Here is a 144179-nt window from a genome sequence, read left to right as displayed (position 1 = left end):
GTATAGGTGGGCAAACCCAGAAATTATGAAATAAGTCAGCGGCAATCATACCACATTTGGGACACGAATCAGTGGAAGTAATGCCTATCAAAAATTGTCCGTGAGGGGACAAGTAGGCTTGATGAACTATTTTCAGCTGCATGTCTACAAGGTTTTTAGAATCCATTAAGCGACTACAAATTAGTGGATGGCTCATTTATAGGTTTGTGTAGACTTAAGCATAATTCAAGTGAGAACACCACTTCTACTTGAACTTGCATGTGCTTATTTAACTGGACCAACAAGACTCATTCGAGTTTTACTTGACTGACCACTTGACTTGAATAGACCCAAAGTCAAAGTGAGCTCAACGTTTTTGAAATAGCATCTGCTTTGCTCTGTTATGCTAAAATACTAAAGGGACTAATCTAACAAACCTCAGTCACTCGTGTAAAAATGGTTACAAGGATGTCAAATCCCTTTGTTGATGTATTTTGACTCCGTTCCTGGAATTCTCTGTGCAATACCCATCCCCAGTGCTCTTATACCGAGATGATGTCATATTTTGTACACATTATAAAGACCTCTGAAGGAACTATTGCATGTGGATTGCACTGGACTTCTGCTCCAGAAACAATGTGTAATTTCCAGCCGTCTGCCTATTTTTTTTTTTTTTAAACATTGATCAGGTCACTTATCTGGTGGTATAACACAAGAGGTCAGATTGGTGAGTAAGCATACAAAATGACTGTTCTAATTTTGATCCAGTGTTTTAGTTGTTTTAGCAATATTTTATCTGTACCCTAAAAAAACATATGATTTTGAAAAACAGAAATAGTACTGTAAGATGTGCATAAGACCTCGATATTCCTTCTTCATTGTCATTAAATAGTTTTCTTGATTTGAAGGTCTATAAAGCTTGTCTATAGTGCTTCGGAACACATTCTATACAACATTTAAAATATTTTACAATGCATAACTTGTTGACTAACAACTTCTTTGCTACATTTTTCTTTTGGCTGATATATATTAGTGATGTTTTTGCAGGTTTTATTTAAAGCCAGGACAACTAATATAGCCAAGAACAGGAGCGCTGAAGCAACTTGTTTTTAAAGTTCTTGAAGACCAGAAGAAGACAGCATAACCAAACGACAACCTGGTTGTGGATCATTGTAACTGTTTTCCAAAACATTCCAATTTACATCAATTTGTTGAGAGCGATTTTTTTTTGTGTTCATATTGAAAGTCATATATTTCATATTATTATTTTTTCACACAAACTTTACAGATCTGTCTAAGGAAAAAAACGCTTGAAAACACCACAAAGAAAATACTGTATTTGTAAATATGTTTATAGTGAATCGGACAGAAGTGGTGGAGATTCTGCTGTTGGGTTTTCAAACTCCTCAGGCTTTCAATTCTGTCCTGTTTGTTCTGTTCCTTGTGATCTACATCTTGACGTTAGTCGGGAACCTGCTGATTATCATATTGGTGGCCAAGTATCCGAGTCTGCAATCTCCCATGTATTTCTTCCTCGCCCAGTTATCATTGAGCGATATCCTTCTAACTACAACTATAGTCCCCAACTTGCTCTGCGTTGTAATTAGTGGAAGAAGCAAAATATATCTCACTGGTTGCATCACTCAATTTTACTTTTTTTGTGTTTCAGAAAGCACAGAATGTTTCCTTCTCACAATGATGTCCTACGACCGGTATTTGGCCATTTGCCGCCCGCTGCATTACACGTCCATCATGAGTTTTAGGCTCTGCTTTGAACTCATATCTTTTTCTTGGCTTTTAGCATGTTTAACAACACTTATAATTGCACCCCTGATTTCTGCTTTACAGTTCTGCGGTCATGTCATTGACCATTATTTCTGTGATTTTGCTCCTCTTCTTGAGTTGTCTTGTACAAAGCATAGCGTTGTGGAACTTGTAGATTTTGTGTTAGGAATACACTATATAGGTGCCCATTTTTTCTTTATTATTTTTACATATGTTTCCATTTTTATCACCATCCTTAGAATTTCCTCCAGCATCGGGAGGCAGAAAGCCTTCTCCACCTGCAGCTCTCACCTGACCGTAGTGTGCGCCTTCTATGGGACTATAATAATAGTTTATATGGCTCCTTCCAAAGGGGAATCAATCAATTTAAACAAAGTGTTATCTCTTCTATACACAGTACTATGTCCATTTTTAAACCCGATTATATACAGTCTTAGGAATAAGGATATCAAATTGCTTTTGAACAAGTTTATTCTGAATAGCCAGAAATTGAGCAAGATATAAGCTTCCATTCTGTTTGCCTGTGTTTATCTACCCTCCTATTTATTGATCAGTCAAACTTCATAAACCGAAATATTAGAACAAAATAAAGTAAAGTGAAGTGAAATAAAGTCGTGTCAATTGTCCTTTGTCAAGCGGTCATTTGTTTGTGTAATATCACCCTCTTTCTCCCGGTCAATTACTAGATTAGGTATTAATTAAATGGTTAAGGATGAGCACTCACCCAATTGTTGATCACATTGCCAAGAGGTATGCTGGAAGGTATGTTTAAATTTGGACTTCAATATGTCGGGTTCTCACATGGAAAATACCGTATTTGCTCGATTATAAGACGACCCCCCAAAATCTGAATATTAAATTAGGAAAAAAAGAAAAAGCCTGAATATAAGACGACCCCAAAGGAAAAAAGTTTTTCCAGTAAATGTTAATTCATGTAAACTATTTTTTTTTAATAAAAGCTATGATATAATATGAAAAATAAAAGCTATGATATAATATGAAAAATATATATTTTTTTTGTTTTTATTTCTTGTATTTTCCAACCTGTCCCCCAGTTACGCACATCTGCCCCCAGGCTTGCCACTCCAATATGGCACTGTGGCCCATGATATGCCTTTTAACCCTCTATATGCCACTGTGCCCCATGGTATGCCTTTTGACCCCCTATGTGCCACTCTGCCTCCAGAAATGCCTTATACCCCTATATCCCATTCTGGCATTTAGGGGGTTAAAATGCATATTATGGGGCAGAGTGGCATATAGGGAGGTATAAGGCATTTCAGGAGGCAGAGTGGCATTAAGGGAGTTAAAAGGCATTGTATAGAGCACTCTGCCTCCAGAAATGCCTTATACCCCTATATGCCACTCTGGCATTTAGGGGGTTAAAAGGCATATTATGGGGCAGAGTGGCATATAGGGAGGTATAAGGCATTTCAGGAGGCAGAGTGCTCTATTAAATGCCCCCTTAACGCCACTCCAGAAATGCCCTATGCCCCCATTTAACACACACACACACCCTTTACCCCCATTTAACTAACACACACACACACACACACACTCTCTCCCCCCCCTCTCTCACCCCCCTTCCCCCTCTCTCAACCCTCTCTTACCAGTGCTTCCAGCCGGGGCAGCGGGTTGACGTCGCCTTCCGCTGCAGCCGGAAGGAGGTGGAGTTGGCAGCTGGGGTTTGTATGCGTCCGTCGCGTATACTTTCCCCGGCTGTCAGAGATCAGAGTTCCCCGCACCGGTATTTGTATTATAAGGGGAACACTGTGTTTGGTTGGTGAGCAGTGTAAAGTATTGTTGAAAAAAGGGGGAAGGGATTTGCTTAAGAGTTAATTATCCTTTTCTATGGCTTGTTTTTTTGAATGCACTGCTATATTTATTCTGATCAAAGCGGGTGAACCCCAACTGAAAGAGTTACAAAGAAAGGGTGATATTTTTATTATGAAGGGAACACTGTGTTTGTGTGGGGTGGAGTGTAAAGTATTGTTGAAAAAAAAGGGAACAATGGGTTTGTTGTGTGCTGTGCAGCGTAAAGTATTGTTGAAAAAAAATCTTGCTTATTCGTTATTTAACTTTTTCTGTGGCTTGATTTTTTAAAGGCATTTCTACGTTTATTCTAAACAAAGCAGGCAAATCCTAAGTGAAAAAGTGAGTTATAAGCAAAGAAAGGGTGGCGTTTTCCATTACAAGTGTTTATTGGGGTGTGCTGTGTAAAGTATTGTTGAAAAAAAGGGAAACACTGCGAAGTGTGTAATGTATTTTTTTTATTTTTAAAAGGGAGCACTGTGTTTGTGTGGTGTGCTGTGTAGAGAATTGTTGAAAAAAGGTGACCACTGTGTGAAGTGTTTAGTGTAAAGTATTGTTGAAAAAACTGGAGCACTTTTTGTGTAGTGTAAAAGGGAGCACTGTGTCTGTGTGTTTTGTGCTGTGTGTAAAGTACTGTTGAACCAAAGGGAGCACTATGGTCTGTCGTGTAAAGCAGACCCAACCTTTTTGGCATCAGGGACAGGTTTTGGTGAATACAATTTTTCCATGGACTGGGGGGGGGTGTTTTGGGTTTGATTCAACTGCAAAGTACCCTCTCCCCCCTTTCTCACTATCTCCCCCTCTCCCCCCTTTAAAGTTCACTTACCGTCCAGGAGTCCTGCAGTGGGAGTGCGAGGCTTCTGTCTCCCTGCTCTGCCGCGGCGCACGCTGCTTTACTGCTGAGTGCCGGAATATGATGTCATATTCCAGCGCTCAGCATGAAACGCCAGCACAGCGACCGAGCTAGATGCCTCGCGGAAGAGACTGAGGGGTGCCAAGCGTTTGCTGAAAACTACATTTATTTGTACAGATGCTCACTAGACACCAAGGAGTTGGGGGGGGTAGAGTGGCATATCAGAGGGCATTATGGCATATAGTGGGGTATAAGGTTTATCTGGGCGACAGTGTGGAAAGCCAGGGCTCAGATGTGTATAACTTTGGGGGGGGGCGAAATAAAAACAAGAAATGCATTTTCCTGAAAGTTTTTTCTGCTGTTTGTTTTAACATCCAGTTTGTTCATTAAATTATTTTAAATAAACAAAAAAATGGACATTATATTGTTATCCAAACATTGTGTTTGTGGGTGCGCTGTGTAAAATATATTGTTGAAAGAAGGAAGCACTGTGTTTGTGTGGTCTACTGTGTAAAGTATTGTTGAAAAAAAAAGGGGAACACTGTGTGAAATGTGTAGTGCAGAGTATTATTGAAAAAAAGGCACACTGTGTGTAAAGTATTGTTGAAAAAAAAATGGAGCGCTGTGCTGTGCTGTGTAAAGTATTGTTGAAAAAAAAGGAGCACTGTGTGTGAGGTGTGTTGTGTAAAGTATTGAGACAAAAAGGAAGTTTATTTCCTTTCTCTGTGAAGTTCTGCATATATTGAAGACCAACCCGAATAAAATGCTGCCCAATTAGTATACATTCTCCATACTGCGTGGCAGCACTTTATCTGGGCTGGTCAACCATATGTAATAATTGTATCATGGAGAACCTGGCTGATTTGTTACCCTACTTTAATTCCTATTTCCTATGAATGGGATAAGGAGTGAGGGGTCACAGATATTTTTTAATCCCCATTATAGCAGAGGATAGAGATTCAATTCTTTAGTTACATTTACATGTTTTCTTTACAAAGCAGACGAATCATGAGCCGGGCAAATTCAAGTGAGAGCTCCTGAGTGAAAACTCTTAAGTGAATGAGTTTTAAGCAAAAAAAAGAGTTAAAAGGCAAAAGGAGGTTAAAGTTTAAATCCAAATATATTCTTAGATTTACATTAATTAGCAGGTTGCTGCTTTGGAATGCAATAAAATAGATCTAAAGAGGCAACTGGCAGCACTGAAGGTCATCGACAACATGTAGAAGAGCTTACTGAGCAGACACAGAGACAAAAATTGAAGATTATGCTAGCTTTAGTGTACGTATAATCTTAATTTTAATAATAACAGGAGGTGAATATTTTGCTTATCTCCCTTTACTAGCTTCAAACGGCAGCACTGAAAGAGTTAAATACTTAATCAAAACACACAGTCTCAGTCTCTATAGGTCCCTGTTCCAAGCCATGCCCCCTCTTTCTTTGTGCCAGAAAAAGACCAGACATCCAGATATCTTGAAATCAAAACGACCACTTCAGACCGAATCCTCCACCTGAGACCGACATCCTCATAAGACGAACTGTGGCTGAAGAGGCTTGATTCCATGAACTTGAAACTCCTCTGATGCGGAAAAAAAAAACCGAAACCATTCCATGAAAGAAAGAAAACTTCAGAAACATCCTGGACTCCTCTGTAGAAAAACGAAATCAAGCTGGGAATAAAAAAGGGTGGTCAGTAACTTAGAATAAAATATCACCGATAATGCAACTAATAAAAACATATACAATAATTACAATAAAGCATAAGAACAATCAAAATCATAGTCCTCAGGATAAACAAAATAAACAAGCAAAAACATATAGAAAGGGAGTAGGGTAAGGGATGGAAAACATTCGCCTCCTGTCATTAAAATTAAGGTTATATGTACACTAAAACTAGCATAATGTTCAATTATACCACATGACAGGAGGCTTCTTAATTTGCTGTTTTAACGCTCTGATAGAAGGGGAAAAAGCGTGAGATATGGAAAGTATCTTCCCGAGACCAGTCAGCGGATCTCAAAATGTTAGCCAGTGAGGCTCCAATGTCAATGTCAAATGCCCTGATGTCTGATACCTGTCAAAACGAGACCAAACATAGTAACAGAGTCAATTTTGCTGAAATCTCAGGAATTGCCTGCACTCTGTTGCTATCGGAATGACAACAAGTTGTAATTACTCACGTGAATGTTTTCTTGTGTCATATGATCATGCTCTTTGTCTGAAATGCGATAATCTGTTCCGATCCATTTGGTTTTTTTGGTTTGCGACTCTGTTAGGCTAGGTTTCCACTTGGCGTTTTTTTTGTTTGGCGTTTTTTCAGTCCTCTTTGGCGTTTTTTTGCTTTTTTGGTCTCTGTGGCAGTTTTTCAAAATCGCAGCATGTTGACACTCTGGCGTTTTTTGCAAGGAAATCATGGCGTTTTTCTCCAATAGAAGTCTATGGGAGAGAAAAAACGCCATGAAAAAGCCATGTGGGTTTATTGCCTTGGCGTTTTTTATGGCATTTTTTTCCACAGTTACAATGCAGAGGATGGACCCAGTATCTGTGTGTCCTACGAGAAATAGGCTGGAAACAAACAGTTTCACACAAAACAAAGTTCATATTGAATTGTACACCATTGGGAGAAGAAACATGCCATTACAAACAAACATACGCGACGCATCAACTGGATCCTGCGTGCCAAAAACAACAGCAAACAATTTGCACCATCATTTGGGGCCAATCTTCCTAGAGGAGCAGACATTCGGAATAAAGCATGCCTTACAAACCACAGAAAAGAGGCAAAAGGGTCCGCCGGGCCGTGTTTAAGTAGAACTCTACCAAGTAAATGACATCAGGAGGGGGCAGATACTTGCCATTTATCCCAATCCCTTTTAGCTGGGTGAAACTTCTAACTTGTAAAGGCTGGAAAAACTGCCTAAGGTCAAAAAAAGCAATTTCCACACAAAGGCTAAAACGCCAGAAAAAACTCCAGAAAAAACGCCAAAACGCAGGTAAATGCAGTGGCAGTTTTCTTGGCGTTTTTCCTGGCGTTTTTCATCAAGAAAAAAACACAGGACAAAAACCCAAGTGGAAACCTAGCCTTATGCCGCTTTTTCTTGTTTTCTTTTTTTGAACTAAGTTCAGTTGAAAAAGTTTTGGATCTGTGCTCCCGCGGCGCTACACTGCTCTTCTAAAAGCAGACAGCACAATTTATCTCATAGCTCTTTCGCTAAACTGTTTACCTCGCGAATATTTTTGCTCTGTGCTGACCACCTGCCATTCATAATATCTGTGTCATATTGCTAACGCTTGCCTGATGTGCCACAGGCACTCCCTGGATTCTGACAGTACGTTACATTTACCTCTCTATGTGATGTCAGACTGTTATGCTATGTATGACATGTATCTGTGATTTACACTGTGCTCCAAAAAGCCGCTGTATACATGATGCGTACCCTATTGTCATGTCAAGAGCCGGATCTGAATAACATTTTAACTACAAAAAAAAAAAAAATTCAGGAGCAGCTCATGTGGCAGGGAGGATTAGTTTTGAAAGGCAAATCCCATATCCATGTACTTCAGTTTAAGTATCTAAGAAGATGGGCTATTGCACCTTTGTACTGTGAATTCCATAATATCCACTAGGCTTTAGTTTTGAACTCATTAAAATGTTAACGCAATTAGCCAATTTTGTTAATTTTGTACGAATCTCCAAAAATGAGAAGGGACCTCAACGAAACAAACCAAAAGTGAAGCAACGAGCTCCAAATGACCTCTACTGCAAGTCAACTCCCCCCCCCAACTAACCATCTAGATATTTCCCTCCCTGATATATTCTTGCTGAATTAACTAATGGTAAATCCTTCTTGACCCCTAACATCTATTTGTGGTCTTCGATGGGCTGAAATGTTGTTGCTAGCCTGACTGATATGTATCAACTTAGAAACACTTGCAAGCTCTTGCATGTAGACTCACAAGCTCTGTGAGTAATGGGTGCATCTCTGGTTTCTTTTCATTTTTGAAGATGATCACATATCTCTATATTACTCTGCTCAGCACTTCTACTGAGCGGTGCTACACCAGAGCTGTCAGCATGAAGCCAATGATGCCTCATTCAAGGTGATCTACTGTGTACAAAATTCTGGGCGAACTATTACAACTAAGGGTCATTTTGACCTTTTTAGTTCTCCATAGGATGCTGATTTGGTTAAAGTATATACAAGTGCTGCTCTTTGAGTAGAGGTATGAGAGTATATAAGATTTAAGTCATGTCAGATCCCACAATGAACCAGAGATGAACCACAATGGATTGTACTTCATTCTTCAAAACGTTACATTAGATTTGGAGAGGTTCTGTTCTATTCCATCTTCCCGCTTGGATTCTGTCAGTATGTTTCCCCACCACCTCCCAAGCCATTTTTCATCAAAATGTATTTTCTCTAAATCTAATATATTTTACATTTTAATCTCACACATGTATATGTTTTTATCTGAAATATCCTTTCCTACAATGCTGTATGGATTATATTTTTAAAATCACTAATCTAATAAACCTCCGGGGCCACGGTGTAGAAATGGTTAAGACGTATCAGGATATGTAATCTCATTATAGCGGCGGCTCCTTCCCCGGAATTCTCTGTGTAATACTCGTCCCCAGTGTTCTTGTACAGAGATGATGTCATGCTGTTTGTAAAGTATAAAAGCCTCTGAGGTGGTTATTGACCGGTTGTTATACTGCTCTTCTTCAACAGAACCCATTTAGAGCGATGCGAGGAAATAACATTTCCAAACTTGGCTTAATTTTATCAAGACTTTTACCAAGTCCCTTATTTCTCTTATAGGAAGGTATAACAGGATGGACCAGACCGGTAAGTCCACCAAGTTTCGGTCTTCTAGGTGCTATTATATAAAGGGCAATAGGCATGCTAAGTGTTTATTAAGAATTTTAGGTCCTTAGCGTTATCTAAGGTTTTCTTTTATAGGTAATTATTACACATTTTGTGAAAAATCTTCATGTAATAACAAATCTCAGTTTATATATTTTTTAATTAAAATAAAAAATCGATTTTATGGACGTTATTTCTTATACAATCACATGGAATACAATGTTTTGATTATTTCAGTTTTTTTATTCTGCATCTGTTATGTTTAAAAAATGATCCTGGTAATTCCATTTATTATCTAAGTTGGAGCTTCAAATTTGCCGTAGTACTTTTATCTATCTATCTATCTATCTATCTATCTATCTATCTATCTATCTATCTATCTATCTGTCTGTCTGTCTATCTATCTATCTATCTATCTATCTATCTATCTATCTATCTATCCAACCTTTTTATATTTTTATTATTATAAATACAAATAAAATGAATGTGTATAGCAAAATACCACGTCAAGATCCTCTTCATTAGGCAAGTCCTAACACTAGCCCTAAACCGCAAAACAGACACCAATACTAAAAAGATAGCAAAAACCGAACCAAGGTGCTTGCCTGTATCAAAGAGGAGCCAAATAGAGGTACAGTGCGGGACAGGTTAAATACAAGGAACGGCGAAGCACAAAATAAGGTGCAGACATACAGAGCAGCCAACAAGGCAAGGCGCCTGACAACCACATTGCTTTCTGATTTTTTTTCTCCACATTCTAATGGGGTAACAAACCTTGTCTTGCATTTAACTCAATTCTTGCTTCTGAAATATGGAACGTGAGCCATGTACATTCATGGTTAGTCAGGTTGTTTTTGAATTCATAATTAAATTGAATTGATGGAAAAAATGTTACTGACATTTTTATTAAACATTTTTGCAAAAAAGGGAAAAGAACGTTTTTTTAAACAGCATACATTTACACTATGCGCCCAATCAATTACCTGTCTGTAATTCATAAACAATTATGCACAATATAAGTTCTTTATAGAATATAGAATATATAGAATATAGTTCTAAATTTGGCCATTAACGTCTTTTCCACTATTTGTTGCAGGTTATTTATCAAGTCTGGACATCTGTAATCTTAAAATCCTACCGAAACATCAAAAATAGGAGGACCCTAGCAGTGGCTAATATTATTCCATCACTACTTGTAACATTATCATAGTGCATAACAACCAAATCAACCCCCCCCCATGCAACTTTGGATTTTGTGTTCAATGTTAATTGTGTCAATACAGAAAAGACATAGCCTGTAAGAAGAAAAGTCTGTCCTTAAGACATCTTTCAGATTAAATAAATACCGCCTTTTTTTATTTGTAAATATGATTGAAATAAACCAGACAAAAGTGGTGGAGATTCTGCTGTTGGGTTTTCAGACGTCACCAATTTTTATCTCTGTTCTGTTTGTTCTGTTCCTTGTGATCTACATCTTGACGTTCCTCGGAAACCTGCTGATTATTGTGTTGGTGGCAAAGTTTCAAGGGCTGAAATCTCCCATGTATTTCTTCCTCACTCAGTTATCGGTGTGCGATATCCTTCTGACCACAATTATAATTCCTAATATGCTCCACATTACAAGTAATGGAGGAAGCACAATATCTGTTACTGGCTGCATTACTCAGTTTTACTTTTATTGCTCTACAGAAACCACCGAATGTTTCCTTCTCACAATGATGTCCTACGACCGGTATTTGGCCATTTGCCGGCCACTTCGTTACACGTCCATCATGAGTTTTAAGCTCTGTTTCCAACTCATTCTTGGTTCTTGGCTTTTAGCACATATGATAGCATATATTCTTGCATCACTGATTTCAGCATTACAATTCTGTGGTTATGTAATTGACAATTATTTTTGTGATTTTGGTCCTCTCTTAGAGCTCTCTTGTACAAAGCCTACCCTTGTGCAAGTCATAGATTATATCCTAGCCGGACCATTTGTGACTGTTCCTTTTTTCTTCATAATTTTCACATATTTTTCCATTTTTATCGCCATCCTTGGAATCTCCACCAGCATCGGGAGACAGAAAGCCTTCTCCACCTGCAGCTCTCACCTGACCGTAGTGTGCGCCTACTATGGGACTCTATTAACAGTTTATATGGCTCCTTCCAAAGGGCTATCATTTAATATAAATGAAGTATTATCTCTCTTATATACAGTGCTCTGCCCATTTTTTAACCCAATTATTTACAGTCTAAGGAACGAGGACATCAAGAAACATTTCAACAAGCTTATTTTGATTGGCCTATGAATTAGACTTGTACATTAAAATTCATACAAATTGCAATTTAAATCCTGTACAACAGACAAAGACAGAAAAAAAAGCCAGAAGAACAAGAAGATACAAGATAAGAAGCAGAGCTGTGGGGCATGGAGACAGGGACATTGAAACAGAGAAGGTAGGGAGACATTACAAGAGTGAGAGAGAGAGAGCATGAATAAGTGAATGAGAGAGCGAAAGAGCATGAGAGAGTGAATGATGGTAAATTACACTGATTTTTGTTTCGGAATGTGAAAAGCCCCAGATTTCTGTCGAAAATGAATGGGCAGGCAATAGAGTTGTCCAAATCATTTTTGGTCCATTTGCACAATTCTAATATTTTTTAAAATGACTTAATTTGCCTTTTTTCATATAAAAGTTGCTTTATCAGTCGATATGTGAGGATTCCATAAAAAATCGACCTTTTGCAATGGTGGGCATCTTTTCTTTTTTAACCCCTTAATGACAAAGCCCGTACATGTACGGGCTCCAAATGCATTGTTTACAATGGGTTTAGGGACCGCCCATTGTCCTTAAGGGGTTAATTTAATGGTCAATTGAGATTACCTCAACTGACCAAACTCAACCCAAGTTGCATGCTCATGCATAAATACTCCGGAAATTACTCTTTTATTTATTGCAAGGGCATGCCATTACAATGCCATTAAATTTATAGTTGTATACCCTTACTAATTTAAGTAAGTAATAAAAAATGGCCTACAGGACCATCTTAAACCATGAGGGCTGACTATTTTCCTCCATCCCCTGTGTTAGGGGTAATTTAAGAAACTATATTTCCATTCTCGATTATCCCTAACTCAGTGGAATAAACCTTATTTAAAAAATCTTTTAGATTCACAGACCCAAAGCATGCCTCCCTTCACACCCATCTACATTAAATTACTCTATGGTGTATATCTTTTGCCCTCCTCATCCCTAACCTTTTTCTATTGTGTTGAGGGGGCTCATAAAATCCCTACCATTTTATATCCTTTCTCACTGACCTGTGAGATGGGTTAAAAGAGAAATCCCTACCCGACTCCTTACCCCCCAAAATATGCAACCTGAAAAAAAAGAAACTTGTTAAGAGTTCATCCAACGATGTTCCACAAAGCCCTCAGTCCACAATGTTTGGCCCTAGGAAATGTTCGGTCCACCAGTACAAAATGCAGTGTGACTACAGGCCATTAAATATACTGTGGCCACAGCAGAGATCTAAATTGCTTCATGTTCTGCACTCCTTTCGTACCAAAATTGCCTTCCTAGAAGAGACCCATTTTCTTCGCTCTAAGGAGCTTAAACTCCAGGATAGATACTTCCAATCTGCGTTCTTTTCCAGCTCCCCTCATTCTAAGACTAAGGGCGTCGCTATCCTGCTACATAAGTCCCTTCCCTTCCGCCTTCTCGATGTCTGGAGGGATGAGGAGGGTCGAAGTTTAATGATTAAGGGTTATTTGGGGGCTCACAAAATTTCGTTGGCTACGGTTTACGCTCCTAATAGGGATCAAATGCCCTTTTTGGTGAAATTTCTTTCTAAATTGGCGGAGTTTCAGGAGGGCATTACTGTCTTCGGTGGCGACCTCAACATGGTCTTGGATCCCAGGCTCGACTGCTCCGCGGGCACCTCCCATATGCCATTTGTTAAAATTAAGTGGGTCAAGCGTATGCTTCTCCTCAATCAGCTAGTTGACACATGGCGGGTCCACCACCCCTCTACATTGGACTACACCTTCTTCCCCCCCCTCATAACCAATACTCCCGAATTGATTCTCTCTTTCTTTCCCACCATCACCTCTCTTATCTCCACTTCGCTGATATCGGGTCTCAGATTCTTAGTGATCACGCCCCTGTCCACCTCCCCTTACGCCTACCCCTGCTTCCCCCGCGGGTGTGGTGCTGGCGTCTCAATGAGAATTTGCTAGATTCCCCTGAGTGTGTAGCGGATCTCACGTCGCATCTGCAGCACTATTTTGAGGACAATCATCTCCCTGACACCCCTTACTCGACGATCTGGGAGGCCCATAAAGCCGTTATTCGGGGGCACCTTATTAGGTTAGGCTCGCATCGTAAGAAACTCAATCACGCTGAGCTATCCTCTTTGTCGCGTCGCATAGCGGAACTTGAGCTGCAGCATAAGTTCTCGCTGTCTGCTGAGGTCTTGGAACAGCTTCGGGCACTTAGGTCCCGGCTTGCGACCCTTCTAGATTCTAAATTGCGTAGAAACTATCTCCTCCCCTGGAAACACTTCTATGAATTGGGTGACAAACCCGGGAAATTGTTGGCCCGTGCGCTGCGCGCTAAAAGGGTTGCTTCGTTTATCCCCAAGATCAGGGACGCTGGGGGCGCTCTACATCACACCACTAAGGACATAGCCGCTTGCTTCGCATCTTACTATCGGGAGCTTTATAACATCTCCCAGGGTCGTTCTCCTGATTCCCATACCACGTTGCTCATGGATGAATATTTGTCTAAGCATCTCTGTAAACACATTCCGAGCGCGGATAGAGAGGTCCTAAATTCCCCTATCACTTTGGAGGAGGTAGAGAGAGCTATTAAATCTTCCCCGCAGGGCAAAAGCCCAGGCCCGGATGGGTTGACCCCCATATACTATAGAAAGTTCTTCTCAGTGCTTGGCCCGCGTATGGTCACTCTTTTTAATTTGCTTGCTACGGGAGGCTCCCTTGATCCCCACTCTAATGTGGCGCATATTACTGTAATACCGAAGCCGGGCAAAGACGCGGAACAGTGTGGCAGTTACCGCCCTATTTCATTGATCAATACTGATCTTAAGATACTTGCGAAAGTTTTGGCTCTTAGGCTCTCGTCACTTATCCCCGACCTGATTCATAGTGATCAGGTGGGATTTGTCCCTGGGAGGGAGGCCAGGGACAATACGATTAAGGTGCTAGACTAATTGGCGCAGGCTCAACATAGGCAGATTCCCTTCCTTCTAGTGTCCTTTGACGCGGAGAAGGCCTTTGATAGGGTCTCGTGGGCCTTCTTGTTCCGTGTCCTGGAGCGACTGGAGCTCGATTCCCGCTTCATACAGCAGGTACAAGCCCTATATACCCTGTCCTCGGCTTGTGTGAAGGTAAATGGAGTTTTATCTGAACGCTTCTTGCTGGCCAATGGTACGAGACAGGGTTGCCCTCTGTTCCCCTTTATTGTTTATTTTAATGATGGAACCCCTCACCAATGCTCTCCGCTCAAACCCTAGTATCACTGGCCTCAGGGTGGCTGGGGTTGAGTATAAGCTTTCGATTTCCCTCCCGGTCTCTCTCCCTAGGCCATACCTTGGGGCGTGGCGTAGAGTGCTCACTAAATTTGTGTGGTCTGGTCGCTCCCCCAGACTTGGATTTTCGATGTCGAGGGGTATTGGATCGCTTCACATGCACGTCGGGTGGTGGAGTGGGTGGCTCGCGCCCCTAAGCAGTGGGTGCACATTGAGGAGTCCTCCTTCGGGTCGGATATCTCGGCTATGCCTTGGCTGGCGGACGCCCACCGTCGCCCTGTGATTCGTAACCATCCGACTTTGCTTCCCATGCTTCGGGTGCTTCGAACACACCTGTCGCGGTTGGGTTGGTTGGGATCCCCCGGCCATCTGTACCCGGTTTCCTCCAACCCGGCCTTCCCTCCAGGTATGGGTGACAGTGTCATTCGTCATTTGATGCCTGCCGGTGTGCAGGTTCTTTGACTCCACCATCTTTTCCTGGATGGAGTGCTCCTGCCGGTCTCCTCCCTGTCCCAGATTACTCCGGTGCCTTTTAGTTAAATTTTTGGCATCATCAAATTAAACATTTTCTGTTGACACTTTCCCCTATGTACGATCAGGCGCTTCCGCATACTCGTTTTGAAATTATTTGTTGTGACAGGGACCGCCATGCCGATCGCACCAATCTCAGGCTAAGCCATACTTCCTCGGACTGTGGGAGAGGGACCTAGGTCTCACTCTGGCTGATGAGGATTGGTCTGCTGTCATCCTTCTCACCCATAAGGGGGCCACCTCCTCTAAACTGCAAGAAACGTCCTATAAATTACTTACCAGATGGTATAAGGTCCCAGCGGAGCTTCACCATTTCCTTCCTCATGTTTCCCCGCAATGCTGGAGGTGTGCTGCGGGCGTTGGCTCCTATCTCCATATATGGTGGGCCTGCCTTCTGATACAGCCCTTCTGGGATGCTGTCGAAGCAGTACTCAAGGAGGTTGTAGATCCCGCTTTTCATCTCACCCCTAGGAGTGTCCTCCTTCACCTCACGCAGTCGAGCCTGGGATCCTATAAACGTTCTCTGACCATTCAGCTCCTTAACGCCACGCCAGAGCCACTGTCCCTAGGTTCTGGAAACAACCCATCACTCCTCCGATCTCTGCTTGGTTGTCATACATTAACTTTTTGTGTCAAATGGAGGATTTGGTGATGTCCTCTAGGGGCTCTGGCTATGAAAAATGCTTGAAGTGGCTGCCCTGGCAGGCCTTCCTTGGCTCTACTGCCTTTCAGAGGGTTTTGCCGGGCCTCCACGGTTCTTCTCCGACTTCGGATCATGCCTAGTATGTCTTTGCGGATTTCTGCTGTGGCTGCCTTCTGTTGTATTTCGCAGGTGAATATGTCCACTTTCCAGCTCCATTTATATTTGGCTTGGTACTTCCTCCTGTTTGTATTGCGTCCATTTTTCTGTTAACTTGTTCTTTGTTCTTTCACTTGTCTCAGCTCGGTTCTGAGTCGCTCGTTCATCGGCTCCTCTAACCATGATTTCCTCTGTTCCGTCAGCCGAATGTTATTCGAGAGAATTTTACTTGTGTATGTTGTTGCTATGCATATGACTTACCCTCTCATTACGGCGTTACTACTACTGTGCCTGATGATTGTACAATCACCTGTCATGTTACTTCCACCACTAGACGGTCTATTGTGTACTGCACCTTTTTTTTATCTGTGGTGTTTATATTGTATTGTCTTTCATATCTTTCTCAATAAACTGAGACTTGAGAAAAAAAAATACTGTGGCCAACTAGCCGATAAGCAACTATGTGTGCATGTGTTTAATTTGTTATATTTTGTATTTTCACCACCTTGTTTTAAGATTGACCAATCATTTAGTCTGTGTTTAAGTGCTGCTTCTCTAATCCCTTTCCCTCTATTGTGTATTCACCGTTGTAGTATGTGAGAGGACTGGTCTCGTACTTTTGTTAGCTGTGTAGTCCCTTGTATTATGTTAATCTTTTCCTGTTTCCTATTGTATGTGAACTATATAAACCATGTCCAATTCCAATAAAGAGTGTGATCTCTTGCATCTTGACTAGTATGACGTGTCTTTGTGGTATGGATCTTTGGGAGACCTTTTCCCCAGAAGGAACACACTTACTTAAAGAACCGGAGCAGCTACAGATCTTGTAGTCGGCCATGATTATGAGGAAGGTGGCAATGATGGTTACGCTCTCACTGCTGCCACCTGTGTAGTGCCAATGAATCTGCCTGGCTGTTTGCTTGCAGTTATAAAGAAATACATCCATCCAATTGTGGGTTCTGATCTAATAGCACAACACATCTCACCAATAATTAGCTTCTTTATACAACATACTAGAAACTGAAGTCAATGTCAAACAATCTCAATACATGCTTATCGCCCATACAGCCTAGTTATTTTGTCCAGTAGTGGCGTCTTCCTGGCACATGTGAGTATTCATTAACAGCATCTTTATAACCCATGCTGGGAAGTGTAGTCTTCACCCCGAAGCAAGCGATTAGCTTCTTCCTGGTGCATTTGACTATTTTTTAACACAATAGAGCATGTCGAAAATGTAGTTTCTACCCAATGCTCATACAAAAACACTTTTCAAACATGGTTGTGTTGTATACATTATATTATCTTCATATACCTAGAATTTCTAAAATAAACATTTATACTACAGTATACAAATGCATGAGTTGTTTAATCTTCCAATTATCCCAATGTTTAATGATGTTTTGTTAATTTTACCATCTATTAAAATACATAATTAAAGGTACATTATCCTCTATCCTATTATGTTGGTTTCTTGGTGATATTATTTTTCCTTTACTAGGATCCTCAATTACAGATTCCTTTTCCATAAAACTATATATTTTTATTATTTTATTGACCTGTTCCCCAAATGTGTTTTCTTCTGAGCAGTTTCTTTTAACTCGATGAAAGTAATCTTTTTTAACGCCTTCCATGCTCCAATTCTACCACCAGCCTTTGTCAAACTTTGTTTTTGTGGCTTGATACATGTGTATTTCAGCAGGACCAACTTGAATTTAGGAAGCCATGGTTCCAGGACTTTAAAAGCAGCTGGGGCACATGGGGCACATGGGGCACATGGGGCACATGGGGCACATGGGGCACATGGGGCACATGGGGCACATGGGGCCACCTCTGCCATCGTACTCCATTGATGTGTCCCTTTGGACCAAAGGGGGCCCTTTTCTGGTTCCACATAACACCCAATAAAACATGGTGCAGTGCATTCAAATATATAAATGCAACAAAAAAATGATTAAACACTCGCCTATAGACACGCTAGAAGGCTTGTTTTTCCCTCAGAAATCTCATGGTGCTGCCGCAACCACAAGGGATTCTGGGTAGGCAAATCAGGTGGGGCAAATCAGCACCTCGGGCTCCATGCTTTCCCCGCCCTAAGGCCAGAGAATCAGTGTTTCCCCCCAGGGATTTTTTTTTTTCTCACCCCGAAGAGTGAGACTCCTTGCTGGCCTTCTTGAAGAGAGGAAAGGGCCAGAAGGCTCCAATCCTCCTCCAGCAAAGTCCAGGCTTCACTGCCTCTAAAAAGAAAACAGTGTCCAAAAACGAAGTGACAAAATCGTGTGCCAAAGAATAGTGAGGGTCAAGCAGTGAATTTCGAAAAGCCGTGAATTCAAAAGGGGGAAAAATTAATAGGCACTCGTGATCACACGATGTGATTATATAAATAAGGAAAAATAATTTAAGGACAGGCCATTTCTGGCCTGCCGGATTCAAAAATAATTCTCATCCCCAAGACCTGATGGTACATGGGGGCGAGTAGTGCTGGAAGGCTGCCAGTGGAAACGTGCGCTCACCGTGTGCAGTGGCATGCAATACCACACACGGTGACTCCGGCATTTCTGCCAGGGCAATTTCACCTCGGGTTCCATTGCTTTCCCGAACCCTAAGGCCAGAGGATCAGTGTCATCCCTCCCCACCACAAGAGAGACTACACTTGATCTTAGCCAAAAGGCCGAGAAGCAATAAATTTGCACATAAACAACCAGGCAAATCCATGTATGGGTGAGAAAACACTGTAGCTCATATTCGAGTGTTGTTTAGAAATACCATTACATAAGTTATGGGGGGTAAAGGTGATGGAAAACACTTCCTCTAAAATTTAGGGGTATGTTGAAGCATTATTAAACACTCCCCTACAGACAGCATACAAGCCAGCAGGCTTGTTGTTCCCTCAGAAATCTCATGGTGCTGCTACAACTACAAGGGATTCTGGGTAAGCATATGCAAATAAGGTTAACAATTATCACCTTTTGCCTCTATACCCACTTCATACATGGACTCCTTGGAAATAATTGCCCACTGTACAGAACAGCCTTCAGGTAAAACTCAGGAAGAGATGCAAGAGCCAAATCACCACTCATTGACAGCTGTTTGTCCTTAATTAAACTCATCAGCATGAGGTTGTGATACAGGTTTAACACTTGAGGCTTGGGGTAGCACGAGAAACATCATTACATAAGTTATGGTGGGTAAAGGTGATGGAAAACCCTTTCACTTAAAATTAAGGGGGTAGTAGACGCATTATTAAACACTCATCTACAGACACCAGACAAGCCAGAAGGCTTGCTTTTCCCCTCAGAAATCTCATGGTGTGGCCACAACCACAAGGGATTCTGGGTAGGCGCATGCAAATAAGGGATTTATGCAACTATGGGAAGAGTCCCATTAAGGATGAAATAGCTGTCCATGAGTGATGATCCGGCTACTGCACCTCTTCTTGAGTTTTGTCTAAAGGCTGTCTAAGAGTTCTTTTCTCTCTCTCTCACTCTAACATTTGTATATTTTACATTTTAAGGGAAATTGACTTCGAAATACATTTTCTAAAATATTCCCTTGTTTGCCAAACCAAAATACCAGTTTAATAAATCTAAATAACTATGGTTTAAAAATAATTAAGACACACAGGAATGTGAAGTCCCAGTACTCCTGCGATCAGCCTCCTTCCCTGGAATTCTCTGGCCATTACCCATCCCCGGTGTCCTGATACAGAACCAATGCTTTGTTTGTTGCACAGTATAAAGACCCCTGAAGCAGTTATTGCCTGTTTATTGCTGGGAACTTCTGCTGTTTCTTAACAGAAAAAGGTATTTCCACCTTTGCCTCAATTTTATTGAAAACAAAATATATATGGAGTCACTTATTTCATCTTCTTATATGGTGACATAACAGATGCTCCAGACAGGTAAGTTTACAATTTGTTAAATGTAAATTCGAGTTGCATATTATATATATTATGGCAGTACATGTGACTTTAGTCATTAAACTCAGCAAATAACTACACTTTTAGTGAATTAACCCTACTGGGTCTAAATTAAGTCTTGTAATAACACACAAATATGTAAGCTTGTACTGTATCTAACATGAGTTGACTCGCTAACAATTTTTTGACCTATTTTGCAGGCTATGCATTAGGTCCTGACATTTGGTGAAGCCTTTGCTGGGTGAAGTCTGTGGTCTACCACTTTTTTGGGAGGAGAGAAATTATCTAAACCTAAGAACAACCCGCTTGTGGATTATTGTTGTTCTTGGGGATTTATTTTATCGATGATGATACTTCATATGTACTTACAGCACTACCTCTGTACAAAAATCTTAATTTTGTAAAATCTATCACATTAAATATCTCATTGCTTCTTTTATTTGTAAAAATGTTTGAAGTCAACCAGACAAAAGTGGTGGAGATTCTGCTGTTGGGTTTTCAGAATACTCGGACTGTAAACTGTCTTCTGTTTCTTTTGTTCCTTGTGATCTACATCCTAACGTTAGTCTGGAACCTGCTGATTATTATATCGGTGGCAAAGTATCCGAGGCTGAAATCTCCCATGTATTTCTTCCTCACTCAGTTATCAGTGTGTGATATTCTGGTTATCACAGTTATAGCACCCAACATGCTCCATGTTATAATTAATGGAGGAAGCACAATATCTGTTACCGGCTGCATCGCTCAGTTTTCCTTTTATTGTCTTACAGAAGCAACCGAGTGTTTCCTTCTCACAATGATGTCCTATGACCGGTATTTAGCCATTTGTCACCCACTGCATTATAAATCCATCATGAGTTTGAGGCTCTGTTTCCAACTTATTGGTTTAGCTTGTCTTTTAGCATGTTTATTTACATGTATTCTCTCACCCTTAGTTTTAGCTTTATGGTTCTGTGGTCATGTCATTGACCATTATTATTGTGATCTTGGTCCCCTTCTAGAGCTGTCTTGTACAAAGCACCCCCGTGTAGAACTTATACATTTCATCTTAGACATACCCTTTCTAATTGCCCCTTTCTGCTTTATTATTTTTACATATGCTTCCATTTTTATCGCCATACTTAGAATCAACTCCACCATCGGCAGACAGAAAGCCTTCTCCACCTGCAGCGCTCATTTGACTGTAGTGTGTACCTACTATGGGACACTGATTATAGTTTATATGACTCCTTCTAAAGGGGTATCATTTAACATAAGTAAGGTATTGTCTCTTCTATTTACAGTTCTATGTCCATTTTTTAACCCAATTATATACAGTCTTAGGAATGAACAAATCAAAATACATTTGAACAAGTTTATTTTTAGGTGCCTAAAACAGATTTAAAAGAAAAGCCTACAAACCAGATAGTGAGAAGGGGATAGTAAAAATATTAAAATAACAAATAAAAGAGTTAGAGAATGAATAATAAATGTGTGGATGAATTGTGTGAATGAGTGAGAGAATGAATTGATGTGGATGAATTGTGTGAATGCGTGAGAGAATGAATTAATGTGTCGGTGAATTGTGTGAATGAGTGAACGTTTGAATTAATCTGTGGGTGAATTGTGTGAATAAGTGAGAGTATGAGTTAATGTGTGGGTGCATTGTATGAATGAGTGAGAGAATGAATGAATTTGTGGATTAATTGTGTATAAATGAGAAAATTAATGAATTAATGTGTGGATGAATGTGTGAATTAGTAAAATTATTAATGAATGTGTGGGTGATTTGTGTAAATGACTGAGAGTATGAATTAATGTGTGGGTGAATTGTGTGAATGAGTGAGGGTATGAATTTATGTGTGAAAGAATTGTGTGAATGACTGAGAGAATAAATGAATTAATGTGTAAATGGATTGTGTATGAATGAGAGAATGAATGAATTAATGTGTGGCTGAATTTTTAAAGTGACCAAAATACTTTGCGAGAAATAAAAAAAAAACATGCACAAAACAACAAAAAAGTGCCAGTGAAACGTATGACCAGTGTGCCATATGGTGTCTGAGCCTATGGCTGGCATTGTAATCTTTTCCTGTCACCACTAACCATTGTCCAGGGTATATTTAATTAACAGACAAACATAAAAAAGTTTGGGTTTTCTAGGGTTTGAGTGAATTCTGGTACACTTACAAACTCAAATAAAAATAAAAAAGTCAGGACTGGGGTTTTTTCTCCTCAAAACCGTCAACGATGGAGTAGTCTCATAGCAAGCTGGTGTTTAACCTGTGACAGTCTCAGACAGTGACCTGTTCCGTACCTAGGATGAAGTGGTTTTCTGGCAAACCACAAAGCAACCTTAACACAACACATTAGGTGCCAAGCTTCTTCTATGACCCTCTCTGTATGAGTTCCTGGGAATAGCCCATACAAAACCAAATGGTAGCATAAACACTTTCTGTCCACAAAGGTTAATTTTCCAGAGATCTCAACAAAGCCTGGGCAAAAGAACAATGCCAGAACAGATGTTGTGACGCCTTCTCTGATATAATGCACTGTACGCAGTCTGAACCAAACAGCTTCCCAGAATACATACATGTTTTTAGGGGGAGGCCTCCCTTAATAGTCATCCATGCCATGTGTTTGTGTCTATTGGTCAGCATGCAAGATGCCATGTTACTCAAGACTCGCTGTCCTGTGGTATCAGGAAGCTCTGAAATCCTTTCTATAATGTCCTTGGCTCTGATGATTATTTAGCTCACCTTAGAGGACTAAAAATGAGGTTCATGAGGTTGACATACATGAATAAACCTTTATACAATACTTAAGATTATTGGGAAAGGGTGCCTTCCTTTTTGTATTTTGTCTGTATCCTTGGAGGTTTTTACCAGAGGTCAGGGTTAAGAACCCCACCTACCACACCGGTGCCTGATTAATATTGTACGTAGAGGGCTGCCAACTGCTAGTAACACTGTGTCAATACAGAGAAAGCATGGCATGGCTATAGTAAGTACTAAGAAGACAAGTCTGGCCTTAAGAGAGACATAAATCAGACAAAGGTGATGGTGATTCTGCTGTTGGGTTTTTGGAATCCAAAGAATTTTTTCCTGAAGTTAATCGAAAAGATGCTGATTATTATATTGGTGAAGTTTTAGCGTCTGACAAATTGAATGTTCATATAGATTTTAAAATTATTTAATTCACCTTATCATGTAAAGATTTCTCATATGAGAAAAAATATATAAGGATTCAAAAAAATTAGCCCCTTGCAATGATGGACATCCTTTCATTTGTGTCTATTTACTAAGATGTTGAGTGGTCTGACAATTTAAGGATTACCTCGACTGGCCAAACTCAAGTCAAGTTGCAACACTCACAAAATAAATCTCAGATTCATTAATATGAAAGTTGTTTGCAACGGTATGAAAATTTCAGCCCTTACAAATTTAAGAAAATAATTATAATGTTAAAAGAAACACCAGACGACCCCCCCAATCTGAATATTAATTTAGGAAAAAAAGAAAAAGCCTTAATATAAGACGACCCTATAGGAAAAAAAGTTTTACCAGTAAATGTTTATTCATGTAAATTATTTATTTTAATAAAAGCTATGATTGAGAAAAATATTTTGGTTTTATTTCCTTCTATTTTCCAACCTGCCCCCCCCAGTTATGCACATCTGCCCCAGAAATGCCTTATACCCCCTATATGCCACTGTGCCCCATGATATGCCTTTTAACCCTCTAAATGCCACTGTGCCCCATGATATGCCTTTTAACCCTCTAAATGCCACTATGCCCCATGATATGCCTTTTAACCCTCTAAATGCCACTGTGCCCCATGATATGCCTTTTAACCCTATATGCCACTGTGCCCCATGATATGCATTTTGACCCCCTATGTGCCACTCTGCCTCCAGAAATGCCTTATACCCCTATATGCCACTCTGGCATTAAGGGGGTTAAAAGGCATATTATGGGGCAGAGTGGCATACAGGGAGGTTTAAGGCATTTCAGGAGGCAGAGTGGCGTATAGAGCATTAAAAAGGCATTTCTGGAGGCAGAGTGGCATTAAGGGGGTTAAAAGGCATTTCATAGATCACTCTGCCTCCAGAAATGCCTTATGCCCCCCATTTAACACTCCCCTGCCCCCCCAAAACTTACCGGTGCTTCTGACTCCCCTGTCATGCAGCCGGGTCAGCGTGACCGGAAGGAGGTGTGGCTAGCAGCAGGGGTTGGCTGCGTCCGTAATGGAGGAAGCAGAATATCTGTTAGTGGCTGCGTCACTCAGTTTCACTTTTATTGTTCTACAGAAACCACCGAATGTTTCCTTCTCACAATGATGTCCTACGACCGGTATTTGGCCATTTGCCGCCCACTTCGTTACACGTCCATCATGAGTTTTAAGCTCTGTTTCCAACTCATTCTTGGTTCTTGGCTTTTAGCACATATGATAGCATATATTCTTGCATCACTGATTTCAGCATTACAATTCTGTGGTTATGTAATTGACAATTATTTTTGTGATTTTGGTCCTCTCTTAGAGCTCTCTTGTACAAAGCCTACCCTTGTGCAAGTCGCAAGTCACTACACTTGATCTTAGCCAAAAGGCAGATAAGCGATACATCTGCACATAAACAACCAGGCAAATCCATGCATGGGTGAAAACACTGTAGCTCATACTCAAGTGTTGTTTAGAAATACCATTACTAAAGTTATAGTGGGTAAAGGTGATGGAATACCCCTCCACTAAAATTTAGGGGTATGTTGAAGCATTATTAAACACTCCTCTACAGACACCATACCAGCCAGCAGGCTTGTTTTTTCCCTCAGAAATCTCATGGTGTTGCTACAACTACAAGGGATTCTGGGTAGGTACATGCAAATAAGGTCAACAATAATCACCTTTTGCCTCCACTTTATACATGGACTCCTTGAAAACAATTCCCCATTGTACAGGACAACCTTCAGACAACATTCAGGAAGAGATGCAATAGCCAGATCACCCCTCATGAATGGGCTTGGGGCTTGGGGTAGCACGAGGAATGTCATTACATAAGTTATGGTGGGTAAAGGTGATGGAAAACCCTTTCACTCCAAATTAAGGGGGTAGTAGATGCATTATTAAACACTCATCTACAGACACCAGACAAGCCAGAAGGCTTGCTTTTTCCCTCAGAAATTTCATGGTGAGGCCACAACCACAAGGGATTCTGGGTAGGTGCATGCAAATAAGGGATTTATGCAAATATGGGAACAGTCCCATTAAGGACAAAACAGCTGTCCATGAGTGATGATCCGGCTACTGCACCTCTTCCCGAGTTTTGTCTAAAGGCTGTCTAAGAGTTCTTTTCTCTCTCTCACACTCTAACATTTGTATATTTTACATTTTAAGGGAAATGAACTTTGAAATACATTTTCTAAAATATTCCCTTGTTTGCCAAACCAAAATACCAGTCTAATAAATCTAAATAACTATGGTGTAAAAATAATTAAGACACACAGGAATGTGAAGTCCCAGTACTCCTGCGATCAGCCTCCTTCCCTGGAATTCTCTGGCCATTACTCATCCCCAGTGTCCTGATACAGAACCAATGCTTTGTTTGTTGCACAGTATAAAGACCCCTGAAGCAGTTATTGCCTGTTTATTGCTCGGAACTTCTGCTGTTTCTTAACAGAAAAAGGTATTTCCACCTTTGCCTCAATTTTATTGAAAACAAAATATATATGGAGTCACTTATTTCATCTTCTTATATGGTGACATAACAGATGCTCCAGACAGGTAAGTTTACAATTTGTTAAATGTAAATTAAGTAATAATACACAAATATGTAAGCTTGTACAATATCTACCATGGGTTGACTCACTAACAATTCTTTTTACCTATTTTTGTTACCATATCTGTTTTTGCAGGTTTACGCATTAGGTCCTGACATTTGGCTGGTCTGAAGCCTTTGCTGGGTGCAGTCTGTGGTCTACCACTTTTTTACAATTTTTGGAGGAGAGAAATGACCTGCGAAACCTAAGAACAACCCGCTTTTGGATTATTGTTGTTCAGGGGATATTTATTTTATTGACGATGATATCTCGTTGCTTCTTTTATTTGTAAAAATGTTTGAAGTCAACCAGTCAAAAGTGGTGGAGATTCTGCTGTTGGGTTTTCAGAATCCACAGAATGTAAACTCTTTTCTATTTGTTCTGTTCCTTGTGCTCTACATCTTGACGTTAGTCGGCAACCTGCTGATTATTATATTGGTGGCAAAGTATCAGAGGCTGAAATCTCCCATGTATTTCTTCCTCACTCAGTTATCGGTGTGCGATATTCTGGTTATCACAGTTATAGTCCCCAACATGCTCCATGTTATCATTGATGGAGGAACCACAATATCATTAACTGGCTGCATCACTCAGTTTTCCCTTTATTGTGTTACAGAAAGCACAGAGTGTTTCCTTCTCGCAGTGATGTCCTATGACCGGTATTTGGCCATTTGTCACCCACTGCGTTATAACTCCATCATGAGTTTGAGGCTCTGTTTCCAACTTATTGGTTTAGCTTGTCTTTTAGCATGTTTATTTACCTGTATTCTCTCACCCTTAGTTTTAGCTTTATGGTTCTGTGGTCATGTCATTGACCATTATTATTGTGATCTTGGTCCCCTTCTAGAGCTGTCTTGCACAAAGCACCCTCGTGTAGAACGTATACATCTCATCTTAGACATACCCTTTCTAATTGCCCCTTTCTGCTTTATTATTTTTACATACGCTTCCATTTTTATCGCCATACTTAGAATCAACTCCACCATCGGCAGGCAGAAAGCCTTCTCCACCTGCAGCGCCCATTTGACCGTAGTGTGTACCTACTATGGGACTCTGATAATAGTTTATATGACTCCTTCTAAAGGGGTATCATTTAACATAAGTAAGGTAATGTCTCTTCTATTCACAGTTCTATGTCCATTTTTTAACCCAATTATATACAGTCTTAGGAATGAACAAATCAAAATACATTTGAACAAGTTTAATTTTTGGTGCCTAAAACAGATTTAAAAGAAAAGCCTACAAACCAGTTTTCCTGCTGCATCTCATAAATATTTAAAGTCACCGTAAATCTCTACCACATCTTCTGAAATACAGTTCCTCTTATTTATCTGCCTCTCTGTAGCTTCCCAAACTTGATAATGATTTGCCCTCCCCCCAAAAAAATCTTAATAAAAAAACATTATTTTTAGGTCAACTCCTGGGAATTTGTGCAAATATTAAGAAAAAAAACATAAGAAATATATATTTTTTCAGATGAAGACTCTAGAGTAGTTTATAGAGAACATTTCTTTGAAGAATTGGCACAATTATAATATTGTACGTGTGAGGGATATAATGGTGAATGATAATATAAAATCCCAGCTGGTACATAAATTTGATTTGACAAGGAGAAGTTTTTAATTATTTGCGGTTAAAATACTTTTGGAATCCAATTTATATAAGGGTAATGAGCGGGCCTCAAAATTAGTTGAGAGCATTTATTTCCTTAAAGGGTGCTAAAGGGACTATCTAAATGTTTGCAGCCTATTAAGTTTAATGATAGGAATATTCCGAAGAGGGAGACTGATTTTACTTTAAGAGTCTACTTCAAGAATGGATGATCACTCATAGGAATAATAAGAAAGTGTTTCATTGTTTAAATATTAAGGATAGTTTCTTCAAGATGGTCAATGGTTGTTCCCAATATGTTCTCCTACCTGCTGGCGTTGACATTCAGAAGCCGGTTCTTCTCTATATCTGGTGGGCCTCTGAAAATATGCAAGCACTGTGGGAGATATCTTTTAAGATATTAGAAGATAAGGGAAATGTGTATCTTAGTAGGAATCCTAAGGGGGCTCTCTGAATGGTAGCTACAAAAATCCTTATAGCTCACAATTGGAAACAAGCAATGCATTTCACCTCTCAGACATCAATGAACCAGATAAGATATCAACTTATAATGGCAAAAGGTATTATCTGGGTGGTGGCTGTCTCTGATTAAATCAACACGCGAGTGCTTGTTACAAATCATGGAGCGCTAAATAATGCCCTTTTTTCCCTGGGCAAGAAGTAGCTTTAAGATCTTTCAGGGCCGTTGAGTTATCTGCGCCCATGTTATGTATATATGTTGTTTTGGTTCTTTGTGTCATTTGTTTTTGATATATTTGATTTGTTAATGTCTTGTTTTGGTATGTAAAACTAAATGAAAATGTAATAAAGACAAAAGAATAGAGGTGTTTATCCCACGGTTCTTATAAAGATGCTGCAAAGATCACATTGGAGAAAGCCATGGTTCCTGCAATAGCTATATTCCCTTGAATGAGATAAGAAGGCAATGGTGGATCCAGTTCTTTTTAGTGATTTTCTGCATCAGTAAGTATTAAATTACATTATATTACATTTATTTATATAGCACAAATATTAGGGTGTTGTAACGGTTCTCAGAGTCACCTGCATACTCAGAAGGAATGGTGGTCAACCAGGTAAGAAGACCTATTGAGTACAGTCACTCAATTCACCACAGATTACCTGGTGCAGCAGTTAATCTTGGGTAGGCACTTTCTGCTGTAGAGCAGATATAGTCTCCTATTATGTAGCATATTCAAATAGCAGCATGTGGGCACAAAGCTCTAAAAGCTATCTTTAAAGAAAGTGTCTTTAGAAAGACAGCTGTGGCTTCTCAGACCAAGGTACTTTTCATCATGCAAGCCCCAGACTGAAGTCAAGCTAGATCTTCTATGGCAGCGATGGCGAACCTATGACACATTTGCCACAACGGGCACGCAAAGCCTTCAGTTGTGAAACGCGGCCCCTTAGCTGACAAGGCCGGCCTTTGGCGTGTGTGGATGGAGAGAGAGGAGCGACGAGAGGTCGCTTATGAAATAGTTTTCAGCAACCGCTTGACACCCTTCTGTTTCCTTCACTTCCTGCCACCACCCGCCTTGGTGCTGCCCTGACTGCAGCGGTGGGAGTGTGAGGCCTCTACTTTGGCTGGCATCTCATGCTCAGTAGTGAAGCAGGGAGCACCGTGGCACAGCAGCAAGACAGAGGCCTTGTGTTCCCACCACAGGACTTCAGCAGGGTAAGTGAACTATAAAGGATTGGGGAGGGGGTAGATAGTGAGAAGGGGGGATAGTAAAAATATTAAAATAAATAAAGAGTGAGAAGGAGTGAGAGAATTAATACTAAGTGTGTGGATGAATTGTGTGAATGTGTGAGAGAATTAATTGATGTGGGTGAATTATGTGAATGCACGAGATAATGAATTAATGTGTAGGTGAATTGTGTGAATGAGTGAACGTATGAATTATTCTGTGGGTGAATTGTGTGAATGAGTCAGAGTATGAGTTAATGTGTGGCTTAATTTTATGAATGAGTGAGAGAATGAATTTATTTGTGGATTAATTCTGTATAAATAAGAAAATAAATGAATTAATGTGTGGATGAATGTGTGAATGAGTAAAATTATTAATGAATGTGTGGGCAAATTGTGTAAATGTGTTAATATGAATTAATGTATGGGTGAATTGTGTAAATGACTGAGAGTATGAATTAATGTGTGGGTGAATTGTGTGAATGAGTGGGAGTATGAATTTATGTGTACAAGTACTGTGTGAATGACTGAGAGAATAAATTAATTTGTAAATGGATTGTGTATGAATGAGAGAATGAATGAATTAATGTGTGGATGAATTGCTTGAATAATTTTTGATAATGCATTCATGAATATGTGTAAATAATTTATGTGAATGAGTGAGATAATTAATGATTGTGTGAATGAAAGAGTGAGTAATTCCATTTATTTTGGTATGCACTGATATCATTTCAGTGCAAATGCTAATGTTATTTAATACAATCCTTTTCCCAGATAGACCCTCTGTTCAGGTGTTTTTCTGCCTGGGCAGCTAGATGGGCTGACACATTCTATGTTTCTATGCTTAAAAAACAAGCATAATTTATATGGGCAAATTGATGCACACTGTTGTGTATAGTAATTTTATATCAAAAACTGTCTTGTCCATGGTTAATATGCAGTGTAGGCACTTTGAGGTCTGCAACTGGGTTTGATGCAGAAAATTTGGCTATCGGGCCCAAAAACGTTTACCATTTTTTGGTTTCCATAAGGCTGAAACCATCCCTCCCAATAAAATTATTCTTTGGATACCCAGTTCTGCTGTGGCATTTTTAAAGTGGCCAAAATACTTTGCGAGAAATTAAAAAAAACATGCACAAAACAACGAAAAAGTGCCAGTGAAATGTATGACCAGTATGCCATATGGGGTCTGAGCCTATGCCTGGCATTGTCTTTTTCCTTCACCACTAACCATTGTCCAGGGCATATTTAATAAAGAGAGAAAAAAGTTTGGGTTTTCTAGGGTTTGAGTGAATTCTGGAACACTTACAAACTCAAATAAAAATTAAAAGTGTCAATGATGGAGTAGTCTCATAGTAAGCTGGTGTTCAACCACAAAGAAACCTTAACACAACACATTAGGTGCCAAGCTTCTTCTATCCGTAGCGCTGAATAATGGGTGGACAGGACACAACAAGTAGTATGTAACATAGCAATTTGACTTACAGAGACAACCAGTGAGGAGAGCCCTGCTCAAACGAGCTTACAGTCTACAGGGAGTTAGGGTGTATTACACAATAGGTAAAAGTGCCGTTGTTAGGGATGGACCAGCCATACTAGTAAAAGTATTGCAGGAGAGGGACTAGGAAAGGTGAGCTAAAGGAATATGGGAGGGTGTTAATGTGCTATGATGTAAGCATCCTTTATGTAGCAACCCCAGGATCTACCTTAAACCATAGGGTTGACAATTCTCCCCTCATGCCAAACCATGTCCTGGACAGATGAGGGGTAAAATATCATTGCTGTATGGTGTATATCGCTCTTCTTCTTATCCTTCACTGTTGCCTATTGTGTTGAGGGGGCTCAAACTACAAAACATGCTCAAATACTCATTACCTACCACTTCTCCCTTTTGGATTGATTGGGTGTTAAGTTAAAATCCCTACTTGACTGTTTACTCTCCCAAATTCCTCTCAAAATGTGCAACCTGAAAGAAAAAAAAAATATTGTCTATTGAGTCCATCCAATGGTATTCCATGAAGCCCTCAGTCCTCAGTTTTTGTCCCAAGGAAATTTTCAGTCCACCAGTACAACATCCCATTTATTATAATGTGGGCAACTAGCCCATTAGCCCCTCTAGATGCTTAAAGATGCCAACCAAAAGCCCAGAGGCCATATTAACCTATTAAAGTGTTAATTGTGAGCTAGCTTGCCAACAGCAAAGTACCGTATTTGCTCGATTATAAGACAAGGTTTTTTCCAGAAAATACCCCTCGTCTTACAATCGGGGTCGTCTTATAATCAGACCTCAAATAGGTCTGACTATGAGACGACTAAGATCCAGATCCTCCTGTGTTATGCCCCCCCAACTTACCGGTGCTTCTGAGTCCCCGGTGCTTAGTCCAGGCAGCGTGTAGAGCTCTACACGATTCGCGTAGACAACTTCCGCCGGGAGGAGGTGCAGTTAGCAGCGGGGGGTGTCTGCGTCCATTGCGCAGACCTTCCCCGGCTGTCAGAGATCAGATACCCGGGGAAAGTCTGAGCAATCGACGCAGACAACCCCCGCTGCTAACCGCACCTCCTCCCGGCTGCAGTGTAAGTTGTCTACGCAGATCACGTAGAGCTCTACACGCTGCCTGGACTAAGCACCGGGGACTCAGAAGCACCGGTAAGTTTGGAGGGGGAGGGAGTGTTAAGTGGGGGGCATAAGGCATTTCTGGATGCAGAGTGCTCTATGAAATGCCTTTTAACCCCCTTAATGCCACCCTGCCTCCAGAAATGCCTTTTAACCCTCTATACGCCACTCTGCTTCCTGAAATGCCTTATACCTCACTATATGCCACTCTGCCCCATAATATGCCTTTTAACCCCCTAAATAGCATATAAGGGTATAAGGCAATTCTGGAGGCAGAGTGGCACATAGGGGGTCAAAAAGCATATCGTGGGGCACAGTGGCATATAGAGGGTTAAAAGGCATATCATGGGGCACAGTGGCATTTAGAGGGTTAAAAGGCATATCATGGGGCACAGTGGCATTTAAGGGGGTATAAGGCATTTCTGGGGCAGAGTGGCAAGCCAGGGGGAAGATGTGCATAACTGGGGGGGGCAGGTTGAAACAAAAAAGGTTGAAATAAAAACAAAATATTTTTCTCACTCAAAGCTTTTATTAAAAAAAAAATGTTCACATAGTTTACATGAACTAACATTTACTGGTAAAACTTTTTTCCTATAGGGTCGTCTAATATTCAGGCTTTTTCTTTTTCTTCATAATTTAATATTCAGATTTGGGGGGGGTCGTCTTATAATCAGGGTCGTCTTATAATCAAGCAACTGCGGTAATTGTTCTAGTACAAGTTTGCAGACAATCTTGAAGAAGATCATAAGTCGTAATTATTTATATTTGATTTGTAGAATGGATTCTAACTTTTCAAGGAATATATTACTAACAAAAACATGTCAGTTGACTAAAAGTTAAGAGGTCAATAAATGGATTAACTCGATGGGACTCAACTGAAGTCACCAGCAACTCAAACAATCACTAGAAGTGGACGTGATAAGTGGACGTGACTTGCACGACAACTAACATGGGGCAAATGCCCTCTTTAACCCCTGGATATCTGGTCTCTCCCATATTCCTGCTCTAGCTCTTTGTCGGTATGCTTCTCCAGCACTCACCCACATTCTTTTCCCTCACCTTTTTAGATCTTACAATGTAAGGGATATGAACTTTGAAATAGATTTTCTGAAATATTCTTTGGTTAGCCATGATACTCCTTGGATTTAATCTGCTCTCAATAATTATGGTGTAAAAATAATGAAGACACTCAGGGACATGTAGTCCTATTACTCCTGCGATCAGACTCTTTCCCCAGTGTCCTTATTCAAGAACAACCTCATGTTTGTTGCACAGTATAAAGACCCCTGAAGCAGTCATTGCCTGTTTATTGCTCTCTACTTCTGCTACAGAAACCGTGTGGCATCTTACCAAAAAAACAATATTTTTACCTTTCCTCACTTATTTCATCTTCTTTTATTGTGACATAACAGGATGCCCCGGGCTAGTAAGTTTCCGTTTTTTTGACTTTTAAAAGCAAATCTAAATTGCTTTTATATATATGTATATATATTTTTTTTATTTTTTTTTTAATTTTTATATATATATCTATGTGTATTTATATTATGATGGTACATGTGACTTTAGTAATTTATCTCGACAAATAACTACATTTTTAGTGAATTGACACAAACACATAAGCTTGTACTATAGCTAACATGGGTTGACTCACTAACAACATTTCCCCTATTTTTGCTACTATATCTGATTTTGTAGGTTACGTTAGGTCTTGACATTTTTAACGCTGCTGGTCTGAAGCCTTTGCTGCATGAAGTCTTTGGTCTACCATTTTTCTTTGGTGGAGAGAAGTGAACGGGATAACCTGAGAACAACCGGTTTATGGATTATTGTTGTTTTTAGGATTTTTTTTTCTCGATACTGAAATTCCATATGTACTGGCAGCATCATCTTTTTGTAAAAAACCTTACTTTGAGTCTCCCATGAGCAGAAAATATTGAGAGTTCTGTATAAGTACTAAAGATGCAAATTTAAGTGATCTCTGCGGTATCAGGACGAAAAGCCGGCAGTGACAATTCATATTTTTGTAAGATTTATCAGAAGAAATATCTCATTTATCATCTATTAATATTATTTGTAAATATGTTTGAAGTCAACGAGACAAAAGTGGTGGAGATTCTGCTGTTGGGTTTTCAGAATCCACAGAATGTAAACTCTTTTTTATTTGTTCTGTTCCTTGTGATCTACATCTTGACGTTAGTCGGGAACCTGCTGATTATTATATTGGTGGCAAAGTATCCGAGGCTGAAATCTCCCATGTATTTCTTCCTCACTCAGTTATCGGTGTGCGATATCCTTGTAACCACAGTTATAGCACCCAACATGCTCCATGTTATAATCAATGGAGGAACCACAATATCATTAACTGGCTGCATCACTCAGTTTTCCTTTTATTGTGTTACAGAAGGCACAGAGTGTTTTCTTCTGACAATGATGTCCTATGACCGGTATTTAGCCATTTGTCACCCCCTGCGTTATAACTCCATCATGAGCTTGAGGCTCTGTTTCCAACTTATTGGTTTAGCTTGTCTTTTAGCATGTGTATTAACATGTATTCTTGCACCCTCAGCTTCAGCTTTATGGTTCTGCGGTCATGTCATTGACCATTATTTCTGTGATTTTGGTGCCATCCTAGACCTCTCATGTACAAAGCATCCTCTTGTAGAACTTATAGATTTCATCTTAAACGTACCATTTGTAGTTGCTCCTTTCTGCTTTATTATTTTTACATACGCTTCCATTTTTATCGCCGTACTTAGAATCAACTCCACCATCGGCAGACAGAAAGCCTTCTCCACCTGCAGCGCTCATTTGACTGTAGTGTGTACCTACTATGGTAGTGTGATTATAGTTTATATGACTCCTTCCAAAGGGGTATCATTTAACATAAATAAGGTATTGTCACTTCTATTTACGATGTTATGCCCATTTTTCAACCCAATTATATACAGTCTTCGGAATGAACACATTAAAATACATTTGAACAAGTTTATCTTTTGGAGCCTAAAACGGATTTAGAAGAAAAGCCTACAAACCTTTTCTGGTCTTGCATCTTAGTTGGGTTTTAAAAGGTTCCTTGCATTACAGCTAGGCCTCTGTCCTTCTATTTTTACATAATGACTATTTAACAATCCTCTTAATGATTCTCCTCCTTTGAAATATACTTTTCATATTACATTTTCTAAATACATAGAGGAATTTGTCAAGGTACAAGAAGGGAGCAAATGTCAGAGAATGAGACGTTAAAACTTGAGATGTAATGTAAGGATGCTTTAATTCACTGGAAGTGTGATGGGTTCACATCTTTCCTCCCATGTAATGTCTTAAGAAGAGGTTATTCTCCACCCTAAGTTACCAAATCTCAATTTTATACATGTGGATAGGTCTCACATTCAATAAATGGAGTCGTGAGCATAATTATAAGAAAGGACTGAGAAATAAATGATAGTTATTTATTAAAGATTACATAAATCCAAAAAAAGTCTAGCTTGAGTCTGTCCCAACATTGTAAGCAAAAATCCCCATATATATAAAGTATTATAACTAGACCGGCATATCATTACCTCAAAAATGATTGTTAACGGTCAGAAAAAAGTAAGGAGGAAAAAAGTACCACCAAGGCCAGGTTGCTGAAATGTTTTCACAGAATAACAAAACCATTCTAATATGATGCCACAATTTAAAAAAAAAACAAACTCCAAAACATATTTTGTAAGGAAAAAGTACTCGTTTGGTTGAATCATTGACCCTACTTTTACCGAAGGCCTGTAACAGAAGCAGTGAAGCCATCCAGAAAAAGGATCGGAGGTTAGTATAGCAAGAGAACTTAAACATGAATGGGATCGACGTACGGCTATCTTGAATGTTGGAGAAGAGCAACGGCCAAAGTAATTTCATCTTTCCCTCAGATTGAAACAGGGTAGAAGACCTCATTTTTTGTTCAGGCTTTGGCCAAGTGTTAATAGAACTTTGAACAACAAAACTAAGGCTAAACACAAACGTGTGGATGAAGAATGCCACAGCATTTCCACACCAAATGTGTCATCAAGGCTTTGTTCTGATGACAGGTTATACCACTTGAACCACTCTAGAATGTCTCTAGTCTAGAACGTCTCTGGTACTGTGTTTCATTATGCTCTTTATACAAATCTATATGGTTCTTCAGATTGAAATGATGAACTCATTTGGTTCACAGCGAAGACTGATCTATGATAGACATGTTACATCCCGCAGTTCTAATAAAGATGACAAAACATCCAGTGACTGGCTGGGCTACAAAGACCATAGTACCAGCAATAGCCCTATTACCATTCATAAATAACTACATTTATTTTATTTAATTCCTATTCGCAATATGACATCGATATATCCTAGATACACAAGATACATTACATCACCCTCTGCTTTAAATTAGTTATTATAATATATTATTTAGTTGTTACATATAATGTGTTATTTATATATATTAAGTTATTCATATACATTTATTTGTTGATTCATATAAATTAAAGTATTTACATGTTTAGTCATTTTTTACACATTTATCAATTTAGATACACCATCACTTTTGTTTTATGCAAGTACGTGTATGTCAATATATTCTTTTTGAATAAATTTGCTCCGCCCCTTTCATTTTCATGATTACGGTTCCGTTAAATCATAATGTCTCACTCACGGTTGTATATCCTCTCTAGCTTTATTTACCGCTATGTGTATCCATTGATAACGTAGATACTTAAGGTATACGTCCCTTGGGGTACTCATAACAAGCTCATCCTGGTGATGGAGTTGTCCCACTTGTCCAACTTTAGGTAAAAAAATGAATCGGCAGAAAATGTAGCAGAATCAAGAGAGTAAAGAGCAAGAGAGCAGCAAACTTTATTAGCGTCAGGTAAAACTTGTAATGGTATAATATAAAATTATGTTCTGTCCTCCTTCAGTGTCCTCCTACAGAGAGTTACTCTTTTCACAGACCATATGGGATGGGTTGATGTCAATGTGGGGTTTACTTAAACATCACCGACCTGGTGCAATACATGAGAAAAAGCAAAACTGAAACACACAAATACAAAGCAAAATATAACTCAATAACAGACAGCATACAAAGAAATGAGGCAGTATAATAAATAAGACAGGCTGCATACTGATTCCTGAATAACCCACATACAGGCAGTGCCGGCCTTAGGTGTTCTGGCGCCCTGTGCGGAATACTCGTCTGGCGCCCCCCCATCCCAAAAAAAGAAAGGAATCAAAACTTGTAACAAAACCCCAATCACTATATACTACGCCAAACATTGATGTGGTGTAGGCCTACCACTTCATTGTCTGGCTTAGTAGTAGGGATGCACCGAAACAAATTCTGGACTGAAACCAAAAGTGCAGCATTTACCTGGCCGAAACCGAATATGACCCCCCCCACACACACACCATAACACATAACAAAACAATTAAATAACAATATTTATATATATATATATATATATGATTAACAGCAATCACATTCTTATCATGCCCGCAGATTCCAGGATGTACTCGTAGACTACTTGGCATGATAGGAGTATGATTGCCCTATGTACCCCGTCTCACTCCATTCTCCCTATCTACCCCCTCCTAACTATCTACCCTCTCCCTCTTGGAAGTTCACTTACCTTTCAGAAGTCCTGCGGTGAGGGTGCAAGGCCTCTGCCTCCCAGCTCTGCCACTGTATGGAACAGTATAGAGTGATGGGAGTTATGATGTACTTTAGAGCATAATTATATAATGAAAAATACATTGGAAATGGTACAGCATAACACCCATCACTCTCACACCCTTACCAATCCACACATATACTAATCCACACATATACCAATCCACACACATACACCAATCCACACATATACACCAATCCACACATATATACCAATCCACACATATACACCAATCCACACATATATACCAATCCACACACATACACCAATCCACACATATATACCAATCCACACACATACACCAATCCACACATATACACCAATCCACACATACACCAATCCACACATATACACCAATCCACACACACATACCAATCCACACATATACACCAATCCACACATATATACCAATCCACACATATACACCAATCCACACATATACACCAATCCACACATATACACCAAACCACACATATACACCAAACCACACATATACACCAATCCACACATATACACCAAACCACACATATACACCAATCCACACATATACACCAAACCACACATATACACCAATCCACACATACACCAATCCACACATATACACCAAACCACACATATATACTAATCCACACATATACCAAACCACACATATATACTAATCCACACATATATACCAAACCACACATATATACCAAACCACACATATATACTAATCCACACATATACACCAATCCACTCTCACTGTCACTCTTCGCTCTTCTTCTTAGTTCTTCTGTCTTCTCTTCTTCCGGGTCAGAGGGCACGGAGACCGGTGGGCGCTGCTTCAGTGCTGTGCGCCGGGATCTGACAGCAAACCCCGGCGCACAGCAGCTGTTGCCGCGGGGATCACAAGGGAGCGGTATCGGAGGTCTGTTAAAGACCTCCGATACTGCTCCCTTGCGAGCCTGCTCCTCCAGCGGCGGACATTACTGTCCGTCTCTGGAGGGGTGCCGGGTGCCCCCATACTGGCGGCAGCGGACCCCGCGGCGGCAGGGGCGTCGGACCGCGCTGCGGCGGACCCCGCGGCGGCAGTGGCGTCGGACCGCGCTGCGGCGGCGGCGGACCCCGCGGCGGCGCCCCCTGGAGTGTGGCGCCCTGTGCGGTCGCACAGGTCGCACAACCCAAAGGCCGGCCCTGCATACAGGCGACATCAAAGAAATATAGAAATGTTGTCTAATTGATGCTTAATACAAAATGGAGGCTATAGGGACTGGCTAAGTATTCAGGTAACCTAGACAGTAATTTAGGAAAGAAATGCTAAACTAACTATATTATTAAACATAGAAAATGAAAGAATAGCGTTGCCTAGAATACAAAATTTAACTGGCAGGAATGATTATAAGAGTGCTTACAGTGCTATCTAGGAGCAAATGCATGCGAAGACAACTCTCAGGTGACAGTAATAGCCTTAGTTGAATGTTGAACAAAGTGGTTCCTGCAAATGTCGCAGAGGTAGCAGTTGCATTGTTGCCACCTGTCCAATTTTTCCAGGGACAGTCCTGAACTTTTGGAGCTGATCCCCTTACTTTCAGTGTCCCAGGACACGCAATAGGCAGTTGCTGGTTTGGAAGATCATGGATGTCCCTCTAAGCGGGACAAAATGAAGGGAGCGTCTGGTCTGTTACTTCAGACTTCTGCTTCAGCACTCCCTTACACTGTGTGCCAGCAACTGATGCTATGCACCAGCATATTACGCCATTTCTTGGCACTTAGTATCATTTGGTGTCAGGATTCCACCCCACCAGCCTAGACCATACGATAATGATTAATTCTCATGCTTACCTGCAGCCACTAGTGGCCACCCTTCCCTCTCTGGAGCACCCCTTTCTAATTACTAAGTCTGAAGGATTAGTCCAGACGCTCCCTTCATTTTGTCCCGCTTAGAGGGACATCCATTACCACGTTTAGCCCTGCCCTTATATACCTGCTCTGCCCTTCAGACTGGGCCTTTGCATTTGATTGGTTTGGGTTCCTGTTAGTCTGCTTGCAGCTAAAGCTCCTTGTTCTTTGTTCTGATTTCCCGTGTATGACCTTGGTACCTTGGCTACGTTTATGATCCAGATTTGTGTACCAGACTCTGGCGTGTCCCAGACTTACCTACGTATCCAGCTACTTCCAAGTCATGTGCTTTGCCTGAGGGCTATCAAGCCGTGTGCCCTGCCATTCTGGTTTCCCCTGTCCTCGCTACAGTTCCCCTTTATTCTTTGATTCCGGCTCTGCTTTTCTGTCTATTGTGTGCCTGTGTCAGGGTCCACATACCAGACCCAGACGAAGTCACCCACCTGAGTACCCGCTATCTGCGCGTACCGGATCCAGCGTTGCGCCTCTTGCTTCCTCCTCTGCATCCAACGTGACTGCTTCTAGGCGCACGATTTATGCATCCCTGAATGGACGCGGCAGGGAGCTCAGTTATTGTGCCAAGTACTGCTGTTTCGTTTGTGTATGCTAAACTCCTGTAGTCTCCTGTACTGAACCTGGCTATTCCCTTTGACTCCGCTGACACCCAGAATCCTGACCTAGGCTACTAAACGGCTTTCTTTGATTTCTTGTGTACCGACCCTGGCTATTAATTCTGGACTACCCTGATTTCCATGACCCTAACCCCAGCTAACGTGTACTGGACTAAGCTGCATTTGGTGAACCTGACCCTGTCTATGCTTTCTGAACTGGTGTTATCCTGCATACCAGACTCATCCATCTCCCAAACCTTACAGTCCATCTGTACCATCAAGGGGTACATACAGAGCCCCTAGTATCCCCTCAAACTGGGCTTCTACCCAACCTGCTTGCCCGGGTCCAGACACTTGGAGGCGCACAGGGTTAGAGAGCACTAAAGCAGTAGTCTGAGGAAACAGAGCTCAGGCTCACACCGTAGCCAGAAGAATTAAGCACAGCTAAACATTTAAGAGATGGGGAGAAAAGGAGTACATAATGAGAAAGAGGAAAGCTAAAAGCGAAATTAGAGAGCAAATGGGTAGGAGAGACATATTGCCCTGAGTTAAAGTTAGGGCAGAATGACAGTGATTTTGGTGGCATCCTAAGCCTCGATTGGAGGATTGAAATGATGGCGCTTTTTGTAGTAAGGGTAATATTTGCTTGGTCTGTGCTACAACAGATGAATATTTCATTAAATTTTTGGTCCATTCATTTTCAGACAACAAATTTAGTTTCCTCTGCTTTCAGTTCATACAAAATTCAGAGGTTTTTTTTTTTATTTAGAAGGGAATTTGTTGTCATTTACTCTCACTCCATATCTCCCTACCTTCTATGAAAACCACTTCTTTGTCTCTGTGTCTCTATATCCTTCTTAAGGAGGATGCCATCGAAAGCACTGTGATTTCGGCAGAAGTTCAGACAAAATTGTGGCGCTTTCGGTGACGTCCTCTCTTCCAATCATCCAATAGCAGAAGCGCTGCTATTTTGGTGGGAGTTCTTACCATTGGAGATGTGGACAGGGATAGAAGATAAAAGAGAGAGGATAGGATACAACAAGCACTGTGTTCCTTCCTGCTTTGCCATCAATTATAAGCCCCTAGTTACCTGGTCTCTCGATTCTTCCTGCTCTGGTTCTTTCCTATCACCCACCCAAGTCTTTTACTTTCATCACTCTTTATTTAGTGAAATCCTTTTTTGATTAAATTATTTTATGGATAAAATACCAATGTAATAAATCTCAGTAACTACTGTGTATTAAGGCATAAGACGCTCAGGAATAAGTATTCCCATTACCGTGCCAATTAGGCTCCTTCACTGGAATTCTCTGGGCAATACCCATCGCCAATGTTCTTGTACTGAAGTGATGTCATGTTTTTTTGAACAGTATAAAGACCTCTGCAGCTGGTATTGATTGTTCATTGCACTATATGCCTGTGTGTGGTGTCACCAGAAAACAGTATTGCTCCTTTTGCCTCAATTATACAGAAAAATAATTCATGGAGTCCCTTATTGGATTTTCTTTCATGGTTATATAACCGGATGAACCAGACTGGTAAGTTTATCGTCAATCAACAACAGGCCTACCAAGTAACTCAGGTGTCCAATATTCCTCATCTGTTGTTGTGCGGTGGGATTTTTTGGGATTTGTTTGTTATATGGGTGAATGTGATCCAATTTGTTTGGCAGGTCACATCTAAGGTCTAAATTATGCCTGAGCATAAAAACACAACTATATAATGTACACAATATTTTAACTATTGACTAATAGGTTTTCCTCTGATATTTTTTTTCTTTTTGTTAATAAATTTCTTGCAGGTTCTGAATAAATTCCAGGCAAGATATTTTATTGGATCTTTTATTTGTAAAAAATGTTTGAAGTCAACCAGACAAAAGTTGTGGAGATTCTGCTGTTGGGTTTTCAGAATACTTGGACTGTAAATTGTTTTCTGTTTGTTCTGTTCCTTGTGATCTACATCTTGACGTTAGTCGGGAACCTGCTGATTATTATATTGGTTGCACAGTTTCAGGTTCTTCAATCTCCCATGTATTTATTCATCACTCAGTTATGATTGTGCGATATCCTTCTGACCACAAATATAGTCCCCAACATGCTCCGTGTTATAATTAATGGAGGAAGCACAATCTCATTAAGTGGTTGCATCACTCAGTTTTACTTTTTTTGTGTTCCAGAAGCCACGGAGTGTTTCATCCTCACCGTGATGTCCTGTGGCCGGTATTTAGCCATTTGCCGCCCGCTGCGTTACACCTCCATCATGACTTTCCAGTTTTGTTTCCAACTCATTCTTATTTCTTGGCTTTTGTCAAGTATACTAACGTTAATTCTTGTACCTCAAGTTGGTGCTTTACAGTTTTGTGGTCATGTAATTGACCATTTCTTCTGTGATTTTCTTCCCCTCCTAAAGCTGTCCTGTGCAAAACATACCATTATAGAACTCATAGATTTTATCATAGCCATTCCATTTGTATCTATGCCTTTCTTCTTTATCCTTTGTACATATGTTTACATTTTCATCACCATCCTTGGAATTTCCTCCAACACCAGGAGGCAGAAAGCCTTCTCCACCTGCAGCGCTCACCTGACTGTAGTGGTCGCCTACTATGGGAGTCTAATATCAGTTTATATGGCTCCTTCCAAAGTGCAATCATATAATATAAATAAAGTATTGTTTCTTCTGTATTCAGTGCTATGCCCATTTTTTAACCCAATTATATATAGTCTTAGGAACGAGGATATTAAAATTAGTTTGAACAAATTTATTTTGAGTAGCCTAGGAAAGATTTAGAAAAAAAAAAACCCACAGAATGGAGTTTTCTTCAACCTATTTTTCCTATTCTACTTGCATTTTATATTTGTGAAATAATAATAATTGCTTCAGGTCTGATTTGGAGCTATACCTTTATAAGAAGTAAAGAATAAAATATTTTGTGGAGTGCATCCGTGAATTTATTCATTTATTTTTGCATGTTTGTTAAATACACAAGGTGCTAATATTTCCGAGAAGGAGAGATGTTGGGACAGGATGTCGTAGGCTAACACTTGTGGGTCAGAGGCTCAGATGTGATGTAAAAAAGCTTTATATATGATATGATATAGGTAAGAAGTGGAAGAGGTTCATACAACAAGAGAATCTAAACATGAATGGTAGAGGCATAAGGCGTTCTCAATATTAGACAAGACCGAGGACCAAATGAGGTCTACAGGAGGAAAAATTGGGCAGACCAGATGGGCTCAATGTTTTTATCTGCCATATAAATTCCTTCTTTCCTTCCTTCTTTTCTCCCTTCTTTACTTCATTCTTTCCCTCTTTCTTTTGTTCCTTTCATCCTTCTTTCCATCCTTCTTTTCTTCCTTCTTTCCCTCTTTCCTTTCTCTCTTTTCCTCCTTCCTTCCAGTGTTTCATATTCACAGATCACATAGCAGAGATACATGTTCCTAGCAATAGACAAGAAGGCAATTCATTTAACTTGAAGCCATTGAAGCATCAAGTTTCTTTTTTTTTTTTTGGTGACCCTCATTTTTGGTGGCCTTCATTTGGGTAGTAACCTAGGATATAGGTTATATTTGCCAACCAGAACCCTTTATAAAATTAATAACAGAGTCAGATGGAAAGGAAATTAGTTTAGATACTTGCATGTATTAATGTAATAATATAAGCAGGAGTATACCATGAGAAACAATATATAACACAATAACAGAACAATGCAGTCTCTAACTACCCAGTCACTCAATATCCCTCCCAAACAATCTCACTCCCACTCCAAAAATTATAGGAGAATGGGGGTGCATGAGGTCCTTTAAGGTGAACCTAGGTAGCAGTACCACTTTAAATGTATTCTATTCAGCAGATTATATTGGGATTGCCTGCAGGGAGTGTGTAAGTACAACAGCCAGCCGACCAGTTCTTCTGGCCATTGTAGTTGTCAGCGTACGCGGGACGCTACACTGTTTGTACTGCTAAGAAAGCTCCAGCTTCCCCAAGAGAGTCTAACAGGGAGCACACTAAAATATAATAAAGGCTGGCTTTGAAACCTCATCAATTACCTTCATCTCTATGGTCTCCATGCCTGATATGAACACATTCAACAAAATATAACAAACAAGGCTTATTGCGTGTTCAGCTAGGTCATTCAAGTCAAACATGCCCCTTGGAACCAATAACACACACGGAGGCAATGGTATTAACAAGGTTAAATTTTGTTAATTCACCTACATCTAGAATAACCTCGAGATTAACATACGTCAATTAACACGGGTGTAGCCTGGTTTTGCTGTCTACCTACAACCAGACCCCACACAAGAGCAGAAATTCCCAGGACCTGCAAAGCCTAAATACATGAGACCTTGTGCATCATAGGTTAATCCACTCCCTGACAGCCTGATTGAGGCTAGCTTGCACACCTGTGCACAGCTCATTACCTCCCACATGCAGTAGCGTACCTAGCGTGGCGGCGATCTGCCCCGGGTGCCGCTCATCAGGAGGATGCCATGGGCTAGGGTGACCACATGTCCCGGATTTCACGGGTCCCTGGCAGCCTTGTCACCATTTTTGTTTACGCGGAGGAGAGAAGCACCTAGCATCCGCTCGACTCCCCTCAGTTTCCTTTGTGAGGTCTCTAACTCCATTGCGGTGCTGCCATGTCATGCTAAGTACTGGAATATGACATCATATTCAGGCACTCAGCAGTGAAGCGGCGCACACTGCCGCAGAGAAGGAAGACGGAGGCGTCGCGCTCCCACCGCAGGACGTCTGGATGGTAAGTCCAAAACAATTAACTACAAAGGGGGAGAGGGTAGTTAGTGAGAAACGAGGAAGAGGGGGGTAGTTAGTGAGAAACTATTTAAAATGACTATAATATTATCAACAACAAATTATTTTGTTGTGATTTATTCTCACTCAATATCTCCCCACCTTCTAAACCACTTCCTCGTCTCTGTGTCTCTATCTCCTTCTTAACCACTACACTACAGAAACAAATCTGGAATAATTCACTTTCAAACACTTTCAGACAATATGTGTTACTAGAAAGTAAAGCGAAAACTTCAGAATTGGGTCAGCAAAGTGCTAAGAAACTTCACAGTTGAGTAGGCTACACCCCAGGGAAAATCTGTGACATAGTTATGGTGAAATGTTTACATCCCCTCTACAGTTTCCCCTCTAAACTTAAATTTTCTCTGATTTTAAGAACCCTGCTAAGAAGTTTTCATTTTTAGCTCCTTTACAAGAATTTGACTTTGGAGCTAAAACACTCTAGGTATCCCATACAGATCATTTCAATTTCCTTTCTTTATGAATTTCAGCAATTTCTAACACTGAACAAATGATATGAACGGCACAGTGATTTCATGGTGAAATGATGGGATTTCCGTGAAATGAGTAGGTGTTTTTTTTAAATGATGTGCAGCATGAATGACAAAAAGAACTCTACACAAAACCTGTTTCTGCCTGGTTTCCTTAAGGAGGACGTCATCGAAAGCACTGTGATTTCTGCACAAGTTCACCTTCAGACAAAATTGTGGTGCTTTCGGTGACGTCCTCTCTCGCAACCCTCCAATCGGGCGTTACAGAAGTGCTGCCATTTTGGTGGGAGTTCTTACCAGATTATGTCCATGGAGATGTGGACAAAGATAGAAGATAGAAGAGAGAAGATAGAATACAACAAGCACTGTGTTCCTTCCTGTTTTGCCATCAAATAAAAGCAATGTGGGGTAAATGCCCCCTTGTGCCCCTAATTACCTGGTCTCTCCATTCTTCCTGCTCTGGTTCTTTCCTATTACCCACCCAAGTCTTTTATTTTCACCATTCTTTATTTAGGGAAATCCTTTTTTGATTAAATTATTTTATGGATAAAATACCAATGTAATACATCTCAGTAACTACTGTGTAGAAAGGCATAAGACGCTCAGGAATAAGTATTCCCATTACCGTGCCAATTAGGCTCCTTCACTGGAATTCTCTGGGCAATACCCATCGCCAATGTTCTTGTACTGAAGTGATGTCATGTTTTTTTGAACAGTATAAAGACCTCTGCAGCTGGTATTGATTGTTCATTGCACTATATGCCTGTGTGTGGTCATGGAGTCCCTTATTGGATTTTCTTTTATGGTTATATAACCGGAAGAACCAGACTGGTAAGTTTATCATCAATCGACAATAGGCCTACCAAGTAACTCAGATGTCCAATATTCTGCGTCTGTTGTTGTGCGGTGGGATTTTTTTTTATAGATGAGTCCAGATTTTGTAAATTAATTACACACCTTTATCACACCTTTATAACTCAATTTTAAAAACATGGCAACTTGAATATGAATGAATATCTGAGTGGTTTTTGGATATGTTTGTTATATGGGTGAATGTGATCCAATTAGTTTGGCAGGACACGTCTAAATTATGCCTGAGCATAAAAACACAACTATATAATATACACAATATTTTAGGTTTTCCTCTGATATTTTTTTTCTTTTTGTTAATATATTTTTTTGCAGGTTCTGAATAAATTCCAGACAAGATATTTTATTGGATCTTTTATTTGTAAAAAATGTTTGAAGTCAACCAGACAAAAGTTGTGGAGATTCTGCTGTTGGGTTTTCAGAATACTTGGACTGTAAATTGTTTTCTGTTTGTTCTGTTCCTTGTGATCTACATCTTGACGTTAGTCGGGAACCTGCTGATTATTATATTGGTGGCAAAGTATCAGGTTCTTCAATCTCCCATGTATTTCTTCATCACTCAGTTATCATTGTGCGATATCCTTCTGACCACAAATATAGTCCCCAACATGCTCCGTGTTATAATTAATGAAGGAAGCACAATCTCATTAACTGGTTGCATCACTCAGTTTTACTTTTTTTGTGTTCCAGAAGCCACGGAGTGTTTCATCCTCACCGTGATGTCCTGTGACCGGTATTTAGCCATTTGCCGCCCGCTGCGTTACACCTCCGTCATGACTTTCCAGTTTTGTTTCCAACTCATTCTTATTTCTTGGCTTTTGTCATGTATACTAACATTAAGTCTTGTACCTCAAGTTGGTGATTTACAGTTTTGTGGTCATGTGATTGACCATTATTTCTGTGATTTTCTTCCCCTCCTAAAGCTGTCCTGTACAAAGCATACACTTGTAGAACTCATAGATTTTATCTTAGCCATTCCATTTGTATCTATGCCTTTCTTCTTTATCCTTTGTACATATGTTTACATTTTTATCACCATCCTTGGAATTTCCTCCAACACCGGGAGGCAGAAAGCCTTCTCCACCTGCAGCGCTCACCTGACTGTAGTGGTCGCCTACTATGGGAGTCTAATATCAGTTTATATGGCTCCTTCCAAAGTGCAATCATATAATATAAATAAAGTATTGTTTCTTCTGTATACAGTGCTATGCCCATTTTTTAACCCAATTATATATAGTCTTAGGAACGAGGATATTAAAATTAGTTTGAACAAATTTATTTTGAGTAGCCTAGGATTGATTTAGGGAAAAAAAAAACACAGAATGGGGTTTTCTTCAACCTATTTTTCCTATTATATTTGCATCTTATATTTGTGAAATAATAATAATTGCTTTAGGTCTGATTTGGAGCTATGCCTTTATAACAAGTAAAGAATAAAATACCGTATTGGCCCGAATATAGGCCGCACCTTTTTCCCCCACTTTAAGTCTTTAAAGTGGGGGTGTGGCCTATATTCCGGGTCTAGCGCCCGACACCCGGGACATGCAGTCCCGGGCGCCGGGCAGGCAGCGGGGTTAGGATACAGATCCCCCGCAGCGGTGCTGGGGACCTGCATCCTACTGTCTGATACGCTCAGACAGCCTCCCCTGCCAGCACTTCTCACGGGGGGGTGCCGGCACGGGAGGTTGTCTAAGCGTCCGCACGATACATTTTACACCCGGGTGTCTTGCGGGGCTGGCGGAAGACATCTACGCAATACGCGTATACAACTTCCGGTGCCGGCACTTCCGCTGAGTGCCGGCACCGGGAGTTGTATACGTGATTTGCATAGATGTCCCCCTCCGGCCCCGCAAGACACCCGGGAGTCTGCTCTGGTAAGTCGGGGGGGGACAGAGCGGCAGCGTGTCTCGGGGGGAGGAGAGAGTGGCAGCGTATCTCGGGGGGCATAGTGGCAGCGTATCTCGGGGGAGGACAGAGTGGCAGCGTATCTCGGGGGGGGAGTACAGAGTGGCAGCGTATCTCGGGGTGGAGGACAGAGTGGCAGCATATCTCGGGAGGGGGGAGGACAGAGTGGCAGCGTATCTCGGGGGGAGGACAGAGTGGCAGCGTATCTCGGGGGGGACACAGTGGCAGCATGTTTTTTTGGTGCTTTTTTTAAAGAAAAAAACTTTTTCTTTAAAAAAGCACCAAACTTTTAGGGTGCGGCCTATATACGGGGGCGGCCTATATCCGAGCCAATACGGTAATTTGTGGAGTGCATCCGTGAATTTAATCATTTATTTTTGCATGTTTGTTAAATACACAAGGTGCTAATATTTCCGAAAAGGAGAGATGTTGGGACAGGATGTCATAGGCTAACACTTGTGGGTCAGAGGCTCAGATGTGATGTAAAAAAGCTTTATATATATATGATATGATATAGGTAAGAAGTGGAAGAGGTTGATACAACAAAAGAATCTAAACATGAATGGTATAGGCATAAGATGTCCTCAATATTAGACAAGACCGAGGACCAAATGAGGTGTACAGAAGGAAAAATTGGGCAGACCAGATGGGCTCAATGTTTTTATCTGCCATATAAATTCCTTCTTTCTTTCCTTCCTTCTTTTCTTCCTTCTTTCCCGCTTTCCTTTCTCTCTTTTCTTCCTTCCTTCCAATATTTCATATTCACAGATCACATAGCAGAAATACATGTTCCTAGCAATAGACAAGAAGGCAATTCATTTAACTTGAAGCCATTGAAGCATCAAGTTTCTTTTTTTTTTTTTTTGTGTGCTTTTCTGTGTCAAGAAGTATGAGTCTCGTCAGATCAACAGTTTAATCTGTATACTGGGATAACACAAGAACCATAGTTCCTAAGTATTTACTTCTTCTCAGGGGTATATGTATTATACTTTTAATGATAGCTAAATTGGAGGATCGGGAAGGGGACGTCATGGCAAGTGCAGCCATATTTCCCTCAGCTCAAGTTAGGGCAAAATGATGTCACTTTCGGTGATGTCCTCTCCTCTGATTGGAGGATCGGGGAGAAGAAGTCACTGCAAGTGCTGTCATTTTGGTGGAAGCTCCCAGGCAGGGAATGAAATTTGTTGCCCGAAAAATTAATCAGCAAAAACAAATAGAAAATTGTATCCGAATTTCTCCAAATTGGCCTATTAGCACATAGAAAACATATGTTCTTTTCATTGATAATTTACAAGATAATGAATTACCAGGAGGCATGGACAGCCATGCTTCCATGCCATCATTCCCTGCTCAGTGGGACATGGGAGATTGAGTTAAAAATCAAATCAAACTCAAATATAATCTTGTTTTAAAAAAAAACCAATACAATGAATAGTCCCTTCCTAGATCTCTAACGCTATGTCTCAGAGGCAGCTTCTGAAGAGTAAAACCTGAAAAAAGAGACCATCCTGAGCTGTCAAAGACAATAATAGTTCCGCAGGAAAAAATAACAATCTACAATGGATAGTAAAATGCCTAGTGGTTCCACATGTTCTTAATGGACCCGCGTTTCACCTTGAATGCCCCTGAGGGTGCTAAGTGAAACTCGTAAACAACTTAGTAGTTAATGGACTTACAAACTTTTCAGTAAATGCAAATTGGCAATACTGAATAAGGAAGTTTCATTCAATCGCTTTGCTAATGGAACTCTCACTGTTTAGTGCATAGACTTATTACCCAGACCAGGTTCTTCTTTTTTTACTCCATGTTAGTAAAAAGTTGGATAATGTCGGTGTAAATTCCAGAGAATGTGTTTTTTAACTACTAGTAGTGCCTTTATTTGGCTAGTAACCTAGGATATAGGTTATATTTTCCAACCAGAACCCTTTATAATATTAATAACAGAGTCAGGTGGAAAGGAAATGAGTTTAGATACTTGCATGTATTAATGTAATAATTTAAGCAGTATACCATGAGAAACAATATTTTAACACAATAACAGAACAATGCAGTCTCTAACTACCCAGTCACTCAATATCCCTCCCAAACAATCTCACTCCAACTCCAAAAATTATAGGAGAATGGGGGTGCATGAGGTCCTTTAAGGTGAACCTAGGTAGCAGTACCACTTTAAATGTATTCTATTCAGCAGATTATATTGGGATTGCCTGCAGGGAGTGTGTAAGTACAACAGCCAGCCGACCAGTTCTTCTGGCCATTGTAGTGGTCAGCGTACGCGGGACGCTACACTGTTTGTACTGCTAAGAAAGCTCCAGCTTCCCCAAGAGAGTCTCTCTAACAGGGAGCACACTAAAATATAATAAAGGCTGGCTTTGAAACCTCATCAATTACCTTCATCTCTATGGTCTCCATGCCTGATATGAACACATTCAACAAAATATAACAAACTCTTGCTACAAAACGAGGCTTATTGCGTGTTCAGCTAGGTCATTCAAGTCAAACATGCCCCTTGGAACCAATAACACATGCAGGCAATAGTATTAACAAGGCTAAATTTTGTTCATTCACCTACATCTAGAATAACCTCAAGATTAACATACGTCAATTAACACGGGTGTAGCCTAGTTTTGCTGTCTACCTACAACCAGACCCCACACAAGAGCAGAACTTCCCAGGACCTGCAAAGCCTAAATACATGAGACCTTGTGCATCATAGGCCAATCCACTCCCTGACTGCCTGCTTGGGGCTAGCTTGCACACCTCTGCACAGCTCATTACCTCCCACATGCAGTAGCGTACCTAGCATGGGGGCGGTCCATCCTGGGTGCCGCTAATCAGCGGGGTGCCATGGGCTAGGGTGACCACATGTCCCGGATTTTACGGGTCCCTGGCAGCCTCGTCACTTTTTTTGTTTACGCGGAGGAGAGAGAGAGGAGCACCTAGCATCCGCTCGACTCCCCTCAGCTTCCTTGGCGAGGTCTCTAACTCCGTTGCGGTGCTGCCATGTCATGCTAAGTGCTGGAATATGACGTCATATTCAGGCGCTCAGCAGTGAAGCGGCGCACACTGACGCAGAGCAGGAAGACGGAGGGGTCGCGCTCCAACCGCAGGACGTCAGGATGGTAAGTACAAAACATTTAACTACAAAGGGGGAGGGGGTAGTTAGTGAGAAACGAGGAAGAGGGGGGTAGTTAGTGAGAAACGAGGGAGAGGGGGTAGTTAGTGAGAAACGAGGGAGAGGGGGTAGTTAGCGAGAGGGGAGTATATAGTGAGAAGGGAGGGAGAGGGGGTAGATGGTGAGAAGGGAGAGAGAGGGGGGACTCCAGAACTCGTGTGACTACCCGTTCTGGCTCCTGACCTTGGCTTGATCTACGACCACCCGCTTGTCTTATGCTTTGGAATGTCACCATTCCCTGCTCAGTGGGACAGGGGAGATTGAGTTGAAAATCAAATAAAACTCAAATATATTTTTTTTTAAAGAACAATACAATGAATAGTCCCTTCCTAGATCTCTACCGCTGGGTCTGTGCTGATTCCTTTGATGCATGTATTTCTATAGTGCCAGCAGATTATGTAGTACCACTACAGCAGAGGATAATACAATAATTAACAATATAAACAATTTAAAATGAATTTGTTGTGATTTATTCTCACTCAATATCTCCCTACATTCTATGAAAACCACTTCCTCGTCTCTGTGTCTCTATCTCCTTCTTAACCACTACACTACAGAAACAAATCTGGAATAATTCACTTTCAAACACTTTCAGACGATATGTGTTACTAGAAAGTAAAGCGAAAACTTCAGAATTGGGTCAGCAAAGTGCTAAGAAACTTCACAGTTGAGTAGGCTACACCCCAGGGAAAATCTGTGACATAGTTATGGTGAAATGTTTACATCCCCTCTACAGTTAAGCTTAAATTTTCTCTGATTTTAAGAACCCTGCTAAGAAGTTTTCATTTTTAGCTCCTGTACAAGAATTTGACTTTGGAGCTAAAGCACTCTAGGTATCCCATACAGATCATTTCAATTTCCTTTCTTTATGAATTTCAGCAATTTCTAACACTGAACAAATGATATGAACGGCACAGTGATTTCATGGTGAAATGATGGGATTTTCGTGAAATGAGTAGGTGTTTTTTTTAAATGATGTGCAGCATGCATGACAAAAAGAACTCTACACAAAACATGTTTCTGCCTGGTTTCCTTAAGGAGGACGTCATCGAAAGCACTGTGATTTCTGCACAAGTTCACCTTCAGACAAAATTGTGGTGCTTTCGGTGACGTCCTCTCTCGCAACCCTCCAATCGGCCGTTCCAGAAGTGCTGCCATTTTGGTAGGAGTTCTTACCGGATTATGTCCATGGAGATGTGGACAAAGATAGAAGATAGAAGAGAGAAGATAGAATACAACAAGCACTGTGTTCCTTCCTGCTTTGCCATCAAATATAAGCAAAGTGGGGTGAATGTCCCCTTGTGCCCCTAGTTACCTGGTCTCTCTATTCTTCTTGCTCTGGTTCTTTCCTATCACCCACCCAAGTCTTTTACTTTCACCATTCTTTATTTAGGGAAATCCTTTTTTTATTAAATTATTTTATGGCTAAAATACCAATGTAATAAATCTCAGTAACTACTGTGTAGAAAGGCATAAGACGCTCAGGAATAAGTATTCCCATTACCGTGCCAATTAGGCTCCTTCACTGGAATGCTCTGGGCAATACCCATCGCCAATGTTCTTGTACTGAAGTGATGTCATGTTTTTTTTGAACAGTATAAAGACCTCTGCAGCTGGTATTGATTCTTCATTGCACTATATGCCTGTGTGTGGTGTCACCAGAAAACAGTATTGCTCCCTTTACAGAAATATACAGAAATATAATTCCGGATGAACCAGACTGGTAAGTTTATCGTCAATTGACTGCCAAGTAACTCAGATGTCCAATATTCTGCGTCTGTTGTTGTGCGGTGGGATTTTTTTATAGATGAGTCGAGATTTTGTAACTCAATTACACACCTTTATCACACCTTTATAACTCTCAATTTTTAAAACATATTTGAGTGTTTTTTGGATTTGTTTGTTATATGGGTGAATGTTTGGCAGGACACATCTAAGGTCTAAATTATGCCTGAGCATAAAAACAGAACTACATAATATACACAATATTTTACCGTACACAACTATTGACTAATAAGTTTTCCTCTGATATTTTTTCTTTTTCTTTTTGTTAATATATTTTTTTGCAGGTTCTGAATAAATTCCAGGCAAGATATTTTATTGGATGTTTTATTTGTAGAAATGTTTGAAGTCAACCAGACAAAAGTTATGGAGATTCTGCTGTTGGGTTTTCAGAATACTTGGACTGTAAATTGTTTTCTATTTGTTCTGTTCCTTGTGATCTACATCCTGACGTTAGTCGGGAACCTGCTGATTATTATATTGGTGGCACAGTTTCAGGTTCTTCAATCGCCCATGTATTTCTTCATCACTCAGTTATCGGTGTGCGATATCCTTCTGACCACAAATACAGTCCCCAACATGCTCCATATTATAATTAATGGAGGAAGCACAATCTCATTAAGTGGTTGCATCACTCAGTTTTACTTTTTTTGTGTTACAGAAGCCACGGAGTGTTTCATCCTCACCGTGATGTCCTGTGACCGGTATTTAGCCATTTGCCGCCCGCTGCGTTATACCTCCATCATGACTTTCCAGTTTTGTTTCCAGCTCATTCTTATTTCTTGGCTTTTGTCATGTATCCTAACATTAATTCTTGTACATCAAGTTGCTGCTTTACAGTTTTGTGGTCATGTAATTGACCATTATTTCTGTGATTTAATTCCCCTCCTAAAGCTGTCCTGTACAAAGCATACACTTGTAGAACTCATCGATTTTATCTTAGCCATTCCATTTGTATCTATGCCTTTCTTCTTTATCCTTTGTACATATGTTTACATTTTTATCACCATCCTTGGAATTTCCTCCAACACCGGGAGGCAGAAAGCCTTCTCCACCTGCAGCGCTCACCTGACTGTAGTGGTCGCCTACTATGGGAGTCTAATATCAGTTTATATGGCTCCTTCCAAAGTGCAATCATATAATATAAATAAAGTATTGTTTCTTCTGTATACAGTGCTATGCCCATTTTTTAACCCAATTATATATAGTCTTAGGAACGAGGATATTAAAATTAGTTTGAACAAATTTATTTTGAGTAGCCTAGGAATGATTTAGGAACCCCCCCCCCACAGAATGGAGTTTTCTTCAACCTATTTTTCCCATTATACTTGCATTTTATATTTGTGAAATAATAATAATTGCTTCAGGTCTGATTTGGAGCTATACCTTTATAACAAGTAAAGAATAAAATCATTTGTGGAGTGCATCCGTGAATTTATTCATTTATTTTTGCATGTTTGTTAAATACACAAGGTGCTAATATTTCCGAGAAGGAGAGATGTTGGGACAGGATGTCATAGGCTAACACTTGTGGGTCAGAGGCTCAGATGTGATGTAAAAAAGCTATATATATATATATGATATGATATAGGTAAGAAGTGGAAGAGGTTGATACAACAAAAGAATCTAAACATGAATGGTATAGGTATAAGGCGTTCTCAATATTAGACAAGGCCGAGGACCAAATGAGGTGTACAGAAGGAAAAATTGGGCAGACCAGATGGGCTCAATGTTTTTATCTGCCATATAAATTCCTTCTTTCCTTCCTTCCTTCCTTCGTTTCTTCCTTCTTTACTTCATTCTTTCCCTCTTTCTTTTATTCCTTTCATCCTTCTTTCCTTCCTTCTTTTCTTCCTTTTTTCCCCTCTTTCCTTTCTCTCTTTTCTTGCTTCCTTCCAATATTTCATATTCACAAATCACATAGCAGAAATACATGTTCCTAGCAATAGACAAGAAGGCAATTCGTTCAACTTGAAGCCAATGAAGCATCAAGTTTCTTTTTTTTTTTTTTTGGTGACCCTCAGGCTGAAAACCATTTTCTGTGTCAAGAAGTATGAGTCTCGTCAGAACAACAGTTTAATCTGTATATTGGGATAACACAAGAACACGGTTCCTAAGGATTTACTTCTTCTCAGGGGTATATGTATTATACTTTTAATTAAAGTTAAATTGGAGGATCGGGGAGGGGATGTCATGGTGAGTGCAGCCATATTTCCCTCAGCTCAAGTTAGGGCAAAATTATGTTACTTTCGGTGATGTCCTCTCCTCTGATTGGAGGATCGGGGAGAAGAAGTCACTGCAAGTGCTGTCATTTTGGTGGAAGTTCCCAGCCAGGGAATTAAATTTGTTGCCCAAAAATTAAGGATTGGATATAGGTTATATTTTCCAACCAGAACCCTTTATAATATTAATAACAGAGTCAGATGGAAAGGAAATGAGTTTAGATACTTGCATGTATTAATGTAATAATATAAGCAGGGGTATACCATGAGAAACAATATTTTAACACAATAACAGAACAATGCAGTCTCTAACCACCCAGTCACTCAATATCCCTCCCAAACAATGTCACTCCCACTCCAACAATTATAGGAGAATGGGGGTGCATGAGGTCCTTTAAGGTGAACCTAGGTAGCAGTACAACTTTCAATGTATTCTATTCAACAGATTATATTGGTATTGCCTGCAGGGAGTGTGTAAGTACAATAGCCAGCCATCAGTTCTTCTGGCCATTGTAGTGGTCAGCGTACGCGGGACGCTACACTGCTTGTACTGCTAAAAAAGCTCCAGCTTCCCCAAGAGAGTCTCTCTAACAGGGAGCACACTAAAATATAATAAAGGCTGGCTTTGAAACCTCATCAATTACCTTCATCTCTATGGTCTCCATGCCTGATATGAACACATTCAACAAAATATAACAAACAAGGCTTATTGCGTGTTCAGCTAGGTCATTCAAGTCAAACATGCCCCTTGGAACCAATAACACACACGGAGGCAATGGTATTAACAAGGCTAAATTTTGTTCATTCACCTACATCTAGAATAACCTCAAGATTAACATACGTCAATTAACACGGGTGTAGCCTGGTTTTGCTGTCTACCTACAACCAGACCCCACACAAGAGCAGAACTTCCCAGGACCTGCAAAGCCTAAATACATGAGACCTTGTGCATCATAGGCCAATCCACTCCCTGATAGCCTGCTTGGGGCTAGCTTGCACACCTGTGCACAGCTCATTACCTCCCACATGCAGTAGCGTACCTTGCGTGGCGGCGATCTGCCCCGGGTGCCGCTCATCAGGGGGGTGCCATGGGCTAGGGTGACCACATGTCCCAGATTTCACGGGTCCCTGGCAGCCTCGTCACCTTTTTTGTTTACGCGGAGGAGAGGAGCCCCAGGCATCCGCTCGACTCCCCTCAGTTTCCTTTGTGAGGTCTCTAACTCCGTTGCGGTGCTGCCATGTCATGCTAAGTGCTGGAATATGACGTCATATTCAGGCGCTCAGCAGTGAAGCGGCGCACACTGCCGCAGAGAAGGAAGACGGAGGCGTCGCGCTCCCACCGCAGGACATCAGGATGGTAAGTCCAAAACAATTAACTACAAAGGGGGAGAGGGTAGTTAGTGAGAAACGAGGAAGAGGGGGGTAGTTAGTGAGAAACGAGGGAGAGGGGGGTAGTTAGTGAGAAACGTGGGGGGGTAGTAAGTGAGAGGGGAGTAGATAGTGAGAAAGGAGGGAGAGGGGGTAGATGGTGAGAAGGGAGAGAGAAGGGGGTAGATGGTGACAAGGGGGTAGAAAAGGGGAAAGGTAGATAGTGAGAAAAAGGATAGTAAGTATATTGGAATAAACAGTGAGAATGAGTGAGAGAATTAATGAATGTGTGGATGCATTATGAGAATAAGTGAGAGAATGAATGAATATGTGGATGAATTGTCTGAATGAGGGAGATAATTAATGAGTTTGTGAGAATGCATTAATGAACAGTGAGAATGAATGAGAGAATAAATGAATGTGTGGAAAATTTGTGTGAATGAGTGAGATAATAAATAATTGTGTGAATTAATTATGTGTTTAATCTGGGTGCTGGTCAGGTTCTATGTGGGCAATGTGGACGCCAGGGCTGGCTTTGGGTTGTGCAACCTATCATCTATGCCTGTAGTTTCATCTCTACCTTTATTGCTGAGTTTTTATGTGATTTCCAGTTGATATGTACCTGCAATGCTGCTATACCTGCATATATTATTACTGTATACTTACAAATACGGGATTTGTATGTCTGATTCTATGCCTCGGGTGCTGAGGTCACATGTGAACAATAATAACAATATTAATATATATATATATATATATATATATATATACATATATATATATATATATATATATATATATATATATATATATATATATATATATACAATTTCTAACAGCAATCACACTCCTATCATGCCAAGTCAGCTAGTACATGCTGGAATCTGGGTATGCCTGGGTGTCAGGGTTTCGGCCTACCAGTAATGGCTTTCCTCCTTATGGCTGTCTGCTTGTTAGGCCACACCCCCTTCCTCTTACAACTTTTGTGTCCAAGTTAACCCCTCCTCTTCCTGCAGGCTGTGACTATATTAACCAGCTTCCAGTGTTTGATTCTTGTGTATGACCCGGCCTGCCTTACTCCCATTCTGGTGCTGACTCCTGCCTGATTTTGGACTACGTGGATTTTTGGACTCCTGAACTTGGCTCGTGTGACTACCCGTTCTGGCTCCTGACCTTGGCTTGATCTACGACCACCCGCTTGTCTTATGCTTTGGAATGTCACCATTCCCTGCTTAGTGGGACAGGGGAGATTGAGTTGAAAATCAAATAAAACTCAAATATAATCTTTTTTAAAAAACAATACAATGAATAGTCCCTTCCTAGATCTCTACCGCTGGGTCTGTGCTGATTCCTTTGATGCATGTATTTTTATAGTGCCAGCAGATTATATAGTACCACTACAGCAGAGGATAATACAATAATTAACAATATAAACAATTTAAAATGACTATAATATTATCAACAACAAATGAATTTGATTTATTCTCACTCAATATCTCCCTACCTTCTATGAAAACCACTTCCTTGTCTCTGTGTCTCTATCTCCTTCTTAACCACTACACTACAGAAACAAATCTGGAATAATTCACTTTCAAACACTTTCAGACAATATGTGTTACTAGAAAGTAAAGCGAAAACTTCAGAATTGGGTCAGCAAAGTGCTAAGAAACTTCACAGTTGAGTAGGCTACCCCCAGGGTAAATCTGTGACATAGTTATGGTGAAATGTTTACACCCCCTCTACAGTTAAGCTTAAATTTTCTCTGATTTTAAGAACCCTGCTAAGAAGTTTTCATTTTTAGCTCCTTTACAAGAATTTGACTTTGGAGCTGAAACACTCTAGGTATCCCATACAGATCATTTCAATTTCCTTTCTTTATGAATTTCAGCAATTTCTAACACTGAACAAATGATATGAACGGCACAGTGAATTCATGGTGAAATGATGGGATTTTCGTGAAATGAGTACGTGTTTTTTTTTAAATGATGTGCAGCATGAATGACAAAAAGAACTCTACACAAAACATGTTTCTGCCTGGTTTCCTTAAGGAGGACGTCATCGAATGCACTGTGATTTCTGCACAAGTTCACCTTCAGGCAAAAGTGTGGTGCTTTCGGTGACGTCCTCTCTCCCAACCCTCCAATCAGGCGTTACAGAAGTGCTGCCATTTTGGTAGGAGTTCTTACCAGATTATGTCCATGGAGATGTGGACAAAGATAGAAGATAGAAGAGAGAAGATAGAATACAACAAGCACTGTGTTCCTTCCTGCTTTGCCATCAAATATAAGCAAAGTGGGGTGAATGTCCCCTTGTGCCCCTAGTTACCTGGTCTCTCTATTATTCTTGCTCTGGTTCTTTCCTATCACCCACCCAAGTCTTTTACTTTCACCATTCTTTATTTAGGGAAATCCTTTTTTTATTAAATTATTTTATGGATAAAATACCAATGTAATACATCTCAGTAACTACTGTGTAGAAAGGCATAAGACGCTCAGGAATAAGTATTCCCATTACCGTGCCAATTAGGCTCCTTCACTGGAATTCTCTGGCCAATACCCATCGCCAATGTTCTTGTACTGAAGTGATGTCATGTTTTTTTGAACAGTATAAAGACCTCTGCAGCTGGTATTGATTGTTCATTGCACTATATGCCTGTGTGTGGTGTCACCAGAAAACAGTATTGCTCCCTTTACTGAAATATACAGAAATATAATTCTGGACGAACCAGACTGGTAAGTTTATTGTCAATTGACTGCCAAGTAACTCAGATGTCCAATATTCTGCGTCTGTTGTTGTGCGGTGGGATTTTTTTATAGCTGAGTCGAGATTTTGTAACTCAATTACACACCTTTATCACACCTTTATAACTCTCAATTTTTAAAACATATTTGAGTGTTTTTTGGATTTTTTGTTATATGGGTGAATGTTTGGCAGGACACATCTGAGGTCTAAATTATGCCTGAGCATAAAAACACAACTACATAATATACAATATGTTTTACCGTACACAACTATTGACTAATAAGTTTTCCTCTGATGTTTTTTTTTCTTTTTGTTAATATATTTCTTGCAGGTTCTGAATAAATACCAGACAAGATATTTTATTGGATCTTTTATGTGTAAAAATGTTTGAAGTCAACCAGACAAAAGTTGTGGAGATTCTGCTGTTGGGTTTTCAGAATACTTGGACTGTAAATTGTTTTCTGTTTGTTCTGTTCCTTGTGATCTACATCTTGACGTTAGTCGGGAACCTGCTGATTATTATATTGGTTGCACAGTTTCAGGGTCTTCAATCGCCCATGTATTTCTTCATCACTCAGTTATCGGTGTGCGATATCCTTCTGACCACAAATACAGTCCCCAACATGCTCCATATTATAATTAATGGAGGAAGCACAATCTCATTAAGTGGTTGCATCACTCAGTTTTACTTTTTTTGTGTTCCAGAAGCAACGGAGTGTTTCATCCTCACCGTGATGTCCTGTGACCGGTATTTAGCCATTTGCCGCCCGCTGCGTTACACGTCCATCATGACTTTCCAGTTTTGTCTCCAGCTCATTCTTATTTCTTGGCTTATGTCATGTATACTAACATTAATTCTTGTACCTCAAATTGTTGCTTTACAGTTTTGTGGTCATGTAATTGACCATTATTTCTGTGATTTTCTTCCTCTCATAAAGCTGTCCTGTACAAAGCATACACTTGTAGAACTCATAGATTTTATCTTAGCCATTCCATTTGCAACTGTGCCTTTCTTCTTTATCCTTTCTACATATGTTTACATTTTTATCACCATCCTTGGAATCTCCTCCAGCACCGGGAGGCAGAAAGCCTTCTCCACCTGCAGCTCTCACCTGACTGTAGTGGTCGCCTACTATGGGACTCTAATATCAGTTTATATGGCTCCTTCCAAAGTGCAATCATATAATATAAATAAAGTATTGTTTCTTCTGTATACAGTGCTATGCCCATTTTTTAACCCAATTATATATAGTCTTAGGAATGAGGATATTAAAATTAGTTTAAACAAATTTATTTTGAGTAGCCTAGGAATGATTTAGGAAAAAAACCCACAGAATGGGGTTTTCTTCAACCTATTTTTCCTATTATACTTGCATTTTATATTTGTGAAATAATAATAATTGCTTCAGGTCTGATTTGGAGCTATACCTTTATAACAAGTAAAGAATAAAATATTTTGTGGAGTGGATCCGTGAATTTATTCATTTATTTTTGCATATTTGTTAAATACACGAGGTGCTAATATTTCAGAGAAGGAGAGATGTTGGGACAGGATGTCATAGGCTAACACTTGTGGGTCAGAGGCTCAGATGTGATGTAAAAAAGCTTTATATATTATAGGATATGGGTAAGTGGAAGAGGTTGATACAACAAGAGAATCTAAACATGAATGGTAGAGGCATAAGGTGTCCTCAATATTAGACCGAGGACCAAATGAGGTCTACTGGAGGAAAAATTGGGCAGACCAGATGGGCTCAATGTTTTTATCTGCCATATAAATTCCTTCTTTCCTTCCTTCTTTCTTTTCTTCCTTTTTTCCCTCTTTCCTGTCTCTCTTTTCTTCCTTCCTTCCTTCCTTCCTTCCTTCCTTCCTTCCTTCCAATGTTTCATATTCAAAGATCACATAGCAGAAAGATATGGTCCTTGCAATAGATAAGAAGGCAATTCTTTTAACTTGAAGCCAATGAAGCATCAAGTTTCTTTTTTTGTTGGTGACCCTGAGGCTGAAAACCATTTTCTGTGTCAAGAACTCATCAGAACTTACAACAATTTAAACTGTATATTGGGATAACACAACAATAACACAAGAATTTACTTCGTCTCAGGGGTATATTTATTATACGTTTTACTATAGTTAACTTGGAGGATCAGGGAGGGGGCATCACGACAAGTGCAGCCATATTTCCCTCAGCTTAAGTTAGGGCCAAATAATGTCACTTTCGGTGATGTCCTCTCCTCTGATTGGAGGATCGGGGAGAGGACGTCACTGCAAGTGCTGTCATTTTGGTGGAAGTTCCCAGGCAGGGAATGAAATTTGTTGCCCAAAAAATGAATTGGCAAAAACAAACAGAAAAATGTATCCAAATTTGACCAAATTGGCCTATTAGCACATGTATAGAAAACATGCTCTTTTCATTGATAATTTACAAGATAATGAATTACCAGGGGGCATGGACAGCCATGCCTCCATGCCACCATTCCCTGCTCAGTGGGACAGGGGAGACTGAGTTGAAAATCAAATAAAACTTAAATATAATCTTTATTTAAAAAAAATAAATACAATAAATAGTCCTTTCCAGGCCCAGACTGGGACAAAAATAGGCCCAGGCATTTAAGACTGAGCAGCCCATTTTTATTTATTTATTTGTTTTTTTGTTAAACCAAATACTGACAAATTTAATATACCATTTCTTGTTGTCTATTAGTTATATTTCAGCATGCTTTTGTCACTGTAATCAATTAGCATTACATAAATATTTAATAAATTAATCATAACGTCGTGCAATTTATAAAGTGCTATATCTTTAATTAAAGATTCAAAATAGTAACTAATCTTTGACCAACTAGTGGCAGTGTGGCACTTCTTGGGCCTTGGCTGGTCAGATCACCCTCATGACGAGTGAGTCTGTCAGTCACAGACTCACAACAGCAGGGAAGAAACTCAGACCATAGACCACCCCAAATGAATTGAGGCGCTCAGCCAATCCTCTAGGCAGAGCAATGTGACAAAAAAGTAATCATACACGGGACCCCTGAAGCCACAATTTAGTGCCACTAATCCTTATTAATAAGAAACACAGGTTGAAATAGAGTAAATAACACAATGCATTTACTTTTGCTCTCACTGATTTCTGGGCCTAGAATGTTTTGTCCTCTGAAGTGACTAGAAATTCAGGAGGGCGTTTTATCTCTGGATAAGTAAAAATTAAATAGTTCAATTTATTCCTACAGAAAGTAAAGGGCCAGAAAACAGATGACTAAATACACATCAGGACAGGCTCGGCCTCCCAGACACACACAACAGGACAGGCTCTGCCACATCGACACCCCAAACACACACATCAGGACAGGCTCTGCCACCCAGACACACACAACAGGACAGGCTCTGCCACATCGACACCCCAAACACACACATCAGGACAGGCTCTGCCACCCAGACACACACATCAGGGCAGGCTCTGCCACACTGACACCCAAACACACACCAGGACAGGCTCTGTCACACCAACATTTCCTTGAGCCCTGCTCCACTCTCCCTAGCATGTAATCACTCCCTCCGCTACCACACCAAAACAATTGCCACACTGACTGCAGATTAGGGGAAGACTTTGAGAGTCAGTGCAGTCTTCCCTCCTTCTCACCCTGACCATGACTTTGAGAGGTCCTCTCCCCTGAAATCATTCCCAGTCCCTTTGTCCCTCATTCACTAAGCCATACCTCTCCTTTCCTTCCTCCCTGTGAACTATAGATCAAACATATATAAACAGTACTTGCACGTATAGATCACATACAAACCCTATATTTGCAGGTATGCATAAATGATGTATCGAAACATAGCATAGCAGGTATAGATCAACAGAATCAACACAAAAACCAAGCTTTGCAGGTATAGATCAATTGAAAATCACATGTTAACTTAGCGTTGAAGGTATAGATCAAATAAACAGAATGAGACATACAAACCCTCTATTCGTAGGTATACAATAATAATGTATGGAAACAGAGCGTACCAGATACAGATCAACAGAATAACACACACCCAGCGTTGCAGCTATAAATCAATTGGAATTCACATATAAACTCAGCATTAAAGGTATAGATAACCCCCTAAATTACAGTCATAGATCACAGGTTGCACACCCCAAAGCCAGCCCTGGCGTCCACATTGCCCGCATAGAACCTGATCAGCACCCAGATTACACACATATTACATCCCAGCCTGAGCCAACTTTAAAATTCACTAAAAGATTTGGAATAAAACACATAAAATTAGTGTTTTTGTTTCAATCTATCTATCTTATTTCTCTCTCTCTCTCTCTCTCTCTCTCTCTCTCTCTCTCTCTCTCTAGATCTGTCCACCGTTGTATGTTTAAAGAAAATCCACTGGATGATTTTTTTTTTGTGTGAAAAAATCTCTGCTCACTCAAGATAAATAAAAAAACAATATTATTTGTAAACACGTCTATAGGTTTCGAGAATAAGGCATATAAAATCTGTTTATTATTCATTTATTTTACATGTACTTTTTTCTATTATGGCCTCCTGACGAAGATCCAACTCTTTTGTGTGGTGTTAAACCAAATATAAAAATATCTCACAAAGGTTCGTCTACTTTAACATATATTTAATAAGAGACAAAAACACAGTAACATACAATAAATGAGTGATAGCCCAACATACAATGCAACACTTTCCAAGACTAACCTGCAACCAAATGTTCAAACACAACCCTGAACAACGCAGATTGCCCCATCCGTTGTTGACAGAGAGAGGCTGAACTAAGATTGTGAGATCACTGGAGGTTTGCCCTTGTTAACATATCAAAAGACACATGTGATACAGGAAGAGTTCAACTGACAACAATATTGACAACAATACTTATGTCACCATATGAGTCTTGAGTCAGAAAAGGTTGTATTTTCATGACGGGTATCTTCTGCACATGCCAAGAAGGTACATTTTCCTCCATCGCTCTGGGAAAATGCCAAAGGTCTAAATAAAACGATGCAACTTAAATTATTTACATATATATAATTTCACTAAAGGAAGAGTTGACAGGACAGTTTGTCGAAAGGCTGTGGTTTTCACTCCTTGAGTCTGCTCTCTAAGAAGTCGAGTGGTTAGATAAGTTAAGGGATAACTCGACTGACTAGACTTGACCAAGGTTATGTTCCTCTGCAAAACAACAATAAAATACTGAAGCTGAGATAGGAGAGAAAAAATACATTATGGTGACACATTGTTGTCGTCTCTGTTGCTGCTACCGTGAGAGTTTTCCATTGATTTATTGTTACTTTGCATGGCTTTCCTGGCTTTTACTGTCTTGGTCAACTTCATTAGGTAATTATGGGAAGACATACTGGGATCAGTTGATTAGATGCATTCTTGGACACCGGGACTATGCCAGGGGGCTATGTGGTCGCACTTTTCTATAACCTCTTGTCAGGACCCGGGCCAGCAGGTTGGATAGGAGCCCAGTTGCAGGGGATACTAGGGGCTCTGTCTGTACTCCTTGATGCATCATGATGGGTAGGTAGGAACAGACAGGTACACAGCAGAGAGAAAAGCAGGACTGGAATCCAAGAATAAAAGGGGAACTGTAGCGAGGACAGGGGAACTGCAGTGAGGACTGGGGCACATGGCAGGACACACGGCTTGGAAGCTGTCACAAACTGGGTCCATAAAGACGACTGTAAAGACCCAGAGCGCCCAAAGATTGTGTGCAGGAGTTACGGTGCAGTAGCGGAGTTGGACAGGGCCTGGTGCAGGGCGACAGCACACTCCCGGTGGACATCTAGGGTTGTGCAGCCACATTCCAGCACCCTGACATAGCAGCGGATGATGACAGAACAGAGCAGAACTTAAAGATATCCTGCAGGCACCCTGGAGCAGGTATGAGACATAGCACTGGAATCGTGTGCAGGATGCTGCAGGCTGGAAGAAGGGAAGCTAAACAGACGATATAGCGGAAACATAGCAAGCAAGGGACAGGGAGACCAGGCAAGAAACATAACAGACAAGATATACATGATAAAGGGCACAAGACAAGGGGTACTCAAGATCTAACATGAACAAGACAGGACACCCCTCTACCGGGGTTACAAGACAGGACACCCCTCTACCGGGGATACAAGACAGGACACCCCTCTACCGGGGATACATGACTGGACACCCCTCTACCGGGGATACACGACAGGTCAGGACACCCCACAGGTTACATACCAGACTGACACACATAAATACAGGAACTAGCCTAGGACTATTTGATAACTATTGGAGATTCCGTCACATCTTATGGCCATAGTATGCTTAGCCCACCACTACGTCAAAGTACTCAATGACAGTGGGTCATAACGCTAAAATCCTGCCTACAGAGCTACTAAACCAACCAAGCAAGAAATCCAAACACATAGCAATGAGACATACCTAGACTGCAGACTGAGACAAACATAACGGGTGGGGCACACCTATGAGGGAAACAGAGCTGAAGCAAAGAGCAGAACTAGAAACAAGGAATGGAAGCTCAGAACAGTGCATAAGGAAATCCAGGAATGGATTGAAGCAAAAAAGAGAAACTATAGCAAGAGTGAGATATGCAGCTCCACAGCCTGGGTAGGACGTGACAGAAGCCGTCAGCCAGGGCACACAGCTTGGAATCCCTCAGGCAGGGCACACAGCTTGGAATCCCTCAGGCAGGGCACACGGTTTGGAAGCCCTCAGGCAGTGCACACGGCTTGGAAGCCCTCAGGCAGGGCACACGGCTTGGAAGCGGCTGGACAGTTAGGTATGTCTGGGACACGCCGGGGTCTGGTACACACATTTTTACAGATTTTTTTTTCAGTTTCTAGATAACTGAAGAGATTATTATCAAGAAAAGATTGTGATTGTATGGTATTGTGATATGTCCCATCAGTGCTTGTAATAGGATATTTGTTTAAAAAAAACAAACCAATTGACTGCTTTCTCCTACATGAAATTTCTGTGTTTGTGGAATGATTGTTCCACCCACTACCAGAAATAAAAACCTCTTCTTAAGAACTTCTTATATGAACCAGTTAAAAAGTAACAGAGACTCTGCTGTTAAGCTTTCCCCAAAGTTTTACCTCAGTCCTGTTTGATTTGTTCCTTGTGATCTATATCTAGACGTTAGTCGGAAACCTGCTGATTATTATATTGGTGACAAAGTATCAGAGGCTGAAATCTCCCATGTATTTGTTACTCACTCAGATATCCTCATTCACTCTCTCACACTCTCTGAATATCCCCATACCTTCTCCGGCTACCTCTTCTCTAGCATCCAATTTATGTTCAAGTTAGGGCAAAATGGTGGCGCTTTTGGTGACATCCTCTCCCCCAATCGGAGGACCAAGAGGAGGATGTCACCACAAGTGCCATCATTTTGTTGGAAGTTCCCTCCAGGTTATGTCCACAGAGCTATACCGACAGCCCTACCGAATTGAGATGAACCCCATCTCTCTCAAACAAGCCCATATCTGTGTGAGGTAATATTTGGCGGAGTCCGGTATGCAAGCCTGGATGGGGGTATCAGAAAATGAGCAAAGTCCGTTAAATAAGCCTGGGTCAGGGTATCCAGAAAATCATCAAAGTCCGATTAAACAAGCAGGGTCACAACAAATAATAGCTCAGCAAATCTGGAAACACTCAGAGAGAAAATATACCAAGTGTTTTGAATGTTCCCGGGCTGGTGACGTCATCGGGAGCGCGTGCGGCCCCCTTCTTCCTGAAGCAGAGAAAAAGGAGGCGGGGATCGCGCGCCGGCTAGATGCGGTGTGGACGCGGTGGAGGACAGACCCGCGTCTGTGCCGGCTAGATGCGGCGTGAAGGCGGCGGAGGACCGACCCGCGGGTATTCCGGTGAGTGGCTGCGGGTTGGTCGTCGGCATGGTTGCTGACAATCTGCCCCATCTAACTCTGGGTGATCACCACTATGCCTCAGTTAAAGTGAACAAACCTCCTACATGAATGGCCAAAATGTAAATTTTTTTATTATTCTTATTTTTGTAAGCCAAAAACCATGTGTATCCTAATATAACCCCTACAATGGCTGGATTCCCAGTGGCCAATGCACCAGATGCCATCCCAAAAATATAAAAGAGTGGGTTCCAAATTTCTCTTGGCCTAGACCCACAGCACACAAATGTTGTTTGAAAACCTCACAAAATTGAAAGATAGAGATGGCTGAATGATCCACATGCACAAACAAGGAACCAACCGCAACTGGACACAACAACAAGAAACCCTACAGACAATGCTTTGGACCCACTAGAGGTTGCAAAAACATCATAACCTTCTTACTTTCTTGATTAATTTTCAAACGCTGAACTCTAATCCTAATAACTTCACCATCCCCAAATACATTGTCAAATTTCAACCCCCCATGCGATGCTGAGGAATCGCTAACCAATTCTCAACCCCGAAAGCTCCACAAAAAGTCAAAAACTGCCTCTAAAACCCCCAAGAGACTTAACAAGAGCTTTAAAAGTGATAGGGCAAGGAGACTGATACCCCCGTTTATAACCCTTGAGTGCCTGCCTGACCACAAATGACTTTGTATGGTTTGGAAGTCTATCAAATTGAAATTAAGCTGCCAGCGCAGCCAATTTCTTGCACAAGCCTGGGACAGAGACCCCTTCCTACCACAGCAGTACTGCCAAAATGTCATCACTGGACGATGGGCTCCCTGTCGCCAGCAGAATAATAATACCACGGGTTAAGGCCAGTGGCTGCCAAAATTATGTCAGTGCACCCACATGTTAAGTTTAAATGCATGCAAAACAAAGTAACTTTTAAAAAGTTTATTTAAAACTTTCCTTTCAAATAACTTTGTTGCTGAATTCAGGCTTTCTCTGTGGAATTCTGTGTTCAGTGCTCATCCCTGGTGTTCTGGAATAGAGATTCTGGAGTAGAGTATAAAGACCTCTGAAGAAGTAATTGTCTGCTTAATGCACCAGAACTATACTGTTGAAACCGTTTGGTTTGTGACCATATGAAAAAGAAAAAGTATTTCCAACTTACGTACCAATATATCAACCGATATATTTCCAATATTTGTGAAATCCTTTATTTCCTAATGGGTGGCGTAACAGGTACGTTTTCTGATTATCCATCTTTTAAATGGAATGATAACAAAGGGGGGCAGACACACTGAATGACTCTTCTAATTGTAATACAAACTAATCAAGCTTTTTATTTTACATGAGCTTTATCTATTTCATATTTGGCTCATTGTCAGATAACTGCTATTTCTTTATTTCAATAATTAAAAGCCAATCTTAATTTTGATTATTAATAGTAATATCATATTTTTTTAAGTCGTTTTAAGTAGTATTAAAAATGTCATATTATATTCTCATATTTTTTTTCACTCCCAAGAAACCTGAATTATTATTTTTTTTAAAGAGATTATTTATCCTTCCTTGTCTCCTTCTTGACCGCCCTGCAGCCCTGTTTTTTGATCCCTGTATAATGATTGGTTATCAGAGAACCCAGCAGGAACTGATCAGAACTTGAGTTTTTTGGCCGATGACACTGTAGAAACGTCCATAATAGCAGAGAACATCCTGTGTGATTTTTTGCCGATATAATAATATGTTTATCATTGAAGGGGTTTTATAATATAGTGCAGGGGTGTCCAAGTTTTTTCTGCAGTGGGCCACTTCATCAGAATTGTATACGTGCGCGGGCCGCACTTATTTTTCACTGTGACAAAAAATATGGCCTTTAATAAAATATGCAGATTAAAATAAAGTAAAATGACACAAAACCTTTACTCTTCCTCTCACTGACTTCTGGGCCTAGAAAGTTTTGCGACTACAAATTCAGGATTCCCTAGATTTATTCTAGGGATGAACTAAAATGAAAATTCTGGACCAAAACATTCAGGGTTCCCTTAGCCAAAACCGAAAATGACCCCCACCTTTAAAAATAATAATAAAAACTCACATTTTTAATAAAAGTAGGTAACACACAACTGGACAAAATTAGCAATATGACTTGGCAACCAGTAAATGCTGGCAACCCAGGCAACCAGTAAATGCTGGTACCTAGGCATGATGGGACTGTGCTCGCTGTGATTGCTGTTAGCAATCACACTCCTATCATGCCAAGTCAGCCAGTACATGCTGGTACAGGGTGGTTGTAAGTGATGTGCAGACCCCATACTGCTGGCAGCATCACTACACAAGGGGAGCAGCTAGCTAGGTTTCAGCATGTACTGGCTGACTTGGCATGATAGGAGTGTGATTGCTAACAGTAGTCACAGTCCCATCATGCCTAGGTTCCAGCACTTACACATCCATCCAGTAAATGCTGGAACCTAGGCATGATGGGACTGTGATCGCTGTTAGCAATCACACTCATATCATGCCAAGTCAGCCAATACACGCTGGTACAGGGTGGCTGTAAGTGATGTGCAGACCCCATACTGCTGGCAGCATCAATACACAAGGGGGGCAGCTAGCCAGGTTTCAGCATGTACTGGCTGACTTGGCATGATAGGAGTGTGATTGCTAACAGCAATCACAGTCCCATCATGCCTAGGTTCCAGCACTTACACATCCATCCAGTAAATACTGGAACCTAGGCATTATGGGACTGTGATTGCTGTTAGCAATCACACTCCTATCATGCCAAGTCAGCCAGTACATGCTGGTACAGGGTGGCTGTAAGTGCAGACCCCATACTGCTGGCAGCATCAATACATAAGGGGGGCAGCTGGCCAGGTTTCAGCATGTACTGGCTGACTTGGCATGATAGGAGTGTGATTGCTAACAGCAATCACAGTCCCATCATGCCTAGGTTCCAGCACTTACACATCCATGCTATCACACACACACACACACTCATTTATTCATATAATCATTCATTCACAGATTCATTCCCTCAATCACACACACTCATTCAAACACCCTCCCCACCCCCTTACCTGCACTGCAACTCCTCGATGCCGCTTACAAACTTCAGCAGGGGGCGCGGCCTCCCTCTGCCTTCTCTGCTAAAGCACAGAGGAAGTAGGATGTCACGTGAACTCCGCTTCCTCTGTGTGCAGTCCAGAAGACCCTCCCACAAGTAAGTAGCAGGGCTTGAGGTGCGGCTCTCGTAAGATCGGTTGCCCTGGCTGCCGATCTTACGCGGGCCGCTCCTTGAGGTCTCGCGGGCCGCATTTGGCCCGCGGGCCGCATGTTGGACGCCCCTGATATAGTGTGATGGTTGTTTAAATAGTATGTAGTGTTGCCGTTACAAAAAAAACAAAAAAAAACAACTAAATTAAAGCATCTTTTACTCAGCATTGGGTTTTCAGTATTGAATGGAGGTCCTCTACTCCTAGAGCATGTAAGATGGCAAATAAATATTTATTTGTAGTGGCAACTCACAAATCCACTGGCAAAACTCACTCTCAATTCGTCTACATTTGCTTTCGAGAGTTAAGAAGAATCCGCAACTTGCAGTTGACACTTTACTCTGTTGACCATTCTTAGTGAATAGACCCAAGTTTTTCAGTTGGCAAAGTTACATGTTAATAAGTTGAAACAAAATAACAATAAAAAAATAAAATAAAATAACCAACAGAAAAAGTTCGAACGCATAAAGGATGACGTTGATGAGATTCAGGTAAAGAAGCTTTTTAAGGGAATTAATAAAAACTAGTACTAAATATTAAGGGGGGGGAGAAGCGAAGCATAAAAAGTCAAGGAAAATTACATTATGGAGCCTAATATGAGTGTATATGTTTATGAACTTCATGTAAGCTGTAGGTGTTATTTTTAATTGCGGTGGTGTCCATTTCTTCCACTTGCCCAACGCAACAGCGAAGCAGATAATGGCGAATTTTTGTTTGCATTTTGTTGGGTTTTTTTTCACTCTCACTCACATTTACTCTCTCACACTCTTCCTCATTCCCTGTCAATGTCTCCTAATCTCCAGTCCTTGTCTTGCCTCTTCTTGCTCTTTTGCCTTCCTTCTTTGTCTCCCTGACATCTGCTCCATTGACCAAGCCTTCGGTAGCATTTCCACATAAGGGCTCCAAGAGGCCAGAATAATGCAAACAGATCAGCAGGGAAAGAGACATATTTTGTGTCTGCATTATTCTATATAGAGTGTGAGTGAGTGAATGAGGATGAGTGACAATGAATTTTGTGTATCAATTGAAAAAGCTCTCCGAAAGGACAGGTAATGAAATTTGTTCTCCTTAAACTAATGGGCCAAACATAAAATAAATGTCTCCCTCATGTGTATAAATATGATCTCTTCTTCCTTATCCTTTGTTTTGGCTATTTATGTTTTATTTTTTTGAAGGTTTTATACAGAGACCAGACATCACTAGCATCTCTGACCTCAGGATCCCGAAGCACCACTATTTTCCAGTTGGAGGACCGAACCTAATTTAGTACTTTCTCAAACAACTGTTTGTTTTTGTGCAATTTTACAAATGATTCCACAACCCAAAGACTGATTTTAGGTAAAATGATCAGGTGAAATATCTCACTGGATATTAATGACTTAGATTTTTTTAGATGAACCAATCAAAAGTGACAGAATTTCTACTGCTGGGTTTTCAGAATCCCCAGATTGTAACCTTGGTTCTATTTATTTTGTTCCTTGTGATCTACATCTTGACTTTAGTTGGGAACCTGCTGATTATTATATTGGTGGCCAAGTTTCAAAGTCTGAAGTCTCCAATGTATATCTTTCTCACTCAGTTATCATTGTGTGATATCTTTCTTACCACGAATATTATCCCTAAGTTGCTTCATGTTATAATTAATGGAGGAAGCACAATATCTTTCATTGGCTGCATCATCCAGTTTTGCTTGTTTTGTGTTGTAGTTGCCACAGAGTTTTTCCTTCTCGCAGCGATGTCCTATGACCGGTATTTGGCCATTTGTCGTCCACTCCATTACACGTCCATCATGGGTTTCAGGCTCTATTTCCAACTCATTCTTTTTTCCTGGCTTTTATCATGTATATTATCATCTGTCATTGTACCTCTGGCTTCTACTCTGCAATTCTGTGGTCATGTGATGGACCATTATTTTTGTGAACTTGCTCCCTTGCTAGAGTTGGCGTGTACAAACCATACCCTCGCTGAACTCATGGACCTTGTCCTTGGCATACCTTTTGTAACTGTCCCCTTTTTCTTTGTTATTTTTACCTATATTTCTATTTCTATCACCATGCTTGGAATCTCCTCCAGCACCGGGAGGCAGAAAGCCTTCTCTACCTGCAGCTCTCACCTGACTGTTGTTTGTATGTTCTATGGGACTATAATGATAGTTTATTTTGCCCCCAACAAATGGCAATCCTTTAATTTAAAAAAAATATTATCCCTTTTATATACAATGTTCTGCCCATTTCTTAACCCAATTATATATAGTCTTAGGAATCAGGATATCAAAATGTATCTGAAAATATATATTTAAAATACGCTAATAAAGATTTAAAATAAAACATCTAAAATGAGTGTTTTTTTTGTTTCCATCTCTCTTTCATATTTCCCTCTCCACTCCACATGATGTTTTTTTCGTGTGAAAAAAAATCTCTGCTCACTGAAGTTGGGCAAGTTAAGGGATAACTCGACTGACTAGACTTTACCAAGGTTACATTTCTCTGCAAAACATAATCAGATGTAACTCTTGGGTTGCAGGCATAGCCTGTCCTAGTGTGAGTGTTCGGGTGTCAGTGTGGCAGAGCATGTCCTGTGTGTGTTTGGGTGTCAGTGTGGCAGAGCCTGTCCTGGTATGTGTCTGAATGTTGGTGTAGCAGAGCCTGTCCTGGTGTGTGTGTGTGTTTCGGTGACGGTGTGGCAGAGCCTGCCCTGGTGTGTGTGTTCAGGTGTCAGTGTAGCATAGCCTGTCCTAGTGTATTTGGGTGTCAGTGCGGCAGAGCCTGTCCTGGTGTATGTTTTTAGGTATGGGTGTGGCAGAGCCTGTCCTGGTGTGTGTGTGTCTGGGTGGCAGTGTGGCAGAGCCTGTCCTGGTGTGTGTGTTCAGGTGTCAGTGTAGCATAGCCTGTCCTAGTGTGTGTTTGGGTGTCAGTGTGGCAGAGCCTGTCCTGTGTGTGTTCCTGTGTTAGTATTGCAGAGCCTGTCCTGATAAGTTTGTTTGGGTGTTGGTGTGGCAGAGTCTGTCCTAGTGTTTGTTTGGGTATCAGTGTGGCAGAGCCTGTCCTGTGTGTGTTTGTGTGGCTGTGTTGCAGTGTGGCAGAGCCTGTCCTGGTGTGTGTTTCTGTGTCAGTGTGGCAGAGCCTGTCCTGGTGTGTGTGTCCGAATGTTGGTGTGACAGAGCCTGTCCTGGTGTATGTGTCTGAATATTGGTGTGGCAGAGCCTGTCCTGGTGTGTGTGTGTGTGTTTGCGTGTCGGTGTGTCAAAAACCCATCCTGGTGTATGGTTTTAGGTATGGGTGTGGCAGAGCCTGTCCTAGTGTGTGTTTGGGTGTCAGTGTGGCAGAGCCTGTCCTGTGTGTGTTTGTGTGGCAGAGCCTGTCCTGGTGTGTGTTCGTGTGTCAGTGTGACAGAGCCTGTCCTTGTGTGTTTGTTTGGGTATCGGTGCGGCATAGGCTGCCCTAGTGTGTGTTTGGGTGTCAGTGTAGCAGAGCCTGTCCTAGTCTGTGTTTGGGTGTCAGTGTGGCAGAGCCTGTCCTGGTGTGTGTTTGGGTGTCAGTGTGGCAGAGCCTGTCCTGGTCTGTGTGTGTCTGAATGTTGGTGTGGCAGAGCCTATCCTGGTGTGTGTGTCTGAATGCTGGTGTGGCAGAGCCTGTCCTGGTGTGTGTGTGTGTGTTTATGTGTCGGTGTGACAGAACCCATCCTGGTTTTAGGATGGGTGTCCTGGTGTGTGTGTCTGGGTGTCGGTGTGGCAGAGCCTGTCCTGGTGTGTGTGTTTGGGTGTCCTTGTGGCAAAGCCTGTCCTGCTGTTTGTGTGTTTTTGGTTATTAGTGTAGCAGAGCCTGTCCTGGTGTGTGTGTCTGAGTGTCAGTGTGGCAGAGCCTGTCCTGGTGTGTGTTTGGGTGTTGGTGTGGCAGAGCCTGTCTTGGTGTGTGTGTGTTCAGGTGTCAATGTTAAATAGCCTGTCTTGTGTGTGTTTGGGTGTCAGTGTGGCAGAGCCTGTCCTGGTGTGTGTTTGGATGCCGGTGTGGCATAGCCTGTCCTAGTGTGTGTGTGTGTGTTTGGTTATTAGTGTAGCAGAGCCTGTCCTGGTGTGTGGTTGTCTGGGTGTCAGTGTGGCATAGCCTGTCCTAGTGTGTGTTTGGGTGTCAGTGTGGCAGAGCCTGTCCTGGTCTGTGTGTTTGTGTGTCGGTGTGGCAGAGCCTGTCCTGGTGTGTGTGTCTGAATGTTGGTGTGGCAGAGCCTGTCCTGGTGTGTGTGTGTGTTTGGGTGACGGTGTGGCAGAGCCTGTCCTGCTGTGTGTATGTTTGCGTGTCGGTGTGGCAGAGCCTGTCCTGGTGTGTGTATGTTTGCGTGTCGGTGTGGCAGAACCCGTCCTGGTATATGTTTTTAGGTACGGTGTGGCACAGTCTGTCCTGGTCTGTGTGTCTGGGTGTCGGTGTGGCAGAGCCTGTCCTGGTGTGTGTGTGTTTGATCATCTGTTTCCTGGCACTTAACTTACAGTAGAAACTATTTCATTTTACTGATCCAGGGATAAAACACCCTCCTGAATTTGTAGTGACTTCAGGGGACAAAAAAGTGACTTCAGGGCCCTGAAATCATTTAGTGGAAAAGTTAAGGTATTGTGTTAGTTACTGTATAATATTTATTTTAAGGATTAGTCGCAGTAAATTGTGGCTTCAGGCTTCCCATGTTGAATGATCAAGTATTATGTTAGTCCAGTAACAAAGTAACAAAAGTATTATTCCATAGCACATTACACATTACTTTTGGCAATATATATATTGTGTGTGTGTTTTCAGTGGTATGATTTAATGATGGAAATTATTAATGCCCCCCAGTTTTGACTGTGGTATCTTATGTGCCCCCTATATATTGTTTCTAGAGTAGCCACTGTAGAGAATTGAAGAGATTATTATCAAGAAAAGACTGGGATTGTATGTTATTGTGATATGTTTATTTCTTAATTACTTAGTCCCATTGCTGCTTGCAATAGGATATATGTGATAAAAAAACAATTGACAGCTTTCTCCTACATGAAATTTCCATGTTTGTGTAATGATTCTTCCACCCACTACCAGAAAAAAAAACCTCTTCTTAAGAAACAAGAGTAATCTTAGGTTATGGTTTAAGTATGTATTTTAATAATATATATATAATTATTTTTGTAAATGAATCAGTAAAAAAGTAACATAGACTCTGCTGTTAAGCTTTCAGAATCCCCAAAGTTTACCTCAGTCCTGTTTGTTCTGTTCCTTGTGATCTACATCTTGACGTTAGTCGGGAACCTGCTGATTATTATATTGGTGGCAAAGCTTCAGAGTCTGCAATCTCCCACTCACTCTCTCACACTCTCTGAATGTCTCCATACCTTCTCCGGCTACCTCTTCCGTGTCTTGCAGGTTTGTCTCTTTTTTAGCATCCTCTTTATCTTCTTAATCTTTTCTCTTCTGTCTTCCATTTTCTCACTTAATTTGTATCTCTGGTGAACCTCCTCCATATTGCCTGAGTTAAGGCAAAACGATGGCACTTTTGGTGACGTCCCCTCCCCCAATTGAAGGATCGAGAGGAGGATGTCATCACAAGTGCCATCATTTAGGGGGAAGTTCCCACTGGGTTATGTCAGCACAGCTATACCTACAGCCCTACTGAATTGGGATAAACCCCATATCTGCCCTATCTAACTCTGGGTGATCACCACTATGCCTCAGTTAAAGTGAACAAATCTCAAGATGGTATTGTTAGGCTTCATTTTGGCCCTGGCCACACCCTTTGCAGATCTAGCATTTCTCCATACTACTCGGGCCATCATGTTGGACCACATCATGATAATAGACAGGTACAGCAACCACAACATGAGCATTAGCTTCCTTGGTGGCTTCTGCACACAGGTCATTACCTCCTACATGAATGCCCAAAATGTAGGTTTTTATTATTATTATTTTATTTATTTATTTATTTATTATAAGCCAAAACCATGTGCATCCTAATATATATACAATGGCTGGATTCCCAGGGGCCAATGCACCAGATCCGTAGCCACCAAAAAACCTAAAAGAATAGGTTCAAAATTTCTCTTGGCCTAGACCCAAAACCTCACAAAATTGAAAGATAGAGATGGCCGAACCACATACACCAACAAGGAACCAACCACAACTAGACACAACACTAAGAAACCCTGCAGACACCGTAGGTCGCAAAAACATCATAAACTTCTTACTTTCTTGATTCATTTTCAAACGCTGAACTCCAATCCTAATAACTTCACCATCCCCAAATATATCATCAAATCACAACCCCTCTTGCAATGCTGAGGAATTGCTCACCAATTCCCCAACCCCGAAAGCTTCACAAAAAGTAAAAAAAACTGCCTCTAAAACCCCCAAGAGACTTAACAAGAGCTAAAGGAGACTGATACCCCCGTTTATAACCCTTGAGTGCCTGCCTGACCACAAATGACTTTGTATGGTTTAGAAATCTAGCAAATTGAAATTAAGCTGCCGGTGCAGCCAATTTCTTGCACAGGCCTGGGACAGAGACCCCTTTCTTCCACAGCAGTACTGCCAAAATGTCATCACTGGACGATGGGCTGCCTGCCGCCAGACGAAATTCCATGAGTAATAATACTACGGGTTAAGGCCAGTGGCTGCCAAAATTATGTCGGTGCACCCACATGTTAAGTTTAAATGCATGCATAACATGTGGCAGGGCTTATCTAGCTGGCAGCTCCAATTTACACGACCCATGAGCTCAGACCGTGTAAAAATTGATCACTCACACTGGAGTGAGTGTGTTTCATTAAGTAGATCACTTCCTGGACGTCATGAGAAAACAGAGGACACCAAAAACTAACTTTAAAAAAGTTTCTTTAAAATGTTCCTTTCAAATAACTTTCTGGCAGTTTCACACATATTGAGACGTTGTTGCTCAACTCGGGCTTTCTCTGTGGAATTCTGTGTTCAGTGCTCATCCCTGGTGTTCTAGAATAGAGATGATGTCACTTTTTGTAGAGTATAAAGACCTCTGAGGAAGTAATTGCCTGCTTAATGCACTAATGCACCAGAACTATACTGTTGAAACTGTTTGGTTTGTGACCATATGAAAAAGAAAAGTATTTCCAACTTACGTACCAATATATCAACCAATATATTGCCAATATTTCTGAAATCCTTTATTTCCTAATAGGTGGCGTAACAGGATAAACCTGGGAGGTAAGTTTTCTGATTATCCATCTTTTACATGGAATGATAACAAAGGGGGGCAGATACACTGAATGACTCTTCTAATTTTAATACAAACTAATCAAGCTTTGTTATTTTCCATGAGCTTTATCTATTTCATATTTGGCAAATTGACAGATAACTGCTATTTATTTAAATACAATGAGCCAATAATTAAAAGCCAATCTTAATTTTGATTAATAGTAGTAATAGAATATTTACTTTTTAAAGTATTTTAAGTAGTATTAAAAATGTCAATACCAATTATAATATTTTTTTCTATTTTTTTTTATTTTTTTTCGCTCCGAAGAAACCTGTATAGTTTTTTTAACAGAGATTATTTATCCTTCCTTGTCTCCTTCTTGACCGCCCTGCAGCCCTGTTTTCTGATCCCTGTATAATGATTGGTTACCAGAGAACCCAGCAGGAAGTGCACAGACCTTGAGTCTTTTGGCTGCGTTACAGATGACACTGTAGAAACGTCCATAATAGCAGAGAATATCCGGTGTGATTTTTTGCCGATATAATAATATGTTTATCATTGAAGGGTTTTTATAATATAGTGTGATATATGGAGGTCCTCTATTCCTAAAGCATGTAAATTGGCAAAAAATATTTATTTGTAGTGGCAACTCGCAAATCCACCAAAGTTGACTTCCACTGGCAAAACTCACTCTCAATTCATCTACACTTGCTTTGGAGAGTTGAGAAGAATCCGCAACTTGTGCTTCACACTTTACTCAAACAAAATAACAATAAAAAAAAAAAAGAAATTAACCGACAGAAAAAGTTAGAACGTGGAAAGGATGACGTTGATGAGATTCATGTAAAGCAGCTTTTTAAGGGAATTAATAAAAACTAGTACTAAATATTAAGGGAAAATAAAGGCGTACGTGAGTAAAGCCTGGAAATAAAACCGTATCAGAAAAAGTCAAGGAAAATTACATTATGGAGCCTACTATGAGTGTAAATGTTTATGAACTTCAAGTAAAAAGATAACTAACCTGTAGGTGTTATTTTTAATTGTGGTGGTGTCCATTTCTTCCACTTGCCCAACGCAACAGCGAAGCAGATAATGGTGAATTTTTGTTTACATTTTGTTGGGGTTTTTTTCACTCTCACTCACGCTTGCTCTCTCACACTCTTCCTCACTCCCTGTCAATGTCTCCTAATCTCCAGTCCTTGTCTTGCCTCTTCTTGCTCTTTTGTCTCCCTGCTATCTGCTCCATTGACCAAGCCTTCGGTAGCATTTCCACATAAGGGCTCCAAGAGGCCAGAATAACGCAAACAGATCAGCAGAGACAAAAGACACATTTTGTGTCTGCATTATTCTATATAGAGTATGAGTGAGTGAATGAGGACGAGTGACAATGAATTTTGTGTATCAATTGAAAAAGCTCTCCGAAAGGACAGGTAATGAAATTTGTTCTCCTTAAACTAATGGGCCAAACATAAAATAAAAAAAATGTCTCCATCGTGTGTATAAATATGATCTCTTCTTCCTAATCCTTTGTTTTGGCTACTTATGTTTTACTTTTTGAAGGTTTTCTGGAGAGACCAGACAACTCTATTATCTCTGACCTCAGGATCCCGAACCACCACTATTTTCCAGTTGGAGGACTGAACCTAATTTAGTACTTTCTCAAACAACTGTTTGTTTTTGTGCAATTTTACAAATGATTCCACAACCCAAAGACTGATTTTAGGTAAAACGATCAGGTGAAATATCTCACTGGATATTAATGACTTTGATTTTTTAAAGATGAACCAATCAAAAGTAACAGAATTTCTACTGCTGGGTTTTCAGAATCCCCAGATTGTGACTTGGGTTCTACTTATTTTGTTCCTTGTGATCTACATCTTGACTTTAGTCTGGAACCTGCTGATTATTATATTGGTGGCCAAGTTTCAAAATCTGAAATCTCCAATGTATATTTTCCTCACTCAGTTATCGTTGTGTGATATCTTTCTTACCACAAATATTATTCCTAAGTTGCTCCATGTTATAATGAATGGAGGAAGCACAATAACCTTTATTGGCTGCATCACTCAGTTTTGCTTGTTTTGTGTTGTAGATATCACAGAGTGTTTCCTTCTCACAGCGATGTCCTATGACCGGTATTTGGCCATTTGTCGTCCACTCCATTACACGTCCATCATGGGTTTCAGGCTCTATTTGCAACTCATTATTTTGTCCTGGCTTTTATCATGTATTATATCATCTGTCATTGTACCTCTGGCTTCTACTTTGCAATTCTGTGGTCATGTGATGGACCATTATTTTTGTGAACTTGCTCCCTTACTAGAGTTGTCGTGTACAAAGCATACTCTAGCTGAACTCATGGACCTTGTCCTTGGCATACCTTTTCTAACCATCCCCTTTTTCTTTGTTATTTTCACATATGTCTCCATTTCTATCACCATCCTTGGAATCTCCTCCAGCACCGGGAGGCAGAAAGCCTTCTCTACCTGCAGCTCTCACCTGACTGTTGTTTGTATCTTCTATGGGACTATAATGATAGTTTATTTTGCCCCCAACAAATGCCAATCCTTTAATTTTAAAAAAATATTATCCCTTTTATATACAGTGTTCTGCCCATTTCTCAACCCAATTATATATAGTCTTAGGAATCAGGATATCAAAATGTATCTGAAAATATATATTTCAAATACGCTAATAACGATTTAGAATAAGACATATAAAATTAGTGTTTTTTTCTCTCTGTAGATCTATCAAACGTTTTACGTTTAAAGAAAATCCACTGTTTTTTTCATGTGAAAAAATCTCTGCTAACTCAAGTTAGACAAGTTAAGGGATAACTCGACTGACTAGACTTGACCAAGGTTACATTTCTCTGCAAAACATAATCAGATGTAACTCTTGGGTTTTTGGGGTCTTACTTTGAGGTGAATTTGCTTCAATGTCCACTACTGGGAAGATCGGATACCTTCTTGTATTCTTTCCACTTTTGAATAATCTTTCTCACTGTAGAATGATGGACTTTAAATTGTTTGGCCTTATAACCCTTCCCAGATTGATGGACAGCAACAATTGCTTCTCTAAGATCATTGCTGATTTCTTACCTCTTTGGAATTGTGTTAACACACACCTGAATGATACAGACCAGCAAACTGCTAAAACTTTGGCTCTTATAGAGTTTGTCAGACTTGCTGATGATCAATTCATCAAAGGCATTTGATAAGCAGCACCTGTCTGCTACTTAGGATCTTAATTCCTATGAATGCAGTAAGGGTGTACTTAGTTTTTCACACATGGCTTCTCCATTTTGGCTTTATTTTTGGTGAATAAATCATGACATGGTGTAGTATATTATGTGTTTTCATGTGAAAAAAAATTCTCTGCTCACTCAAGATAAAGGCTAAAAGGTTATTATTTGTAAACATGTCTACAAGTTAGGGATCTCGAGAGTAAGGCTTAAAATATGATTATTATTCATTTATCGTACCTGCACTTTTTGTGTATGGGGACTGTGGGGTTAAAATGAATGAAATTTGGGTAGGCACTGAGCCCATCTATACCTCTTTGCTAGCCCTAAATGTCACAATATTTATTTTGTAAACTAATAAATTATCTGGAAAGTGTGCTCAACAACTCTACTCAATAAAGGTATCACCTTGCCAGAATTTGTTTTCGGTATCACAATGTCACAGTTGCTACCAAGACGGATACATTTCTAAAGAAAATCCATTCCTTGATTTATAATGAACATTTCCCAGGTTCTGTCATAATGAAACATGTTATCCAGGCTACTAGTATTCCTTACTTGAGCTAAATCAGAATAGATCAGATTCCATTTTTCTATTCTCATTAGATTAAGAGAGCTTTGAGAGAATGAGATTTTTGTCTCCGTTTGGAATTTGTGGAAATGTACTTTATCTAGTTAGACAAACCTCATTTTTAGTAGCTGTCTGGCATACCTCTGATGGGCTTCACGTATGAGAAACTAGGAAGATATCTTCTACCATTGCTCCTGGGGTAAGGATTAGACTTGTGCATTCGTCTTCGGGCGAACATGAAAACGAACACGAAGAGTGCGTTTTCGTGTTCGTTCCGAAGACACGTAGAAGAGAAGACAGTGGGGGTAAAACATAGGCGAAGACGAAGACACACACATGAAGAATCTTCACCTTCGTCTACTAATCTCCCCGGTCCCTTCCCCATCTAACCTACCTTACCTTCACGGCATCGCGGGAGTTGACTGAAGCGGAAATCCGCAGGTTCGTCGTCAGGGGTTACAGGGCAGTGCGAGTGAGCCTATTGGTCACCTGCAGGGTCTTCCTCTGGCATCAGCCAATGGTTGATGGCAGAGGAAGACCCTGCAGGTGACCAATAGGCTCACTCGCACAGCCCTTTTAACTCCTGATTTCTGCTCCCGTTAACCCCTGCGATGCTGAGTTGGATTATAGGAGCAGAAATCCGTAGGGTAAAGGGCCGCGCAAGTGACTAATAGGCTCACTCGCACGGCCCCTTACCACTAGTTGCTATGCAGAAAAGAAAAGAAAAAAAAACTTGGGACCCTGCTGCAACAGTTAAAAGTCCGTGCCATCGACCAACAAAGTCGCTGGTACGGACATTTAACTTAGCATAATAACTTATTAAAACTTCGGACACAATGCTGCCCTCTATTGGTACGATACATTGAGTAGCTTAATAAGTTATTATGCTACTCAATGTAAAACCAACAGAGGGCAGCATTCTGTCCGAAGATATATTAGCCATATGTGGCAGTGTGCTCATTTTCATTTATTATTATTTAAATAAAATATATTCCCATGATCCGCTGGTCTCCTCGCTGCAACAGTTAAATGTCCGCACTCGCGGACATTAATTCTGTCGAACTTGCAAACTCTTTTTTTCTATTTATTTTGGGGGGTTTTGTATTAAACTGTTACACGAAAGGATCATGGGAATATATTTTATTTGAATAAATGCAAATGAGTACACTAGCATATATGGCTAATATATCTTCGGACAGAATGCTGCCCTCTGTTGGTTAGATACATTAAGTAGCATAATAACTGGATTTCAAGCATATGGAACAATGCTACTCAATGTATAACCAATAGAGGGCAGCATTCTGTCTGAACATATATTAGCCATATGTGGCAGTGTGCTCATTTGCATTTATTCAAATATTTGGGAATCATATGCCTACCCCATTAATATGCGCCTTCCCTTACTGTTTTTTTTGTTTGTTTGTTTTTTTGGGGTTTTTTTTGCCATTTTCAGAAAAACAGAGGTTATTTGTTTGTCTATTAACTTTTTATCGTCGCATTTAAAAGATAAAAAAATGGTAATCTTACCCGTCTGGTGTTTCCTGATATATCGCCGTATAAGAGGAAGAAATAAGCGATAGCTAGAGCTGCTGCGGTACGCGTTAACCCCGTATTAACACCTTAACCAAAAAAACGAATATTCGCCTGAAGAGAAGACAGGAGCGGGTGAATATTTGCGGAATATGAAGAATTTTTTTTGCACGAGCACGAAGAGCCCCCTGGTGCCTGAGTCTAGTTAGAAGCATGTCCAGGTATTTATCGACCCTTAATTGCCGATATGAGCAACAGGTTTGGCAGAAGCAGGCTCGCAACCCAAAATCCACCTAGTGGCATAATGGTTGGGAGTATTACCTATCTTAGGCAAGGTCTCTGATTTAAACTCCAATGCAGAGAACCTTTGTCTCACATGTCACAGCACTTGTTGGCAGGATCAGACTAATATGACAATAGAAATGTCCTATGTAACGGCACAAGCGGGCTAAAACTTGAGGCTCTCCTGAGCAGGGATGCACCATAATGCTGGCTATTAAGTGGCTCCCATTTCATGGCTGAGTTGATAACTTTTTATTGATCTCTTGGAGTCCACGCCAAGTGAAAAAGTGAGTCCAGAAGTGTTTTTGTCAGGACCCGCCTACATATTTACTCTGACCGTTATTTTCTCTCATTCTCACAAAAGTTTTCAAAACTTAAACACTTTAAGTGAAATTAACACTGAATTACATTTTTCAAAAATACCCTCTGGTTTGATACAAAACCCTGAAGACTTAATTTGAAAAACGCAATTATAATGTTAAGACAGAGAAGCCCCAGGAATTCTCTGTGTGATACTCGTCCCTTAGTGTTTTTGTACAGATATGATGTCATGCTTCTCTGCACAGAATAAAGGCCTCTGAAGCAGTTATTGTCTGTTTATTGCTCTGAAATCCTGCTACAGAAACAGCGCGGGGTCTCAGAAAATAATATTCCCAACTAATATCTATTTATGAAGTCGCTTATTTCTTCCTCTTATACGGCGATATATCAGGAAACACCAGACTGGTAAGATTACCGTTTTTTTAATCTTTTAAATGTGATGATAAAAAGTTAATAGACAAACAAATAACTCTCTATTTTTAATATTCTTCACAAATTTACTGTGTATTGTTGGGTTTTCTTTGTACCCTAAAAATTGGATTTTTGTTAATGTTTTTTTAAATAAATCTTTTAACCCTTTAAATTCCATTCACCCCTTTCTATCTCATTTTATGAATTAAACTTACAGAAATAGATAGATAGATAGATAGATAGATAGATAGATAGATAGATAGATAGATAGATAGATAGATGCCAATAATAGGGGTGCCAATAATTGTGGGACACATATATTTATTTATTTATTTATTTTTGATAAATCTGTGTTGTGTTTGCAATTGTTTGATATCCATGACAACAGAGTATTTTTGTGTGTTGTTTGATATAAAAAAGATCAAAAGACAATTTTTTGACAGCCTTCTCTGCTTATATTTACCAAGGGTGCCAATATTTTTTTTTTGGGGGGGCACTGTAAATCTCCCGTTAACTGGAAAGCAACTTAAATATTAAAACTAATTCAAGTTTCTTTTACATCTGTACTATGTTGGTGTTGACTTAAGTCGTGTTAGTTTGACAATAGATAAAAATGATATTTTCGGTGACCTATACAGAATATACAAGCATGTTTTTTTAGTCTATGGGTAGACTAATATCTCCTCCTCTTATATTTTTTTCACTAATAAATTTTTTTTTGCAGGATCTGTATAATTTCTGGATATATATCATGTCTCCGATCTGAGTGAAGTGTTTGATTTACCATATTTAAAAATATTTAAAAAATTGGAGGAGCGAAGCCAACCACATAACCTGAGGACAACCTGTTTGTGAATTATTTTAACATATTTGTGTAAAACAAAACATTGAGCTACTATCCCCCTCATGCAATTTTTAGTTTTGTTGTGATTTGTATATGAGGTTTGTAGAGGGGAAAAATGCTGGATAAATTATCACTAAAGTACCAGGAAGAACTATTATTATTTTTGTAATCAAATCAAATATCCCATTGCTTTTTTTAATTCGGAAATATGTTCGAAGTAAATCAGACAAAGATAACTGAAATTCTTCTGTTGGGATTTCAGAATCAACAAAATGTTAACTCCATCCTGTTTGTTCTGTTCCTTGTGATCTACATCTTGACGTTAGTCTGGAACCTGCTGATTATTATATTGGTGGCCAAGTTTCAGAGTCTGCAATCTCCCATGTATTTCTTCCTCACTCAGTTATCGGTGTGCGATATCCTTCTGACCACAAATATAGTCCCCAACCTGCTCCATGTTATAATTAATGGAGGAAGCACGATATCTTTAGTTGGCTGCATCTCTCAGTTTTACTTTTTTTGTGTTTCAGAAGGTACAGAGTGTTTCCTTCTCGCAATGATGTCCTACGACCGGTATTTGGCCATTTGTCGCCCACTGCATTACACGTCCATCATGGGTTTTAGGCTCTGTTTCCAACTCATTCTTCTTTCCTGGCTTTTAGCATGTATACCAACATTTATTCTCGCACCTCAAGTTTCTGCTTTACAGTTCTGTGGTCATGTCATTGACCATTATTTCTGTGACCTTGGTCCCCTACTAGAGCTTTCTTGTGCAAAGCATTCACTTCTTGAAATCGTAGATTTTGTCCTAGCCATACCATTTGTAGCTGTGCCTTTCTTCTTTATTATTTTTACATATGTTTCCATTTTTATCACTATCCTTGGAATTTCCTCCAGCCTTGGGAGGCAGAAAGCCTTCTCCACCTGCAGCTCTCACCTGACCGTAGTGTGCGCCTTCTATGGGACTGTCATAACAGTTTATATGACTCCTTCCAAAGGGCTATCATTTAATATAAATAAAGTGTTATCTCTTCTATATACAGTACTATGTCCATTTTTTAACCCAATTCTATACAGTCTTAGGAATGAAGATATCAGAATACATTTAAACAGATTTATTTTGAGAAGCCTAAGAAGGATTTAAGGGGGAAAAAACACATACAAAATGAGTGTTTCTTCAACCCATCTTTTCTTGCTGTAAGAACCTAAAACCTTATTTGACCCCTTGGTCTTTTTATCGTTTTAGACGTAGATTCCTTAACTAAGCCTCTGACCCTCTAGTACACCATGACAATTTCAAACATACTCCTAACAATTCTTCTCCTGTAAAAAATACTTCCATTTATAATTGTTGAATGTAAATATATTCACTAAGGCAGAAGAAGGAAGAATATTTTATTTCAAAGAGGGGGGGGAATGTTGGAATGGGATGTCGTTGTCTACAACTTGAGGGTCAGTAGCTCATGTAAGAGAATTTGGTTCATATTTTAGGGTTTGACACATATCATCTTACCCAATATGGTGAAATTCTCCCAATTATGACTTCTAGTTCATGCCTACCAAGTGTCCTTGTTTAGTTTGCTCCTCTTGTTCTATTGGTGTTTCTTCTATTAATCCATGACTTTGAGTTGCTTCACTTGAGCCTATCCAGAATTAGCCCAGTGCCCCGGTACTGTGCGTTTGTAATGGATTGAAAAGTCAAATTTATCATTACGTATCTTCAGATTGAAAGGATCATCTCATTCGGTTCTCTAGAGGAGACTCACCTAAAAAAGAAATGTTATATCTCAATAATAAAGATGGATCCCCGTCTGGTACAAGTGACTGGTGACTTGGGTTGCAGAGATCACATTGGAGAAAATCATGATGAAGGAAGAAGACAATTCCTTGATCTAGAAGCAAATGAAGAATACAGTTTGTCTTAATGATCTTAAGACTGAAGTCTATTTTCTGCATCAACAAGTATAAGTCATATAAGACATTATAGGATTTAAGCTGTATTTTGGGATAAGAGAACTTTTCCAACTCTTTGTTTCTTCTCACTTTGCTCTTCAGGAGTGTATTCAGTAATTACAGTTGAAATAAGAGAACGAGTTCAGCAGCCATGAATGTTTCAAGAATTCATGCACACAGGCAAAAGAAGAAACACGATCTGATGTCTTTAGAGACATGAATGTTCTAAATAAATGAACTTAATATACAACCCATGGTGGACAGTAATCTCTTTATCTCATGTATTTGTTTTCTTTTGTCAATTTGAGTATTTAATTTTATTTTCATTTTGATGATTACCATTTAAAATGCTAAGTGGTATGCAGGATAAAAATGATAACAACTCCCGGAAGCGGCAGAGGTTAAAACAGTAAGGGAAGGCGCATATTAATGGGGTAGGCATATGACTCCCAAATATGAGACAAGAGGAGAAAATTGCATGTTTAGTAAAACAAAAAAATATACAGTATTAGTGAAACACATCTAGAAGAATATTGACATGCAGAGGAGGGCTACTCAAATGTTTGGAGGCATGGATCCTCAGCTGTGCCCCCTCATCCCGTTGCTGTTGCTGGTCAGATGGGGATTAAAACAGGGTCTTCCTATAAGGGAATGTTTATACTTTTTAACCTCCTCATTCCCTAAGCATAGAATGGGGAGAGCTGGGTTATATAGGGCAATCAACCTCCACTCATGCTCCACCCTACCATTAAAAGGATGAGGGAGGCAATCCACAGTTTATTTCTTTTTTATTTACTTTATATTTATGTATTTTATATTTTAATATTAATGAAGCAAGGGTGAATGTTTCACAATGAACTTGCATGCCCTCTCTCGCAACATGAAAAAAAAATAAAGTTGTTGAAATTGTAAGCCACATGCGCTTGGTTACAGATCACTATAAAACTAAGCTTATTACTAATATCTTTCAACATATTAACCAGGAGGAGGCGGAGGATTTAGACAGAGCTGGGGACTGGGCGTGCAAGTGGCAGATGAGGTTCAACATGGATAAATGCAAAGTTATGCATTATGGTAAAAATAATAAAAATGCAACATACGAATGGAATATCCGTGGGGGAAACTACTAATGAGAAGGACTTGGGAATAATGGTAGACAACAGATTTGGCAACAGTGCGCAATGTCAACAAGCAGCTGAAAGGGTCAATACAGTTTTGGCATGCATAAAACAAGGTATTGATTTACGGGAGGAGGATAACATCCTCAAGGTCAGACCCCACCTTGAATACGCGGTACAATTCTAGGCACCAGTCCTTAAAAAAGACATTACGGAACTACAAAAAGTGCAAAGGAGGGCTACAAAATCAAGGTATGGAATTCATTGCCAATGGAGGTGGTGTTATCAAATACATTAGATGCCTTCAAAATGGGTCTGGATATTTTTTTTTTAGAAAGGCATGACATACAGGGCTACAAATAGAATAAATGTTTTAGAGCTTCTTGATCCAAGGAGAGTCAAGAAGGAAATTTTCCCCCTAATGGCAGAATTCAAAGTAGCTTAATTAGGGTTTTTTGCCTTCTTTTGGATCAAGAATAGGAAAGTTAGGTAGAAGGGTTGAACCTGATGGACTTCGGTCTTGTTTCAACCTTATGAACTATGTAACTATGTAACTATGTATGTAACCAAAATACCAACTTAATGTTAAAAATAAAAAACAGATTAGCCAAGGTACTTAACCCCTTAAGGACAATGGGCAGTCCCTAAACCCATTGAAAACAATGCATTTTGAGCCCGTACGGGCTTTGTCATTAAGGGGTTAACGACAACCGTGTTAGATGTGACTATTAATTAGAGAACCAGAGTAAGTAAATACACCATTAACATATATATTTACTTAACTGTATTTTACATAACAGTTTTTTATCTATTTACCATTAAATATTGTTAAACCCACCTAAAATAATAGGAGACAGCGCACAGTTAGGGTTTCATTTTATATTTTATATTGGCGGTTCCTGAAAGTACCTGCACTGTCAACTGTCCAGGGAGTAAAATTGCATCTAAACCGCTCTTCATATACGAGTAGATAACACCCAACGCTAAATGAGATCATTTTCACAAACACACAAAAAATGTGCTTATTTTCATTGTATTTTTACATGACACCCCTGTCCTTTACACACAAGTCGAGTAAATATGGCCGAATTATCTTTCTCTTTTTTATTACCTTGTGCCTCTAACACATATTTATTATTGAAATCGTTCTCTTAAAATAGTGATTTTTTTTCCTTTAACTAATAGCCTTATTACATAGAAATAAGCCAAAATTGATCAGGTTTTGTCCCCCCCCCCCGTGACATGAGTTATATAAAGGGTCAATTTCACATTTACTGTTTTGATAAATTCTTCCACCGTAATAATAATTAGATTTTTTATATTTATTCTGTAGTCTACAAATTGATCTACTGGGATGTGTGGTCCTCTCATTGACTCAGGCTGCTTTCTTGGGACTCTCTTGCGCAATACCCATCCCCAGTGGTCTTATACAGGGACGGCGTCATGTGTTCCGCACAGTATAAAGATCTCTGAAGCAGTCGTTGACTTCAATGTGCTTCTAATTTCCAATTTTGCCGTGATTTTATCAAAGCCTTCACGGGGTCCCTTTTTTGATCTGGCTGTCTGGTGCTACAACAGTTTGAACCAACCTGGTAAGTTTAATAAGTTTCAATCTTTCAAATTTGATGGTAAAATTCAAATTTTCAGCATCCTGGACCAATTAGTCATGCATTGTTATGTGATTTTTGTTATCTGGTTCCTCTTACTGAAAAGAAATCTCAATGTAATAACACAGCTCTATAATTCTTCTAGATTATTCCACTTTTTTCAAATAATCAATTTAAAATGCTATAAAAAATAAGAATTTGATTTGATAAATACATCAATATAGAATATTTTTTAAGGAATGTCATTTTTTCATGTTTTGTACCATATTTGAAAATTCAAATTTAAAATTTGAAATTATAATTTACGTGATTTGAGACCAGAATATTGGAAAATAATCAAGGTAGGACACCTTCTCTGGGCTCCTAAAACTGGAACTTTTGGCAGTGACATATTTTAAAAATATTTTATTCATTATTTTAACGATGAACATGTCATTTTGTAATTCTGGCTAGTCTTGCACAGGAATCTGTTTAAAATGGATTCAGCCATCTCAATTAAGAGGTTTATTGAGACAAACAAAAATACACTGATATTCTTATAAGTAGACAAGCATGAGCTCTCATTTCTCATCTTGGAGTCTAAGATTATATAAAGAATATGATTAAGGAGCAGAAATTGGGTAAAGAAAAATGTAGATAATGCGTAAAGGAGTTTGCATTTTTCACCATAAAATATGTGTTTTGTTTAATGAAAATCTAACCCGAAATAAAGAAAGGCATGCCAACATCATATGAGAACATAATAAAATAAGGAACATAGTCTTTCTCAATGCTTAATCAAATGGTTTTAAGATATAATCAATGGTGATGTCACCCAAAACTCATCATCCATGACCTTGCTGGTGCCACCAAATAAGACATCACTCATCAGAGGTCAACTGAAGGCAGTTGGGTCTCTTCACTTTTGGACATTTGAACATGGTTGGGCAGTTGTGGTGAGTTTGCAGTAGAAATGATTTGTAGGGTTTCTGGTATGATGTCTAGATATCAAATAAAGGTACTTGGTACTACTTTTTGCAGGTTATATATGAAGACTTATAGCTTCTGATCTCAAGATCCAAAGACCAGCTGTGAAAAACTAAAAGCGGCAGCATAACCCGAGCAAAACCCAGTTGTGGATGTTTGAAGATATATATTTTTGACAAAGTGGCATCATCCACACGTAACAGCCTCGTGGTAGAAGTGGTCAAGGCTTATACAGTGAAGGCATTTAACCATGCATGAGTAAGGCTTGAAAGAATGGACAGACTCGATGGGCCAAATGGTCCTTACCTGCCGGCCAACTCTGTGTTTTTATGTTTTAAGCTCTACTTGTAACAACGTCTTAATATTAGATAAGCATACAAAGGGAAAATGCTTCATATTTAGGTAAGCGATAGATTACTGGGTGGAAAACTTGTCCTTCAAAAAGCTCTTCCATGTCCTCTGGTTTTAAGACTTCGCTAACTAAATGCATCAGTAGAAACATCGTTCCTGAGAGTGCTGAATGTCCAAATGAAAAGAATTCTCTAATCGAGTAAAATATGAACTCATTGGCACGTGCCACTTGAAATAGTGGCCAAATAGTTAAATCTTTAGAGGAAATAATAAAAACAACAGATACACTATGGGTTTTTCAAACATTAACCTGAATAGATAAATTTGTGTTGGTTACATTTTTCTGATCAACTACTTTTTTGATTTTTTTCTTGTGTTTAAAATGAATCAGACAATGGAGGTAATGGAGATTGTACTGTTGGGTTTCCAAGATGTTTTTACTTTAAACTCTATTCTTTTTATTCTGTTTCTGGTGATCTACATCTTGACGTTAGTCGGGAACCTGCTGATTATTATATTGGTGGCAAAGTTTCAGAGTCTGCAGTCTCCCATGTATATCTTCCTCACTCAGTTATCGGTGTGCGATATCCTCCTATCTACAAATATATCCCCCAAAATGCTCCATGTTATAATTAGTGGAGGAGGCACAATATCTCTTACTGGATGCATCACTCAGTTTTACTTTTTCTGTGTTTCAGAGGGTGCAGAGAGTTTTCTTCTCACAGTGATGTCCTACGACCGGTATTTGGCCATTTGCCACCCCCTGCATTACACGTCCATCATGGGTTTTAAGCTTTGTTTCCAACTCATTCTCTTCTCCTGGCTTTTATCATCTATAATAACATTAATAATGACCCTTCTTCTTTCTTCCTTATCGTTTTGTAGTCATTTAATTGACCATTATTTCTGTGATTTCACTCCTCTTCTTAAGCTGTCTTGTACAAAGCATACTGTTCCCGAACTTGTAGGTTTTGTCTTAGCCATACCTCTCGCAACCATCCCTTTGTTCTTTATTATTTTTACATATACTTCCATTTTTATCAGCATCCTTGGAATCTCCTCCAGCATCGGAAGACAGAAAGCCTTCTCCACCTGCAGCTCTCACCTGACCGTAGTGTGTGTCTTCTATGGGGCATTAATAACAGTTTACATTGTCCCCTCCAAAGGGGAATCCTGTTATATCAATAAAGTAGCATCTCTTTTATATACATTGTTCAACCCATTTCTTAATCCAATTATATATAGTTTTAGAAATGAGATTATCAAAATAAATTTGAAAAAAGTTGTTTTTAACAAATTCTGCTTCCTGCCCATTCGTTTCAGATGACAATTGTGACTTTCTAAATGTGCAAACTAAATTTATTGTCTATAGCCCATATTCACTCTCACACTCTCTGGATGGCTCCCTACCTTCTCCACCAACCACTTCTTCTCTAGCATCCTCTTTATCTTCTTGTTCTTCTCTCTTCTATCTTCCATCTTCTTTCTTCATCCGCATCTCCAGAGACATGACCTCCAGGTGAATTGCCATAAAAATAAGTGAGCCTTTAGTGACAACCTCCAATCAGGGTTTATGGGAGGTTATCTTTGGGCATTAAAGCAGAGCTGCTGGAAACACCCTCTCCCCTGATCCTCCAATCCGTAAAGAGAGCGTCACTGAAAGCTTTGCCATTTTGTGGAAGTTCATCTGGAAGTTCACGTGCGACATGTGGAAGAAGAAAGAAGACAGTAGACAGAAGTATGAGGAACAAGAAGATGAAAAAGCTGTTAGGTGCAGTCGATGGAGAAGGTAGGGAGACATTCAGAGAGTTTTAAGAGAGAGTGTGAGTGAATGAAAAGTCAAACTAAAAAATGTGTGCTTTTTGTTTTTATTTGTTTCGTCAGGGCTGTTATGGTGGATTCGTAGGAATTGACAAAATATGCAAATTTTGTTAAATTAGCAATTCATGTGAATCTGAATGTACAAGTCTAATGTATATTTACATAAACACACATTTAGTTACTTTCTTTTGATTTAAGTGTCTTACATGTGACGTTTGAATTGCTGGCCCTATCTGAATGTATGAAAAAATAAAATCTGTAAGAGTATATTTGACTCCTTTGGTTACTGGGGATTTTGTTAATTTCCTTAACTTTTCTATCATTGCAGTAGAAGACATAGACTGGTTCAATGGATTGTATAATAGTGTTATTTGAATGAAAATGTATAAATGAAGACAGAATGTGTGATTAAGTGGTTAACCTAGTGGGGGGCAAGTAGCTTCAGAAATCATTTGGAAGATACGACTGACACTCACTGGCCATTGGGTATCTAGTATACTATTATTGCTCAGAGCTAGACTGGGGTTGGAATGTGGCTCTGGAACTTTAAGGCCATTTATCGACCACTGGCTTGAATGTACCCAGACAATTCTTACATACTGGATGCAGATCCAGCCTGAGGAACCATATCTGCTGCTCAGTTGGCCATAAACGTAAGTATTCTACACCATCAGCCACCTGCCCTCCCTGGCCATTTGCCTGGTTTGCCATATGGCCGGTCCAAGCGTGCATTGCCATCTTTTTCTCTGCTTATCTAATAAAAATGATTAACTTTGACTAAAGATAACTACATATATTTCACACCGTAGACATAGACATACCAATGCATCCTAACAAATCCCATTGGGAGATACTAGTATATCCTGACTTTCATGCAGCGGAATGAACCACAACCAGGAATACCAATATCCTCATTTTTGAGAAAAAATAGGAAGGAAAAAAAGAAAGAATGGCAGGAGGCAAGGGGGCAATGGGCAGAGTTTGATTTCAGGAAATCTGACTAGGGTTGAGAGGACAGACCACACCTCACCGATGCGGGCAAACTTAGGACAGCAATCATCTAATATCATTGGAGGAGGTGAAATCCAACCAGCCAAATCATATTTTTGTACATGTCTGCATTCGGTCATAGACAATGTGGAAGAATTCTTCCATGACCTTTATACTGACCTTTGCATTTGGTCCAATTCACTTTAAAACTCAAAAGTCAGGATTTTGAAGTGGATCCTAAAGCGCACAGGTAGCCATTGAATAGACTGACAGAGGGCAGAGGTGTTAGTAAAGCAATGAGAGGAAGATCCATCTGGCAGCAGCATTCATGGTAGATTGTAGAGGGGAGAGACAGGTAAGGGTTACAATAGTCAAGGTGGGAGATAATGAGGGCATGGACAAGACCCTTGGTGGCATCTTGTGTTAGGAAGGAATGGATGCGGGCAATGTTTTTAAGATGGAGAAGGCAGTTTTTAGAGACAGACTGAATGTGGGGGGAGCAACCGCTCTTAAAAATAACCATTGTCTTATATTCAAGGTCGTCTTCTAATCAGACCTCAAGTAGAGGTATGACTACAAGACTCAGATCCCCTGCAGTGCGGCAGGGGACCTGGATCCTCCTCTCTGGCAGCCGGTAGAGGTCTGTAAGATAAATGCAGACAACCTCAGCTTCTGTCAACACTTCTGCCGGGGCTTCTATGACGGAGCTCCGGCATCACAAGACCTTCATTAATAGAAGCCCCGGCGAAAGTGCTGGCAGCACCAGAAGTTGTCTGCATTTATCACACAGACCTCAACCGGCTGCCCCCACTACACACCAAGGAATCTGAAGCAAGAGGAGAAGTCTAGGGAAGCACTGGTAAGTCAGGGGAGGGTAAGAGTGGCACATGGGGGGTGTAAGGGCTTTCTGGAGGCAGGGTGGCATATAGGGGGTTAAAAAGAATATCAGGGAGACAGAGTGGCATATAGTGGGTTAAAAAGAATATCGGAGGCAGAGTGGCATATAGGGGGTTAAAAGAAATATCAGAGTGGCAGTGCCATGAAACAAGTTTCTTTATTTTGTTGTTTCCCTTTCTCCCAGTAAGTGGCTGGTTGCCCTGGCAACTTTCCAATTCTCATAGTTGAGATTGGGCTATTCCTCCTCCCCTGCATCTTTTTTGTAGTTGGTTTGTCCTGGGTGTTTTCCTGTTCCCCTGAATCTCTCCCCTGTACATGACTGCTTAGACCCAAGCCACCACAACCAAGCATGGCTCAAGCCCACATCCCCACCCAAGATAAGACGACACAGTTTGTGGGTAAGGGCATTGGCCACAGCTTTATTAAACATCATGAACCAGCACATTGTAACCATAAACATAACCATCCTGCCAGCTCTCGTGTTACCGACAGGCAGATACCCCAAACATTACCAAGAGCTCTTGTTCTGGGTGCCATCAGCCTCCGCAGAACTCGTCTCCCCAAAGTCTTCTCCAGCTACCGGATATCCAAGCAAAGGGGCAGCCATGACTTCCCGCTGTGACTAGAAGAAAAGAAAAAACCGACACCAGCCCAGCACAGGAACAAAGATCACAACAAATACAGAAAAACAGGGGAGGGTGGGAGGGAAGCTCGTCCCGAGTGTCAAATGACTGAAGGTCAGAACAAGGTAAGTTTCCCCTTTATTCCTCCCCAGTACATTAAAGCAACAATGTTGCAACCCACATCCTGAACCGGACCATGAACTACTGACCCCAGGCAGGGGGACAGCAGTCATGTTCCCCCTTCCTGACCGTCCAGGGGGGTCCTTTCTAGTGATGAGAAGTTCGGATCAGTAAAGTGAACCGGATCATTTTGCCTCGTTCATTGAAATGATCCGATTCATGATCCGATTCTTCGGATCACTCAGTGCGACTCAGAGGAGATACTGTTTCCTAGTCCCTCCCTGCAGTCCCACCACATAACTGCCCCTAAATTAACCCTAAACACTCCATTAACCATAACTGCAACTAAATTAACCCTAAAGACCCCCATCAACCATAACTGCCCCTAAGTTAACCCTAAACACCCCATTAACCATAACTGCCCCTAAATTAACACTAAAGAGAAAAATGCATTTTTCTCAATAAATATGAAAAAATAGTATAAATGCAAATTAATATTTACTAGTTACACTTTTTTCCTATAGGGTAGTCTTATATTCAGGCTTTTACTTTTTTTCCTAAATTAATATTCCGTTTGCAATACATAGTAGTAATTGTGTAAATACTTTGGAAATAGTGTATGTTGGAAGCCTCCCTCACTCTAGCAGTGATGCTGCATACTTGCAATCCATCATAGGAGCCAGCACTCCACACAGGCCTCCTTAATAGCAAAAGGTCAATATATGGTGCCCCTGGCCCTTTATTAAAGTGAAAACATTTTTTAGAAGTAATTTTTTCCAGAAATATTTTTTCATGAAGTTATTTTTTTCTAAAAAAAAATGCTATCTATATGTTAGATAAAATGTGAAGAAATATTGAAACTACAGTGACCCCCGCAGTTGGCATAATGAAGATCCTCAGATCTCAGAGTAAGTTAGTTCCAAGATAAAGTCTCAATATTTAGGGAGTTTTATTCCCTGCTCTAAGCACCCTGGTAGGTGCATCAAGTTCATCCAAACACCGTTTGGGTGGCACTAGGTTGGACAGTACCATCATCCAGTGATAATCAATAAAGCCATTATTAATTGTCTGGTCAAAGATGGATGAGTTTAATTTCTTTGCTGCTTATTTAACCCTCCACAGATCTTCACGAGTAGCGCTGCACATTGTACACAGCGGCACTTTACTCCACTCCCTAGACCCATCGGTGGCTTTCAGCCACTTCAAACATTGCCCTGCATGGATTGAAGACCTTCCCTCACACACCAAGACAAGTCTGTTGTTGAAGGAACCTGCACAATCTCTCCCATGCGAGTAATGAATGAAACGATGGAAATATAAGCAAAAATATGGCATGTAACACACTCACTTGACTGTGTTATAATATGCCTGGGTGCTAACAATCCAAAAGATATATACAGCATGCAAATAAAGTTGATGCACTCAGCGGGTCTTCTTTTTAGAAAGTTCATTGGCTTAGTAAAGGTCCAACATTTCGGCTCTCAATTACATTACATTTATTTATAAAGCGCCGGCAGATTCTGCAGCACTGTTACAGTCAGTAGAACAATTTAGAAACACACAATAACAAACTGGTGCAAATGAGAGGAGGGCCCCGATGCCCGTGTAGTCTGAATGGAACGGAGGAGGCCTTGACAGGGATGCAGAGCAGGGCTAGGTCAGGGGGTCAGAGAAAGTTCAGCGGGGAGGCGGAGGAAGTGAGGGGGGGGTATATAAGGTTGGGGCATAAGAGTGTTCTGGGCTTTTTTGTTGTGCCAGCCTACCCGGTGTGTTTGTCCCACCCTCCGTCCCTTTATTTTGTGATGTTTCATGTGGTTGTGTGACCTTGTTTACTAATTTTCTTTGTTTCGTTTCAGGATTTCGCCACAGCCGGGGGGCGGTAGCTTGCCAGGTTGCCGGGGGGTGTTATGTGGTTATTGCCACTGGTGCTAAAGTGTCGGTGGGAGGTTCCTGGCTGGGCGGTTGCTGGAACCTCAGGTGGGGGAGGGGCATCATGGTATTACGGTTTGGCCCCGGTTGGTCTTGGCAAGCTAAGGGGTGTTTTATTGTATTTTGGTCATTGCCGTGTTAATGCACCTTTTTTATGTTTAAAGTTTGCGTGGCAATGACGTTAATAAATCGGCTCATTGAGAGCTACATTTTCAAGCTCTCAATGAGCCTTTCTCAAGAATATATATATATATATATATATATATATCAAATAAACTCAAAACTTTAAACAAAAGGATGCAACAATTATTAAAAATGTAGCCAGACCTCTGGCAGTCAAAGGGTTATTTTTTGTATTTATCTTTCAAAATCAGAACATTTGGGCTTTTACTTTGGTTCATGATAACAAAAATGAAGTAAGAAATAAATATTGAACACCTTTGTATTTATTTTTTTGTAACAAATTCTTTCTCACCCACAACATTGTTCCTTGGAACTCTCGATACGCTACGTCATGTTTTCCCCATGAGTTTTATACAAAGGTATAAAAAAAAGCCTCTGAAGATGTTATACACGCATTCACCGGACTCAAGATTTCAGTACCATATTACCACATTACCATATATTAAAATACCTGTATAGAATTTTATCATTTTCATTCAATGGGATCTCAATGGTAAGTGATTAAAACCTTTAATATTATTATTTTTTTTTTTTATGTTACTATGATTTTTATGATTTAACAAAAAAAAACAAGAAAGACCAAATTCCTTAAAACAAATACATTTATTTTTCTTACACTATTTTATTAAATTTGTAGCCAGGGATATATTTTTGCCTCCAATGAAACCAACACTGTTTGCAAGTGTTAACTCCTTCCTTGCCCTTCTGTGAGCTTTGCTTCTTTATTCATCACTAGTTCTAAAGGAAAAGCAATTCAGGGCGCCATAAGGAGCAAGTAAAGAAAATGAATTCATTTAAGGTACTCTCGTCAGAGGTAGAGAATAGATACATGATAGTGTGGCGGCGATCATAGATTAAACAAAAATACCTATTAAAATTGTGAATATATCATTATTTTTTGACCTTGTTCCTGGTGCATAGTATAAGTACATTTTGAGGTTGCTTACAAGACAATAAACATTTCTAGGGCGGCATGCCGTGCCATATAATGAGTCCATACATAGCATTAGTGCTGCTTCAACATGCTCGTGACTGCTTAGACCTTATTCTTCCTTATTCCTTAACCCCTTAAGGACAATGGGCTGTCCCTAAACCCATTGAAAGCAATGCATTTTGAGCCTGTACATGTACGGGCTTTGTCATTAAGGGGTTAATCAACCTGTAACCCTACCTGTTTAAAAAAAAAAAATCACCAAAATTGTAGGTAAGGGTGTCATGCACAGGCGTATTAACCTCTGACATCTCAGCCAATGTTAAACTCCAAGCTAATGCAACCTGCCCGTTCCTGGAGGGCCAGCCATACAGACTCCCTGGACCATTGACCACAAATTCACATTTGGATGGTCCCATCAGCCACCGGCAGAACTTGACTTCTCAATCTCAAGCTTAAACAGCATAATAACAACACACGTTATCAGAGGAGGGCAGGTGAGAAGCATCATGTCTTCAGTTATTACGGGAAAGAGGATGCCTCATACACCCCTATACTTCTAACATCCCCAAAACAAACGCTACAGGCTAACACTCAGCCCCCCCCCAATCTGACCGTCTGACCTTCTGACCTGGAAAGGGCCCTATGTCACGATCCCATTACTAATTGGATCAGGTGGGTTTATTTTCTTTATTAAAGCTTTTCTTTGAATACGTAAGTAGCTGTCATAAGTATGATATCATCAGAAACGACGCATGTGATGGTTTATAAAATATCCTCACTGTTAAAGCTGTCATTGGTCACTATATGTATGTATTCCCGGTTCTTAATTTTTGGGCGGATTAGGAACTCTTCCTTCTCAATGTTTTCCTTGTACTTTTGTATCTTAGTTGTTTCCGGACATGTAGAAAACCTGTGGACTTAGACTCTCCCTAAGCATGCGATGACATCAAAACCGTTCAATGTTCAGCTTTGAGGCTGGAAGTCTATTTGGATAGAACGACCTTTCATCACCATTAGGAATAATCATTTGAAGGTTAAATTGTTATAGGATGTTTCAATATGGTCACCTCATGGAGAGGTGACTTGACTCCTTCAGCTTGGTAAAGACTTACGATGACTTACCATACACTCTTCATATCCTCGGTAATTTTGTTTTTAATTTTGTACATTCGAATCTGCTGGTGCTCTACAAGTAAAATATAATAATAATAATTAATAAAATAAAACATATAAAATAATAAACTAAAAAGATCTAGCCAGATACATGCTTGTTAGATGTTTCTGCACTGAAATAGTTCTAGAATAAATGGTATAGGTTTAAGGGAATTTAGGACACACAAGGGTTAACACAAGGGTAATAATCAGATAAGGTTTGAGGCTTTTACAGCAGGCGAAAATAGGCAGACTAGACGAGCCAAATGGTTTTTAACCCCTTAATGACACAGCCCGCACATGTACGGGCTCAAAATGCATTGTTGTCCTTAAGGGGTTAACTGTCCTCCAATTCTAGGTTTGTATATTTTTATGTAGTGTAAGCTCTATTCTTAAAAAAAGCCTCAGTGCAGATGCTGCTTGTATGAAATGTTCCTACAAATTAGTTACTTTGTATTTGAATTCTGAGAATTTTGAAAATCCCAGATATGAACCGGACCAAAGCGACCGAGATCCTACTCTTGGGATTCCAGAATATCCACATCTTAAACTCTGTTCTGTTTGTTCTGTTCCTTGTGATCTACATCTTGACGTTGGCCGGGAACCTGCTGATTATTATACTGGTGGCGAAGTATGAAAGTCTCAAAACTCCCATGTATTTCTTCCTCACTCAGTTATCATTGACTGATATCCTACTCACGACCAATATTACCCCTAAAGCAATCCATGTGATAATTAATGGAGGAAGCACGATATCTTTTACTGGCTGCATCACTCAGTTCTACTTTTTTGGACTTTCAGCAGGCACGGAGTGCTATATTCTCACCGCGATGTCCTACGACCGGTATTTAGCCATCTGCCGCCCATTGCATTATACCTCCATCATGAAATTCAGGCTCTGTCTCCATTTAATACTTTGGTCTTGGGTCGTACCAGGTCTAATAACGTTTATCATCGCACCTCTGGTTTTTGCTTTACAGCTTTGTGGTCGTGTCATTGACCATTACTTCTGTGATTTCGCCCCCCTCCTGGAGTTATCGTGTACAAAACATACCATTGCTGAACTTGTAGACTTTGTCTTAGCCATACCTACTGTAATGATTCCTTTCTCCTTTGTTACTTTCACCTATATCTCAATCATTCTGACCATCCTTGGAATCTCCTCCAGCATCGGGAGGCAGAAAGCCTTCTCCACCTGCAGCTCTCACCTGATCATAGTGTGTGCCTACTATGGGACTTTAATAGCGGTTTATATTGCCCCCTCCAAAGGGCTATCTTTTAATATCAATAAGTTACTATCCCTTCTTTATACTATGCTTAGTCCATTGCTTAATCCGATTTTATATAGTCTTAGAAATCAGGATATAAAAACGCATTTGAAAATGTTTATTTCAAACAGCCTAAGAAGAAATTAGAAAACATCCCATAGATTTCCTAAATATAAATTAGAATAATTTAATAATATAACCCCCTCTCAGTCTCAGTCATGATTGTAGCCATACTTCCCTTTTCCTTAATCTTTTACACTTATGTCTCAATTTTTGTTACAATCTTTCATCTCCCACAGGAAAACAGAAATCATTTTCCACCTGCAGCTCCCACTTAATTTCAGTGAGCACATACCGTATTTGCCCGAATATAGGCCGCACTCCCCCCCCCCACTTTAAGTCTTAAAAGTGGGGGTGCGGCCTATATTCGGGGTCTAGTGCAGGAATGCGCAATTCGTATCACCCGACGCCCGGGACATGCAGTTCCTGGCGCCGGGCAGGAAGCAGGGTTAGGATACAGATCCCCCGCAGCGGTGCAGGGGACCTGCATCCTACTCTCTGATGCGCTCAGAAAGCCTCCCCTGCCAGCACTTTCACCGGTGAACGTCTGCGCGATGTACGCTAACAATCTTCCTTGCCGGCACTTCCCATGGCGGAAGTGCCGGCACCGGAAGTTGAATACGCGTACTGCGTAGATGTCCCCCCTGCAAGACCCCGGGGAGTCTGCACCGGTAAGTCTATAGGGGGGGCACATCTTGGGCAGAGTGGCAGCATAGCTTGGGGGGGTAGAGTGGTAGCATATCTCGGGGGGGCACATCTTGGGGGCAGAGTGGCAGCATATCTCGGGGGGTAAGGGTGGCAGCCTATCTCGGGGGGCCCATCTTGGGGTCAGAGTAGCAGCATATCTGGGGGGACAGAGTGGTAGCATATCTCGGGGGGGCAGAGCGGCAGCTTATCTCGGGGGGGCAGAGCAGCAGCTTATCTGTTCCACTGAGTGTTTTTTTTTTACTTAGAACGTTTTTTTCTTTACAAAAGCACCTAACTTTTAGGGTGCGGCCTATATTCGGGTGCGGCCTATAATCGAGCCAATACGGTATTATGGGACCGTAATAACAGTCTACATGGTACCTTACAGAGGACGGTCATTTAATGTCAATAAGATTATATCTCTTTTATATACCATTGGGACCCCATTTTTCAACCCACTTATTTACCATCTAAGAAACAAGGAGATTAATGCAGTCCTGGTGAAATGCAACCTCAATATCAAATTTAAATTGTACAGTAATATTAGTTAGCAATTTCTTTTTATTTCTTACTGTATGTACTCGTGGATAAGGCCATCCGCGGATAGGCTGACCATCAAAATGTCAAGCAAAATGCCATTAAATATGAGTGGCCTGTGCATAAGCCAACTGTGAAAAGTTCAACAAGCACATAAACACTCACACAGACACACTAACACAAATGCACAGCCAGACACCCACACTAACACACACATCCAGACTATCACACTAACCCAGAGACACATGCACACACACATGCACACACACATGCACACGCACACACACACACACACACATGCACACACACACACACACACACATGCACACACACACGCACACACACACGCACACACACACGCACACACTACTCACTTACCCTCTGAAGGCTCAGCCTGTACGCAACACGAGCTACTACTGTGGCTGATGCAACGCTTTGAGTTCTAAAACAGCACAACATACTGTATGTTCAGTTTGTTTTAACTCTTTTTATCAAGGAAAACAACTCCTTTATGAAGATACAAAAAAAGCTTATTTTCAATATTTCTGCATCAAATAAACAATTTATCAAAACCTCTCATTTCATGGTCATTTTCAATTTTTTTGGTTATTTGTTTTATTCAAAATAGGCAAGCAATGATTAAAAAATAAAGCGTGTTTGAAAACAAAACAAGTATTTTCAGCGTATTTTTTAAGATGACATCGAGATTTTGGGGAAAGAAAAGAAGTGATAATTTGGTAAATAGAGAAATGAAAAGGTTAGGCTTGCGCACGAGGCTCAAAATCATTTTCGTTTTGTTTTTACCAATTAGTTTTCAGGCAAATAATTTCCTTTCCTGCCCTTTTGTTTCGGATGAAATTTGAAAGCTTTTTTAACCCCTTAATGACAAAGCCCGTACATGTACGGGCTCAAAATGCATTGTTTTCAATGGGTTTTGGGACCGCCCATTGTCCTTAAGGGGTTAAAATTTTGGAAATGAAATTCGGTGGGCAAAAACACGTCTCTCTCTCTGTCCCCCAGTCCTGTCGGTGCCCGGCGATTTTGCAATTCGTTTTTGTTTAAAACCAATATTTAAAACCAAATATTGAGGCTAACGCCCCCCCCCCACTCTTCCCTCGACCCATGCATAGTGAGTTGGGGAGTAATTAATGTGCCATGGGACATATGGTCAAGTTTAAAACTCAAGTAAGTCGAATTCAAGGGTCGTTGAGTTGGTTTCATTTTTTGGCAAATTCTTATGTGAGTTGGATGCAGGGATTTTACAAGTTGGACTTTCCGCACTCGTATTTGAGTCACTTGATTTCCTCATTTAGAGACTAGATTGGCCTAAGCTTCTAAAAAGAGAGGGGCATCAGTAAAGAAAAGATGTAAAGATAATTTGGGATCATGAAAAGGGACTGTTCTTCCGTAACACAGACCCCTGTAGAGCACCATATTTAGAAATAAATACGATGCCTCATATTTCTTTGACTTACAAAAATAAGAAACACGAGCATTGACTCATTAAAAGTGTCAATTTGTTTGTGGAACCGATATCTAATTGTACTCATGGGTCCTTTGTTGAGTCTCTGCACGATATTGGCCCCTTGGCGTTATCTCTCACAGAAATGATGCAACCTTTCCATATGCGTCCTGCTAAAAGGTATAAAGATTTAAGCAGGGGTAGGGAAAGATTTGTTGCCTGCAGGCACTATGTGGGATTTTCAAGGAAGATATTAAGCTCTCCAAAGTCTGTGGCCTTTTCATGAAACAAGTCAACGACACCGAGTTAGAATTCTTAGTTTTTAGCATTTTACTGATTATCTAATAAGCCAACTCAAACCAATGGTAAGTCAATCATGTGTTCCGTTTGGCATATGTGCACTTATGTATATAGAAGCTTCCAAATATTTGCTTTGATAGAATCTGATTCTCTGGATAGTAACTGTACAGTTGCTAAACAAAGTAATCCAAAGCATCTTCTTCTTCTTCTTCGTCATCATCATCATCATAGTATCTTAACAAAATTTCTTTTTGGGCTTCCTTTTTCTTTTGGTTAAAATGTTGTCCAGCTGTACATAACTAATGGAATAGTGGAATGGTTGTCCAGCTGTACATAACCAATGGAACGGTGGAATGGTTGTCCAGCTGTACATAACCAATGGAACGGTGGAATGGTTGTCCAGCTGTACATAACCAATGGAACGGTGGAATGGTTGTTCAGCTGTACATAACCAATGGAACGGTGGAATGGTTGTCCAGCTGTACATAACCAATGGAACGGTGGAATGGTTGTCCTTCAGAGCAGTTATTTCAGATGACTGCTTGGACCTCACCCATAATTTGCATGTACATGTGTAAATGAAGACCTCACCTCCAGAAGGGTGTAAAGGGCAAACCAATGGCCCGGAGTTTATAGGATATAGAGGAATATAATAGGTAGAGGGTATAGTAGAAGTTGAATGCATAACAAGAACCAAAACGAAGACAATGTTTTCATGGGAGGAGAAATGTTAGGACAATGTTTCACTAACAAGGTAGAGGATGCTGTATAGAAATCTACAAGGCGTGCCAGAGGATAATACATTGAGAGGTTAAGTACATCGTAAATACTATAGGTATCCTTAACATAAGCTAAAGCCAAGGACTAAGTTATGCTTGAGGTCTTAGCTTATTTTGATGAAAACATACACTAATATTTTGTATTTTATCTGTGGTTGTGTGCCCATTGTAACGTTCTATGGAATATGATAGTGCTGCATTAATTCCTAGGTAACATTTATTATTATTATTATTATTATTATTATTATTATTATTATTATTATTATTATTTTGATCCAGTGAGAAATCAGCTGCAAGAAGGAATATTTGCCCTTTTTGAGGCAAAACTGAAATTAATTCAATGAAGGTTTTTATGCAGATCAACAGTGGACATTACCTTGATGGACTAGGGTCTTTTTACAACATAAATTACTATGATAATAATAATAATGATAATAATAATAATTAGTTATTTTATGAGATATATACTGAAGGAAAGGAGTGGTTCTGTTATATTACATATCTCTGGTCAGACCTCACCTAGAGTATTGAGGACAGTTCTTAAGATGTCCTCTTCAGAAGAATATTGACATGTTGGAGAAGGTAACTAGTTTTAGGGTAACTAAAATGGTGGAGAGTGTGCAGGATACAAATGATCAGGAAAGACAAAGGGATCTCAATATGTTTGGTTTGGGGGAGAGAAGAGAAAGAGGCAATTGGATGGAAACATTTAAATGCATAAAGAAATTTAACAAAGAAGAGGAAGCAACGTTAGAACATGAAGCTATAATCTAATACTAGAGGGTCAGAGGTTTAGATGGAATGTAAGGAAGTTCTACTTTACTGAGAGATTGATGAACAACCTCCCATTGGAAATGGTAGAGACTAATACAGTAAGGGGATTTAAACATACATAAGGGAAGGGATAACGCCATACTGAACCTAAGACGAGACCAAGGACTGATTGAGATCTGGGTTTTTACAGCAGGAACGGGTCTTATCGTTTCTATGCTCAATTATTTCATTCTTGTTTTGTTGGCAGAATATCTTTGAAGTGAACCAGACAGATGTGGAACAATTCCTGTTTTTGGGATTTCATCATCTTCAGAAATTTTACCCTCTCTTATTCGTTCTCTTCCTTTTGATCTACCTCTTGACATTAGCTGGCAACCTCCTGATTATTATATTGGTGCCTACGGTTCACAGCCTGAGATCTCCCATGTATTTCTTCCTCACTCAGTTGTCTCTGTCTGATATCCTTCTCACCACAAACAAAGCGCCTATTATGCTCCACGCTTTGCTTAATGGAGGAAGCTCTCTGTCTCTTACCGGTTGCATCACGCAACTTTTTTTCTATGGAGTCTCAACCACGGTGGAATGTCTTCTTCTCACAGTGATGTCCTACGATCGCTACCTGGCCATTTGCCATCCATTACATTATAACATTATTATGGATCTCAAGGTCCAGTCTCAATTGGTCATTTGTTCTTGGTTAATAACAATTATGTTAATGTGTCTTATTGTCTACTTTATTTGTAGGTTAGATTTCTGTGGTCCTCAAGTCATTGATCAATATTTGTGCGATTTTTCTCCCGTTCTTGAGTTGTCTTGCTCAGATCACACAGCTGTTAACATTGTATACTTTGTCTCGGCCGTATTTTTTGGCGTAATCCCCTTTTTCTTCATCCTTGCCACGTATATCTGCATTTTAATAACCATATGTGGCATTTCATCCACCGGTGGAAAACAGAAATCGTTTTCCACCTGCAGTTCCCACTTGATTGTAGTGACTATATATTACGGGACGCTAACATTTGTTTACATGGTCCCCACCAATCCACAAACACCCAGCGTTAATAGAATTCTAACACTTTTATATAACACGGGGACGCCATTTTTTAACCCACTTATATATAGCCTTAGAAATCATGATATTAAGGCAGCTTTGAGGAAATACATCTTTATAGGGCGCAAATAAATTAAACACAGGCCAACTCATACTATCAGAGCCTATGGTTACCTTAAAGCAACTTAACCATACATTAAATAGACTTTGGTGGATGTATTTTTCCAAATGCCCCCTGATTATTTCTAGGAGGAGTGGGCCACAAAACCTAAGTTTAATTATATATCTATTTTTTAAGGACTCCTTCACAATTCAAGGCCTATTTTCATATATTTTATAGGATATTGAGAGTACGAATTGAGAAATTATCCAAATGTTTACCATTCTTTAGGCGTCCCCTATGTGTCATTTCACGCTCAACCTTCCTGGCACCAGGGAAACTTCTACAGGTGAACCAATTGTATTATTATTATTATTATTATTATTATTATTATTTAGATTTTGCAATTCATTACCCTTAATGTAACTGTTTAATCTATTGTCCCTGAATCAATATATTGGAACTAATAGGCATGTCATTAAATTATTAATGTAAACCCTTCAGTGCACTTTTGATTCATGTATTATTGATTTATATAACGCCATCACATTCTGTTTCACTGTAGATTGGGCACAAAGGGCATTACAAGTAATAGATCACATGGCAACGTGCATTTACATGAACAAAAGGTTGGTAGGGCTTTGTTAAAAATGCTAGACGAGTTGACACAGCTTTCATGCCACAGCTCAAAAAGCAACTGGAACATCCGTTGACTTTCAAGGGGATATGTCTTCTAGCATACCAATACATTTTAGACAATGCTCTGCTTTCAACTTTGTGGGAACAGTTTTGGGAAGACCCTTTCTATTCCAGCACGGCTATGCCTAGTATACAAAGCAAGCTCCATAAAGACATGGTTGGATGAGTTAAGTGTGGAAGAACTTGACCGACCGCACAGAGCCCTGACCTCAACCCCATCAACCCTTTTGGGATGAACTGGAACAGAGAATGCAAGCCAGCTAGGTGTCCCTATACTTTTGCCCATACAGTGTATGTATGTCTGTGTGTGTTTGTGTATGCGTGTGTATATGTATGTGGAGGGGTGGGCAGAATAGAAGTTAGAAAGATAAAAAAGCCTTTTTATTTATTTACCCTATGGGACAAGACGAAGGAAAAATGGGCAGACTAGATGGGCCGAATGGTTCTTGTCTGCTGTCTAATTCAATGGCATTCAAGATCAAAATATGTTTTAAGAAAAGTTGATGACTTAATTGATTCTCCATTATGATCATTTACAATTTGCAATAGATTGTAGGTTTGCAAGGACAGGCTCCTTCTCTCTCCCTACACTAGTATTTGTTAATGTTATTGCTTCTTTTGTTTATTGTCAATGTTAACACTGTTAATAGTTTTTTCTTTTGTAAAAGAGCAATGGAATCTGCTCGCACTCTATAAGTAAAATGTGATGTAATCATGTAATTTGTTGCCACTAATTAATATTGAAATAACCCAACATTACACGGTATGTTTTTTTTTTCTTTTCAGAAGACCATTTACATTCATATCCAACTTTTCATAACTCCATCATTTTTGATTCTAGAGTTCCAGTGGCCGTTGAAGTTAAAGGTTAACTGGTCTGAATAGACTTGGCTGAGGATGCATGTTCTCTCATGCTTACACTCACAACTCTCATGTTCACTAAAATTCAATATGTTTGCAAGCGCATGCAAATGTCAGTTTTGTGAGTTCAGAAGTGACCTGACTTCATCTCAAACTCAGAAAATAACCCCTGCCTCAACAAACAGGAGGGGTTTTGCCACTCTTTCCCCACCCTGTGCTCAGTAGGATGAAGAATTAAATAACATGGGGCTATGTTGTTGAAATATACACCCCCTTTCCCATATTCCTTACCCATTACCCTATGTGAGACACAAATCCCTCACCCCCATTATGCTTCTGATAAAGAATCGCCTTTTGGTAACATCCTTGCCTCCCTGGCCCCCCAACTCTTTGTCCACTAGGGTGAGGGGTGTCAAATATCAAAAAGCCACTTTAGACGAACATGGCCCCATCCCATGAACTACCTTCCATCCCCACCATGTGTAACCTGCAAGTTGGGCAGGGGTAAAGTGTCATATTTGGGAAATATATTTATATTGAATTTAATTACCCTTTTCAGGTTAATATGGGACCCCCGTTTCATTAATTATTATGTATCCTGGGGGGTTGGCAAGTTTCAGTTAAGTTAAACCCTTCATAATGGATCATGGACTGCAACTCTCCCTTCAGATGATAGACCCCGGTGTGATAAATAAAGATTTTAATAAAAGAAGGTTTAAGTAAGATCTGGTTGGTTAAAAAAAGTGCAATCAAGTAAAAGAAAAGTATCCAAGGCGGCCTTATTCTTAATAATGAATGAATATTAAAGTATTTTAATGATTCGTTGACTCTGCAAATAAATAAGTAGGTTGCACAAATGTGAAATCATGAATTACAAATTGAGCTTTATTCCAAAGGCTATGTTGCAATAGAGTTAATCGCCTAAAGGTGGTCCTATGATAAATGTTAAAGTGTCTGCTTAACTGACAAACTTCAATAAATCGTGCATAATATTCATTGAAATCAAAAAAATATGATCGGGGTTTTAATTTATTAAAAAAAAAAAGAAAAAAAGAACACAAGGTGGATGATCAGACCTATTTGAGGTCCTATGGACCTCACAAACCTTGCCACAGACACTGGTGCCCTTCGTCACTTTGCCTATCCATGGTTTGGTACAAACCTATAGAGTTTCATAAGTTTGCAATCACCACAGTGTACACTGGCAGCGTGAAGTGGACAGAATTTGACACTTTATATTTCTTTTGGTCTACATTTATTGGGACTTTCCTCTGGATTTTTTAGTGTCTCCAGCAGTTCTGACCCATGGGTGAAGTGATTGAGGACAATCTGGTGGATTTTTCCTTATTTTAATGTAAGGTACTTATGTGTTAGTTTACTGTTAAATACTTTATATGCTACACTGCCCCTGTCTCCATATATATCCATTCTACACCTGGACACCGAGACCACTCCTGGGAAGATTATCCATAGACATCCCTGAAGGTCTTACCCCCCCCAAAATTGTTCTTTTATTCCCCTATATTTACTTGCATTACTATTATCGTGTAGCGATAGCACATTTACCTCTTACCTTATTTATTATCTAGCTTGAGACACTAGTGATTTAGTGCTGCTGTCTTTAGTTACTATCAGTTGATGCAGAGAGGTTCCCCTTTGCTTGTAAACCTTTAGAGTTAACAAGTATGGAGATTGCGTCTCAGTGGCTCCAGAATGTGGCACCGAGTGGGGTTAAGGCTACATGATGACTGGTAAAAGGCTGGTTCCCACTCATGCGGGTACCAAAAACAGCAGACAAACTCCCTTTTGCACAATTGCCCTCATGGGAAATAATCTTAGAGTGTTTTACTTGGCATTAAAATGCATGGAAAATGGGAAGGAAAGTATTTTTTTTTTTCGGGGAACAAGAGTTTTTATAAACGTGGAAAATATGCTTTTTTCCCTCCATAAAATCAATATTTGGACACAAACTGGTTTAATATTTATGAACCAGTTACTCCTTCTTCCACTAGGTATGTGAAGTACCGTCGTTAGTGCAACATTTAGGATGTCAGTAGACCTAAAAAGGTTAAACTCTGTGTAGCTTACTCTTGTTTTCATAGAAATATTTTTTGTGAGGATTGATATAATATCCCTTTTGTTAAGATTATGCGAGAAGGAAACTGAAAGGATTAAACACCAAGCATTATTCTTTTTTATTTGAATATATTTTTACTATATTCAGTCCTAATCTCTATTTGATCTTCATCCAGTTTTATCCAGGTGCGTGTAACTTAATATGCGCGAGAACGGCGTCCTTTCTGCGCGTCCACGGGCAACATGATCCATGACCGTAAAGACACAAGAGAATAATCCCATATTGTTAAAGAGAGAACAGAATTGCATTTTCTCAAGAAGATATCAGGCCACGGTCTTTCTTCCTAAGCTGGCATCGGATACTAGTGCTCAAGGAGGAGAGGAACTGGATCTGTCGTTACTTGGTTTACTCGTTCAATGAAGTTCTTGAGTAGCAGTTGAACTCCAGATGGGTTTTATGCCTCGTTGTAAGTTTAATTCTCTTGTTAAAGTCTTTTTTTAACACACTAGTGTTGTTTTTGCTCTGAGCATTTGGAAGGCTTCTATATAGAAGCTTAATTCATTTTGAAGGGTCCATTTTTCAGAGTTTTCGTGTCAGTTTGGGGCATATTATGTTAATTTGATATAGTATTACACTATTGTATTTTAGTATATATTATTTTTGGCCTTTTATGGTTTGGTTGCTATTAATTTTCCTTTTTTTGGAGTTGGCATTGGATGGCGTGTTGAAGAGCAGCAGCGTTTCCCAAAATAATTTCCCTAAATTATTTTGGACGCTTTCTTTTCATTTTAGTTATTTATTCGGGTACATAAAAACTATAAAAGCGGCTTATGAAAACATAGGAATTTCCTTGCAGTAATCGTATGTAGTCATTGTTCAATGTTGATACATTGCTACTCTGTGTTCCAATAAATGCGTATCCATTATCACTCTTAACAATTTTAATGTGCATTCACCGTGTATTCACCAGCATCAGAAAACATATGTAACCCATTCTGTGCCAGCTAATATCCACTTAGTACACTGGTAATGTAACTGTCAGCCATCAGCATCTCAGTTGTATAACTTCATGAAGAACTAGTCAGACATAACCTGGAGGCAACTTCCACCAAAATGACGGCGCTTGCAGTGACGTCCTCTCCCGACCCTCTAATCGCTGAAAAGGGCATTACCGAAAGTGCCAACTGAGGGCTATGCGGTGGCCTCCTCGCCCCAATCAGGGAAGATAACGTCACCACAAGCACCGTCATTTTGCCCTCTAAGGGCGAAGGTGCCCCAGTGCATGAAGCAAGGTCCATAAAGTGATGGTTGAATGAGTTTGGTGTGAAAGAACTTGACTTGTCACACAAAGCCCTGACCTCAACCCCATTGAACACCTTAGGAATGAACTGAAGTCCAGTAATTAGTGTGCTCAGCTCCCATGGATGGTGTGTGTGTGGTGGGACGCGATGCTACTGATAATGGGTGCGGTGGGGGCAGGTTGAAGGGCAGAAGGCTGACAACGCAATATGTAGTGGAGGTGGGTTGAGATTGATAAATAGTATGTACAGCGTGGAGGGGAGGCAGAATAAGAGATGGAAAAGTGAAGGGTTCAGAAAAGAAGTAAAGAGGGCCAGCAAAATGGAGAGATGAAAGAAGCAGGAGAGAGTGTCCAATCTGAAATTGTGGTATCCTGGGTCAATATTGAATTAAACTAGGAGGATTAAGAAGGAGTGATTTGTTTATTTAGAATTTTATAAGCCATCTTGGTCTGGTGCCTTGATATTGGAAAGTTGGGTAATAGTTTGACCTCCTCTTCTGTATTTGGGCTAAAAATCTTAATTTGTCTATTATTTAGTCTTACAGGTTTCTTGGCCTACAGGAGTTCAATACCTATGCTGGGGTGATCAGGCCACCGAGCATATAGACATTGATTTTTGAATGCATTGTTTATGTCTGTATCAGTAGTAGGGGTATTGTTGGAGTTGGTGACTACTTTTAGCCATAAAATGCTGTGAGGATTGTTTCTGTCAGAAATTCACAAGATTTATTTCCCCAATGCACAATGCAGCAACATAATATGCACCATAGACGAACCAATAAAACAAACAAACTTTGTCCGTCCAATCGTCACATAAGATGTCAGCATGACAAGTCGGTACAACTGGGTCAAGCATAACAAAAAGTCATTGAAACCATTGTGTAAAGAAAAACAGGAATGTAGGCCCCAAAACTCTCACAGTCCCCAGCCAGAATCAGAGCAGAGCCACGATGCCAATCACTCACACCAGCAGTCAAAACGTCTCAATTAATCCCGTATAGGATCCCGCTGACGCATTATTACCTTCATGTACCAGGAAGTGGTAAATAAGGTCAGTTTGACCTCCCTGCACGTAGGTGGCGGAAGCGAGTTTATGGTGTGCTGCCACACAGTGATGAATGGCAGCACACCATAAACTCATTACACAGCGTATTCGGGCGTTAGTGTCAGGGTAACACGCAAAGCGTATAGAAAAAAACCCTGCACCTGCCTCTAAAAGGCCTGTACAAGTGGAAAAGGCCTGCAGCTGGCCTGCGGCACTTCGGACACATGTCCGAAAGGGCTCCACCCATATGGTGACTACGAGCAGGCGAAACGTACGCCCTATGCAATATCTTGCAAAACATCTCCTTATACATTGTGGCAGGAAGAGAGGTCCTCATCCTATTGTAAGCCCCAAGAATAGACGGGAGAGTCAGGGAGGGAAAGTATCTCAACCAATGCTTAATTGCTAACGAATTGCAACCCCTCCAACTTTAGTTTTGTAGGGAGCCATTTCAGAATTTCAATGCTGGATGAATGTGCCCCTTACCTCCTGCTCCCCCCCAAAGTCCCTCACCTTGAAAACTAACACACACACTCACATACTAATATGCAAACTCACTTTAACAACCACTCACTCTACAACCATACGCTTACATACATACACCTTTTTATTGCTGGTCCTCCTCTCCTCCTCCCAGACGGCAATAACCCAAGGCTTATTCCAACACCATAAGCAGAAACGTACAATTAAATCATACGCTGACACACAAACAGATGCTAACACCAAATATTAACACACACATGCTAACACCATACACTTGCACACTCTAACACCATACAGTACTAGACATACACACATCCTAACGTCATACACTCACAAACAGTTACACACATGTACAGGCATGCCCCATACACCAATATAAACACACTCTAACACTACATGCATATATATACACTCATGCTAATGCCATAAAGTAACACAAATATCATATGCACACACACTAACACTACACTCTTAAATACAAGCACACACTATCCAACAACATGCACTAGCATACATCCACCGACTCTAACACAATACATATAGTGTGTGTATTCACTATGTAGATTGTTAGAGTCAGTTTGTATATATGAAATACACATTCAGGGGGGTATAGGCCAGTGGCAGCTCCTCTGCTTCCTCAAGGTCCTTGTCAAATTACATTATATTAGACTTAGACTCAGCATGTGGGGTCTGAGGAAGCACTTGCTTGCCGGGGGGTTGGGGAAGTAGGGGCTAGCTTCCCACGGGGGCCTTGTTTCCCTGCGGCCAGCCAGGCCCGGTAAAAACATCATCGTAACCCCTTAAAACCCTGACCTCCAGCGCAACCATACTCCAGGTAACTATAGGGAAACCCTGGGTCGTGGGAGTGAAGTTGCATTATGCTCCACTCATTGCCCACTTTCTCTCCAACAATGGCATGTGTCCCACTGACATCAGAGGGACCACCTACTGATGTCACAGCAGGACTGTTCTTGATATCAACATGACTGCCCCTGACTTTGGCCTGATCTCCCACCTGCAAGGTGGGCTCTGCATAGGTTGAGTCAGAAAGTTCTGAGGGTAAGGATGAGGGTAAGGATGAGGGTAAGGATGAATGTAAGGATGAATGTAAGGAATGCTAATATCCACCAGCTTGAAGTCTGGTGTCTGATTAGTCTCTTTTTAAGGGGGAGAAATGTCATGGGAGCCTCTGTGACTTGTGGGGCACCTGGAGGCTATATTTCCCATTATAGATTGTGGACCCCTGGATTGCAATACAGATTTCCACTAGGCAACAGTGGACACTACTTACAGTGCAATATCTGGTTTCTTTGCTTGGAATTATGTTTAAATCCACCTGCCTGTCTGACCAATATTATTGGTTCTGATGGCAGGATTGTGTAAATTGGTGCGTCTGTATAACTAATTTCCATATGATCTGCATATTTTGTTTTACATATGGTGTTATGCATGCTGGTCCTACCTCACCGCTACTCTGTTGAAAGGCTCTTGGAGGCTGGTGGTTTCCTTGATAATGATAGTTCCTGGTTTATCTCAACGTGAGCTTTTGCTTGTTGTTGGGTTAAAACCAGTCACATGCCCATGGCAAGGTCTGTTAAGACTTGTTTTAATGCTTGGGTCTGTTGGCTTTCACCAAACAAGCCTAGAACGAGCTGACTGCAGGGGTTCCTAGGAGCCTTCAGCTTTGTTCTTTGTCTAAGCCTTTTGGCTGGTTTCTTGTGGTGAAATAGAACTGCTAGGTCTGCTCAAACCCCCATTGCTGAAAAGGCTTTCCAGGCTGCATCTTCCTGGTTGGGGTGATTGAGGATTAGCAGGTTCTCAGGTTGGAAGGGCTGCTGCACACTGTTCTCTAGTCTGACTAGATAGAGCTGGGCCCTTCCACCTGCTTGGTGTAAAAATAGATGTGTAAAAATAGATTTAAATGCGTAAAAAAAAAGAAGAAGGGGTAATCCTTGGTGCTGCCTTGTTGGGGTGGTCAAGTGCTGTATTGCTATGCTTCTGTATGCTACAGTGCCACTGAGATTACCAAAGAGCTTTGTTTCCTATTGTCTACAACGCTAGTTCTGCTTTGTGTTTCCATTTCTGGGGAGAAGAAACGATTGTCTGGCAGGTATACCCATGGTCAAAAAAAATTAAGTTATTTGCAGGTATATTTTCCTTATACTTCCTCTAACTTTCATCCCCTGCTCAGAGGCATTAAAATAATTAAATTACCCTATTAGAGCCATGTATCCCATGTCACGTCTAACCTCTCATCCCATTCTTCCGTCCGATCACCCATTGAAAATTGTTTACCACCTTGGTACTCTGTAAGCCATAAACAACAATAAATAGTAATAATAATCTCCCAAGCCACCCATCCTCCTTTTCAGCCCAAAGAAAGGGGCCACTGGTTCTGTAGGAGAGTGGGGTTTGGGAGCTGCATTGCATATTCCATAACATTGAATATGCTTCATTCAGGTCTACCGCCATAATTGAGATATGTGGGACCAATTGTAGAGAATGGAGGATAACATAAGCCAAGACCCTTTATGAGCAATGACATTCAAAATGGCGCAGTGATCGTGGGGTCATCGTTGTAGTGACTGCTCCATGAGTGGAGCGGTCAGCCTACAACTAATCTCCTGCAGTTCCATGCATGTGTACGCATTACAATTTTAAAAAGCATACTGGGTAATTAGTGTGGTGGGGGTTAGTTAGTGGGGAATAAGTTACATAGGGTGAGGTTTAGGGCTAGGTAGGGGTGGATACAAAAAAAACCCTAAAAAAATTTGAAAAATTAATGAGGAATGTAGGGTGGTTTTCGAATCAAGTTAACAGATATATTTTAGTACTTTTTGTGATTTTTATAAGCTGTGGATAATGTCTATTCCTGTAAAACTGTGAAGAAATGTGTTGTTTTTTTTTGTTATGCCATTTTTATATTTAAAAAAATAATAAAAAAAATGCCTTACTTATCCCCCCCACTAAATGAGAAAGAGTAAAGAAAGAATTGAAGAAAGGCACAGCAAGAAAATGAAAATGGCTCCCACAGTGTACAAAAAGCTCTACTGGTGGGGTTGGCACGGCATAGAATCACATGACCTGGAAGCTGTTTTGGTCCTAAGAGCAATGAATCACATGGCCTAAAAGCTGAAATGGGATTTAACCACAAGGTGGTTGGAGCAAAAGATATAGAATCACATGATCTGAATTCTGAAAACCTGAGTGGTCTATACAGCATATCATTATATTATCATACATTACCTGAAGACCTCTGTGGTCGAACAGATGAAGAATCTTAGAATCCAAAGTCTAGGGTGGCCTATAGAACATATATTAACATGACCTAAAGACTGGGGGGGTGGAAAATATTACTACTTTTAACCCCTTAAGGACAATGGGCGGTTCCTAAACCCATTGAAAACAATGCATTTTGTCATTAAGGGGTTAATGTAGACTGTGGTTTTTTTTAATACCAAATCTGACCTTTAATATGAGCCAAAAAGATGGCAGCACTGAGTTATAATTCTGGAGACGTTACTGTGTGCATGTAAAATGGTGTCCATGTCCATTAGAGTGTAGACGATGCATATGATTTGTGATGTGACAAATGATCAAGTTTTGCACTCACATTTAGATATTCTCAACTTGTGTCAACTCAACACAATCTGTTAGGTTGATATGTGTCAATGTAAATTTATGAAAGGATAGCTCTTGAATTTGTCTCAGCGTTCCTCATGACTTTGGAAATGAAGGTGAGATGAAATGCACGAGTCCCCCTCATTTATTCACACTAACAATAAATTAAAAAACAAAAGAACAGGAAGCATCATGTTGGGTTAGCGTATTTCTTAATGCATAACTTGACTAACCACTTGACTTCGTAGTGAATGGACCCCTATGCCATGATACCATCTTGTGTGGAGGGCGGACTTGGTGATATCCCTCTTCTACCATCTCCAGAGGCCTATGATAATCCTCTTCTCCCATCCAATGTGTGACGTTGTGAGAGGTAATAAATAAACCTTGGGGTGAGGAGGCTACTTTTACATTCCCTCATATCCAATCACTGCTTGGTGAGAGTGGGCAGTTCATATAATATACCTAATAAAAAGCAACGCACCGACGCCATGTCTACCCCTCACGCTCATCAACTACCTAGAGCGATGGACAGGGTTCAAAGTTAATTAAAAAACTTTGCTGGTCCCAATGCTATCTGTTCTATCACCCACTACCTATTGCAATAAGGGGTCAATGTGCCAAAAATAGAGATATAGACCCGATCACATGCCTTTTCCTACCTCTGTTTCTTTCCTCTGGCATAGAGGACTCAGTAACTTTTAAAATTCAAATGAAAAAAAGCAAAATATTTTTTATTTGGGTTTGCCGGATAACCGTCAAAATAAATAAAGTCCTAAGCATGTGAGGTGTCGCTAAACTCAGGTGGATGGATTATATAGGTGAATATCTAACTAAGCCCTATTTGTCCTATATATATATTCAAGAATGCAGGCACTCATGGGTCCCATTTTTTTGTATGTATGCCACTTATTAAAAAAGCTACTGTATTATAAAGACCCGTGAGTGCCCGCATTCTTGGATAGATATTGGGAAGACCCAGCAGAACAGGGTCTAGTAAATGAGGAAGGAGGATATTGTGGATGAATATATATATGTAGCATGGAGAAAACCCTTGTAAAAAATGCCTTTGTCATTAAGGGGTTAATTTCATAACTAGTACTCTGATTTCATTCTACCATTATCTACATTGGCCTGGAATCTCACAATAGAAATCAATACAGATCGGATATTTTAAAACATGAAGCACGGTGAATGGTTAATCGCACACAGCTCTGCTTTCAATTCACTTTGTTCCCACGATTCCCTTTTGAGATTCCCACTTAGTTCAAACGAGGACGTTACAAATTAGCAGCTCGTTAAGAGTTTAGACTTTAGAAACAAGAAACAATTACTAATGATACACAAGGAGATCCCCAAGTGACCTCCTGCGCTGATCGGTCTGTATTGGGATCAATTAATCCGGTTTGTTTGCATTGCGGAATCTCCCGTGTCTGTTACACCATCAGAGAATGAATTGCCAAGTGAAATGGAACTTTTCTGTATGATACAATGACCATGAAACCAACGGCAATCCTAATGCAATCTGTGCCATCCTATGTCTATAACGGCCAAACACTGTTAGAGGTTATTAAAGAACCTTATAATATTCAGGCATATTTAAATATACAAGAAAGTCCACCCATAAATGAGACATTATAACTATAAATAAAGGATACTACAGACTAGGTTGACCACATTGGCCATGATTTAAAGGACACATGTATAAATATTTCATATTGATGACCAGCACATGTAACATGCTGCCCCGCAGTATGTGGGATGTATAGACTCATACAAGGGAATCAATTAGCCCAAAATAAATCCCCCATACTGTCAACAATATCTAAAAATGATAGGTGTCCTGGAAAACATGGCTGATCTGGTCACCCTACTACAGACATACATCTTGTTTAATATAATATTAATTATGGCTTTCAAGTATAGTGTAATGTTGGTCAATAAATACCAAGGTGTAAAGGGTCTAGTTCTGTTGGCTGTTCTTTTAGGATAGATGCTGGAGAGATGGTGTCCCCTGATCTGCTGTGGGTTGTTGACCAGTAGTGGAAATGCTTGCAATTCCAAATACAACCAAGAGGGGGTGGGGAATAGAGGGAAATACAACCAAGAGGACCATTCTTGGTCCTTTTTAATGTCTTGGCACCTATCTTAAAAAGGAGCATATTCTACTGGTTTCCATCCATCTTTTGTAAATGTTATAGGGTTGTCTTAATGATTAACGGTCCTTATTAAATGCGGTCATTAGTCCATTTTATGAGCTCTTTTCATAATACTTTTTTTGCTGTGGGTGCATCCCATTATTTTGGGTCTGAGAGCTTTGGGCAGTCTGACTACATGACTTAAATTTTAAAACCTGACCATTCATTTAACCAACATGAGAAGTGTGATATTAAGAATTAAGCAATCTAACACATTTTGAGTGAGGATAGTCGTTAAATTTATGAATGCACCTAAGCTAACAAATCTTCTTCTATGGTGGCCCAACTTTGGTCATCGACTAAATATTCCATCTTGTGTTTGATCTGTACAGCTTTATCCATGGTATATTTTGGATGACTTTCTCTATTTCAACACTGAGCCGACTCTTTATGACCATGCTACAGATCCCTGGCTTATCCAATGAAATCCTTTCCTCCTAATAAAAAGTGAGAGTTTGAATAATTTTCACCTTGTCTTGCCTTGTTTTTGCCTTTTTAGCTGTAGCTCTAGAAAAACTGACATACAATTGTCCCGGACTAAATATGGATCAAGACCAATATATTTTACTTTAACCTGTTGAAGCCATTACTGTTAGTTACCTAACTCTGTCTTAGTATAGAGACATGATTGCTTGCTGCCTAGTACTTATTGAACATATTGAATAAAAACTAGACTTGGACACCAGGGGGCTCTTCGTATTCGTGCTCGTCTTCGGCAAAAACAAAATCTTCGTATTCTGCGAATATTCACCCGTTCCTGTCTTCTCTTCGGGCGAATATTCGTGGACATTCTTTGTGTTCGTTTTTTCTTCGTTTTTTCTGGTTAAAGGGTTAATACGGAGTTAACGCGTACCGCAGCAGCTCTGGCGCCAGGATTTTAAATGTCTGTATGAGCAACTCTATTGGTCGCCAGCAGGGGGCCTCCTGCTGGCGACCAATGAGCTCACTACCATATATAGCTAATATAGTCTCGGGCAGAATATTATGCTACTCAATGAAAAACCAACAGAGGGCAGCATTTTGTCCGAAGATATATTAGCCATATGTGGCAGCGTGCTCATTTGCATTTATTAATTATTTAAATAAAATATATTCCCATGATCCGCTGGTCTCCCCGCTGCAACAGTTAAATGTCCGCACTCGCAGACATTAATTCTGTCGAACTTGCAAACTCTTTTTTTCTGTTTATTTTGGTTTTTTTTTGTATTAAACTGTTAGACGAAAGGATCATGGGAATATATTTTATTTGAATAAATGCAAATGAGCACACTACACACATGGCTAATATATGTTCGGACAGAATGCTGCCCTCTGTTGGTTATACATTGAGTAGCATTGTTCCATATGCTTGAAATCCAGTTATTAAGCTACTTAATGTATCTAACCAACAGAGGGCAGCATTCTGTCCGAACATATATTAGCCATATATGCTAGTGTGCTCATTTGCATTTATTCAAATAAAATATATTCCCATGATCCTTTCGTGTAATGGTTTAATACCAAAAAACCCCCAAAATAAATAGAAAAAAAGAGTTTGCAAGTTCGACAGAATGTCGAATGTCTTGAGCATTCCTGTTTTAATTGGCCAGCACATATATTAAAAAAACAACAGATTCTAATTGTTACTTAATGTTATATGGAGTCTTTAAAGTCATAATGGTGTATGTATATAAGTTACATTTCTCTTAATGTGTTTTGAAAGATCCTTGATGGGCGTTCTGTGCAATACTTTTTTGATAGGTGTGCATTGAATTGTAATCCCAGTCTTTGGTTTGCTATTTATAAGCTCTCTGAGAAGGCCAACTTCTCTTCTATGTTGGTCTAACTTTGGCCTTTGACTCAAAATTCCATCTTCTCTTTGACTAGTACAGCTGTCTATATGACATCATATCTCATGGTTCCACCAGAGGGAGAAGCTTCACTGGGTACAGTATGGAGTCTGTACTGGCTGAGCACAATCATCAAAAGTTTAAATAGGCCAGTTAGGGAGATCAGACTATTAAGTCATTGCGCATTGGTAAGCTAGCCTGTTCACCCAACAGGGCCAAGGATCTGAAATGGATCCACTCCATTTGTTTTTGGTGTAGACGCTTTAATGGATGTTTAATATATGCTTTATTTGGAATATATTTTATTATTATTATGCATTTGTAATCTCAGTATGGATATGATCAATACAGATCTGATATCCTAAACCATAAAGCACATTGAATGGTTGACCGCACACAGCTCTGCTTTGAATTCACTTTGTTCTCACGATTCCCTTTTGAGATTCCCACTTAGCTCAAACGAGGACATTAAAAATTAGCAGCTCGTTAGAGTTTAGAAACAATTACTAATGATACACAAGGAGATCCCCGAGTGGCCTCCTGCGCTGATCGGTCTGTATTGGGATCAATTAATCCGGTTTGTTTGCATTGCGGAATCTCCCGTGTCTGTTACACCATCAGAGAATGAATTGCCAAGTGAAATGGAACTTTTCTGTATGATACAATGACCCATGAAATCAACGGCAATCCTAATGCAATCTGTGCCATCCTAATGTCTATAACGGTAAAACACTGTTAGAGGTTATTAAAGAACACCTTCACTTCCTTATCGTATTGAGGCAAATCTAACCATACCAGAATGTCCACCCATAATTTAGAAATTATAACTATAGACAAAGGTTACCAAACCCATTGATCTTATTTCATATATGGTAATATTGACATTAATTCTGTATCTTTTGGTCATTTTTAAAAAGATATATATATATAATGTTGGCCAAACACTATTATGGTGTTAAGGGTTTGGTTCTGTTGGTTCCATGAGGTGGAGAGATGTTCTCGCCTGGTCTGCTATGGTTATTTGACCACTAGTGGAAATATTTGCAGTTTCAGATACAAGCAAGAGGGATATATGGGCTTTGAACTTTAATGCCGTTATTATCGGTCTGGTATTTACTAACCGTTTACTAGTCTGGTCAGCTCCACAACTAAAAGCCTGACTGTTTCTTTGCACCTTTTACTTACAAACATGGCAAGTGAATGGCCTACAATAAAGTCAGAGATGCGTTAAAATCTATATTAGGTATAGAAGGGTGTCCTATGACAAATGTATGGAAGATTGTATAAAGCATGTTTTCTATGTAAGCCCACCATGGCCCTTTTGTTAAAAACTCAAAATTCTGTTGGGCCAGGACAGCTGTATTCATTTTTCTAAGATATTAAAAACTGCTATTTTGGACCTAGCCACAGCAAACTGTATTTCATGACCTAAAATACCATATATATATATAGAGTATCAAATTACATTATTTGGTCAACTTCTGCTATTTATGGAGGGTATATATTAGTATGACCATGAATGTAACATGGTCTGCTGACCTTAGAATAATTTGACCATAAGCCAGGAGCGATCAATAGATCTATAGAGAATGGAACTGTGTGACTTAAAGGCCGGTATGACCAAGGCAGAAAATAATCGCATAACTTAGTTATAGCAGAGTATGGAGTCAAATAACAAGGGTCATGCTGTCTTGTTTTTTCCTCTCACAAATCACGTGGTACTGCCACAATCACAAGGGATTCTGGGTAGGCGCATGCAAATAATGGTCAACAATGATCACCTTTTGCCTCTATATCCACTTTATTCATGGATCCCTTGAAAGTAATTGCCCGCTGTACAGGACAGCCTTTAGACAAAACTCGGCTAAGAGATGCAGTAACCAAATCACCACTCATTGACAGCTTTTTTTTTTGGAGGTGTCGTGGTTCTCGTTGGGTCCTCCATGAATCCTGTGAGAGATTGCAGCGAAGCTCAGGTCCGTCGATAAACTTTTTGCTAAGCAACCCCCCATGGGATATGCCAGAGCCTTTCCTCCTCACTTCGGCCAGAAGGCCTGCACAAGGGACGGATCTTCATGGTTCCCTCTGAAGAGGAGAACCACTGTAAGGAAATAGGCGGGAAGCCACAAGACTTCCCCCGCCTCTCCCAACAAACGACTGGAAACCAGTCCTCACTGTGGTACAGTGCTCCAAAACGTCAAACTAAAAACGTGTCCAAAAGAAAAACGCATTCAGGCCATGATCAAAAGTCCGTGATCCATCCTAATTGATAGCACACCAAAGGAAAGTGCAATTCATGAAAACAGTTTAGTGTCCAGCCACTTCCATGAGGCCGAAAAAAGAAAAAAATATTCAGACACATGCCCATTGGGGTCTTGGAGCAAAGAGTACTTCACCTGTAACATTGGCCTTTGGTGTTCCTCGTGCCCATACATTTCACAACAATAAGTGCCGGGGTGTGAACACGACATAGAATTTCTCTGGGGCTCAAATGTACACCATGAGCTCCATGCTACCTTGCCCTTAAGATCAAGCTTTTCTCCCTACCGCTAAGGTACTACACTTGAGTTTATCCAAAAGGCTGAGAAGCATTAATAAGACTCATCGACACAAAGTTGTGATACTGGCTTAATAGTTGAGGCTTCGGGTAACACGAGAAATACCATTACATAATTTGTGGTGAGTAAAGGTGATGGAAAACCCTTTCACTTAAAATTAAGGGGGCAGTAGAAGCATTATTAAACACCCATCTACAGAGACTAGACAAGCCAGAAGGCCTATTTTTCCCTCAAAAATCTCATGGTGCTGCCACAACCACAAGGGATTCTGGGTAGTCACATGCAAATAAGGTCAACAATAATCACCTTTCACCCTTGAAAGTAATCGCCCGCTGTACAAGACAGCCTTTAGACAAAACTCGGGTAAGAGGTGCAGTAGGCAGATCACCGCTCATGGACAGCTGTTTCATCCTTAATGGGACTCGTCAGCATGAGGTTGTGACACTGGCTTAATACTTGAGGCTTGGGGTAGCACGAGAAATACCATTACATAAGTTATGGCAGGTAAATGTGATGGAAAACCCTTCCGCTTAAAATTAAGGGGCTAGCAGAAGATTTATTAAACACTCATCTACAAGCACAAGACAAGCCAGAAGGCATGTTCCCCCCCCCCCTCAGAAATCACGTGGTGCTGCCACTTCCTTTGGGCTTTTTTTTTTTTTTAAAAAAACCTTGGTTCGAAATATAGGTTTGCATCTGAGAATGTTACCTTTATGGCCTTATCCGTGGCAACTTAATGTTGGATTTACAAATTTTTGTATTTTAGTAAATGATAACTGAAGTAACGAGACCCTCATTTTCTATATTTAAAAAAATGCAATTCAGATGCAGACTCGACTAGTACGTGGGCCTAAGAACAACTTCTAAGAAAAAGATATTTGGGAACTTAATAAAATGGCTGCTGTTAGATAGTTTTGAGGTCCTCTTTCTACATACAGGTTTGCAGAATCAGTACTTCTATCTAATCATTTCATTAGGAAAGAGGGTCATTAATTGATTCCAGAACTAAGGAAGAACTACTACTGGTTTCACTTGTCCTAAAAGTCGGTCATACAAAAAAAATATCCAATGTATTTTATGTATAGGTGCTTTAATACAGAATATTGATTAATATATGTTTTATTTGGAGTATAATTTTGTATCTATCTGTAATCTCAGTATATATATTATCATTACAGATCTGATATTTTAAAACATGAAGCACGGTGAATGGTTAATCGCACACAGCTCTGCTTTCAATTCACTTTGTTCCCACGATTCCCTTTTGAGATTCCCACTTAGTTCAAACGAGGACGTTACAAATTAGCAGCTCGTTAGAGTTCAGAAACAATTACTAATGATACACAAGGAGATCCCCGAGTGACCTCCTGCGCTGATCGGTCTGTACGGGATCAATTAATCCGGTTTGTTTGCTTTGCGGAATCTCCCGTGTCTGTTACACCATCAGAGAATGAATTGCCAAGTGAAACGGAACTTTTCTGTATGATACAATGACCATGAAATCAACGGCAATCCTAATGCAATCTGTGCCATCCTATGTCTATAACGGCCAAACACTGTTAGAGGCTATTAAATAACCTTATAATATTCAGGCCTATCTAAATATACCAATTGTCAACCCATAGCCACCAATTAGGCAATAGAACTACAGACAAAGGTTACTACAGACATAGATCTCATTTAATATAATCTTTATCATGGCTTTCATGTATAGTGTAATGTTGACCAATAAATACCAAGGTGTAAAAGGTTTAGTTCTATTGGCTCTACTTTCAGGATAGATGCTGGAAAGATGTTTGTCTTGGGAGCCTCCATGACTTGAGGACACCTTAAAGTTGTATTTCCCATTATAGATGGTGGACCCCCAGATTGCGTTATATACTGCCAGCAGGCAACAGTGGATGCTAAGTGTAGTACAATACATGGTTTCTTTGCTTATTACCGTATTTGCTCGATTATAAGACGAGGTTTTTTTCAGAGCAAATGCTCTGAAAAATACCCCTCGTCTTCTAATCGGGGTCGTCTTCTAATCAGACCTCAAATAGAGGTCTGATTAGGAGACTAAGATCCAGATCCCCCGCACCGCTGCAGGGGACCTGGATCCTCCTGTCTCACCCCCCCCATCATACACACACTTACCGGTGCTTCCTGCTGTAGAGGGGTGAGAGAGAGAGAGAGAGAGTGTGTGTGTGTGTTAGTTAAATGGGGGTATAGGGTGTGTGTGTTAAATGGGGGCATAGGGCATTTCTGGAGTGACGTTAAGGGGGCATTTAATAGAGCACTCTGCCTCCTGAAATGCCTTATACCTCCCTATATGCCACTCTGCCCCATAATATGCCTTTTTAATGTTAACTAATTTAAATCTGTTTAGTTTAGAAAAACGTCGCCTCAGAGGGGATATGATAACGTTATATAAATATATTCGGGGCCAATACAAACCATTGTGTGGAAATCTGTTCATAAACAGGACTATGCATAGGACACGTGGTCATGCGTTCAGACTGGAAGAAAGGAGATTTAGACTAAAGCAGAGGAAAGGGTTTTTTACAGTAAGGACAATAAGGATGTGGAATTCTCTGCCTGCAGAGGTAGTTGTATCGGAGTCTGTACAGACGTTTAAACTGCAACTGGATGGATACCTGGAAAAACATAATATTCGGGGATATAATCTTTAATTATGGGGAAACAGCTCATTGATCCAAGGAGGAATCTGACTGCCATTTTGGGGTCAAGAAGGAATTTTTTTCCCTGGTTAGTGCAAAATTGGAAAGAGCGAAGCCGGGGTTTTTTGCCTTCTTTTGGATCAAACAGCAACAAATTAACCGATATAGGAAAGGCTGAACTTGATGGACGCATGTCTTTTTTCAGCCTATGTAACTATGTAACTATGTAACTATGTAACCCCCTAAATGCCAGAGTGGCATATAGGGGTATAAGGCATTTCTGGAGGCAGAGTGCTCTATACAATGCCTTTTAACTCCCTTAATGCCACTCTGCCTCCTGGAATGCCTTATACCTCCCTATATGCCACTCTGCCCCATAATATGCATTTTAACCCCCTAAATGCCAGAATGGGATATAGGGGTATAAGGCATTTCTGGAGGCAGAGTGGCACATAGGGAGTCAAAAGGCATACCATGGGGCACAGTGGCATATAGAGGGTTAAAAGGCATATCATGGGCCACAGTGCCATATTGGAGTGGCAAGCCTGGGGGCAGATGTGCGTAACTGGGGGACAGGTTGGAAAATACAAGGAAATAAAAACAACAAAAATATTTTTCTCAATCATAGCTTTTATTAAAAAAAAATAGTTTACATGAATTAACATTTACTGGTAAAACTTTTTTCTTTTGGGGTTGTCTCATATTCAGGCTTTTTCTTTTTTTCCTAAGTTAATATTCAGATTTTGGGGGGTCGTCTTATAATCGAGCAAATATGGTATATTTAAACCAACCTGTTCCTGATTACAAATATAGAAACCAACAAGAAAAGAGCCCAAACTTTCTAGATCCCAGTTTTCTCCCAGCCACCCCCTCACTTGCCTGACCGATAGTGTTGGTTTCAAAGGCACAATTGTATAAGTTGGTGTGGTTTTCTGTTATAACTAAGTAGCATATGATCTGCATATTGCATTTTACCTATGGTGTGATGCACATTGATGCTCACTTTAACAGTGAAAATGCCAGAGACCGTTAAAACCCAGTCCCCCCACCTTTCTGTTTGACCAGTGTTATTGGTTGTGATGGCAGGATTGTGTAAGTTGGTGTGGTTTTCTGTTATAACTAATTTGTGTATGATCTGCGTGTGTTTATTTATGGTGTGATGCATGCTGGTCATAACTCACCGCCAGCCTTATGAAAGGCTCTTGGAGGCTGGTGGTGATTATTTCATCTATAAAGACATTTTCTGTTTTTACCATAATATGAGTTCTGTCTTGTTATTTGGGTAAGTCTCAATACAGTCCTTGTCATGGTGGTAAAGCAGTGAATTGCTATGTTCCTGCATGCTACGCTGATGCTGAGGTTCCTAAAGAGCTATGTTTTCTGCTGTCTTTGACAGTAGTCCTGACTGACGGTTGAAGTTTCCCAGTGGCCATTGGGAGAATGAAGGATTGCCTGGTGGGTTTACCCAGGTGAGGTACAGGTCCTTCCTGTCACAATGTTATCACACGGTTTCCTGTGGTTTGTTGACCACTAGTTGAAATATGTGCAATGCCAACTTCAACTAAGAGGGGATGTCTTGAGCTTGACACGTGACCTAAAAACCAACAGAATATCCCTCACCTATCATATCTAATGTTAGAAGGCCTTTTCCAAAAAGTTGAATAATTTTCTCCTTCACGTAACATTTCTCTCAATGACTACATTTTGTAAGGCCTGTTCTTTTGTCTGCTATTTACGAGCGCTTTAACCAAGTCAGGTCTAAAACTAAAAATGTAAATCTTGACCATTCCTTTGTACATTTTTTCTCTGCAATATCATGTTGTAGGACAGGGCACCCTTGACAAATTTATGGCCAAAATCTTTTCTATTGTGGCCCAACATTGGCCTTTCACTAAAACTCTCTCTTCTCTTGGACCAGTGCAACTGTACCCTTTTTCTAAATAGGACCAATATTGCTGTATGATGTAGTTTTTGGCCTGGCTATGGATTTTTAAATGGTTAAAAAGCTAGGGGGGTCCATAGAATATTGCATTATGTGAGCATAGTGTGATTTGTTGAACAGAGACTGTTCAGCCTTCTGTCATGTAACTCCTTCATGACCAAGGATGTGACAGGAAAGTTATCCTTTGCGGGCCAATGACATACCTTGTACTTTTAATTAGAATGTACCCCCATGTTGCCACAATTGTGGCTTCTGCTGTCTGCCCAGGGGTTCAGGCAACAGTCAAAGAGGGCCCCCCAACCCTCTGAATGCTCCTATGGATCACTAATAGTTAAATCTTCAATCACAGAGAGAGAGGGCATCCTACTTTTAGGATAGACGCTGGAAAGATGTTTGTCTTGGGAGCCTCCGTGACTTGAGGGTGCCTGAAGACTGTATTTCCCATTATAGATGGTGGACCCTCAGATTGCATTACATACTTCCAGCAGGCAACAGTGGACATTAATTGCAGTACAATACATGGCTTTCTTACTTGAATTCATGTTTAAATCAACCTGTTCTTGATTAAGAATACAGAAACCACCAGGAACCAAGCCAGAGCTCACTAGATCCCGGGTTCCCCTATCTGCCTGCTTGTCTGTCTGACCAATATCGTTGGTTTCGAAGGCAGGATTGTATAAATTGGTGTGGTTTTCTGTTATAACTAATTTGCATATGATCTGCATATTGCATTTTACCTATGGTGCGATGCGTGCGGATGTTCACTTTAATGGTGAAAATCCCCAAGACCTTAAAATCCCAGTCCCCTCCCTCTTTCTTCCCCGTTTGACCAATATTATTGGTTGTGATGGCAGGGTTGCATAAGTTGGTGTGGTTTTCTGCTGTAACTAATTTGTGTAAGATCTGCATATTGTGTTTTGCATATGGTGTGCTCCTAGTCCTGGCTGAAGCACTGACAACAGGCCAGAGCGTTGCTGGCCCCTGCCCAGCACCTGCCAAAGCTAAATGGATTCAGGGAGATAGGGACTAAAGAGTAATGAATCACGTGAGCATAGTGTGATTTGTTGAACAGAGGCTGTTCAGCCTTCTGTCATTTAACCCCTTCATGACCAAGGATGTAACAGGTAAGTGATCCTTTGCGGACCAATGACGTATCTTGTACTTTTAATTAGAATGAACCCCCATTTTGCCACAATTGTGGCGACCATGGGGATACTGCTGCTGCTCTCTGCCCATGGGTTCAGGCAACAGTCAAAGAGGGCCCCTGTCAACCCTCTGAATGCTCCTATGGGAGTGATCACTGATAGTTAAGTCTTCGATCAGAGAGAGAGGGTGCATGCAAATTTTTTAAAAAACAAACACGAATTAAGAATAAAAAACCCAAACATTTTATATTCAATACATAATTATTACAACATGATCAGGTAATCTTGGCACTTTCGAGTGCCATAAACCAGTCACTTACAAGTCATCTAATTAAGTGTTTCTAATTTATTATATATAACATTTGTTACCTTATAAGATACTATGTAACCACTGATTATTTACCCTTTAGGTCATTTATCATTGATTGAATGTGATCATTATACCTATCAATAACACGATACTCTAACTCGATCCTAGCAACCAGGCCCGGACTGGCCATCAGGCACACCGGGCATTTGCCCGGTGGGCCGGGCCACGGCAGGGCCGGATTGACTTAGGGGCTGATGGAGCTGCAGCTCCAGGCTCCTACCTTAAAATAGGCCCAGTCAGGACCGGACTGACAGGGCCTATGCAGCCTCTACGGCCGGATTTACGCAGGGCATAAAGGGCACCTGCCCCTTAAGCCCGCCGCAACTGCGACCGGGTCCGCCACTCTAAGGGGCCGGGAAGCCCCCACCAGGGCCGGCCTTACGGGTGTGCGGCCGCACAGGGTTTTAGTTAAAACATCGGGGTTTCTTTTTTTTACTTTATTTAACATCCTCCATGTTAAATAAAGTTTTTGTTAACTTTATTTAACATGGAGGATGTTAAATAAAGTAAAAAAAAAAAACCCGATGTTTTAATTTAAGCCCTGTGCGGCCGCAGACCCCTAAGGCCGGCCCTGGTGGGGGCTTCCCGGCCCCTTAGAGTGGCGGACCCGGTCGCAGTTGGGGCGGGCTTAAGGGGCCCTGCGTTAATGCGGCCGTAGAGGCCGCATAGGCCCAGTCCTGACTGGGCCTATTTTAAGGTAGGGGCCTGGAGCTGCAGCTCCATCAGCCCCTAAGTCAATCCGGCCCGGTCGCAGTTGCTGCTTGCTCCGGCAACAAGGTAAGTAGGGTGAGGGAGGGGGGTGCAGTGAGAAGGGGCAGAGGGGGGTTAGATAGTGAGAAATGGGGAGAGGGGATAGATAGTGAAAAGGGGGAACATAGAAGGGGCAAATAAGATGGGGAGAAGGGGTAGTGTGAATGCGTATGAGAATGAATGAATGAATACATGTGTGGATGAATTGTGTGAATGCATATGACAATTAAAGAATTCATGTTTGGATGAATTGCTTGAATGATTTGTGAGACTGCATTAATGAGTATGTGTTAATGATTTGTGTGAATGAGTGAGTAAATACAAAGATGGTACATGAAGGGTGGGCTTTAACAATAAATAAATAAATGAATAAATAAAAATGGGCTGCTCTGGCTTAAATGCCCGGGCCTATTTTTTGTACCAGTCCAGGCCTGCTAGCAACGAACCGTACCTAACGCTTTCACAAACCACTAACAGTGTCCCAGGCTACCCCTTACACTATCCGTTATTTGGACAATTGATTCATTATTATCCAATCATCAATTAAGCAGGCAAAAAGTTTTGGAAGATCCTTTTCATGGAAAAGAAAAACCCCTTCACATCATCCATCTAAGTGAAGAACACTCTCCAGGAGGTAGACATATCATTATCCACGTCTACCATAAAGAGAAGACTTCACAACAGCAAACACATAGGATTCATCACAAGGTGCAAACCATTCATAAGCCTCAGGAAAAGAAAGGCCAGATTAGACTTTGCCAAAAAACATAAGGGGACTGTGTATGAAAATGGTTGCAATTCCTAAATATTTCCTACAATATTTTTGTTCAACCTCTTCAAAGCTGAAAGCCTGCACTTCCATTTCATCTCGGTGGTTTCATTTCAGATCCATTGTAGTGGCATACACAGCCAAAATAATGGAAATTATCAGTGTTCAAATATTTCCGGGCCTAACTGTATGTGGTATCTCTACCTGCTCAGGTTTTTTTTTCGCTTTTGTATAGTTTTTTAGGGTTTTTTTGGTATTTGGGGATTTTACCCCTCATGCAACCTCAGCGAAGCCTGGTTAGTCACGTTTACCCTTAACTCGACTGATCACTTGACTCCTTTGGGACAAGACCCAAGATATGTTGTGGTATTTATTATTCTTTATTATTCTTACTGATATTGTCTCCTGTCTCTCCCTGAGTTAGTCACTACGCTTTAGGGAATCTCACGGCATTCTCAAGGGATTTTGTCAATACATTTGTAAAAATGCACCTCGGAAGATCTGATATAAGGATCAAGACATCACATTCTTCACTTCTGTGAAGGGAATAGGATTTCTGTGGTAGAACCTCATTGAGATGACATCTGGACAAACCAAACTATCGCTTCGGAGCAGCCTTGTGATTCCAGAAGTAAGATTCACATTCTTGTTTCTATATTACATTTAATATTGTTAAATGTAAAACTCATCATGGAAATACCTGGTAATTATTTTGATTAGTACATTATTTTTCTTACACATTATTGCTCCATGTATTTTCTGCCCAGATAGCATAATATTTCTGAATGATACCCAATAGCATGGGTTTGCCAAAAGTCCCATTTTTTTTCTGAAAAAGGTTTCAATATTATATTATTATTATTATTATTATTATATATTCCAGTCTTTAATGACATTAGGAAAAAACCTCTATCTCTGCAGGTAAACTTTGGGAGAAACCAGACCACAGTCACCGAGTTCATTCTCCTTGGATTTCGAGGTCTTCAAAGCTTCAAGATACCCGTCTTTCTTTTACTTCTGATTTTCCATCTTGTAACGTTATCTGGAAACCTTCTTATTATATGGTTGGTTGTATCCAACAAGGCTTTACATTCTCCGATGTACTTCTTCCTTACACACCTGTCCCTATGTGACACATTTCTCACTTTATGTATCGTACCTGAAGCCCTGTGGCTTATATGGCACGGCGGAGGGACTATGTCCTTTTTGAGGTGCATTGTTCAGTTTGATTGTTTTGCTTGCTCTGAAGCTTCAGAGTGTTTACTTTTGTCTGTAATGGCTTACGACAGATATCTGGCCATCTGTTACCCTCTGCACTATAATTATCTGATGAACCCTGTGCTTTGCCGTACGTTGGTTTCCATATCTTGGTTATTAAGTTTTTTTGCGGTGCTGACAGACACAGTCTCAATAACTCAACTTCAGTTTTGTGGACCAAATACTATTGACCATTTCTTTTGTGATTTTGCACCCATACTAGAGCTTTCTTGTTCAGATACTACTTTTGTTGAGATGGCACTTTTCATATTATGTATACCGGTGGCTGTTTTTCCACTGCTTGTTATTGTAGTTTCCTATATATATATTGTCCTTGCTGTACTTAGAATTTCTTCCAAAAGTGGAAGACGGAAAACCTTCTCCACCTGCAGTTCTCACCTGACTGTAGTCTCCATATTTTATGGGACCCTGATAGGGATTTATATGCTTCCAGCCAAAGGAAAATCATTGAATGTCAGCAAAGTCTTATCCTTGCTGTATACAGTGTTGACTCCAATGATGAACCCGATCATCTACAGCCTGAGAAATAATGACATCCACGAAGCCATGAAAAAGTGGGGCTTATGTTAGCCCTTGTTCCTTAATATTTCTTTGTGCTATGTAGTTTATTTGCTTTATAATATATAAAACATTGCCAAAATTCATCAAAAATCCATTTTAATCTAATTTAGATTAAAATGGATTTTTGATGAATTTCATATTTTTTTTTTTTCCTTTTGCGCCTCCTGTCCCCTGATGTAACCTGCCTAAGCCTATTGCATGTGCTATAGGAAGAAAGACCCTATTTGGCTCAATTGCTGCCACTCTTGATAAAGCGCCGGCTGAGCCTCCCAGCTGTCAGCTCCCAGCCAACACACTGCCCGCCCAGCCTGGAGTCTCCCCGTCTTCAGTGACTGACACAAGCGGGGAGGCGGGGCTAACAACTTTCTGCTTCCAGTCCTTCCTACAGCCACACTGACGATTGGCCCGCCCCTTTCCTTATAGTGTCCACACTGCTCAGCAACTCATCTAACAGTAAGTATAAAATGAATATTTGGGCTGCTGAAAGTTAGCGGAGGTGGAGGTTAATTTAGGGGCAGTTAGGGTTAATGGGGTGTTTATGGTTACTTTAGTGGCAGTTATGGTTAATGGGATCTTTAGGGTTAATTAAGTGGCAGTTATGGTTGATGGGATCTTAAGGGTTAATTTAGGGGCAGTTATGGTTACATAGTTACATAGTTTAGCCTTCCCATATCTGTATTTCTTGTTGATCCAAAAGAAGGCAAAAAAAAATCTTTGATGGGGTCTTTAGGGTTACTTCAGGGGCAGTTATGGTTGATGGGGTGTTTAGGGTTAATTTAGTGGCAGTTATGGTTGATGGGGTCTTTAGGGTTAATTTAGGGGCAGTTATGGTTGATGGAGTGTTTAGGGTTAATTTAGGGGTAGTTATGGTTGATGGGGGTATTTAGGGTTAATTTGGAGGAAGTTATGGCTGATGGGGTCTGTAGGGTTAATTTAGGGGCAGTTATGGTTGATGGAGTGTTTAGGGTTAATTTAGGGGTAGTTATGGTTGATGGGGTATTTAGGGTTAATTTGGAGGAAGTTATGGCTGATGGGGTCTTTAGGGTTAAGTTAGGGAAATGTATTTTTACCTGTACATTAAGTAGTAAATGTACATTTCATTTCCAAAATGTAAATATTGTGAACCCCCGTTGGAATTACCCACCAGATCTAAGTTGCGTCCTAGATAACACCCCACCACCTAAAACTCAACATCTCCAAGGCTGAAATTTTAGTTTATTTTCTGTATGATACAATGACCCATGAAACCAACGGCAATCCTAATGCAGTCTGTGCCATCCTATGCCTATAACGGCCAAACACTGTTAGAGGTTATTAAAGAACCTTATAATATTCAGGCATATCTAAATATACAAGAAAGTCCACCCATAGCCATCAATTAGGTGGACCCCCAGATTGCATTATATACTTCCAGCAGGCGACGGTGGACATTAATTGCAGTACAATACATGGTTTCTTTGCTTGGATTAATGTTTAAATCAACCTGTTTTTTGTATTTAATATTTATTAATACAAACAGTTTAAGATAAAACAGGTTGATGTCTGTTTTAGCAGGAATACATAGATCAGTAACATTGGTACAGACAGTCGATAAGCAGTACTGCGACGCAGCGCAGGGCAATACTCGTTACAGTACGACTTCAGTTTACGGAAAGCTCAGTAGAAGCAGAGTACAATCACATCCCCAGACATGGCACGTATGGTTAGCACAATAGTGGAACATAACCTGTGGAAATGGGATGGTCAGGGTGGGGGAGTAAAATAGGCCAAGGAGAACAGGGCTAGTCTTCAGCCTCTAGACTGTCCTTGAGAGAGTGGTATCTCAGCAGGCTGTTGATAAGCCTGCAGCAGTCACAGATCATGACCTGCTCCCTCCTCAACACCAGGCAGTTCCTGGCAAACCATAGAGCATTCCGTTCTGGATCAGGAGTACAGAAACCAACCACAAAACAGATCAAGCTTTCTAGTGCTCAGTTTCCCCCATCCACCTGCCTATCTGACCAATATTATTAAGTTGGTGTGGTTTTCTGTTATAACTAATTTGTGTGTGATCTGCATATTGTATTTTGCATATGGTGTGATGCATGCTGGTTGTAATGCACCACCAGCCTCCAAGTTTCCTCAATAAAGTTAGTCTCTGCTTTTGTCTCAATGTGAGTCTTGTTTGGTTATTGGGGTAAGCCTCGGTATTGCCCTTGTCAAGGCAGTGAAGCACTGTATTGCTATGTTTTTGTATGCTGCCGAGACTCCCGGAAAGCTATATTTTCTTTTCTTTGGTGCTAGCCCTGGCTAGCAGTTGGCTGGAGTTTCATGATCCTGTTGGCTGTGGGGAGAAGAAAGGATCATCTGGCGGGTGTACTCAGTCAGGGTATAGGTTGTTCCTGTCACGTTGCTGTTCGTGGCAGCGGCGGGATGCTTCTTTCCAAGCGGGACATCCAAACCACTGCCGAGATTAATTTCCTCTGGGCAGAGAAGGAGCGATGCCAGAATCCTCAACTCTAGACGTGGCATGGGCCCGACCTGATGGACCTGTATCAGCAGAAGATCCCCTAGTCCCAGCTGAAGCACTGACAACAGGGCAGAGCATCGCTGGCCTCTGCCCAGCACCTGCCAAAGCTGAATGGATTCAGGGAGATAGAGCAGCCAGCCTTTCTCCCCAGCAGCAGCAGCAGCAGCAGCAGGGAGGTGGGACAGCTGGCCCATCTCCCCAGCAGCTGAACCTAATTCCGTGACTAGAGAAACCTGATTTGCCTCCCCAGAGTTACAACACCAGAGGAGAGAGCATAACATTTCTTACCAGCGGCAGGACAAGTCCAGGACCTATGGGGACATCTGCTCAGCTAACGCAGGTGCAGACCTGCCTGATTGTTTGGCAGGTGTACCCAGGTGAGGTACGGGTCCTTCTTGTCACAATGTTATCACATGGTTTCCTGTGGTTTGTTGACCACTAGTTGAAATGTTTGCAATGCCAAATTTAACCAAGAGGGGATGTCTTGAGCTTGACACGTGACCTAAAAAACCAACGGAATATCCCTCACCTATCCTATCTAATGTTATAAAGGCCTTTTCCAAAAAGTTGAAGAATTTCCCCCTTTACATAACATTTCTCGCAATGACTACATTTTGTAAGGCCTGGGTTTTTTTTGTTTGCTATTTATGAGCGCTTTGACAAAGTCAGCTCTAAAACTAAACTTTGTACATTTGTCTCTGCAATATCATGTTGTAGGACAGGGCACCCTTGACAAATTTGTGGCCAAAATCCTTTCTATTGTGGCCCAACATTGGCCTCTCACTAAAAACTCTCTCTTCTCTTGGACCAGTGCACCTGTACCTTTTTTTTTAAATAGTACCAATATTGCTTTATTATGTCATTTTTGGCCTGGCTATAGATTAGATTGTCATGGTTATAAAGCTAGTGGGGTCTATAGCGTATCACATCATGCGAGCATAGTGTGATTGGTTGAACAGAGGCTGTTCAGCCTTCTGTCATTTAACCCCTTCATGACCAAGGATGTAACAGGTAAGTTATCAGAAAAATGTCCCTTGCAGACCAATGACGTACCTTGTACTTTTAGTTAGAATGTACCCCCATGTACCGATCATGGGCATTCTGCTGCTGCTGTCTGCCCGGGGGTTCAGGCAACAGTCAAAGAGGGCCCCTGTCAACCCTCTGAATGGTCCTATAGGAGCAATCACTAATAGTTAAGAGAGAGAGGGTGCATCCAAATTTTAAAAAAAACAAACACGAATTAAGAATAAAAAACCCCAAACATTTTATTTTTAATACATAATTATTACAACATGATCAGGTAATATTGGCACTTTCGAGTCACTTACAGGTCATCTAATTAAGTGTTTCTAATTTACTATATATAACATTTGTTACCTTATAAAATACTATGTAACCACTGATTATTTACCCTTTAGGTCATTTATCATTAATTAGTCTCACCGATCAATAGACAGTGACCTAATGTGATCATTGTAACTCAATCCTAGCAACGAACCGTATCTAACGCTTTCACAAACCACTAACAGTGTCCCGCGCTACCCCTTACACTAGTTTCATGGGCAGGTGTGGGTTATCCCTTCGTCATTATCCTATAATCAATTAAGCAGGCAAAACGTTTTGGAGGATCCTTTTCATTATCCAAGTCTACCATAAAGAGAAGACTTCACAACAGCAAACACATAGGATTCATCACAAGGTGCAAACCATTCATAAGCCTCAGGAAAAGAAAGGCCAGATTAGACTTTGCCAAAAAACATAAGGGGACTGTGTATGAAAATGGTTGCAATTCCTAAATATTTCGTAAAATATTTTTGTTCAACCTCTTGAAAGCTGAAAGCCTGCACTTCCATTTCGCCTCGGTGGTTTCATTTCAGATCCATTGTAGTGGTGTACACAGCCAAAATAATGGAAATTATCAGTGTTCAAATATTTCCGGGCCTAACTGTATGTGGTATCTCTACCTGCTCAGGAGGAGTGGAAGTTTTTTTTAGCTTTTGTATAGTTTTTTTTAGGGTTTTTTGGTATTTGGGGGTAGTTCTACCCCTCATGCAACCTCAGCGAAGCCTGGTTAGTCATGTTTACCCTTAACTCGACTGATCACTTGACTCCTTTGGGACAAGACCCAAGATATGTTGTGGTATTTATTATTCTTTATTATTCTTACCGATATTGTCTCCTGTCTCTCCCTGGGTTAGTCACTACGCTTTAGGGATTCTCACGGCATTCTCAAGGGATTTTGTCAATACATTTGTAAAAATGCACCTCGGAAGATCTGATATAAGGATCAAGACATCACATTCTTCACTTCTGTGAAAGGAATAGGATATTTGTGGTTCTGACGGCAGTTACACCCAGTCCATTTCCATGAAATGATATAACTCATATCTGCTAGAACCTCATTGAGATGACATCTGGGCAAACCAAACTATCGCTTCGGAGCAGCCTTGTGATTCCAGAAGTAAGATTCACATTCTTGTTTCTAGATTTCTGAATCCAAAATAATATTGTTAAAACTCATGATGTAAAACTCATCATGGTAATACCTGGTAATTATTATGATTAGTACATTATTTTTCTAACACAGTGCTTATCGTATATTATTATCATCATTATTATTATTATTGTTCCATGTATTTTCTGCCCATATAGCATAATATTTCTGAATGATACCCAATAGCATTGGTTTGCCAAAAGTCCCAATTTTTTTCTGAAAAAGGTTTCAATATTATATTATTATTATTATTATTATTATATATTCCAGTCTTTAATGAAATTAGGAAAAAACTCTATCTCTACAGGTAAACTTTGGAAAGAACCAGACCACAGTCACCGAGTTCATTCTCCTTGGATTTCGAGGTCTTCAAAGCTTCAAGATACCCGTCTTTCTTTTACTTCTGATTTTCCATCTTGTAACGTTATCTGGAAACCTTCTTATTATATGGTTGGTTGTATCCAACAAGGCTTTACGTTCTCCGATGTACTTCTTCCTTACACACCTGTCTCTATCTGACATATTTCTGACTTCTAATATTATTCCTGAAGCCCTGTGGCTTATATGGCATGACGGAGGGACTATGTCCTTTTCGAGGTGCATTGTTCAGTTTTATTTTTTTGCTAGTTCTGAAGCTTCAGAGTGTTTAATTTTGTCTGTAATGGCTTACGACCGGTATCTGGCCATCTGTTACCCTCTACGCTATAATTATCTGATGAACCCTGTGCTTTGCAGTATGTTGGTTTCCATATCTTGGTTATTAAGTTTTTTTGCGGTGCTGACTGACACAGTCTCAATAACTCAACTTCAGTTTTGTGGACCAAATACTATTGACCATTTCTTTTGTGATTTAGCTCCAATACTTGATCTTTCATGCTCAGATACTACGTTTATTGAGATAGAACTTCTCATATTATGTATACCGGTGGCTGTTTTTCCACTGCTTGTTATTGTAGTTTCCTATATATATATTGTCCTTGCTGTACTTAGGATTTCTTCCAAAAGTGGAAGACGGAAAACCTTCTCCACCTGCAGTTCTCACCTGACTGTAGTCTCCATATTTTATGGGACCCTGATAGGGATTTATATGCTTCCAGCCAAAAGAAAATCATTGAATGTCAGCAAAGTCTCATCCTTGCTGTATACAGTGTTGACTCCAATGATGAACCCGATCATCTACAGCCTGAGAAATAATGACATCCATGAAGCCATGAAAAAGTGTGGCTTCATGTTAGCCCTTGTTCCTTAATATTTCTTTGTGCCATGTAGTTTAGTCAGGGAATACAATTTGCTTTATAATATATAAAAAATTGCCAAAATTCATAAAAAATCCATTTTAATCTAATTTAGATTAAAATGGATTTTTGATGAATTTCATATTTTCTTTTTTTCCTTTTGCGCCTCCTGTCCCCTGATGTAACCTGCCTAAGCCTATTGCATGTGCTATAGGAAGAGAGACCCTATTTGGCTCAATTGCTGCCACTCTTGATAAAGCGCCGGCTGAGCCTCCCAGCTGTCAGCTCCCAGCCAACACACTGCCCGCCCAGCCTGGAGTCTCCCCGTCTTCACCAGTGACTGACACAAGCGGGGAGGCGGGGCTAACAACTTTCTGCTTCCAGTCCTTCCTACAGCCACACTGACGATTGGCCCGCCCCTTTCCTTATAGTGTCCACACTGCTCAGCAACTCATCTAACAGTAAGTATGAAATGAATATTTGGGCTGCTGAAAGTTAGCGGAGGTGGAGGTTAATTTAGGGGCAGTTATGGTTGATGGGGTGTTTAGGGTTAATTTAGGGGCAGTTATGGTTAATGGGATCTTTAGGGTTAATTTAGTGGCAATAATGGTTGATGGGATCTTAAGGGTTAATTTAGGGGCAGTTATGGTTACATAGTTACATAGTTTAGCCTTCCCATATCTGTATTTCTTGTTGATCCAAAAGAAGGCAAAAAAAATCTTTGATGGGGTCTTTAGGGTTACTTTAGGGGCAGTTATGGTTGATGGGGTGTTCAGGGTTAATTTAGTGGCAGTTATGGTTGATGGGGTCTTTAGGGTTAATTTAGGGACAGTTATGGTTGATGGAGTGTTTAGGGTTAATTTAGGGGTAGTTATGGTTGATGGGGGTATTTAGGGTTAATTTGGAGGAAGTTATGGCTGATGGGGTCTTTAGGGTTAATTTAGGGGCAGTTATGGTTGATGGAGTGTTTAGGGTTAATTTAGGGGTAGTTATGGTTGATGGGGTATTTAGGGTTAATTTGGAGGAAGTTATGGCTGATGGGGTATTTAGGGTTAATTTAGGGAAATGTATTTTAACCTGTACATTAAGTAGTAAATGTACATTTCATTTCCAAAATGTAAATATTGTGAACCCCCGTTGGAATTACCCACCAGATCTAAGTTGCGTCCTAGATAACACCCCATCACCTAAAACTCAACATCTCCAAGGCTGAAATTTTAGTTATTTGCCCCGTCTCTCTAATTCATTGTCGAGAATCCATCATTCTACTCAATAGCCCAAGTTCACGGCCACAGTGTTACAATTGAATTCACTCTCTTTAATCTTTTATATCCCCTACAAAATATCTCCAGAATTTGGCCTTCTCTTGCACAAGACACAATTTAAATACAAATGAATTCCCTTGTGATGCTCCTTAAAATGGCCCCCATTCGTGCCTAGTCCAGTTCATTCTAAACATATTTACCAAACTAATTTTCTCATCCCTTTTCTCTTCATCAGCTGCCCCATTATGTTAATTCCTCCACTGGCTCCCAATACCCTCCATTATAGAATATAAACTTTGACGCTTGCCTCGTGAACGCTTGGTAAAACCACATACATATCTGCTTTTATTTCTAAATACTCTCTTAACCCCCATCTATACTCTCCCCTTGACTTCCACCTCTCTTCAGCCCACTTGCATATCTAGGATTTTATACGTATTATACCTGTTCCCTGGAATTTTTCATCCTGTGTTATGCAAACCTACTTACTCTAAAATGCTCAATAAAATCCCATCTGTTCAGAGGGTACTACAGTCTATTGTCCGATACCCACAACCTGCATCTTGAAACCAAACCATCGGTATTACCCAAAATTAAGATCCCCCACACAACTATTTTCTCTTCCATGTCATAAGACTTCTATACTTCGAGACTGTTCTCTTGCATCCTGATTGATGTGTTGTGTCGTGACTTTGAGAGACCTTTTTTTCCTCGGTGGAGCACCTTTACTCCAAGAACTGGAGCGGCTACCCATGTTGTAGGAAGGTGGCGGCAACGACGAGAGACATCCCAGTAGACCCATGGTTCCCGTTACATAAATCATACCTGGGTACTTTTGAGTACCCGGAACCTACCCTTGTGGGATGCCGCCAGGACTGCCCCTGATGTCAGTGGATGGACCCACCGATGTCTGTGGGTGGTCCCGTTGACATTGCGGTGTTCCCACTGATGTCAGTGGTTGTTCCTGCTGACATTGCGGGGAATTGGGTGGAGAGTGGTGCATGGCAGGACCCTGCTCCCGTGACCCGGAAGATTTGGGTGTTGATCTGGAAAAAACAGTGATTTGGATAAATAAGCCTATATCTGCACAATGTAATGTTTTTTAATCAATAATTTTTGAAAGTCGTAAAAAAGTCTTTCTAATTATGTAATTGGTAAGGCTGCAAGGTGCCACCAACCTAAACAAAGTTCACATGACATTCTCTACTATTAAAAGCTCCTATCACATATAGAAATTAAATAATCTTCATGCTAAACAATACAATTGCTCAAACTTCATGTACCTATTTTCTACGTATCCTAAAATTAGGAAAATATAAATGAGGAATTTCATGATCACTTTCCTTGACCTTTATCTACTTGTTCAAAATGGTTTATGTGAGGACAATAGCGTAATAACTAAATTCTGTAGACAATATTCTGAATTGCCACTAAACTAATTCCCAGCACAATAAATGTATCTCAGTCAGAAGGTATTGTCTTTCTGTAAACACTTGGAGCCAGTATTGTATGGGAAGCTGGATGGAATTTCCTTATATCCAAAGGAAAAGAGATTTTAAATAAATATACATGGAAAAATAACAAACCGAGTATTTTTATGTGCATTTTACCAATTTGTATCACATACAGGTGTGTTGCTGTCAGATATTTCGCAATATTTATGATCCGGGTTAAATGAAAGGAAAAAATCAAAGAACCAAAAGTTGTAGGACTAGCTTGGGAGGTCATTCTATCCGGTTCAGAATATTGTGGTATCGGCACTTACGGCGAAGTCCAATTCTAATGGTGTAATGTGTTAGTTGGTAAATCTAAGGGGCAACATTGCTGGACAAATCATGGAGGTAGGGAAAAGGGGGTTTATTTCAAAGGAGGAGAAGTGTTAGAACAAGAGGTTAGAATCTAAAACTAAAGGGGGAGAGGTTTAGAAGTTTTACTTCTTACAGAGAAGGTGGTAGATAAATGGCCGACCATTGTGGACAAGGCTAATACAGAAAGAGACTTTAAACATGAATGGAATAGGCATAAAGCCATCCTGAATCTATAACAACTCGAAGGACTGATTAAAGTTTGAGTGTTTACATCTGGAAAAGGGGCAGACTAGATGCACCAAACCGATCTTCTCTGCTATCAAGTTCTCTTGAGTAATAAAAGCCTTATTTAACATTTAGGTTCATTGACCCGACTCAACTTCAATTCTTGCGAGGGTATGGGAGCATCTGCAACTTTATATATTGCAATTTACAGGAGAGGGCATGGAAGTTCAATGTGGGTCATTGTCCTATTGCATCAACTTGGGAATTCTGATATATATATATATCTTCCCCTAATTGATAGCAAGCTTCCCAGGCCCTGCTTAGTAGCAAGCAGAATCTTGTGCAAATGGACCAAAAACAATTCAGTCAATTTTGGTCCATTCCTTTTTCGACAACTAATTACGTTTTCGGCCCTTTCGGTTTGGATGAAACTCGGGGAGCATTTTACATTCAGAAACTAAATTCGTTGTCACTCACTCTCATTCACTGTCGATGTTCTCATTCACGTTCTCTTTTACTCTCATTCATTCTCTCACACTCGGAATGTCTCTTTCTGTAAGTCTCTAGCCAACATTCTTGGCTTTTGTGCTCTTGCAACAGTTTCAACTGTCAACATTTATAGACAATTTGTCTTATGTGGATTGATGAACATTGAGGCTTTTAAAGATATTTTATAAGCAATTCTAGTTTTATGCAACTCAACAATTCTTCATCTTAGGTCTTCTTTAGAGTGCTCTTTTAGATGAAGCATTGTTCACATAAGGCAATGTCTATTGTGAATAGAAATCTCAAACTCTGTGTTTTTATAGCGCAAAGCAGCTCTGACCCGCAGCTCCAATTGTATCTCAATGATTGGACTCCAGGTTAATGTACTCTAACTAGCCCTTAAGGAATTTATTAGTTTAGTTTCACATACTTTTTCCACCTAACACTGTGAGTGTAACAACAGGTTAAAGAGAATTAAGCTGTTTTGGGATATGTCATTGCTGCTCTGAGCCTTCTTCCCTTGAATGCTGATCCCCAGTGCTCTTCACAGTGATGATCATATTCTTTGCACAATATAAAGCCTTTGAATCAGTTATTGACTGTTTATTGTTCTGTACTTCTGACACAGAAACAACGTGAGGCATTACCAGAAAAGAATATTCTCAATTTATCATCAATTTCATCAAAATATTTGTGAAGTTCCTTATTCATTCCTTCTTTTTCAGCGGCGTAACAGAGTGGTAAGTTTACCAACCTTCCTTATTTTTAATTTGACTGTTAAATGGAATTTAATATTCTGTACTTTTTAAGCCATGATTTCATAAGGAATTAGCTGTATCTGTGCTCCGAAATACTATGGCATTTTTGGAGATGACTCATCTTAAGGTTAATAAATCTTAAAGTAATCCCACAGCTCCAAAAATCCTTTTACTATTTTGCTTACAATCAGACATTTGCCCACAATAGTGTAAAACCAGAATATTGGGCTTTCTTATATGGGACTTTTGATTTTTGTAATCATTTTACTGTTTTATGTGTCATTTTCAAATTTAGAGAAATACTTAAAAAATAGAATATGGTTTGATGGGTTTGGTCTGAAGAAACTTGACTGGCCTGCACAGAGCCTTGACTTAACTGCATTGAATACCTCTGGGGTGAATTGGAACGTCCAACATCAGTGCCTGACCACACATATGCTCTTTTGGCAGAATGGCCACACTCCAAAATCCTGTGGAAAGCCTACCCAGAAGAGTGGAGCTGCAAAGTGGAGGAGGGGGAACCCATATTAACGCTCATGGCTTTGGAGTGAGATGCTCAATAAGGTCATATAGGTGTGATGGTCAGATGTTCACATACATTGGTCATATAGTGTAATTTTAAACATAAACTATTGAATCTAATGTAGGTTGAATGCCCATCTTCCTAATCTTCTCTAAGGGTTAATATATTTAATTATTTTTGCTAGTTCCAGATACAGACTGAAAATCTCTGATATCTCTG

At 40.2% G+C, this 144179-nt stretch overlaps 8 protein-coding genes and 1 pseudogene across 8 annotated transcripts; 8 read left to right on the top strand and 1 right to left on the bottom strand.

Moving 5' to 3' along the window:
* The first annotated feature begins 1326 nt into the window (after positions 1-1326).
* On the top strand, positions 1327-2268 carry LOC128491674 (olfactory receptor 6N1-like). The gene has a single exon (XM_053463990.1). It carries the CDS (start codon positions 1327-1329, stop codon positions 2266-2268), a length of 942 nt encoding a protein of 313 aa, XP_053319965.1.
* A 16391-nt stretch (positions 2269-18659) lies between these two features.
* LOC128493003 (uncharacterized) lies at positions 18660-18839 on the bottom strand (annotated as a pseudogene).
* Positions 18840-46496: 27657 nt separating this feature from the next.
* Positions 46497-47432, top strand: LOC128491673 (olfactory receptor 11L1-like). Its single transcript, XM_053463989.1, has one exon. It carries the CDS (start codon positions 46497-46499, stop codon positions 47430-47432), a length of 936 nt encoding a protein of 311 aa, XP_053319964.1.
* Positions 47433-53329: 5897 nt separating this feature from the next.
* On the top strand, positions 53330-54265 carry LOC128491672 (olfactory receptor 11L1-like). The gene has a single exon (XM_053463988.1). It carries the CDS (start codon positions 53330-53332, stop codon positions 54263-54265), a length of 936 nt encoding a protein of 311 aa, XP_053319963.1.
* A 5614-nt stretch (positions 54266-59879) lies between these two features.
* LOC128491671 (olfactory receptor 11L1-like) lies at positions 59880-71723 on the top strand. The gene is made up of 2 exons (XM_053463987.1): positions 59880-60539; positions 71637-71723. Exons 1-2 carry the CDS (start codon positions 59880-59882, stop codon positions 71721-71723), a joined length of 747 nt encoding a protein of 248 aa, XP_053319962.1.
* Positions 71724-85054: 13331 nt separating this feature from the next.
* LOC128491669 (olfactory receptor 11L1-like) lies at positions 85055-85990 on the top strand. Its single transcript, XM_053463985.1, has one exon. It carries the CDS (start codon positions 85055-85057, stop codon positions 85988-85990), a length of 936 nt encoding a protein of 311 aa, XP_053319960.1.
* Positions 85991-92547: 6557 nt separating this feature from the next.
* Positions 92548-100905, top strand: LOC128491668 (olfactory receptor 1013-like). The gene is made up of 2 exons (XM_053463984.1): positions 92548-92630; positions 99960-100905. The coding sequence occupies exons 1-2, from the start codon at positions 92548-92550 to the stop codon at positions 100903-100905; spliced, it is 1029 nt and encodes a 342-aa protein (XP_053319959.1).
* A 30490-nt stretch (positions 100906-131395) lies between these two features.
* Positions 131396-132666, top strand: LOC128491667 (olfactory receptor 6B1-like). Its single transcript, XM_053463983.1, has 2 exons — positions 131396-131449; positions 131740-132666. Exons 1-2 carry the CDS (start codon positions 131396-131398, stop codon positions 132664-132666), a joined length of 981 nt encoding a protein of 326 aa, XP_053319958.1.
* A 2813-nt stretch (positions 132667-135479) lies between these two features.
* Positions 135480-138909, top strand: LOC128491666 (olfactory receptor 1009-like). Its single transcript, XM_053463982.1, has 3 exons — positions 135480-135548; positions 137562-137627; positions 137968-138909. The coding sequence occupies exons 1-3, from the start codon at positions 135480-135482 to the stop codon at positions 138907-138909; spliced, it is 1077 nt and encodes a 358-aa protein (XP_053319957.1).
* The last annotated feature ends 5270 nt before the right edge of the window (positions 138910-144179 follow it).

Source organism: Spea bombifrons, chromosome 4, assembly GCF_027358695.1.
Source record: "Spea bombifrons isolate aSpeBom1 chromosome 4, aSpeBom1.2.pri, whole genome shotgun sequence".
Classification (NCBI taxonomy): Eukaryota; Metazoa; Chordata; class Amphibia; order Anura; family Pelobatidae; genus Spea; species Spea bombifrons.
The sequence above is the reverse complement of the archived record's forward strand: the minus strand, read 5'-3'. Positions and strand labels throughout refer to the sequence as shown.

What these genes read in the sequence shown, in the direction of transcription:
- LOC128491669 (XM_053463985.1), top strand. Translation starts at nt 85,055, where the DNA reads ATGTTCGAAGTAAATCAGACAAAGATAACTGAAATTCTTCTGTTGGGA.
- LOC128491672 (XM_053463988.1), top strand. Translation starts at nt 53,330, where the DNA reads ATGTTTGAAGTCAACCAGACAAAAGTTATGGAGATTCTGCTGTTGGGT.
- LOC128491671 (XM_053463987.1), top strand. Translation starts at nt 59,880, where the DNA reads ATGTATTTCTTCATCACTCAGTTATCGGTGTGCGATATCCTTCTGACC. An exon ending in TATTGTTTCTTCTGTATACA is followed by an intron (nt 60,540 to 71,636) that starts GTGCTATGCCCA and finishes ATTTTTTTGAAG; the next exon opens with GTTTTATACAGAGACCAGAC.
- LOC128491673 (XM_053463989.1), top strand. Translation starts at nt 46,497, where the DNA reads ATGTTTGAAGTCAACCAGACAAAAGTTGTGGAGATTCTGCTGTTGGGT.
- LOC128491674 (XM_053463990.1), top strand. Translation starts at nt 1,327, where the DNA reads ATGTTTATAGTGAATCGGACAGAAGTGGTGGAGATTCTGCTGTTGGGT.
- LOC128491668 (XM_053463984.1), top strand. Translation starts at nt 92,548, where the DNA reads ATGTGGAAGAAGAAAGAAGACAGTAGACAGAAGTATGAGGAACAAGAA. An exon ending in AGGTGCAGTCGATGGAGAAG is followed by an intron (nt 92,631 to 99,959) that starts GTAGGGAGACAT and finishes TTGAATTCTGAG; the next exon opens with AATTTTGAAAATCCCAGATA.
- LOC128491667 (XM_053463983.1), top strand. Translation starts at nt 131,396, where the DNA reads ATGACATCTGGACAAACCAAACTATCGCTTCGGAGCAGCCTTGTGATT. An exon ending in GCAGCCTTGTGATTCCAGAA is followed by an intron (nt 131,450 to 131,739) that starts GTAAGATTCACA and finishes CTATCTCTGCAG; the next exon opens with GTAAACTTTGGGAGAAACCA.
- LOC128491666 (XM_053463982.1), top strand. Translation starts at nt 135,480, where the DNA reads ATGGGGACATCTGCTCAGCTAACGCAGGTGCAGACCTGCCTGATTGTT. An exon ending in GGCAGGTGTACCCAGGTGAG is followed by an intron (nt 135,549 to 137,561) that starts GTACGGGTCCTT and finishes CATATCTGCTAG; the next exon opens with AACCTCATTGAGATGACATC. An exon ending in GCAGCCTTGTGATTCCAGAA is followed by an intron (nt 137,628 to 137,967) that starts GTAAGATTCACA and finishes CTATCTCTACAG; the next exon opens with GTAAACTTTGGAAAGAACCA.